Genomic DNA, 144,179 nt, shown 5'->3' with positions numbered 1-144,179 from the left:
AACACGATCTCACCGCTTACCTACGCATATAAGTATACGAAATATAATCTAAACAATATATTGGTGGACCTTACTTTCCCTGTATCTATATCCTATATCGCTCCTAATAATCTGTTTTTAGTGTAAATTTTTTTTAACTTTTCGCATACAAGCACCTGTCAGAAATCAATAGCAACATAGTAGATAAGTAAATGTTAAATTGTGTTACGCAGCGTACTACGTAAGCGAACAACACGCGGACGCGATGCGGCGCGGGGCGAATCAATCCTTTGATATAGAAGTGTCCTACGTGGGCGATCTCGTTGCGTTGCGAACGCGAACGCCGTAGGCCCGCCGCGCCACTCCGCAGCGCGCCGCGCTGCTACGCTTCGCGTTCGCGAGTTCTTCGCTTACGTAAGACGCAGCGTTACGGGTATTCAATGTGAAAGGATGTTTTTTTGTCTATGATATAGGAGGCAAACGAGCAGATAAATCGCCTGATAATAAGCAATAACCGTCGCCCGCGGACACTTGCAACACCAGAGGGATTGCAAGTGAGTTTCTGGCCTTTAAAATGAGAGTACGCTCTTTTCTTGACAATAATAAGGTGAACTACACCTTGAGATTTCACCCGAGCTTGTGCAAGTAATGGGAATCCTTGGCTTCATAATTAGCAATTTCCCTGCGCTCGCGGCTTGCTTTAATTAACGCTGCAATAACACGCGAGTGTCAATACGCGTAAACTGGCGTAGTTAATACACTGTTGTTGCTGCAAACAATAGAGGGAAGTCCCCCAGTGGCTGACACCTAAGCCTTTTTGAAAATAAAAAATAGTTTTGTCGTCTGTGGCCAGGCCATTTCAGTGTGAGCATATAACTCAATAAAAATATTAGGTATCTAGCAGATTATTCAAGTAAATAACTGATTAAAAATTACGAAATTTAAATCGTTATGGCTCTTCTACACGATGGGCCATCATACTGGCCTACTAAGTGGTGTCGGATGGCGCGGCGGAATGGCGTTGGGATGGCCACGGTGTCAGTTTTCCGTCTGCACATCAAAGGTAGTGGGCCAGCAATGGTGCGTACGCATCTACACGTAGCCCATTCCATGGTGCATGCTCTCAAGCATCGCATGGCCGTCTCGCTGGTCCAGCGCTGGGCCATCATGTAGAGGAGCCATAACCATCGCATGGCCGTCTCGCTGGTCCAGCGCTGGGCCATCATGTAGAGGAGCCATAACCATCGCATGGCCATCTCGCTGGTCCAGCGCTGGGCCATCATGTAGAGGAGCCATAACCATCGCATGGCCATCTCGCTGGTCCAGCGCTGGGCCATCATGTAGAGGAGCCATAACCATCGCATGGCCGTCTCGCTGGTCCAGCGCTGGGCCATCATGTAGAGGAGCCATAACCATCGCATGGCCGTCTCGCTGGTCCAGCGCTGGGCCATCATGTAGAGGAGCCATAACCATCGCATGGCCGTCTTGCTGGTCCAGCGCTGGGCCATCATGTAGAGGAGCCATAACCATCGCATGGCCATCTCGCTGGTCCAGCGCTGGGCCATCATGTAGAGGAGCCATAACCATCGCATGGCCGTCTCGCTGGTCCAGCGCTGGGCCATCATGTAGAGGAGCCATAACCATCGCATGGCCATCTCGCTGGTCCAGCGCTGGGCCATCGCGTAGAGGAGCCATTACAGTGACGTTCGGTTGTCAACTGCAGCTACATTACTGTTGCGGCGTTCTTGTTACTGCCGTTGTTTCTGTCAATTTCCTTGTTACAATAAGTGATGGACTATATAACCGCGGTAAGTAGTAATGCTTAGTGCGACAGTCATTTTAGGGAAATTGATATAGACAGCGGCGGCAACAATGACGCCGCAACAATTCATATGCAGTTAACATCCGATCGTCACCTTAATACAAAGGTACCTATATAATACTTATGTCAGGTTATTGGGGTCCACTGTGTATATTTAGTCGCATATAGAACTCGAGCACACTGCACAAATAAAAACATCATACACTCAGCCTGAAAAATTTATTCATCCATTAATTCCGCACGTCTTTTGCCGTCATGCCATCTAATTCGAGTTTAATATGGAGCGGCACAAATAGAAAAAGCACAAGTTAAAAGGAATTTAATATGACGGTAACAGTCGCAGAGCTTATGGATAAATAAACGGAACAGAGTAACGAAACGCTTAACGTACACTTACAAGTTTTTGGTACATGAGCAACAGAATCGATATAAATGTGGTTACTAGTGATGAGCCGTTAAATACCCCTATAATGTTCCAGTTAATGTTCCATACGCAAAAAACACTGGAAATCAAGAAAATGTTTTGAGTAATATACCAAAGGGAAAAATATCTGATATGCATACTCATGTGTTGATAATGCTATGTTTGTGACCGCTTGGCTCCTACGGGCAACTCACGTATCTAGTAGAGTCAGCATGAATAGTAGCGGACGACACAACGCAATAAAAGTATCTGCCACTCTGGTTTTTTTAGATCGTATATCTCTATTATGTCGAGTTATAATGTATCTGAAACAGTCTAATTGTTCAACATACGGGCCTTTTTATTACGAGTAAGCTATTAGAAAATGGTGGATACTTTTGACGCGTAGTCTGATCCGTTACTTTTGATGCTGACTGGATCTATATTCTTTTAGACTCGAAATGAAATCAAACTGATTCTCTGTTCAGTTCCTTTACTCCTGCGACAGAGTTCCACGGAAAGTATGCACGAATCCATTAGATGGAGTCCCTTGGGAACGGCAGTTTTCCGTTTCGGAAATTACATTAAAAAGCGATACTTTCCAATAACTAAGGGAAGAGTGCACGTTAAATTCACATAATATTTTTTGCGCCATTTTGAATTTATATTTACTGCAATATTATTATGTATATACAAGATTACTTATATAAAAAAAGCTCCAGCCCCTTCCGTTAAATGTGGTATTTTCTATAAAAAGGGACCTTATTGTCGATGGCGCTTACGCCATTATAAACGATGCTCCGAAATAAATACAATGCCGCGCGACGTTGTGCGGCGTAAGCGCCATTGACAATGAGGTTCCTTTTCATAGAAAATGCTCCAAATATATTCTGACTACCTACTATGTTACAATCATAATTGCAAATCCATACTAATATTATAAATGCGAAAGTCTGTCTGTCTGTCTGTCTGTCTTTCTGTCTGTCTGTTCCCTCTTCACGCTTAAACCGCTGAACCGATTTAGATGAAATTTGGCATAGAGATAGGTTGAGTCCCTGAGAAGGACATAGGATAGTTTTTATCCCGAAAATCATCCCTTAAGAAAGTAAAAAGCGGAGTGGAATTGAGATAATCAACGAAGAGCCTGCTAATTTGTGTGCATAATATACTCAAATTTAGATTGCTATGAGATATTTTCCAGGCGCTATTCTTACTCCAGCTGCGGTTACTAAGTTCACGCAGACGAAGTCGCGGGCAAAAGCTAGTTATTAGATAATGTAAGCTAGCCATATCCTGCTCAAAAACACAATCTAAATAAGTATACCACTGAGTTATTATTACTATAGAGACGACATACCAAACAATAAAATTGTCGCTACCACAACCTGTACCACGCGACCAAAACGTCGTAAGCGCCGTAAAATTCATGCTTACCAGGGACCGGACAACCCTTTCCGCGATAAAACCCTTTCAATGGGCGACACTTAAACACGGCTAACACATTGAAAGACTTTCCCTTTTGAACTGCAAGCCCATTCATACCCTTACCTTTGACTAACCCATACCGAAAAGCTAACCAAAAATAAGGCTAGCTCTTAATAAGGGTTACCCTTATCTTTAAGCGCTTTTTATAAAGGTTTCCCTTTGCGTGAAAGAGACAGGATTAGTATATATCTACGGTAGTGTATGAAAAGGAAAGAAAATACGTGCCTAGTCAAAGAACGCCGCCGTCGCCGCCGACGATCGCTCGGATTCGAAGTAATGTGTGCTTTATGAACAAGGTAGACGACTTAAATTAGCACGCTTATATGCTAAAAGGGAAGCCCTTTATAAGGCTAACCCTTATAAGCAATATGCAAGGTGTTGGTGAGCGGATGATAAGGGTTTTGTAAGGGTATTTGGGCTACCGATACTGAAATGTGGTAGCTTTATATAAGGGTTTTTAAAACCAAAACAAAGGGTTTCGTGTGGCAAAGGGTATGGTGAGTTAAGCCTTATGCAATACCCTTATAAAACCCCGATAAGAGATAGCGGGCCGGTCCCTTTGCTTACGCGTTTAGGTCGCGAGATTCACGCTCCGCTTCTATGGTTTGATGCCAAAACGGCAGCAACTCATGGCGCTAAATACTGGCTGTGTCGGTTATATACGTTAGTAATAATAGTTCAATGAAGTATACAGGCAAATTAATTTAAAACTAGATATCTCAAGTCTAAAATTACGCCTATGCCTAAAGATAATTGTTTGCAAAAGGGAAGCCCTCACGTATACACTGAGAGACGAGTGCAAAAGAGGCAGACTACAAATTAAATACGTGACCAGTTTTGAGCCCCATAGTGGCGGCGTCTTGAATGTACCAAAACGTAAGGTAAAATACGAAAAGCTGTGTTTAGAAAATACAGTGGGGGGTGATTATACCTACCTCAAAATATACAAAAGCAAATAATTTAAGCAATCAATCATATTTATGAAGTCAAAAGTGTCAAAACTGCCAATGACACGTTTTGGTATTTGACAGACAATCTTGTATATTGTAGATCTGTGCTATTTGCTAGGGCCTGACACTCTTTGATAGAGAAAGATAGTCTTAATGCGATTCCTATAAGAGGAAAGAGAAAATAGTGCCATGCTTTGTCCTTATCACCGACCGGGTGGCATCATAGATAGGAGGCGATGGCGAAATACCGAAATGTATAAGGTGAAAGAGAAAAAATCCTATGCTGCCCAAATTTTATGTGGATATTCTTTCTCTTACCCCCGGTCGCTCGGTGGCGCGTCTATAACTACTTGAATATACTATGTCTATGAATTTGCTAGATATACACAACTCATGAGACAGCTATCAACTTGTATATTTTGACAGCTGTCAACTTGTTAGACAAGTAATGTGACTAATAGCTGCCAGAGCAGCGCCACAGAGACTGAGCGAATACATGACTGTGCATTGTGCGTGTAAAACCTTTTTTAAGTGGCGCTTCTAGTCGCTTGCTCGTCTATGTTATATGGTTCTTTTAGCGAGTCCACTATAGCGTAAAATTAAGAAATAAAAAGAGAATCTTCTTTGTATTACTATAGAGGGAAGGAAGGTTGAAAGTACAGATGTAGTGCATAATTATTTTCCATCGTATTTTCACGGAAACGTACGAACGTGTTTTGCTATTTTATTCAGTCTCGGTACAAAAAGTACCTAGGTTGTGAAGTAGCATGACAAATACGAACGTTTCCGAGAAAATACGAAGGAAAACAATGATGAACTACATCTGTAAGTAAAGCTTGACCAGGAATATACGAGTATGATCATTGTCAAGAGGGCGATGTGATTCTCATGTATAGGGTGACAGTTCAGTATACCTAGTATGAAAACATTAGTTCCAGTGCAATTCCGCAACATGGCGCGTAATCATATATTCCTGGTCAGGCTTTATATTGGATATGTATTGATTGTTATTGTCTTTCGTACATTCGTCGGTGGTTATTTTGACAATCAGCGTTTGGGCAGTTTTATTTTGTGTCTAAGGGCTTGTTCACACATTGATTCGTGTTAAGTGAGAGTTTATACATTTGCTACTAAATGCATGTAAAAAAATGTATTAATTTGCACTAAACACTTATCAATGTGTAATATTGTGTAAACAGACCATTACATAACCTGCAGAACAGCGTAACCAAATTGTTTGAATACATTATTTTTGATTTAGCCTAGCGGTAAGGCCGAAGATCAGGCCAATATGACAATCAAGCAATCGTACATCAACAAACGCCAAAGGAAAAATACATATTAGGATGACAAATGCTACGAAAAGTCACGTGACTATTTCCATACATAATTTAAGTTTCGATTTCCGTTTTTTATCTGGTCACCTTGGTTAGGCAGCCAGGGGTTAGAACCGGGGATCATACCAGTGAGTTTCTTGGAACTATAAAGGTGACTGTCCATTTCCAACCGCAGCTGCACTGCTGCTCCGACACTACTGCGGCGGCCCAAACGCGTCGGTGTTATTGTCAATTTCCATAGTAAAATGAATGACGATATCGACTGCACGTAATATGGTGATTTTAACGTTTTCCCGACCGCAGCTGCACTACTGCTCCGACACGTCGGTGTTATTGTCAATTTCCATAGTAAAATGAATGACAAGACCGACTGCACGTAGCATGGCCATTTTTGCGTATTTGGTGTATTATTGCAACTGCGGCTGCAGACCGCACGTCAAATCTGTCACCTGCACTGAATTGTCTTTGATCACAGATATTAGTAGTTTTAAGCAAAGAGGATATAACCACTACGTTCTAAGGAGTTATTACACCCACGGATAAACAACCCCGATGGTACCGTCGCCATATATCGCAGATATATCGGGGCGGCCAAGGAGCTCACAAATATCTGAACAAGCCTTTATTGTCAAGGCGCTAGAGTGCATGTTCAGATATATTTAGCACCTCGGTCGCTCCGACATATCTGATGGCGACTGTAGTACTACTGTAAACTTTTTTGCTAATCTATATTGAGCCATACGAGTATCACAGAGCCAGTTAGGAAACTAGAATGATAGGTCCGAAAAAGAGAGTGTCAAATTCGGAAGTTAACTATAGTCTGGCAAACCCTTCGAGCAACACCGGCTTCCGACACGTCGGAAGGGAGGAGCCCAAGCAATATCTTACCGTACAAATCGTTCTGCCATTTTTTGCGGGGGAAAACGTGCACACAGTCGCACTTCTCACTCACTACTTGCAAAATCCAATCTCTAATTAGGATTGTTCATTTTTTTTTTAATGTTCTATTTCGAAAACCATTTCGAGATATTATGTTTTTAAACAGTTTCCGACATTTCTTCTTCTTCTTCCTGCCCTTAATCCCAACTTCATTTGGGGTCGGGCCTTCTTGTGCGCTTGCGCCAGGCCAGTCTGTCCTGGGTTGTCAACAATGGGATATTCTGGGTTTTTAGGTCCCTCTCGACGGTGTACCACCAAGTGGAGGGCGGTCTGCCTCTGCCTCTTGGTCGCTGCGTGCTATTAATGTCCAGCACTGTTTTTACGGGGTGGCTATCGTCTCGCCTCATGACGTGCCCGTACCATCTTAGTCGCCCCTCCTTGACCTTCTTCTTGTGCAACAGTTTCCGACATTTGCTGCGATATAATAATCGAGGATTGAAGATATTTCAACAAATATACTGATGACCTTAGTTTGACCTTCTCGCGAGGCTGAATATAATACTGTCATCGTATAGTAAAAGTTATCGAACCATAGTAAATAAATCCGTCACTCACGTAATTGTCAAAGATGTCATTGTCATCAATTGTCATAATAAAAAAATTCAGTTAAACCGCTAGTTTCTTACGATTTGATTTATAATTTTTAATACCTAAACAGTAGATTTTGATTGCTTAATATATCAAAAACCTTGTTTCCACTTGTGGGAATGATTTACAAAAATTATAGTCCGCGAAGACCTACGTGAAAGACGGTGTTGTCGTGAAGTAAATGTGGAATGGAATACTTCAAGTGTTACACACAATATTGCTGTGAGGATCACGTCGATGTAAGTATAAAATTAATATTATTTTACTACGAATATTTAAAAGTCCATTTTGGTGGTCGGGTCACTATTACCTATTTATTTTTTGCGATGATGTGGCCAGAATATCTAAAGACAAACCGTTTAACACAGCTTGTCCGCTACTAGCTCCGTTTTACTGATTTGAAGTGAAATTCAACAAACAGACATACATATATGTAACTTAATAACCATCTTGCAAGCAATAAATCATATACATACAAAAATACATAGTTATATTCAAAATACAACATGAAACTGAAAAGATAATTTCTAATTTCCAGGTACCTACAAGTTGCAGTTCAAGGCTCAAGCTGCTGATATCACGATCATGGCGGACAAAACTAAAGTTAATAAAGAGTTGTGAAAAATAAAACATGTCTTATTTTTTACTTTTTTATTAATTTACGAAAAACCTGTTTCCCAAAAAAGTGTATACATTATATGTTCAACATGTTCTGCACGTAAGGTTGACATTGAGGGCTTTGTTTAGTAGCATTCAGTTGAAGTTGATTTAGGTTCTACTCTTGTTGATCCAGAAAATAATTGTATAGTTTATTATTAAATCTATGCCCACGCCCAGGCACTATTCTTGCTATAACTTTACATTCTCCGCCTTCTCTAGAAATTTGTACATTATATACATCCAATAAAACTAAGGTATATAACTTAAGGCAGATTTGTGGAATCAGCTTTCACAAATTTAACGTATTTTGAGATTATTGATTATTAATGTCGTTTATGGTGACAATTTCTCATTTTGTCATTGCAAAGCCATTCCTGAGCTAAATAAAAGAAGCAATCATTTATTTTTATTACAAGGGGCAAAGATGTTATTTAATACCTCATGGTAACATATTGATATCCAAACATACAAAACGATACAAAATTGAACCACGAGAGAAGCGAATGGTTTAAAATTTAGAATATTGACAGTTGCGGAGGTCTCAAGGCATGAGGGTTAAACAAACTGTGTTACAGTGCAACACGTAATTCTTCACACCAACACGAGGAAACCATTTATTATTCAAATTAATTTATTAAAAGTTCTTTCTATCGGCCAAGGCGAGGGAAATATCTTTCTTCATAAAGGATTTCTTGTCTCGCCCGTCAAGTTTTATATGGATGGTGCGGTCATATCATAGAGTGCCGTCGCCCATTCACACCTGCAACTGGACAATATGAAGTGTAAATTACAAATTATTTTATTCATCATACTTCACTGTTTGGTACCTAAGGAAAGTAAAATTGGCTTAATACGGATACTTAGAAAGATAAATCTGTAATATTTTGCTAACACCGAACGACTGCCTGCCCACCATTGGATAATTTTATTCTTACGTGTCGCATCGTCATCTCCACAACCCACGAATCACTTTGCAGAAATCAATAAAAGGCCTGCTAAAAGAGCCTACCTGGCATGGTTTTGAGGGGACGTTTATTACAGACTTCTAAATCCAGCCGCACGTTTCTGACGGCCGAGTACCTATACGTGATGCAGGTGGATCAAGTGCGCACTCCCCCCGTATATATCACGAACTCCATGAGTCCCGTTTCCGTCGGATTGCTGTGTGCGGTGGTCACGCATTTAGGCAAGAGGATGGGGAAGAAAATTTCACATTGTGAACTTACCTTAATGTTAAGAATAATTTTTCCTCTGCATTAATTTTATTTGAGTAATTTGATTGTATTTCGTCAATTATTAAGTCTCATTCAATGTTGAATTGCTTTTCATTTAATCGGCAATATTATCTGAATAAAGGATCACCATTAAATATCAGATTTTTTATTAATATTGCGTAGCTGCCTTCGTCGGACTCTGACTATTGTAGAAAGGCCAACTGGTCTTCTTTTTCATGTAGCATGTAGCATTATCGTCACTCGCTTCTTCACGTAAAAAATACAAAAGTAAATTAGTATTTTATTTGTACGTCTGACATTATATGACTTGACATTGACAAGCCATCAACGAACGCTGTCGCGACTGCACGCCGCAACAGCCGCAGTCGTGCTGCTACAGTAGTGCGGTACCGCGTAACGTCGCAACTGCAGTGCAGCGGCAGTTACAAATGGACAGTCACCTTACTACTAATATCATTAGCAAATTCATTTAATACTTTCCAGTTGCTTTTCAGTAACGGAAAACGTGAGAAAGCCTAACTTATACCAGCAAGTCCTAGATCCCCTCTGGGTTAATTTGAGAGATCGGGAACTAAGTGTTCCCGATCTCTCAACCGAATCTTTTCTGAACGCATAGCGTAGGTTTATATCCCGACGCGGGTATTGCAAAACAATCCGTTCCGATTGCGGACGGAACTTTGTAGGTTGTGACAGGTACCTTTCCAAACTTTACACGTTTCTGCGAAACGAGTCAAATCAGACTGCTATAAACAACCAGCTGACAAACATGCAAATCTTCGCATTTTGCCGGTCTCGTCGAACGAACCGTAGGTAGTCTGAAACGACACCTACATCGTGTCATAGGTACACTAAAACTAACACAGGATGAATTTAATACTTTGATCTGTCAAATTGAATCGGTTTGTAATTCAAGACCTCTCTGTCAATAATGTTTAATAGGTCGGAGCCACACATTTTAGCAAAAAACATTACCAGCCTGCACCACATCCTAAGATTAGGTGGCTGAAATCGGACCCCGGGCACTTTTAGGACACCTTTCCAATGAGATGGGGAGGACTTCACTAAGTAAAACCAGACAATTCAAAACAATAAATTCGATAAAAGCTTTATGCAAAATGTAAACCGTAACAGAGATTTAATAAAGCAACGAAATAGCAGTCATAACGCATCCGTTATTAAAATTCACATTCGAGGCAAATCTCCGAGAAAAGTTAAGAGCAGCGTTAGTCCAATCACTGAGCGAGGCGAAGATCTTTGTGGACCAGTAAAAGTGAGCTGGTTGAATTGAACATGACCAATAGGGATGATGATGAATTTTACAACAAACTCTAGTTAAATAGCAAATGAGTAATTTATCACAATAATGTGGATATTAAAATAATATATGGAAATAATACAAAAATACAAGACCTGAAAGTTTCAAAAAAATTTTTTTTACTTCCAAAAAGAAAAAGTAAGGCTACGCTAAGTAGGCTACTATAAAACGCAATATTTCACTGACGAAAACGAAATTTTCTTGTTTTGATGTCACGTTCACTTATCGTTTTGTTAAGGGGCCCACTGACTATCAGTCCGCCGGACGATATCGGCCTGTCAGTTGTTCGGAACTGTCAAATTTTTGTTCTAACTGACAGGCTGATATCGTCCGGCGGACTGATAGCCTGTGGGCCCCTTGGGAGCGTTTCGCGAGTGAAGTAGGACTGTCGATCATAGACTATCATTTCTGACTTTTGTCTTGCTTTAATGCAATGGGTCCCATATAGACATTTGATCCTAAAAACAAACCTGATCGGTTGATACCATTAATGAAAATTTGTCATCTAGCCTATTTTAATATCAATTATATTTTATTTTATTTTTTATATCAACACTGGTAAATAGTTATGGCTAGAGGGTAAATGTGGCCTGGCCTTCAAAGGCCTACCTACATAGGGTGCTTGTTTACACATTGATTTGTGATTATTGTTGATTAGTTGCCACTGAACGCAAGTATGTAGCAAATGTATGAACTCGCAAGACTTTAAGTATCGCGCGCGCGTAAGTGCGAGTAAGTTGCCTAATGAGACAATTGATCGCATTTCGCAAGCACCAAACAGCGTGAGCGATCGTTAAGGTCGTATCAAAATAAGATCCAAACCGTATTATGTTGTTAGATCAAAATCGGCCTCCTAGTATCATTAATATGATCTTAAAGTCTCAATACCGTGGTTCGTCTGAAAATTGGCCCATCCCGCGCTTTCCAACCAATCTGAACACATCCCAAGGTTCCCCAATATCGGCTCCTTTGAGTTTATTGAATTTGAAATAACTTCTTTGTTGTTGGCTTTGGATGAGATTTCGGCAGGCGCTATAAGTAAGCGGCGGATCCGTCTTGAATATTGAACGCGGATTTTAAGTTGCCACTTCAATCTTACACGGAAAATATGTGAAAATTATTGTGAGGTTCCGCATTTCTCCGCCTCTACGTGATAAAAGACGTTGATAAATAAATGCGAGTGTCTTGCCGCTGTGCTGTAGGGTTGCTCTCTCGGTGTGTGTATAAGTAATACTATCTGATAGTTTTGTCACATGTACGAGCTCATACTTACATCCTGGACATATTAAAATGGAGGACATGCCAATGCCTCTTAAATGATTCCATGTTATTACCTATGTTTTCATATTATGTGTGTAAGAATCAACAGACCAGAATAACTATAGAAATCTGACTAGCTCATGACCCCGCGGGAATTGTGCCGCGAGCGTATTGACGTATGGAATTTTATTTTAGCCAATCCAAACTTTTAATGACCAATCACAACTTATTTTATTAAAAGCGGGAATTTTTGTATTGGGTAATATGCAACACTGCGGGCGTGGTATGGAGAAGGGATTTAGCTTTCAGTGACTTGTATCAGATAAAAGTGTCAGTCTTATGGACCGTTTTATAAAGCCAAAAATATACCATATACCTTCGTCTATATAATATTACGTCACTGGTAAGAAACTTGTGGCAAAATTTCTCCAATTAATATTACAATTAACTTACATAGAGAAATACAAGCAATGTTAACTAAATATACATCTGAGAACCTTTACCTACCTTCCTCAAACAGCCGCTCGAATTTACAGTCGCATCTCTAACCCCTGAATATTGGAGTGCGCTAAAGACCAGAGATAATCGAGCCCAGACGGTAAGCAATTTAGTGGAGATTAAAGCCGGTTCTTGCCCCTCAAAGTGAATAATGCAGTCGGTGTATTTGTTGAGCGCTAATCGAATAATCGTTATAGAGGGAGGCTAGGGCTTTCCTCCGCAAATTGGATTGTCTTGTTCGGTTTTGGAACTATGTAATTAGTATGAAAGACGGGTACAGATCAGTTGTTTTAATTAATACTTGTGTTAAGCTATCTGTACGAATATGTGTGTGAGGTCATGTGAGGTTAAGAGGCCTTATTCCTACAAACGAGCGTATTTTGCAAAATGCTTCCTTTTCCATTCAACATTACGACGTAACTATTAGTATTTATTCAAAAACTGTTAACGTTCTCAAATGATCATTTCCTAAACTAGCGGCTGAAAGGGAAAGCATTTTCATTTTATCTTTTTAAACCTAAAATAAATGAGTTTTCTTGGGAGTATTTTCCAGAATTAGCTGTGAGAAGTGTCGTTTCGGTTGTCGATTTTGCAGTAAACAAGAATCATTTGGTACATGAATGATTACAATTCAATTCACCATATCTTGTACGAGGGGCTAAAATGTATGAAAATCAAAGATTCATTTAAAAAAATTGATAAAATACCTTCCGAGATTTCTTCATTTTTTCGGTAAAAACAGGGTCGCATTATATTTTTTTTATCGCGAATTGGACTTATATTTTGCCCTCAAAATATTATATTAGCAAACTCTAACTTTATGTAAACCCATAAAAAAAAAAACATAACTATAGGACTTATGTTGCCGTAAATTTAAATATTTTTAAAAGACGTATAAATCACGCTGCACCGACGCTGCGCGATCAGTCGCCGCCGGGCGCGCTTAGAGGACGGACCTGTGCTCGATCGTCAGGCGTTCTTTGCGATCGTAACCAGCGAGCGAATTCCGAGAAGTGCTGTATACAGCGATAAAAAAAACTTGATCCAAGTAAGTACATTGTTTACACCATATTTAATTTTAACAACTGACTCACGCTTATGTGATATATTTTCAGTGTCACTTGAATTCTGGTTAGGGTTTGCATTATTATTATACCCAGACGACCTGGATGATGCCCAGGGTCACATGATGGAGTCAGGAGTCAGTTACCAGAACTCCTAATCTACTCATTATCACCCCATCGTGTTTGGGCTCATTCGATTTACGCTGACGAGCACCATCGATCTAGATGAGGTCCAGGGTCTCATGATGGAGTCAGGAGTTGGTCACCAGAACTGCTAATCTACTCATCATAACTCCATCGTGTTTGGGCTTAATAGATTTGCCTTGACGAGCACCATCGATCTAGATGAGGTCCAGGGTCTCATGATAGAGTCAGGAGTTGGTCACCAGAACTCCTAATCTACTCATCATAACTCCATCGTGTTTGGGCTCAATAGATTTGCCTTGACGATCACCATCGATCTAGATGAGGTCCAGGGTCTCATGATGGAGTCAGAAGTTGGTCACCAGAACTGCTAATCTACTCATCATAGCTCCATCGTGTTTGGGCTCAATAGATTTCCCTTGACGAGCACCATCGATCTAGATGAGGTCCAGGGTCTCATGATGGAGTCAGGAGTTGGTCACCAGAACTGCTAATCTACTCATCATAACTCCATCGTGTTTGTGCTCAATAGATTTGCCTTGACGAGCACCATCGATCTAGATGAGGTCCAGAGTCTCATGATGGAGTCAGGAGTTGGTCACCAGAACTCCTAATCTACTCATCATAACTCCATCGTGTTTTGGCTCAATAGAGTTGCCTTGACGAGCACCATCGATCTAGATAAGGTCCAGGGTCTCATGATGGAGTCAGGAGTTGGTCACCAGAACTCCTAATCTACTCATCATAACTTCATCAATTCCCTATGTCCTATCCCATAAATAAATAAGGCTACTGTCATTTCCCTAGATAAATATGTATATTCCCTAGATAAATGAGTATAATTTTATAATGCTGAACCTTTTGTTTTATTTCCTAAATACTGTCCTAAAAACCGTCTATACTGATACAAAATCTAGTGTAATGTAGTATTTTTTTATACCATGTCGATGGCAAACAAGCATACGGCCCGCCTGATGGTAAGCAGTCACTGTAGCCTATGGACGCCTGCAAAACCAGAGATATTACCTGCGCGTTGCCGAACCCTTAAAAAACCTGTACACTCCTTTTTTGAATGTGTAATGTAATGTAATATGGATGCAGTGTTATGTTCCTAGTGTAAGTAAGGTTCTTAGAGCTTTCATAGATGCACTGTAATGCATGTGAGAACGTTTTATTCCTTTAAATTGTTAGTAAATTCTTATTAGCTTAGACTATCAGCAAAGCGCTTGTGACACTAATAAAGTTACAAGCGTTCATAGGCTGCGGTGATCACTTACCATTAGGTAGGTCGTATGTTTGCCGTATGTCATGGTTTATAAAAAATTACAACACTACTACAAACGGAGATACTTACTTCTGTTTCGAACAAATCGAAATTCAGAGGGTTCAGTGGTTAAGGTGTACGAAAGGGTAACCAATTTGGATTTCGTATACATATTTGTGAGCACCTTGTCTGTATACACGTTTTTGACCACTTTGCCCGTACCGCACTACCGCACCGTACCTACTACGTAAATTTTGTTTTTACTTAGGAATGGTGTCAATGTTGATACCATAAATGAATTCAGCACCCCCGATTTATACGAAAACGATCCCAAACCCGGCCTAGCAGCTTCACTGATGTAGATAATCAAGATAAAAATGAGAGCCCTAAATAAACCTTCAAGAGCGGATATCTCAAAAACTATACAAGATAACGAAAAATTTGACTGAATAAAACTTGTAACAAATTAAATCTCTTTTCATTTTGTGTAAGTGGTCAAGTCGCTCAGACGCACAGTTTCCGTGATATAATCGAAAAACCGAAAAATGGAACCTCCAAATACCCCTCTCCCCCCCAGCACCAGGGTTATGGCCGGGGGCTTTTGATATGTTCACCTCCTAACTAGTCCAAACAAAGCTACGAAGTCAAAAATTGTGTTCCAAGCAAATCCCTCTACACCTTTTTTTGGGCATTTATTTCCTGGCCTATAAATCATCTCGAAGTTATTTCCGAATCCTTTTTGATCCTTTTTGATAGCGAGTCGGGTGTGTTGTGGATGCAAGATACCTAAAACTGTGTCACCTTTGAGGTCGAATATCTCGGCCATTTTTGATTTTAGAGAAAAGTTTTTCCTACAAAACATGCTGATTTTAGCGTATTCTCTACGATAAAACAATAATAAATATGTGTTGACACCAACATCCTTCGAAATTTTTGTCCTAAAATTATGTCAACTGAAGTCGAATATCTCGGCTATTTTTGATTTCAGTGAAAAAAAAATCCAACAAAACATGCTTATTTTAGCGTATTCTCTACGATTAAATAATAATAAATAGGTGTCATAATGACACCAACATCCATCGAAATTTTTCCAAGTCCTGGTTACCCTTTCCAAAGAGGATATAATAGGATAGAGCGGTACTGTCATAGTAAATTTTGTAGCCACAGTAAATTCACTGCCATCTATCGACACACGATTTAAACTTAAAATAAAAACATCAAAAATGTATTTATGTATGGATAAATGATTTTTTTTATTTGCAATATTTGCATTGATTATTTTTATATTATTTTGACCCATTTCCTCTACTGATATGCGTTAAAATTGTTAAATAACAAACGAAACCGTCAACGCCATCTATACGAGAGTAGGCCAAAGGTAGTGGCGCCATCTGATCGAGAATCAAAATTTCTTGATTTTCGAGGCACGTTTTTTCCTTAGACTGTATCCATCTATTACGGAGTTATATCTATCTTTGCCCTTTCGTACACCACAACCGGTTCGGTTGTTGTTAGTACTCTCAAATTAACTTTTATTACACATATAGGTACTATTATTTAAAATAACCTGATCTTTAAAACATTTAATTATTCAACTTCCTTGATGAAGTGACTTGACTTCATGGATGAACTTGTCACAATAATTCCATGAAAGCGGTAAACAATCTTTATTATTTACTCGTCTCTGGTTATGTATTATCCTAACACATTCACTCTATTGACTACTACCATGCTTATAAAATAAAATAAAGAGGGCCAATATAACACTAAAAATAATGTTACTTGCAATTTAATTGAAAAGTATCAAAATTATTCTTGTCTGCGTTGAATCGCGCTTAGCGTTGCCGGCGCTCGCGCACCGAGCGCCAACGCCATCTATCGAGTGTTATTTCGTGAAATCGATGAACGCTCCAGGGAATAAGGGCTCTTAAGGGGTCATTGTGCGATATATTTTTTTTCGAGCCGACATTAATATATTAAGGTTTTGGTTAGAGTTGCCTACCTTGTAGGTTCTTAAACTAAGCTTAGAATAAATTTAAAAGTGGAAAAATTACTGCCTTGGGTGAGACTTGAACTCACGGTTCTTAAACTAAGTATTAAATTGGCGTCACCTTGATGTTGACTGACTCAAAATTAGCGTTATGGCTTGCCGTGGCATAATGCTAAATGGGGATCCTATTTAGCATCTAGTTTGTGTGTGTTATTTCAAAGTATTGTCCAATGTTTATGATGTTAAATAAATGTATTTCTTTCTTTCAGATGTAAGAACTGCCATTTTCTGCATTCTTATTTTTGACCGAGCAAAGAATTTCCCGTTTTAGCGTTGGCAAATAGCTTTATTATATCTACACGGCGGTTCTTCTTTACAGGTTTCTTTACGTCGATTTAAATTTAACATTTATTTATTTATTTTGCACTGGTTTTGATACGAACTAGACTGGCGCACATCTGACGCACGTTTTTTCTTGCACTTCTTTTCCTTGAGTTCATTTCACATGCACCAATCAGCGTGAAGTCATATCAAAATGAGATCAAAACCCCATCAAATTGTTAGATCTGAATCGGGCTCCAGTTCGCATTTCTCAACCGATTCTCGTGAAGTCGTGTGAGCATACTCGACATAATAAGGATTTTTATATCGATTCAAGTATTGGAATTTTTTATTAATGACGAATTTAGACTTGCTAGGTCGCGAACTCACCGAGTAACCAGTTTTCGTTTTTGGAAGAACTTTGTAGTAGAACAAATTACTGGCACATTACGGAGCATGACCTGCGATCGCGTGACGCGTCGCTTCGTCGCGTCCAGAGACAATGGGCGATTCAATAATATGAACCATACCAGTTTTTTATCAACAAAACATAGTTGAAACAAAAACTGTCCGCAACCTAAACCTTCGTCCAGATTTGTTCCAAGATTACTTTAATCGATCCTTCTGCTGGTGACACGGGTCAGCTCGTTAGGCCCGCGACAGGTGAACGACCTCATATGTCACTTCTGTGAAAGGGAAAATCTTGCGATGATATCGCCATTTGCTTGTAAAGAAGAGCGTAAGCGCCATCAGGGTTTGTATGAATTTGTGGCCTATGGATATGAACATTCAAGTAACATATTAAATATATTAATAACGGGTCACTCACGTGTTTTAAGTCGAAAACGAGTCTGCGCCGGTCCGTCACCGTCGACGCAAGCTCCTGATGACGCTCCTCGGTACGGAGTGAAACATGTCGAGCGTTTTCGACTTAAAACACGTGAGTGACCCGTTATTAATATATTTAATATGTCTGTGTCTTACGGAAGTCTTGTTATTAAAATTCAAGTAATATATATCTATGTCTGGTGGTGAGTAATTGTAATACAAAAAAATTTACCGATCAGAAGCTATATTTGCTGTATATCAATTTTTAGCAACGAAAACTAGTACCACACATATCTATGTTACGTATGCATGTCGTTTTTAAATGAGACTTGATTGTATGAGAGCGGCTTTTTAGCGTTCGTGTGAATCTTAACGATTATAGTTTCTCTCTAAACATTGTTGAAATTTGTTAACAAGGAAGCAGCAATGGCGCCAACTAATCAGGTTGAGCAGTTTTTGCCAGAATACAAAATTGCAGCCGACTGTCAACAGCAACGATTTCGAGGAAATTTCAGTGCATGCACTTCTTTCCAAAGATGAAAAATGAGACGGCTGGAAAGGGCATGTATGTTTTAAGGCTACAATCCGCTAGTAGATGGGGGTTTTTAACCAAAATAGTCTAAGTTCCCGTGAAAAAATGAAACTCTTTTCTGTATTGCAACAAAATTTATGAAAATAGAAAACAAGGTCAACTAAAAAAACAAGCCATGATTTTTTATATCAGCAGGTTTTAAAATCACAACCATTTTATACTGATTTAAACTAACACGATTTTCACTCATAATTTAAAACTAATACGGGACTTAATCGCGTACAAACTTACGTTTATTTATGGCCTCACGTTTCGAACGTGACGTTACGTTCGTGGTCACAGGCAGACACACCGGTCTGTCAAACAATTTTATTTTATTTTTTTATTTTATTTTATTTTTTTGGGGCATCAACAGCAATACAAAAATGAAATACATAGTACAGTGAACAGAAAACATAGCCAATAAAAGATGTCCACAAAAGTACTTGTTTGTATAATGCTGTTTATTTTATAAATAGAGAATAGGGACTTGATGACACTGATGATGGTCGGTCAGTTTATACTTCTCTTTAAAGTGACAGCTGCTAATATCCGTGCCACTGCGAAATGAGTTTGAGAGCATAATTTTAGCTTATAATTATTATAAATACAAGATACTACCATAGTAATATAACCGTAAAATGTTAGACACATTTTTTGCTCCAAAATTCGAAGTATAATTTATTTTACAGTACATACGGTGCTACTTTACTGCACTAGTGCGATAATTAACACGTAACTATGTCGAAAATTTAAAGGGACATATGTACTGTTAAACGTTGTACGATACATGTGCAAATACGTAATTCGCAACTCGTGTCGAATTTCCTAATTTTCGCACTTGTATCGTAATGTACTATTTATAAATTATTATGCTGTCTTAAATGAGGTTGTGAGTTTTTTATATATAAAAAAATTAACCAGTGGGGAGCAAAATAGGCAGATTTTATGGTATGATATATATTGTGCTTCCGTTTCCATAGATCCATGGTTAGGGTTAGGATAAACACGCCATGTGCCTGTCAGCTGTCTCAGTTAATCCAGGTCTTAAATTAGCGCGGGGCAGCCCTGGTCATGACATGCACACCGACTGAAAACTTTTCCACTGTAATAGTTAGGGTATTTGGTTTGCAATTTCCATCCCATTAATTTTTAATAGACTATACTCGTCGCGTTGTATGATGGTCCCTATGACTTCCATTAGGTCTCTTTTGGTTGGGCTTGATTTAATTTTAAAAATAAGTTTTTGGTAAAAATTTCATTTTTGGTACAAGCTTTTATCGCTGACTGTACTTTTCTTTCCACAGACAACTAATACTCATCGAGTCAATTACAAAAACCCCAAACACAATTAGGTTGCGTTGTTTTATCACAGAGTTCCTATGACCACCTCCTGTCTCCATCATCAGATCAGCTTGATGTTACCATAATATTGCATTGTCACCCGACTTACATCATGTATGCATACGTCATGTATGAAAATTTTCGGCTTCATCGGAAATCGGGAAGTGGGTCAAATTTAACTTGTAAGATTAAATTTGACCCTTACAAACATAGTTACATATTACATACATACTTACATAGGTACATTGCAAGTTAATAAAAAGCTTGTAATAATCGTTAAGGTGACGGCCGTTTTATAGAATTTTGACTAAGGATAATTTTGATTAAGCGGGATAATTTTCGCTATTCATTTCACTGTTGCAAATTTATATGAGCTATAGATACTTGTGAGGTGTCAATGCGAACAAATTGAGTTTAATTTGTAAATTCACCTATCACGCTCGCAGCGTCGCCGCCGACTCCAGTCACGATTATGATCACCACTCTGGATCAACAGGAACATCCTCGGACTAGAAAAGACCTATCTGAGTGGGTCATTCACTGGAACTATTACCTTAATATGATTCCCGAGAACTTAAATTCGAATAAAAAATTAGTCTATTCACTTGTGACTGGGTTTCAACAAAAATAACTAACGTGACAAGGTCCAGTTTAATCAATTCATAAAAAAAATATTCTCCATCCGCTTGCGGTTTAGTGAAGACGTGTCTCAAACTTGTTATTGAGAGTATTAAGTAAATTAAATATTGAATTAATTTACTATTCAATTCTACAATTTAATTATGGTACCAGCCAAAAAAGTAATCATGGGTGAGTACTTTTAAACATATATAACAGAGCGTAATAAGCGTACTTAGTGTCTTTTGATCTTCAGAATATTAAAATAAATTTATGTTGTCTATTCAAACCCATTTTTTTCCTAACACGTTTTAAATTTAAATTTACCTGCTACTTATGTAGTTAAATTTCTTCAAGTTCATAAAATTTTGCGTAAATATACGAATAAAAATATATATTTACTGACAAAAAACTTATAGCTACAGGTTGACCAAAAAATTTTGAATATACGTCGCTGTATTCTTCAAATGTCGTAAAGCTGAAGCCAAGTTAGGAATTTTCGAAAGAATGAAGGGGAAATTGTGATTGAAATGACACGACTCTACACGGACAAAGTCATGGTCGGAGGCATGGTTACTTATAAAACCATTTCGTGGCACTCAACTTTTTATGTTTTCCTGTTTTGTATAATTTTCTATTTTGTATTTGTGCTTACGAATAATTAATAATTTATTTTCTATTCTAAAACCAAATATTATACACAGCCTTAACTATTGAACTAATGAATGTGTGTATTAAGTACTTTAATTAGGGTTAAAAACACGGATCATATCCAATCCAACTGTTAAAACCTTAACATATTGTTTAATCCGAATTGGCCTTTAGCGCGCGGTCTTTTATATGCGATAAACGCAGCGTTGAACGCATGCGACCAACGGAATGTAGGAAAAATGACATAAGCGCATCGTAATTTTTCATACATTGCGTTAACGCATTCATTCAACGCTGCGTTTATCGCATAAAACAACCGCGCGCTATATACTTTTCAAATGGGGTTGGCAACTGTCAAAGGTTTGCAGAGATGGCGCCATCATAGCTTGCCCCTTTTTCTGCCCATCCAGGGCATTAAAAAAACAATAATTTGACACAATTCTAGGGATTGACAGGGCAAGCTATGCTGGCGCCATCTGCTAATTATTTCGACCGGCCAACCCCATTGTACTTACGTGCCGCAAATGTTTGACTCTTTATGATTAATCTGAAATTCTGAATGTTGGTAAAAGATTAGTTTTATTTTCCGCTATAAGGCCAAGCGCGCACTACGATTTTTTGTCGTGCGATAATTTTGTGATAGAAATGCAACGTAGTGCGCGACATGACGGAACCTGCTTCTCCAATGGAGTCACAAGACGAGACGCTATATGTTGACCATTTAATTATGAAAATAGAAGGATGATCACCTTCGTGGGATTAATACTCAGCCGTATGACTGATCGCATATTGAAGACATTAATTTCTTTTTTCTACTCCTCCGAAGGAGCAAAGGCAAGGTAAGCGACTAGTACGAAATCCATGTTGAGAATGAACAAATCATCGACTTTTTCATCGCGTTCTGTGAATTTTCTGCGATATATTACCTACAGCGCGATTCTAAAAACGTGTCGCAATAATGCGCGCCTGGCCTAATATCGCGTTCTGAGTAGTTCTGACTAACAACTCTCCTGTATTAAAATAATTCTGTTCTGGTCTGCATTGTGACCCCTCCTTTCCAGGACCGTTGACATCACTGCTGCTGGTCGCCGCGCTGATCACCTCACAAGCCGATGCTGCCACTTGGACTCAATGCAGATACTCGTACGGTGAAGAAAATATACCACGAGGGTCATCAAACGACTATATCGATTTTTTACACCTGGACAGATGCGGCATAAACAACCTAACGGAGGAGGATCTGAATGGTCTCCCTAATTTAAGTATGATTAGGATAAGCCACAATGACATACCTTATCTGGATCCAGCCGTGTTTCGTGGTGTAATACGAGTGAAGACCCTACATTTAGAAGGAAACAATCTTCAAACAATGCCGGTCTTTGGTGCACATTCAGTTCTCCCAAACTTAACATCCCTACACGTAACTGGTAACGAAATAACTAAATTAGACCATCCAAGAACCTTCTCTTCAACAAAACAGTTAGAATTTATCATCATCAATGATAATAAAATTGAGTTTATACACGCAGATATGTTTTTTGGTTTGACGAAATTGAAATATTTATACTTGAATCGTAACAAATTAACTTATGTAGACGATAAAGTGTTTGCTTTGACCTCTTTGAACAGTTTAACGACAATATCAATCAGAGATAATTTGCTGGAGTCCGTGGCGCCGGGAGCGTTTCAAAATACTCCACTACAAGAGTTGTATTTACAAGGCAACAGGCTCACACATCTGCCTGAGAATTTCTTCGCCACCGACGGAGCGCGGTTGACATGGTTCTGCTATCACCAGAACCCTTGGCGATGCGCGTACTTGGACAAAATCGTGGCAAGGAAAAACGAAGTGGATCTGAAATGTGTTTACTTTGGAGAAAAGCCGGTGTGCTCGCCGTAATTATTCACAGATATTTAGGTAATCTGAAATGTGTTGAGCAAGAGAGGTTTGTTTAATAAGAAGTGTTCATGTAGAAAATGTTTTCAATGCCACAAATTTTAAATGCATGTTCATTTTACTTTGCTACTTTATTTAAGTTTGTAAATTAGTAATAAAGCAAGATTAATTATTTTATTTATTAAAACTTTTGGATTGTTGTGACAAGTCAAACTCAATTAATGTTGCCACTATGTTCCGCCTTCAGTTCCATTTTACATATTTAATATCTAAAGTTTCATGTAACACGTCGGTATGTCACAATTTTGAAATTAACTATTCATATTCCAATTAAAACACCTAAATATGACCCTTTTCATATTGTTACGTATTAAGTACTTCAAATTTGGCTTTTACAAGGGTTTACATATACACAATTCTATCCTAAGTACAGTCATAGTTGCCACTACAAATACAAATGTACTGCTTAATTACTACGCCAAGAGCCACATATTGGAGGGTTATGGCCAATTATAAATTTTACACCCTCCACCATAAGTAGACCTGCGGGTCCTTTACTATCCAATGATAAAGCTCAAAGAAGGGAGTTCAAGATAATCTGGACGCAGTCAACTTCGCTGGTCCAAAACTAAATCTCAAAGTTTGGCAAACTGTGTCCGTTAGGTGTTTCCATTTTGTTAGGTGTGAAAAGTCTGCATTGTTTAAGTACCTAATTTTAGTTTCCTGTTGTTCAAATTAAGGTTTACAGTGACGAAATAAGATGTCGTTAAACGAAACTAGTTAAACGTATTCTTGGCAATATAAAAAAAAGTTGTCACAGTAAAAAAAACAGTAGTAGGTACAATAAGCTTAAATTACAGCACTATACAAGTACATATTAGGAACTAGCTATATAATTATATGACATTTAGAATTATAAAATCACATTTAGAAACGGGTCTATCGCGAATTTATTTTGTTATTTTTCGTGGGGTAGTCACACAAATCTCTGTTTTGACATTTTGCTGGGACGTCAGTTAGCCGCGACCACGACCAGTGAAACCTGTGTCGAAACGTCGGTAAATAAAGGTAACAAAATAAATTCGCGATAGACCCGTTTCTAAATGTGATTTAATATGTGTTCAAACCGCGAAAGTTTTAAATGTTATATTTAGAATAGTTAACATATAAATGCTGCGTGCGACAAGAGGCTCGGGACTCAGCTTGTGCCGCGAGTCTGGCTATGTTGCTGCACAGCGCTGTTATTCAGCCCGCACCTATCTCTTTGCTACCTATCTTACCTTTAATATACCTTACAAGATATATTATATGGATTACACACTTTTATTCGTAGAGGCGCAAATGAGGCTTGAACTTACAATTTTATTTAAATTTACCATGAAAAGGATTAAAATATAACACGAGAACTTCATAAAGCGAAAAGCTGAAGACGTTACGTAACTATGAACTACGTATTATGTACCATCAGTCGCAAAAGTGCATGGCGACTTTATCAATGAATGAATTCATATTTTCTTCATGTAATTTCGCAGCTCACTGTACTTACTAGTACCCTGTAAAGCTAATTAAGTTTGCGCATGTTAAAACTGCAAACTACAAACAAATTATAGTCATAGCATTCACCAATTATAACCATATTTTGTACAGTCCTTATAAATAAGTACCTTTAGAATCATTATGATGTGTCAAATGAACATCAAATGTTACGCTCTACCATATTATGGTAGAGCGTAACATTTACAATAAATACTCTTCTACAAGTACATACTACATCGAATAATGTTAAATAATTATGGTACTTATGACTACTTAACACATTCGTGGACACGAATGCTATAGCATTCGCGTAGTGTTTTGTTTCCTTTGGCCTATGACACATGACATCACTTTACCGTTCGCGAACGTGTAAAGTTAAGACCCACTAAGCAAATCACATTCACAGACGAAACTACGGAAAGTGTGAAAGATTCGTGCAAATATTGTGTTCTGATATGCGTGAAGAAAATTTTACTCAACTCCTAGCGAGGTGAAAATAGGGTTGAAAGTTATTTGAGGCTAGTAGGTTTGTTTTACGAAATTATTATTAGGGTTCCGTACCCAAAGAGTAAAAACGGGACCCTATTACTAAGACTCCGCTGTGAATGATGAACCGTGATAGCTAGGCAGTTGAAATTTCCACAGATGATGTATTTATGTTGCCGCTATAACAACAAATACTAAAAAGTACGGAACCCTCGGTGGGCGAGTCCGACTCGCACTTGGCCGGTTTTTTTCATAAAAACTCGTATAAAAGATACGGCCTTGACAAGTAAGCCGATTGCGTATCCCTGGCGAGGAAACGAAATTCAGCCGGTTTAAGTTGATCAGACCTTTTAGTGACTTTTGGAAACTCAGTCAGCCGTTTGGGGTTGTGGGTTGAGTCGGACCAAACTAATTCTGCGCATATTTACTTTGCAGATATTTATATAGCAGAAGGCCTACCGCGAACCACGTTCGACGTGTTGCCTCTCTATCGCACTTGTAAATTCGTACGTAAGTGTGACAGGAGGGCAACACGTCGAACGTGGTTCGCGGTAGGCCCTCTGGACGGGCCTTAAGAATGGTGCTAGTTCAGCGGTGTATCTTACGAATTCGAGCCAATCGTGTAGTCTAACGCAACTAGTTGCGACCAATCGCGCGCGTGATGCGAACTCATCAACCAATCGCGATGTAGCGGTGGCACACCGCTGTACAGGCCCAATTCTTATTGCCCATGATTGCCCGTAAGGCCCGTCCTGAGACTCCTGAGATATATATATGTCAATGGGATATTTCCACACTTCCACCATACCCGTCAAATTCCTTTCAAATTCCTATGAGAATAATATACAGCGTGGAAAAAATTAATAAATAAAAAATAAATAAATAAACGTTTATTCAAAGATCTTACTTATTATATTATTAATACATATTTTCTTCTGCCAAACCACACAGTGGTTTGTTGGCAGACGAGGCTCCTTTGCGTTTGTGTTAGCGGTTGATATGTAACTTAACTTTATCTTAAACCTAAACTTACCTACTTAACCCTTTACTGCATGCGCAGCCTTATATGGTTGTTATGTTTTTAGCTATTAATCACCCCACTTGTCTTATTGTTGTTTATTATCTCTGCATAACTTGTATATCTTAGTGACAATATCTAACCCGAGTAGCGGTATTGTTTAATATTACTTAGAGACAGACTAATAAGGGTGATATTAATAAAGTTCCTTCCAAGTTGTTATTGTCCCGATTCCTTTATCGAGTATTACATTACTCTCTTAAGGTGAGTTATTACAGAAATAATATCGAAGGTATTTTGTGACAGGTGTTTTAAGATGAACATAGACATCTTTTCTATTATTTTATGAATTACGCGTTCCTGGCAGGTTTGATATTATTGCGAAATACATAGGGTCTTGGTATTTATATAATCAACATATTTACATGATGTCTTCAAAAATGATTTCCGGATTTTTGGACGGCGGTGGTCAATATCTTTTAAACGACGCTAATTCGTTGACGGGTTTATTCCCATTTGTCCCTGCCCAACGTGACCTCCGCCATACATGAGGCGGGGACAGGTGGGAATGATTGATATGAATGCATTCCCATGTGTGCCCGGCAGGGACATGGGAATGGGAACACCTCGTTGACATATGGTGCTTCGCAAATACATATTGAGTACACAGTACACAGTATACAGTTGAAGTTTCCTTCGCAGTATACTTGTTGAGTTATAGCATTAGAATTTTAGTAGGAAGTTGATTCATCGTTGATTAACTTTTAAAGCATTAAAACGCGTCTAGTACCTACGGTTAGAGCCCTCTTAGAAATAAAACTTTTAACAAACCATCATTTACCTAATAACTATCCCATTTAACCCTATTAAATGTATATCAAGTTAATTACATCAAACTATATTAAATTTTCATTAATTGGCAACTATCCCCTATTCGTTCATTACGCCATACCTTACCCCCATAAAACAATTCAGGCCCATAACTAGTTGGAAACTTAGTGAAATACGATCAGTTAAAACTGGGTGTGTTCCCAATCTGACCCACGCCGGGCACTCGTGTTGCCATTGCTTTCTGAACGCGGGCGAGTTGATTACTCGAAAAACCTGACACCGGTATTGGTTACTCGTGTTAATATAAGTGAGTGAGTTAAATATATATTAAACCGGGTCAGTTTAATATATATTTAACTAGCGAGCGATATTAGTTCAACTAATTTACACAAAACCTTTAGAAATTACACATATAAACCTTCCTCTTGGATCACTCTATCTATTTAAAAAACCGTAGTTTTAAAGATCTAAGCATACATAGGGACAGACATATATACAGACAGCGCTGCGGAAAGCGACTTTGTTTTATACTATGTAGTGATATGTCTGTGTCTCACGGAAGTTCTGTTTTCAAAATTACTCGTAACCAATTTAAAGTGAAATTATCTCGTGAAATTGGGGGAATTTAAAAGCGAGAATGAAATATAAAAATGTATGGAAACTCCCATTGAGTTACGGAAATTTTCATACGTTTTCCGTAACTCAGCGGAAGATTTTGGAGGGCATACAATAAAATTGCGCTTATGTTGTACAGAATAAGGAACTACCCAGATACAGTCAGAAACAAAATAACTTATCAAAAAAGATATTAGCGAACTGTAGAGATATATCGGTTCCCTATTGTATTGCAGAAAGTTTTTTAACATATTTTTATATTGCATAATGTTAGCAGCAGCGTGCCAGAAACACTTTTGGCATACTGCTTTTCGCATAATATTAGTTTGCAGAATTTCTTTTCGCAATATTATTTGGCAGAAAACCCACCCACCCCACCCACCTAACCCACTTAGACAATTCTGCCAAATGAATATTATGCGAAATGACTATTATGGCAAGTATATGCGAAAGTATTATTCGACTAAAAGTTTTCTGCGATACGTGTTATGCAGTGTTATTCTGATAAATAATATTCTGCCAGATGAGGGTAATCCAGATATATCTCTTGAAAAAGTATTCCAGGGTGACTGTACTTCTCTACCTGTAAACTGCGTTATTATTCGGCCATGAGGCCGAATCTCGAGGCCATGTAACATTGGTTTGTCTACGAACACCGCCCACCCGCGCTCGCGCAACCTTTAGAGATACATGGCCGCCGTTATTTACAGTAAAGTCTCCGGGGAAATTTCGCCGTCCACATTTGGAAACTGGATTCGATGAATGCCGGGATTTTGATTCTTTCCATAATTAATGGTGTTTGTTTGACAAATATCGCACTTTATTTGAGAAGTTAAAATAAATGGAAGTGTTTTTAAACCAATGAAATAGCCTTCTAAAGCAAAAAAATATCTGTCTAGCGGTGGTATTACATGGATTACCTATATTATAATATAGTCAGAAGCTGATATAGTTGATGAGAAATGTCTTTTCAAAAGGGCTAAGTAATTTCTCTATGAAAACCCTGAGATTATGTCTGGGGTTGCGTCTAATTGCCACGACTCTTTTCATAATTATATTTTGTGTAGGTCGCTTGAGCCATACAAAATTTTGACCCATTGACAAGCCTGCTCAACGTACAATTTCAGCCTAGGCGTTTTTGTGGGGTTCCGTACCTCAAAAGGAAAAAACGGAACCCTTGTCTGTCCATCTGTCACAGCCTATTCCTCCGACAGTTGAAATTTGGTACTCATTTGTAAGTTTGTGACTCAAAGACGGACAGGTAACGTAAATAAATAAATTTTAAGCATGGGAGCCACTTTTGGGGGTAAATGAGAAAATTTAAAAACCGGCTAAGTGCGAGTCAGACACATTGCGCATAATATATGGCCCCACTTTTTTCAGCCTGTATTAAGCTCGATATCAATTAAAAGAGCTCATTATAGAATCAAATATATTTTTTCATAATTTTAGGATAAATAGTTTAGGAGTTGTTCAAGAAAATAGGCAAAAAATGCCTTTATTTCCAAAAATACCATTTCAAGACTCGAGGAGGAATTTTTCCATTTTTCGTCACATTTTTATCCTTATTAAGTCACCTATAATGGTTACCTGAAATCTGTGGCAATATTAAGCAAAGATATAATTAATTGTATCCTTCCGACTTTAGTGGAGAACTAATAGAATCGGAAGAACTAAGTTCCCGGCGGACTCACCGATTGATCGCTCGTTATGGCGCGAGTGATGAGCGGGAAAACTCATTTGATTCATTTTTTCCTTTTTAGTTACACTATAAATATAAGAAGTAAATTAATTAGGATGTCCATTCGAAGTTTAAAATTGCAACTTATTTTTTACTGGTATGATACGAACATGACATGATTCACTGTGCATCACGTGAAAATAATGTATGTTGAGATTTTAAACTTTAAACTCATATTTATGCTTAAACCTCTGAACCGATTTAGTTGAAATTTGGTACAGTTATTTTGAGTCCCGAGACAGGTCATAAGTCTCCTTGCTAGTAAAATAAATTAGTACCACTAATAGGCCAAATTTAGTAAGTCTTTTCAGGGTATGCTTTTATTTCTGTACCCAAAACACATTTTAAAACAATTAATATTTCCCAACAATTAGGCTCCCGCGTGACCCTTGCGCCCTGGCACCAGATTGTTACAAACTATTCAGTTTACTGAAATCAGGAACTTTGATTTGAGAAGTTCACTTCACTGTTTATTGGCGATTGTTGGAATGGAGTAAAGGATCGAATTGATTTAGTGAACTAGGTAGATAAAGGATCCTTTTATATTTGCGGTTGAAATGAGAAATTGTTGGCGACATTGACGTTGGGAAGTGGTTCTGTTAAGTTCTTCAATGCTTTGAATTTATAAATGTAATAGTTGTTTGAAATAGAAGACTTAGTACACTATCTAGAAATGTCAAAAATAGGGGATCATTTTAATAACAAAACTTCCGTGAGGTAATTACATATTAAATATATTAAACGGGGTCATAGCATTTTCGAGGAGCGGTCTGCGTCGGGCCACCAACGCGAACGCTCTATGAAAATGCTCCTCGTTATAGAGCGAAACATGTCGAGCAATCATCGACTGTATAAACGTGAGTGACCCGGTTTAATATATTTAATAGTGGAACAAGTATGTTCAAAAAGCCATTGTTTTTTTTTTATTCCAAAAAACACTTAAATGACTAGATATACAATATTTTCGCCAAACTGCAGACAGTTTGTTGGCGAATAGTGCGCTCTTACAGAGTACAGAACAAAGTGTAGGTATGTACTTATTAGGTTTACTTATTATTTATTTATTAACATTAAGTTTAAGGCTAAATTTCTTAAGAATAATAGTTTTTTTAATACTTTATAGTTATCGCGTGTTTTGTTTAACAAATTAGGATCTAAGACTTAAAAATCATTTGAGATGATTCATACTATATTCAAAGCTTAAATGCACATTTTTGATGGTCGGTGTCAAAAAGTGCGCGATGGCGATAAACTCGATAAAGTTAAATTAGTTCGCCTAAACTTTATGCAATATCTGCTGAATTTTAACAAAAATATATAATACACATATTAAGTTTTTAAATTCAAAGCATGAAACATCATTAAAGCTGCAGATTTTTATAAAAGCTCCGACTTTATAAGCACCGTGTCTGGACAAACTTTAAGGCGCACAAAACGTACTAGACGAAGCGAAGGTCCTTGCCCAAGCCCGCAGGGTTGTCGCAATCGTCCTTGTATCGTATTTTAAATGAATTAAAAAGTAATAAAAAAGTTCAGAATGTAATCATAGAGTTTTAACAGTTTTCAACATCTGAATCAGATGTTCAAGCAGTAAATAATCTCTGGGGATTTTAAAGCGTCCCAATTGAAATGACTTATCAAAATTTGTTATAGTTAGAATTTTTTTTTTTTTAAACGTTGGTGTTCATGTACGTAGGTATAAACGGAATTTCTTCATATTTGTCAGTAAATATTACGATATTACAGACATAGGTATATGAATTCTACCTTGTTACGTCCTTCTTAATAAAAGCACGTATAGAATAAATTAATACCTATAATATATACTTTTGTTTGTACACTCATTTTTTTTAAATTCTACTATACGAATATCCACGTACGGTGAACTCAATTGTATGTGGTTTACTTATGTGTAAAAAATAAAATGTCTTAAGTGCAAAAGTATCATTGGAATCTAGTCATCTATATAAACTCTTCGCACAAGATATCACACAAGATACAAAGAGTTTCTCTTGTGTGATATCTTGTGCGAAGAGTCATTTTAATTAGCACTGTGACAGAAGATGCTGTCTTGAAGTTGGCACCTTGACGCTTTTTAAAGTTTTTCTATTGGCTTTATTCGACCCATAAAAGGCAAGGACTTAAAATGATTTAGGTTAGGAAAAAATCCAAAAAAGAGGGTGAAAGGTTTAAATCACCTACATTTAAGGCAGATTAAGTTCTAAGTGTAAGGCCTGAGTGGACGCTCGAAGCGGAGCGTTCGGCGGGGCGTGCAGCGTGGCGTCGGGCTCACAAGTAATTTGAGCAGCGTGCACTAAGGCCGCTCCTATACGTTTGCATTTGTTTAACATGCACGCTACACGCCCCGCCCCGCTGCACGCTGGACTCGAGCGTCCACTCAGGCCTTACACTAATTCGGACTGCAGCTGCGTGCTCGCCTCTTTCGTGCCGAGGTCATGATAGCCCATTCACCTTCAACTCGGATACTACTGAGTACCATCAGAATTTTTCGAACGGCCATATTCCCGACCATATATTGCCACGCATCTATAGGCGTTTAAACATTGTCCGATCCGATATCGGAAGTCAGATGCCCCTTGGGAAAAGACAACTGCTAAAGTGCCCGTTGAACAACACACGATTATTAAATGAAGACCGCTAAGCTTAAGTGGGACTGGGCTGGGCATGTCTGCCGCATGCACCCTGAAAGGTGGGCCAAAATGGTTACCGAGTGGGACCCACGGAACACCATAGATGGTGCTGGCCGGGGTGCAGGCAGGCCGAAAAGGAGATGGCGGGACGACTTAGACGCATTTTATTCGGATTGGCGGGACACTACAAACGACAGGGTCGAGTGGAGGAAACGAGGGGAGGCCTTTGCCCAGCAGTGGGACACTAAATTAAGCTAGTAAAAAATATATATATATATAAAACGGGACTTTTACATTTTACTTTTTTGTGGTCACATCCAATATCGGATCGGACAATGTGACAACGCTCTAAGAGCTCGACTCTTGTAGATTATCTAGTGCTCGTCAGATTTCAAAAACCGGCCAAGTGTGAGTCGGACTCGCACACGAAGGGTTCCGTACCATTACGCAAAAAAACGGCAAAAAAATCACGTTTGTTGTATCGTAGCCCCACTTAAATTTTTTTTCTGTTTTTAGCAAAGATAGATATAACTCCGTAATAGATAGATACAGTCTAAGGAAAAAACGTGCCTCGAAAATCACGAAAATTTGATTCTCGATCAGATGGCGCCACTAGTTTTGGCCTACACTCGTATAGAGGGCGTTGACTGTTTCGTTTGTTATTTATAATTTTAACGCATACCAGTGAAAGAACATGGGTCAAAATCATATAAAAATAATTAATGCAAATAAAAAAATCATTTATCCATATTTAAATACATTGTATCGTATTTTTATAAATATTTATTTTTAGTTTTAAAGTGTGTCGACAGATGGCAGTGAATTTACTGGGGTTACAAAATTTACTATGACAGTACCGCTCTAGTATAAGTTACTCTATGGTTTTTAGTATTTGTTGTTATAGCGGCAACAGAAATACATCATCTGTAAAAATTTCAACTGTCTAACTATCACGGTTCATGAGATACAGCCTGGTGACAGATGGACAGACAGGCAGACGGACGGACAGCGGAGTTAGTAATAGGGTCCCGTTTTTACCCTTTGGGTACGGAACCCTGATAAGCCTTAGTTGAATAATGTTTAGATCTCGCCTATTACAAGAATTTGCCGTAAATTTTACTTCTTTAAAATTTTTTGGCAACCCTATAAAAGTACAGTAATGAGCCTTCACGTGTTCTGCCTTTGAAACTAAATATTCCGCTAAGTTGGCGCGTCTAGTACGAATGCAGTCTCGGATTTCTGCCGCTCTCCGTAAAACACACGTTTAAAGTCATTATGAAACTTAACTGCGTTTTCTGAACTTGCTTGAAAGGCATTTTGACACTACAGGCTTGTAGAGGTGATGTTTATTTAAGCTTACGTGGAGAAAAAGTGCTTGATCAAAATATGAGTTATTGTACCTTACAACTCATTAAATCATTTTACGGTTTAGACTCACTTGTTTTAGTCACTCGCGCGACATGTTTCGGAGAGCCTAGGTCTCCTTTCTCAAGAACTAATAGTGCAAGCAGCGTTCACGACGACCGTGTGTTGCGTGTATTGTGTTGCGAGTGACTAAAACAAGTGAGTCTAAACCGTAAAATGATTTAATGTTAGTATGTCTCACAACAGTTTAAATTCGATTATTGCAAACTCTTACAACTCATATTTTGAACCTACTCATGTTGTTATTGTACCTTAGGCAGGCGTGTCTCACTCCGCGATTTCGTCGCGGCGCTACTAGTACCTGCGGCCGCCTCAATTTTGAGGTTTTGCCATATTAATTGCCGCACACCGCTATGGAACGGACGCCTGCATGCGCTTGCGCCGCCTTGCGCGTACTAGTCGCGTTTTGTTAGGGAGTGAGTCTACCTGTACCTAGTACTATTTTATATATTATGTGCCTTAGGAGAAAAATAGCTAAATAACTAAATAAAATAGCTTGCACTAGGATCAAGATGATGATTTCACTTTGCCCATTGATAATTTTTAAAAAAGTCGGACTCGCGCACCGAGGGTTCCGTACTTTCTAGTATTTGTTGTTATAGCAGCAACAGAAATACATCATCTGTAAAAATTTCAACTGTCTAGCTATCACGGTTCATGAGATATAGCCTGGTGACAGACAGACAGACGGACAGTCGGACGGACGGACGGACAGACGGACAGCGGAGTCTTAGTAATAGGGTCCCGTTTTTACCCTTTGGATACGGAACCCTAAAAATGAAGATAAAAAAAGAAAGGACAGGTATGATAAGTATATAATTTAGCCCGTAGTGTCCAGTAGTAAAAAGTAGAGCCTTGTTTGCTTACTACAGGTAGCCCAAAAATACGTTGTTTTTTTTAAGCCGCATACTTATTATTGATAATTATTAAAGTATCAAAGCTAAAGGAGACTATTTTAAACACAGTACGTTTTTTTTATTTTATTTAATTATTAATGTCATTTTGTAAAAGACGTCAGGGTATTTTCAGTCATCCTGTATAGGTAGCCAGAAAATCTCTAAAAGAAGGAGGGCAGTAGAGGAAAAACGCTAGACTCTTATATAATAAATGAGCAAACTTAGCAAACTAAACTTACCTCTCAAATGCTGTTGCATGACATTCTGACAGCAAATCTAATTTCGTAGCATATGTTATCCGTAGCAGTAACGCTACGCCGCTACGGGCTACAACGTGAACGTCAAGATGGTTGGACTTTTACCCTGGCAATTTGCTTCGTGATTTCTTCGCTTCTTTCAATCAGTCTATATGTCAAACGAAATTGAAGCGACGCAACGGAATAAACAAGAGCACATTGGTGTTGAAATCACAAACATTGTAAATAATGAATTGTGCAATCTCATTGTATTTAAAAAAACTTAATCCCTTTGCCATGAGATCGTTCGCCGAAACAACTACCTATAGGGAGAGTAAATAAATATTTCGATACCGAGGTTGGAATTGTTAGGTAATTTGTTCCAAAAGAGTATTTTAACTGGGCATAAAATATAGGCGAGTACCAAACTCTAAATGCCTCACGATTTTCTTAGTGATACACCAAAATATGTTTCTCCGTCATTAGCGAGGTGTACATAATTAGTAATTACTTGATTAAGAAAACTACGTATGGGTGAATTTAAATGTAAATATATTTTACAGTACATATGGCTTTCGCACTAGTGCTTAAAAGAGCACTTTTCGTGCATATGTCGAGTTTAAAGGGCCATATGTACTGTAAAACCTTGTACGATACACGTGCGAATAGGTAATTCGCAACTCGTGTCGATTTAAAACACTCCCTGCGGTCTTGTTTTAATTTATCGCCACTCGTTTCGAATTTCCTCTTTTCGCACTTGTATCGTAAATAACTATTTTCCTATTTTATTGTGGGACGTACCACATTATTCTAATATGTAAATTGTAAATACAGATGTCAATCACAACGAAAAAATCAACGACGATCAACTCTGGCTAACGTGGGACTCGGACCCACATCCTTGGACTGCCTGCATTTATTTACAATTTATAGAGAGTGAATTTAAGCTTATAATAGGTAGTCCAACCACCCTAACATTCACGATGCCTAGCCTAAAGGCGCTGTTACACTTACCGGATTAACGTGGCATCTTGACCCATTTGCACGCCCGACACGTTGCCTCTAATTATACGAGCAGTAACGACCTAAAAACTATTATGGCGCGGAACGTGAGATAAATATCTTAGTAGTGACATGTAAACGCTAGGAGGAGTATTCAGATTTTTAAATGTGATACTTATACGAATAGCCAACTTAAAGACGACGTAGTACTATGGAATGCAAATCGGTTATAACCGTAACCGAAATAATTGTCTTTACTATATGCACAATATACGTGACGCACGTCAAAATCGGCTGGCTAGAAAAAAATATTAAGTTAATTTCTTTTTTACAAAAAGTTAAAGTTTTCGGGGACTGAATATTTTTGTATACTTGTTACTAATAGAAAGCCACATCATCAAAAAAAATACAAGCCAAAATTTGCTGGGGGCTGATTCACTTAGCTTATCCTGGCATGGCCTTTTAAATTTATGTAAATAAAAATCTGAATACGCCTCTAGTACCGTAGTGACGTGCTAAACGCTAGGTACACTAGATGGCGACTCTGATAGTGTATCGGGGAAATTATTACTATGCTGAAACTCGTTTAGTTTTACATTATCCGTTAAGTGCGCAAGCTGATAGTTTTTAGGGTTCCGTACCCAAAGGATAAAAACGGGACCCTATTACTAAGACTCCGCTGTCCGTCTGTCCGTCCGTCCATCTGTCACCAGGCTGTATCTCATGAACCGTGATAGCTAGACAGTTGAAATTTTCACAGATTATGTAATTAACAAATGTTTTTTGCGTAATGGTACGGAACTCTTCGTGCGCGAGTCCGACAAGCACTTGGCCGGTTTTTTTGATTTAGCAAAGCACTATATAATCAAAATACAAAGTACAGTCAGAAAAAGCAATTAGTTTTCAACTGAACTCCACTAGAACTTCAAAAAATCACCAGACGTACTAATAACATATAATTTGAATATGAATAATAAACTGCTCGTGCTCCGGTTCCCATGTATTCGTAATTGTTTTAGCATGAAATATGCATTTCCGCGCCTAGTGGAGTGGGAGGGACGAACTAGGTATTTATAATTACTGGCTTCAACGAGTTTAGAGAAAAATCGAGAGTAATCGCAAAGAGATTTATAAAATCAAGGAAAGGAAGGAGAAAGAGACGGAAAATAGTGATGGGCACATTTCCTTGCCTAAAATGTCTGTTATACGCGTAAATTAAAATTTAAATGATCTCCATGTTACTTGTATACTTGGGTACATAATACAATACTTATTTATATATGTATGTATGTATGCATGTTTGTATATATGTAGGTATATATTGCTATTATTCTTATATGTGTAAGTGTATAAATAAAATATATATTGTTTAGAATAATTTGATTTGTGTTTCATATTTCCTCTCGCTTTTCTACAATCCTGCACTAACTACACGTTTCTGTTTCACCCAATGGTTGACTGGTAGAGAATGCCTTAAAGCATTAAGTCCGCCTTTTGTACAATTTTATATCGTGCAATAAAGTTTAAATAAATAAATAAATTCCAGTGTTTCTATAAGCTTCTTGCTCGCAAATCATGAGAGACCGTATTGACGTTTAACACGCATCGGCCGGGAGGTAGCCACGGCAGAGCCACGTGTCTCCAGGGCAAGAGTATAAACCGACTAAGTATTGTATTGTATTCATTTAATTCAAGCAACATGGCTCATAAAAGCTTTGAAACATATAGATCTATTAAAATTAAAATACAAACTTAAAAATTAAAATATGTATTACTAAAATATTAACTAAGTTACTGGAAACATGTCAAAAATAAAAGAATAAAAATTAACTAATAAATAAAACATGATTCACGTAGAATTTCAGATTTGTATTGTATTGACGGATTTGTATTGATCATTGTGGCGGTCCATTTGAGAATAGATTGAAGCGGGCCTATTTAATCTTTATTTCTGGCTCTGGAGCTGTCGCAGCCGCCCTTGCAAACACTGTTTAAGCGTCCCATTGCGGGGAACTGCTTGCACATTACGTGACTGTCGAAAATTAAAAGGGCCATATGTAGATACTGTCTGTAAAACGTTGTAAATACATGTGCGAATAGGTAATTCGAAATTCGTGTCGGTTTAAAACACTCTATTCGGTCGTGTTTTAATTTATCGCCGCTCGTTGCGAATTTCCTATTTTTCGCACTTGTACTAATTTCTCTCGGTTTTGCTCTCTTATGTCTGTTCTTTAATAAGAACTAATTTTGTGTTGCTAATTTCCAATTGTACCTAATTGTAGCAAGTTTTTAAACAATTTACAACCATAAACAGTATTTCCGCACACATGTTTGACTTTAAGTGATTTCGAACTATTATTGAACTACAACTTGAGTCTTACTATAACGAAATATAAAGTTAGGTTGCATAGTTCCAAAATAGGTACCTCAATTTTTTTTTATATGATACGAATGTCAAATAGTCCCTACATTGTACAACAAGGGCATAAAGCGATCCATTTTTATTCGAGGCAATTTATTGGTCCGAGCGCAGCATAGTCGAGGATAAAAATGGCCATGGAGTTATACACTGCTTTTCACTTCGATTGAGTAAAATATACAAATTTATTCAATATTTTAGGTTATTTTACCGTACCTATTTATTCAAAACTAAATAAAATGGTACTTGGGCCAGTCAGGGGCGCGGGGCAAGCCGGTCGGGAGCGCGCCGGTCGGGGGTGCGCCGGCAGGGCTGGCAGTTTGTATGGTAGATTTTGGACTTTATTGCTAAATTGAAGGGTCGTAATAGATGATTTTACTTTATGCACTAGCGCTCAATAAGCGATTTTATGTCATCTACGCACGACAAAGTCGAACTTTGCGAGCATGAGAAGTGAAAAATGTATGTAATTCTCTCTTTGTAGGTCAATTTCCGAATGTTAATTTGTAGGTCGCATCGAATGATAATTGGAATGAAATTGTGTTGGTTCGCCTGCACTACGCGATGCTACATCATATAGTGACAGCTACGAGAAAATTATAATTCTAGGCGATTTACCGCGAAAATCGAAATTTCCTTATCTGCCTCTATTACAACATATTGTAGCGATAGAGGCGAGATGACGAACTTTCGATTTTAAATTTTTGTTCTAAAACCTCACAGCTGTGAAATCTAGTGATTATGACCCTTAGCAACGAGGAATTGACTAAAACCAGGTCAAGTGAGAGTCGGACTCGCGCCCTGAAGGTTCCGTACCATTACTTTTTTTTTCTTTAACGACACGCTTGGGCATGTTATATTACGTTTCTTGTATGAGGACACTCATTTTGTTTTTTATTGTAGCGACAGATAAACGTCTGTGACAGATAGACAGCTGTATTAGGGCATTTATTTTATTATTATTTGTTGTAGCGGCAATAGGTTCTTGAGATACGTACATCTGTGACAGATAGACAGCGGCAGCTTAATAGGATTCCGTTTATCACGCTTCGGGCACGGAATCCTAAAAATAAGTAAATTTACTAAATCTAGGACAGTAGTTGGTAACCTAAGGAAATAAAGGTAAAGTTTCCCACGCTACACCAAAATTGGCGGGCTTATTCCAAATTCAATCTCAACTTTTCCGTCGACGGTATTGGTTTGTTTGTTTTTAGTAATTACGCCCCGAGTGAGTTGTGCACAGCCTGAATAAATACTAGTGCGCCATATTTCTAGGAACAGATACTTAAGGCAATATTGGGCCGATATTTATTTTGTCAGATTTTGATAAAATTTGTTGGATAGTTCCCTATTTTGTACATAATAAACGCAATTTCACCGTATGTCCTATAAAATCATCCAATGAGTTACGAATACGTGCGGTACGATATTTTCGTAACGGAAAATTACTTTTATTTTCTCAAATTAGGATTTCGTATTTATTCCACCCAGAATGAAGAATCAGCACACCAGCTAAATGTTATCCAAATCTAACGAAAAAAAATACATCAAAATAAAAATCAAACCATTTACCATCGAACAATGTTGTATGGTTAAAAATGTTAAAATGGTTAGGGTTTATGTTATACATACGATAAAAGGAAGGCAAACTTAAAGGTGGAATCTACGAGAACCGGACCACAGAATAAATAATAGTACTAGGTGCAGAAGGTTCACTCTCAAACAAAACGCGTCTATTACGACAGATATGACTGCAAGATGGCGCAAGCGCGAGCAGACGTCCGTTCCGTAGCGGTGCGCGGCAATTACTATGCCTAGACACCAAAATTGGTGTGCGCCGAGTGGGGCCGCATGGACTTGTAGCGTAGCGGCGAAACCGCGGAGTGAGCCACGCCTGACCGGACCAAGCTATAGTTATGATTGTATGACAGTAGTATTTACAATATGTTACTATATTTTGTGAACTGGTGTGGTTTGGGTAGCATGCCTCTCACGCCTCACGATAGGTGCACTGAGTGTGCAGCTAACTAATTCACAAAACTAACTACCCGTATACTGCAGAGCGACCAATGTAATTTGGACCTCAAATTACTAGTGTTATGATACGAGTCTAGGTCTATTATATGCTTAAAGCTTATTTGCGGCAATGTTCCTTCTGTAAACCTGTTATGAATAGGCATGTAGTACCAACGCAAGCTTGGTAGAAGCGATAGCAATTTTTCTACCACATAAAATTTGCTTAGGAAAGGTAAAAGGAAACTTTATAATTTAGTGTTTGACTTTGCAGTGCAGTCTGCATATTATAGACCGCGGGCCAGGAACAGATTTCATGACCAATCGCCTCCCGGGCGAAAACTCGTATAGTGGTTAACGGCTATGTATGATGAACCCTCGTGAACGTCAGCTGCCGCTCCGTTGGTGGGTTGAGGAATGGCAGCAAATAAAGTCTATAAATTTTTTTTTGTCATCGCCTCCCGCTTGATACTTTGTCAGATGATAGTTCAGATGCTATTGTAAATAAACAAAATCGTCAGCCGATTGTATCGCTGTGGAAAGACCGTCAGCTGGTCACATGAACATGTAAAAAAGAAAATTCTTTTCAGTCATCGGCGTCATCGCCTCCCGTTTGATACTTTGTTAGATGATAGTTTAGATGCTATTGTTAATAAAACAAATCGTCAGCCGGTTGTATCGCGGTGGAAAGACCGTGTTACGCGCTTCGGTGGCTGCCAATCCTCAACCCACCAACGGAGCGGCAGCTGACGTTCACGAGGGTTCATCATACATAGCCATTAACCGCTATACGAGTTTTCGCCCGGGAGGCGATGATTGACGAAATTTGCGCCTGGCTCGCGGTCCATTAGATGTGTTAGTGTGTTACTTCCGCCGCCTTTCCCTCGCTACTTACTCATGTTACAGACTGCCTGTACATTAAAGATGTATAGCTGTATTATTTGCATGAAATTTTATAGTTATCACCAAGAAAGGCGTTATAAAAATCCTGAGATATCGATGTAAATAAATATTTACGTTAAGGCGGTTCCCTGAGCCCTGGCCCTTAGCAATTTAGCCTTTTGTAAATATTTAAAGAGCCCAAAATAAGTGTCGCATGTGTCGCCCGTGTTATTTCTCGCTGACATGTTTACGCTTATAATATGTATAGGTACAGTGTGTTTTTTTTTAATTCCGTTATTTCGGGGTATGGTTAAGTACGTTTAAGAAAACTAAATGGCAACTTATAAAAATAAAAATAAATTTTTCTTTATTTTTTACTCGGTTATTAACTCGGTTTTAAACTCGGTTATTAAATGTTGCATATACTCGTAGCGTTGTTGTAACGGGCATGACATTTAACTCAACCAAACAATTGAAAACTGTGACATATCAATGTCATTTCGAACATCGATCGTCCGAGATAGTACTTTTTTATTAAGCAAATGTATGAACTCATACTAAACACTAATCAATATGTAAACTGACCCTAAGGCAAGTGTACACGCTTAATAAGGCCTTGAAGGAAAAAAAAATATTTCCGAAATGGAGTTAATCAGAATACCGGTGTCTTTGAGAAAGTTACTTGATTTAAGCTCAGGAATGCTTCCTTGAAATTAACGGGAAAAAAACACGGTGTATAGAGACATATCTCTGTTTTTTAAGCTATCAGAGCTCGGTACATACTTTTGACTCATAGTCTAATATTCTACTGTACCTACCACATACCTATCTGTGTACAGACAGACATATAGTGTCGTAAAATATATGCCTGTACGTGCGCCCGAGCGCATCGAGCGGTTTGCGGCTGCGGTCGAAGACGTCAGGACAGGCGCCGGCCCGGGACAGCGCGTCATCAGTGACACGAGTGATGCGACTGAAATGCGTGTTTCAAAAGTAAAGGTTACATTCCAATTGCGAATGCACGAGTGTTGCTATTGCAGCAACGGCAAACGATGACTTGATAAAGGTGTGGATTGCGAGTACACCAGCTTCACTGTTGCAGTGTTATTTCAATAGCAACGTAGTTTATGAAGAAAATTAGCGTTATCGCCCATGTTGCTGTCATTGTCCCGTTACTGCTGTAATTGGAACGCTCCATCTGTCACTCATTTTATCAAGGAATTGACAGTGTCATCGCCCGCATCAAAGCTATAACAGCAAGGTTGTAACAATAATAATGTATGTGTCATTTTTAAGGTGACATACCGATGGCAACTGCAGTTGGATTACTATTGCAACATTACTGCTCTGGCGTTTTATTTAGGGTTCCGTACCCAAAGGGTAAAAACGGGACCCTATTACTAAGACTCCGCTGTCCGTCTGTCTGTCACCAGGCTGTATCTCATGAACCGTGATAGCTAGACAGTTGAAAGTTTCACAGATGATGTATTTCTGTTGCCGCTACAACAACAAATACTAAAAAGTACGGAACCCTCGGTGGGCGAGTCCGACTCGCACTTGTCCGGTTTTTTAAAAAAAAAAAGAGGAACTAAGTAAATATTCTTTATTGCACCAATAATTATACATTTTACATACATATAAAACTACAAATAAAATACGAACTACGAGCCACGGCAACGAAGGTTAAATGCCCTACAGACATGCAGCCATCCAAACGTCACAATTACTATCGTCACCGCGTTGCTATCGCAATTAAAACGTTCAATCCGTCACTCACTTTATTAGATTTACTAATCTCTTGCGAGAGATTTAATCGCTCTTTCAATGCTGTACACTAATGCTTTCACGATCGAAATGTAACCTCAACGGTAGTATAGGTAGGTAGTAGGTAAGTAGGTAGGTTTAAATACATACTATAACGGATATTACAGATATGTCTGCATCTTAAACGCATGCCTGAAACGCCCGCCCAGTCCTGGTGAAACGAATGAAGAACGCCGACAAAATTTGAAATTTTCGGAATAAGAAGAAAAGATAGGTACTTACTTACATACTTGACATACTTCTATATCTTCTGACGGGCTGTTTCCCGCGAATTGAGCTTGTTTTCAAATATGATTTACGCTACTACCTAAACCTACAACTCTTAAAATAAACGAACTAACCTTAAGGAAAATTAACAAGAGGCTTTAAATCCTATCTTTCCTCTTTATGTTGTTCTAACTACATGTCCTGCAGGGGCTAGTGCGCCAATAAAATAAAATTCTGTTTAGTGTTTTACTCTACGTGTTCAATTTTCAACCTTAACCAATTGAGATAAAGTCATAAAAGGAATTTAGTGCACAACAGGAGCCCGTAGACCCTAATTCTTCGTACGGAACAATCTCGCCGCGGTCTGAACTCCTGCTCTGGACCGTGTCCGAGACAAAACGCTTTCAATGTAGCGAGGCGTTGAGGTATAAGGTATGAGCGGAAGGCGTTTACTTTTTTATTTCATTATAGATTAGTTATACAAAAGTAAAGTGACCTAGGTCGGAATCGATTCGACGACTCCTTCAGCTTACACGGCTAACGCCCTCGACCTCTTTCTAGACCACCCGACCATGGCGGTACCCGTCCCAAATTGTCGAGTATATGCAATATTTAAAAGGCTAAGCGCCTTCGACCGAATCTAAAGGACGTGCATGAATATTTAAGACTGAATGGCGCCTTCATTGGGGAAATTGTGTTTTATAAACAATTCATTTCTGTATACCTAAATCAGTATATTAGAAAACACAATTTCCCCAATGCGGGCGCCACTGGACGGTCGACGCAGTTTTAAATAGTTTTAATAAAATAGGTAATTTGATTAGTTTTCTAGTTGTAATAAATGACTACGTAATTACAAATACAAAAACAACACAACATTTTTCATTAACATTCATTCATTTCATTTTTTCATTGGGACCACTAACGCTGTTGACTCAAAATGAATGAATGTTTATTTGTATCAAACAAGCGTATATATGTATACAGCTATTATTACTTATTTAACACAAAATAATAGCGCTTGACTCTAATACATTAGACCAGTGCAGTCTACGTTGCCGCTATAAAGAGGACAGCGAGAAACAACTGGTCCCAGTTTAGAAAATTTTAAGTGGAAAAACTGTCAAAACACGAAACACTATAGCGGACTTTTGTTATTTCGAAGTTTCATAGAAGAAAAAATAAACGTGTATTTTGTAAGTATTTAGGTAAACTTATGTTTAGAGTTTCTTTTAACGTAACTACATTGAACACGTCTAGCACAAACGAAATAAATATCATATAGGTACAAAGGAAAAAATGACCAAGGCCTCCAGGTTTTTCCTTTGTATATGATATTTAATTCGTTTATAGTTAAAATAGTAGTCACTACTTGTATAAACACAAATTAAAATATTTTCATAAGAAAGTAGTTTAGTAGTAGTAGTAGTAAAACTCTTTATTGTACAAAAAGAAATACAAAACAAGAGAAAAACGCATCATTTGTACAAAGGCGAACTTACCTTTCAGGGGTTTAATTTGTTCTTAGAGTATGTCTAGCACATCTTGTAAAAAATAGCACGACTTCCTAATAGACATAATTTGTCAAGTCACGCTTGATGTAGGTATGATATGAGGTCGTACGGCTTTTAATAAGATGTGTCAGGCGTACCTTGGTTTAATATGAAAATAAAATATTACAATCCGCCGTTGATCACCAGTGGCGTAACTAGGCGTGGGCGACGCGGCCCCTCGCTCCTCTATTACCTCTAGGGACTACTAATTAAAACGTATATGGAATCGTTCCAACTGAAAATATTTTGTGAGGCTTTAAACCGAAAAATTGAGAACCCGGGATTGGTAGATATTCCGTATTAAAAAAAATTAATGTTATTAAGCTAGCACTGTGTGATTTTTAATCTTATTTTAACGGATTGAAACATTACGTAATCTTTTACCACCTTAAATAAAAAACCGGACAAGTGCGAGTCGACTCGCCTACTGACGGTTCCGTACTTTTTAGTATTTGTTGTTATAGCGGCAACAGAAATACATCATCTGTGAAGATTTCAATTTCAATAGCTATCACGGTTCATGAGATACAGCCTGGTGACAGACAGACAGACGGACAGTGGAGTCTTAGTAATAGGGTCCCGTTTTTAAGGTTTGGGTACGGAACCCTAAAACTTAAAGAGCTAGGTTTCTACATTATTGGATATTATATATAAGTTGGATTGGATTTTATTATTTATTTATTTTTGTTTGTTTTGGTCATTCAATAATAACATATTTAACAATAAGCACTTTATATCTGTCTACGTTTATTTCTTTTCAAAAATATTGAGATTATGTTAGATTTGTTGTTAGGCGTAGGTGTAGGAAAAGCAATACCGGCCCGGTACGACACATCTCAATTTATTGTAATTTGAAGATTGCTTAGTTCTAAGATCAGGCGCTAGATGTCGTTGTTCTATTCGCAAACAAGCTAACGAAATATTCGTGTTAATCTTTTAAGGTTGGTCATAAAATATTTTCCTGATGCTTGATGCGGAGTAGATACCATTTGCAAACTAGCGGATCAGATTTTTTTATCGATGTTAAAAGAAAACCTCTAATTGTCTTGTTTTCTGGGCAGATATATAACCAACAGTACAAAGTCGCTACATTTGGTTTATCTCTGCGACCCATGTAAATAAGAGGTAAGTAGATTAGATAGTAGGTTAGATTTATTAATTTTATTAATATCAAGTATTTCTCAATATGACATGAAAGTTACAAGCCACGGTTTACTTACCACAGAATAATACTCATTTTATCTGACTGTAAGTAGGTACTAGATAAGATAAAACTAATTTTTTGTCGCTTACGATGTAATCTAGTAGAATTCCACGCAATATTAATGAGAACGCTCAAGGTCACATAATAACAGTACTTCAACCCGTAATTTCCCTCAGGGTCCCGTATTTACGACACAAGCTAATTGATCGTATTTCTCAGAACGTAGATGTTTACTCCAACGTCGAAACACTCGATGCAAGATTTAAATAGTCTAAGAAAAATATATTTTTGTGACAAAGTGACAGTCGAAAAGGGTGGACTTGCCATAGTTTATTTGCAAACGCTAGAATGAGAGAGAGATATTATACTCTCTTTCCACTGAGGCAGAGATGAGCAGAGATGAGAGGAGACGTGCGGGAATCAACCAATAGGTACCCTTGGTTGTAATATAGCAGAGAGAATAGCATTGGGTGTCTCCGCCTCAGTGGAAAGGCAGCTATATTCTTATATCGGAGCAAGCGGGTGCGTCCGCAGCTACTGATTCTATGTCCTATTCCACTCTCCAACTTCTTGTTAATTTGCTGTCAATAAGTGGATAAATATCTCATTAATGAGTTTGAGACATTATTAAATCAAATAAATGAAAAAAAATACATTAAGTAGAAAAGATAACGACTCGTAAAATATTTCATCTTCTGTCGCCAACTAACGCACAAATGCACCCCCTTGTTGAAAAACAGTTTATGGCCAATGTCCATTAACATAGTATTGCTGGCGTAGCTTAAGCTATGACTCAGATTATCAAGATACCCCTTAATAACATTACCATTTTGGGTACCGTTACTTGCTCAAAATTGCCTACCATGCCCATCATTGCCAGGCTAAAAAAAAAGTGTGTGCGTGTAATCTTTACGCGCGATTGAAGTAAAAAGTAGATTGTTAACCGAGGGTGGAAAGTAAACCATACCAGGAGAGATATTTTATATATAGTTCGAGGTATAATAGTTCGAGGGTGAGATGGTTACTTTTACCCGAGTTAAACACTCTACTTTTCATTTCGACTATGAGAAAAGTCAAACACAAGAAATGTAGGTTTATTATTGGTAAGTACATAGATATATTTCTTTAGAACAAATATTAAACAAATTGTTTATTATTGGTAAGTATATTTAATTTTCTTAAAACAAATTATAGGTAAACTAAATAACAACAATGAAAATTAGTTGAAGATTATGGTAAAATTTAAACAATTCGAAAAATTAAAAGTTTTGCCAGGCATATTTGTATTAGAATTACTTTCCGAACTTTCCGAATAGGAGAGATGTAAACTTTTTTGACGATGACGTTTATCGCTATGTTGGCACTTTGACGTGTGTCCTATTGTGCGTGTGTCCATACTGAGCGTTACTTCCGTCAAAAAAAAATCTGAGTTACCCTCTAGTCGCTCCTAAAGAAGTTTTGCTTCAAAAAAGTGATTCTTTACAAAACAGTTGTCGCTGTCTTATTCCTAACAATGGTTGCGATTCTCCATTACGAGTATCAGTAATGAGATATAGACAGCTGTTTTGTAAATAATCGCCTTATTTTTCCCAATAACGTACATACATACATACGAGTACATATAATCACGCCTATTTCCCGGAGGGGTAGGCAGAGACCACGGATTTCCACTTGCTACGGAAATTCCCAATAAAGTTTAAATAAATACATAAATAAATATAGTTTTCAACGTTACTTTGTTAATTTACCTTTTGACCGTTGAGAAGATGGAATATGATCAGTCTCTCGGGATATTACCTTATTTTGTAGACATATTTAAGTTATGAATTACCTACTGCAAATTACTTAAGAATAACACTTAACTGCGTATTACGAACATAAGTTTTGTAGTAGTTTTAAGCATTCTTATAAAAAAATCTGCAACCGATACTCAAAAGCTGGTGCTGGTGCAAAAAAACACTTGACAGCTTGTTTTCACCCCCATATTTGTGTGTACCTCTCAAACTCGAAAAAAAAGCTGCCAGTGTTTCAAGCTTTCTTCTATATTGTTCAAATTTTTCTTGTAAAAAAACTAAACGCTAAAGTGGTAAGAATATCGTTAAATATAAAAGATTTTGTCCAGCGTGTCTCTAGAGTGACAGAAGTGTCATAATGGAATAGAATGTCTCCGAGCTCACTTTATAAGTTTTTCGCGTTCGTCTCACCAGCAACAAGTACAAAAATAGACTGTAAATCTCTCACATTCTTTAATCAAAAACTTCTCGGCACGTTCTCTCCAGAGCCCAAAACGGAAGGCCTATTCAGATAGTAATTTCTTGTTATAAAACGGATACGATTTGTCACTTGTTATTATAAAGTTCCAATCGCCCTCCGGCTCTCGATAAATATTGAAGTTATGTTTTTCATACTAAACTGTGTTATCATTTCAGCAAATGACGTTATATCAACTTCGAAACCAAGAAAGTCGTGATACAACAACAGTAATAGGCATAAAGAAAGGACGCAAAGCACGAGAAATATCGTTCCCGCCTGTTTCTATCTCTATCGCATGCGCGTAATTATATTGCCCATGATGCCGGCACAATGACACCGTGCAAGCGTGACAGAAAGATAATTATGAGCGCGCAATAAAGATAGAAACTGGCTGGTCAAAAAATTCCTCATGGTAACAAGCGTCCTTTACAAGAAGGCAAAGAAGAGAAACTCGTCAGAACCAGAGCCGCACCACACCGACTGACCTAATTATTTTATGTACACGTTTAATTAGCATCGCCTAAAGTGCTGGCTGTAGGTACGTGTTTTTTGTACATTATAAGCGTATGCTTATTACCTGTACCTTGTGAATTCTGAGATCAAATATTGCGCACGAGCGAAGATCGGATTATTAGTTCGTAGGGTTGAAAAGCTGAAGTCTTGCGCGGCGTTAATTTCAATTTTTTTGAACTTTAAACATGGACAGTAGTTTTAAATACCTACATCAGGATCACACAATATTTTGCGAGTCTTTGTTATATATTTGTCTTTCGCCCACCTTCATTTCATATTCCTAATGGACTTAAAGAACAAAACTTGCTATCTGAAATATGAGCGCGGACAAAAAATAAGAGTAAGTAGATCAAAACTGTGCTTTTGTCGTGAAAAGTTTTAAATGCAATGTCGTTTGTGTGAGATGGTATTACTACTATTGTTTTATTTCAGAAGTAGCTATCTTCATTATTATTAAGAGCAATGCCACTAATTACATCAATAATGTTAGCCTATTAGCTTGTAATTTGCATTTAGTAGATAAGTTTGTTAACCTATGTATATTAGGTAGTAAGCATCCCGAATAAAATAAAATAAAATAAAAAATTAGACGACCGGTCTGACCTAGTGGGTAGTGACCCTGCCTGTGAAGCCGATGGTCCTGGGTTCGAATCCCGGTAAGGGCATTTATTTGTGTGATGAACACAAACATTTGTTCCTGAGTCATAGGTGTTTTCTTTGTATTTAAGTATGTATTTATCTATATACGTATGTATATCGTCGCCTAGCACCCATAGTACAAGCTTTGCTTAGTTTGGGGCTAGGTTGATCTGTGTAAGATGTCCCGTTATATTATATTATACCTTCATACTACCCTTCCCTCTCTAATGAAGACAGTTAGAAAAAGACGGCTTACCTATCTCGCGTGTCGCAGCCTTACTCTGCTAAATTTACTGGTAAATAGAGGCGCATAGAAAAACACACCCTTTTCCACGCGCTGGACGCTGTGATTTACCCATACCAAATAAATTTTAAAATCAGAACATTACAGATATTAATAACGAATCAAATAACACTAACCCATCTTATCATCGTGCAAAGCGCGCATTACGCGGAAAATCCTTCGCATTGCTCGCAGTAAACGTAAAGACGAACGTATCGTTTACGGGAAAACCACCCCGGGGAGGGATGAGCGAGTTTTCATGAGCACTTCGAAATAACGAGTTCTGTAAATAAGACACTGAGTATGTTGCTTAGTAGCGATGTTAGATTACTTTAAGTGAGTATGAGCATGATTTTTAATATAGCTGCTTACCTGGAAATAGTTTGTCAGGGGACGACATCACGTGACGGCTTCTCCGTACAAACATAGTCCCCAATGTCCTCTGGATATTAACATTAAAGAATTATTTTATGCAATTTCATGTATATTAACCACAGCTATAAATAAAAAATAAATAAAAAAAAATATTTAATTCAGACTTTCAAAAAATCCATATTTTGTTAGTGATACTTAAACTAGGGAACCTATAAACTAAGTGTTAGTCTAATTATGCTATGCTATGCTCCTTGGTTTGATTTTTTCAATTTTTTAATTACTTATTATATTTACGAGTTAGGAGCTTTTACAATTTGCGTAGAATTTGTTTTAGATTAGATTAAATTAAGAAGGAAACCATTTAACATTTGGTCATTTTGGGAATTAGTTGTTTTGAAGTTACAAATAAAGACAATGCTATTTATTTGGGAAACCAAAGCCCTTTTATGTGTGGGGGGGCATTACCTGCCCACAACGGATTTGAACATATATTATTATTTATAAGTACATAAACATTTCCCATCCTTGACTTTTCACACATAATTTCAATAGTCACAAAAATGTAACCTAATATTAAACAATATTAAATCGTCGAAATAAGTGACTCTTTTTAACGGGCTGCCGGTAGCCAAAATCAGCTGAAGGTTCTCCAAATAAAGTTACACTTTGGCCTACATTCAGGTAATCAGGTCCAAATTAGATTTCAACGCGTGTCCCGTATCTCCTGTTGTCTTTCCCGAGTGTTAAGTGTGTTTTCCGAAAGTAAATAGCGAAGTTCTTAATACGTTTCTATTAGAAATTAAATGATTGTGTCTAATCGGGCGACACGATATTTTTTGTAACAATATTAGAAGGCAAAATAGGAACAGAAAGAAGAAAACAGTAGACCAATTTTGTTTTCTTTATACCATGACGCCTGATGTTAAGCAGCCACCGCAGCCTATCGGCACTTGTATCTCTAGTGGAGCTACACGCGCGTTGCCGTCCCAACAAGCTCGCAAAGATTCACCCTTGGGAGCACTGGACACCTTAATCACCATCAGGAACACAACACTGCATACCTACGGAGTAAGTAGTAGTGCTATTATGGCTGTGGTGGTCTTCTGTAAGGTGGAGCTACTTTCTCAGTTGGGCTGTTCCTGATTTTAACGAGATGTTATTTCGCTGAGATGTAATTGTGCCCTATCTCTTTTTTGGTTAGACGTAGTTTAAGGACATATCCGGATCGAGAAACTACAACCGGTCACCGGTGTCGGCCCACGCATAATGAGTAATGCCCAGTTCCATACCTTCATGGGTTAAGAGAAAATATTCAAAAAGGGTATCTTCCTGGCACTCGTGTCTATGTGTACTGAGAAAAAAAGTTTTTGGGACAAAAGTCAAAACGAACAATTAAAAGCAGGCGCCAGTTAGGGCCACTTGCACCATCCCACTAACCCGAGGTTAACCGATTAAACCGTTAACCCATCGTAAAATTTTCTGTTAACTATGGTAACTCTAGGTTTAACCGGTTAACCCCGGATTAGTGAATGGTGCAAGTGGCCCTTAATGTTAAAAATGAATATAGGCACGTGTGTCATAAATCTCGCCCATAATATGCATTATGAATATATCAAAACAACAGATTTCCCAAATCTTACATAATCCAGAAGCCAGCCAGACCTGCTGGTTTATTCATCCCAGAACGGATGTCAATTCCAAAACAACATGAATATTTTGCCTTCAAAAATGTCCATAGGAAATATTCGCGACGAATCCAAGCTATGCACCCCGACAAAAATGCGTCCCGCTGACAAAGAAAGTCATAGGCTTTATTAAAAATTAATGTACATACGTCGTTTTAAAATCACTAGTTGAAGATGCATCCAGAAGCCTCTGTGAATACAAATAGGCCGCATCTGAGTGAAATAGGCGTAGCCGCATATATTATGCGGATGCTTTTAATATCGCAAAATACGTCGCCATATTTTCGTGACAAAACAAAATAAGATTTGCGATGTGGAAATGCTGAGATGTAAACATTTTACGGAGGCGTAAAAAACTGTGCTTTTGGCCAGTTTTGGCCATTTTCAGAACATATGTCTACGGTCAAAGTGCCACGTCCCACGTCTCTAGGGATAAGGAGGTAGTAATAGAACGCAATTACCGATATACTTTGTGGAAATGGCCGATGGGAATTAATTTATTAATCTCATATTACTTATACTATCATTTTCACAGGTACAGCATAAATTACGTAGTGAACAAGTTACCAGCTCCTTAAATGCTTCATAGGCAGTGGCACTGACGACTTTATAGACTGAAGTGGTTGTCAAATATTCAAATATTTTGCTAACGGGGTTTGAAATGACTTAAGCTAGATAGATTCAAATTAGAACATGAGCTCATATTTATCACGAAACAAGTGCATTGGATATAGGCTTCCAGGAACCTCTACAACGATTGATACTGCCCTGATTCATCATTTCCCTGCGATCTTGAACAGATCGCACACACGCAGAGGTCATATTACGAGTATCTTGTCTACACTGATCAATGACTGCTTGTTTTTCTTCTCTTGCTCATTTTAAAAAAGGTTGCTCAATACATTTCTCTGAATTCTCTAAGAGACGTACGCATAAAACCTGTCCCCTTTTACCTCACTCTCAATAGACAGAAGGTCTTATCCGTAAAGGGGCTCCTGGGCACAATAACCCTTTTTGATACAAGTCAGTACCCTAACCGCTAATAAGGCTCGGACTATCGCTCCCGGTTCGCACTGATGACGGACGGATTCTGAGAGATAAGTCCCGTTAAAGTAAAAATAGAATAATCTTGGTGATCATTTTTAAGTCGTCTACCGCGAATTTCGAAAATCGAAATTCGTGTATGCATCTCCATCACTATCATTCAAAAGCAAAAACAATAGAGATTGAGTTATTAGTCGAACCTTACATTTCGATGTTCACGTAGCCCCCCAACCCAGAATGTGCATTTGCCCCTTTAAAGACGAAACGTGCTCTATGATAGGTATTAATTGTCCCCCATCTGCTATCTACTAATAAGGCACGCTCTGTCGCATCCCCTTCAGTGTCAATAGCCCCTCTAATGAGAAGGACTTCGCTATCATATATATATCTGTCGTGGACCAGAACTATTCTCGTATGATGAAACTATGTACCAAAAATGTTTAAATTAGTCCAAAATTATGTTATGGTAACCTGAGAGAGCCATTCTTCGCTGAAGAAAATTTTCTTAGTACCATCCCGACAAACAAAATATGAAAATAATTGAAATTGTGTTATTTCAAGTAGTAGTAGTGTCTATTTAGTTGTTAAAAAAACATACCTATTCGGATTTAAAAATGTGCAAGAACTGTAGTATACCTTGAAATTGTAGTAGTAGTAGTAAATCACTTTATTGTACAAAACAAAAATTGTTAACATGAAATTCATATAAATTTAGGTACAAAGGCGAGCTTATCCCTATAAGGGATCTCTTCCAGCTAACCTTAGAGTAAATGAGTGGAAAATACGAATTAGATAGATAGACAAACTTACAGAACGTACAATAATATTTAAAAAGGAAAACTACAATATTAACGTCTACGAATAACTAAAATACATCAATAGCATTATGCAATAAAATAAATATGTACTAGCGTACATAAATATATTGTACTAAATAGTGAATTGTTACACCAATATTGACTGCTTTTTCTTACGAGTAGTGATAGCAAAATGAAATCCAAATGTGATGAAACGGATAGTTTAAATGTATTTTCTAGAACCGTATTCAGATTAAAAATCTTGACTGTTATTGTAAACTAAAAAGTTATTTATTGATACGACGTTGACGAGAATCGCGGTGCATCTTGCTTACACAAATTGGTAAGCGTGAGGCGTGAGCGATCGTATCTTAAAATGTCAATAACAAATCAAATTGAAATTTAAAAAAATCAGATTATCGATCCTAGTCTCAAAGAAAACGTTACAAATCTGTAAAGGAATATTTTTGTACAAATAATCACGCGCGTAACGGTCATCACACGTTGAGTTGTGGTCGGTGTGCGGGGAGGTTCCCACGGCACCACGCGCTTAATGATATCGTGCGAAGGGCGCTAGTATCTGCTAACGTCCCGTGCGTCTTGGAACCTCCGGGTCTCAGTCGCTCTGACGGGAAGAGACCGGATGGGTTAACTTTGGTTCCCTGGGAGAGGGGGAAATGTTTAGTGTGGGACGCAACGTGCGTCAGCACTTTCGCGGCGTCGCATATTGGCCGTACTGTGAGAACGGCAGGGGCAGCGGCCGAGTTGGCTGCAGTTCGCAAGCGGGAGAAATATGAGGTCCTGGCGAACTATTTATTTGTCCCTCTTGCAGTGGAAATTACGGGGTGCTGGTGTACGGAGGCCAAGGGCTTTTTCGGGGAAGTGGGGAGACGCATGCGGGAGAGGGGTTTGGATCCTCGCTCTGGGTCCTTCCTGATGCAATGATTGTCCATCGCGGTTCAGCGTGGCAACGCGGCGAGCGTCATGGGCACCTTTGCATCGGGGGGGGTCACGGGACGATTTTCGGGACGGCTGAAGTTTGACTTATTATTATTAGTGTTAGTTTCTAGGATAGTATAGTTTAGAGTAAGAGTAATTTTTTATTGTGATGTATAATTGTATAATTGATTTAATGTAATGTAATAATGTCTGTTATGTAAATATCTTTCATTTTGTTCAGAATAAGGCCGTGCAACTAATGAGTTTTAACCCTTTCAATCACCACCCATCAATGTAAAAAAGATCAACCCTCCTCAGTACCACTGGCCTGATTAATCACTGGTTCGCTTCATTCGCCTATAAACCTCACTTCCGCTCTCTCATCTCTTACACTTGTAGCTAAAATGAACTTTGTTGACTTATTAACAAGATAGATTTTCACATCATCAATGATTTAATGGACGTTTAGGGATGCAATGAGATGTAAAGGATAATTTTCATATACAGATTTTAAAATAAAACTTGTTACTCGTGTCCTCGTGTATTAACAGCTTGTGTGCATAAATGTAATGATTTTATCACACAGGTAAATAAAAAACTACTCCCTACAAAGACTATACACATGGACATTATAAAAAAAATTGCCAAGCCCGCAGTCATAACGGTGTCCCGTGCGTAGGTAATCCATCTAATATCGTACTAATTGTTATGACGGATTAAATTTTAGGCATATCTTAAACACTATGAAATGCAGGGCCTTATTAGCTATAAAGCTTTAATCATTGCTAAAAGGTATTTCGAACAGGTTTTAAGACGATAGTGGACGACTGGGTAATTACGACGTATTGGGTTTAATAAAGCTATTAAGGTACAAAAAAATCTTCTAATCAAGCGATACCAACACAGTGACAGCATTATTTTAGGCACCTATGATGACTTGCCGTTTACTCCTATAATCACTACACCTTTTAAAACAAAGTCCCCCCCGCGTCTGTCTGTTTCTGTATTTATACTTATGTTCGCGATAAACTAAAAACGGACTTTAAAGCATAATTATCGTATTCGTACCGTTAAACGGGGTAAAAGACACAATCTTCAACTTCAAGGACGATTTTCACCAAGAATCCAAATGATAAAAGTAATAATTTTAACATCATTATTTGAGTCTTGGTTAGTTCCTCAAATTTGCATTTGGGAAATCAACCCACGTAGTCACAGAAATAAATCAAAGAAAAACTGTGGACCCAGTTGGTCGATAGACACAAGAAAGGGGTTAATAGAAATATTCAGTTTTAGTTGTCATTCATATTCTATTGGCAAATAGTATGTATATCTGTTAATTTGTTCTTAGACAGAAAATGTTACCGTTAGAACAAAGTTCAGACAGGCCATACTATTAGTTATTCTGTGGACAGGCTTAATTTCTTACCTCGGTGAGACATTACTTTACAGACAAAAGAATCAAACTTTTAAGCAATTATATTAACTTCTTTAATCTTTAGGTATCAATGTAGGCAAAGATAGATATAACTCCGTAATAGATGGATACAGTCTAAGGAAAAAACGTGCCTCGAAAATCACGAAAATTTGATTCTCGATCAGAGGGCGCCACTAGTTTTGGCCTACTCTCGTATAGATGGCGTTGACGGTTTCGTCTGTTATCTAACAATTTTAACGCATATCAGTGAAAGAACATGGGTCAAAATCATAAAAATAATTAATGCAAATAAAAAAAAATCATTTATCTATATTTAAATACATTCTATCGTATTTTTATAAATCTTAATTTTTAGTTTTAAAGTGTGTCGACAGATGGCAGTGAATTTACTGGGGTTACAAAATTTACTATGACAGTACCGCTCTAGTATAAGTTACTCTATGATGTAGGATATAAATAAATAGTCTACTAAAACTCTTAATTTTGATGTACGTTTTTAAATACAACAACTTGAAAGAAAAACTTCATAATTTCTCTATCCACCCCGCGATTTCTGGTGACCCCGTTTTAGGGTACGGTATCCTTATCAGCACGTTCAAACTTTCTATTTCTTAAAAACGTAGGTATGAAGAAAGTCACAAGAAAGTATAAGAAAAATGTATCCAAATTGTTTTGTAATGTTTTCCAAAACGTTCTTGACCCATAAAGTTTAATTTTCTAAAAGTTTATACATGACCGCAATTAATACTTAATTAGTCACTTGCTACTCTTGCTAGTAAAACTCAAGGCTGCAAACACCAACCAAAACATAACTATTCTTTATCCCAATCTGTCTTATTAGTACCTTTGTTCTTTCAATAAACAATCAACAAATTAACCTTCAACCTTCCCCTCCCCACTTACTTAAATGAAAAATCAGTCTATCGGGGAATTCTTTTGAAAAAAATCACCAGACTTAACTCTCTTTGATTAGCCGGGTTTCCCCTCAAAATAGATTTCATTCAAATTGACGACTTTATTGGTTAACCCCTATAAGTATTGGGATCCCCAAGTTTGTTTAACAAGGCAGGAGAGAATTGTTTTCGCTGATCCTGATCTTATTTCGTTAGTTAGATTAGTATTATTGACTTTGGTTGAGTGCCGAAGCCGATTAAGCTTCCTCTTCGCTTAATACTTTTCTGGTTATATCTTTTAAGGCAGGCAAGTAAGGCAATCTAGCTCTAAGATTTGCTGATTGGCGCGCATCTCAGGCATGGCTTTCAGTTCATTTCGCATGCACCATTCAGCTTGAGCGATTTTCAAGGTCGTGTCAAAACAAGATCAAAGCCGTAACGATTAATTAAATCATAATCGGCCTCGTTCGTTAACGTGGTAAGTACCTATGAAATTAGCTTTTAGGCTATTAAGTACGCAAGCGCTTATGCGTTATGCGAGTTGGCTGCTGTGATATGCTACAGCTAGTACGTGATATGTGGTACTCTGCTCATAATGTACCTGTATGTAAATATTTACCTATTGATTCTTAAATACAACTAAAAGTATATAAATACTTCCTAGTATAGAAATGATTGCGGACAAGTTTTGTCCTTATATCACATTTTGATGTGGACTTCATACGCCCGGCTGCACTGTGGTAAACACATTGAGAAATAGATGAAGGATGTCAATGTGTTTACCACGGTTACCTACCTTAATGTAATTTTTGTAATTTTTTTGTTTAATGTTATTGTGTTAATGTTTGTGTTTTGTTTAATGTTTGTATTATGTACTTATGAGTCACAGATACTCGAAATAAATGAATTTTAATTTAATTTAATTTAAGTTGTACTTAAGATATACATAAGGTATATCTTTCAAACATATGCACATACATGTGTCTTTCATGTTTAAGAAACATTGGTGTGTCAATGCACAAGAAGAGTGCAGATTTTACTTGTGTCTGCCATTTTTCAACGATACACCTGAGACTGGGAGCTTTCAAATATTTTATGCACGCATTTTCAACGTAACATGCAGTTTTCTCATGTTACAGAGAAAATGTAGCTATTATTTTTCTTGTCTTGCAATCGTATAAACAGTTTTATGAAACATCTTGGTGTTATGAATGAACTGCCCGTTTTCATACACGCCCGTTTTGCTTATATATACATTACTTTTTATAAAACTGAGACTTGTATTACAGTTCAGGCTTTAAATAAAACCATGAAGGGATATGAGTTACTAGAGTTAGACCAAGGAAAGTCTGCAGAGATTTTGATAGCACACGCAGTGCCAATGTTATTTTATACGTCATAATTTCATAGAAGTTTGACGATTAAAATAATATCTGCACTATGGATGGTATAAAAAGGATCGCAATCTCTTATGGCAGAATTGTTGCAAAAGTGACCAGCTTTCAGCTGTAAATAATAGTTCCATATAAATAGTTAAAAAAAATAGTATAGTAATATATAGGAGACTCTATGACATGAACCATAGAGGTATAATAATGTAGAGATGAAATGTTATGTTAAAACGTGTTTTTAATTGTGTCGCATTGCGTATGTTCTGTCCCTCACGGTCGCACGGGAGCACATCTATATAAAATACTAGGTGTATGGTCACCACCAAACACTGAAGTACCTAGGTACCTCCGTGTATGGTGGCGCCGCCTATTTACTGTTTTTTACGGTCACTTTTTGATACATGAAGATTCATTTCCTTACCTCTACCTTCCATAATCTGCACTGCGTGTGCTGTCAAAATCTGCAGACTTCTCTTGGTTTAACTCTAATGGCGTTATTCATAAACGTTTATCAAATCTAACAAATCGTTGATAATCGTTTATCCCTATCCGTCATTATGACATTTCTGCCTGTTAAAAAGATAAAATTTACTTAGGCACTTAAATTATGGATGGTATAGAAAGGATGCCAATCTCTTATGGCAGACTTGTTGCAAAAGTGACCGCTTTCAGCTTTAAATAATAGTTCCTAATTTCTCCGGTGGCGCTAGTTAGGCTCTGGGACATGAGTATAACATGAACCATATAAGGCAACAAATAACCCGACCAAATTACGTAGGTTGTTTTTGGTAGTATTTCGGTGTATGGTGGCGCCGCCTAATTACTGTTTTTGATGGACACTTTTCATACATAGAGATTTGGCTCCTTTATATAGTCTCCATGACTTAAATCTTAATGACTCGTTTGGCTTAATTGATAAAGAATGCTATTAGAATCTTAGAGAATTTAACAATCGGAGTCGCCTTTAAGAGCTTACCCCTCTGTCCAAAACCTTGCCCAATAGTCATACACATTGTATGGACTGATTGTCGTCAAGCTCACTATACTTATTAACCTATCGAATGAGCTGATGCCTTTACTGAATGAGCTGATGCCTTTACTGATACTGGAAAAACGATATGTAAACATACTGCATACCTATACGAGGCCTGGACGTTAGTGAGATGACGATAATTCATTGCTGGTGTCCTACTTTGTTACCTACGTATAACATGAGTTAAACCTGATTATCCATCTGGTTACTTGGGCTTCATAGTCGCCTCCAACCTCCCCTTATAGCGACCCCTTTCCGCACACTAAGTTTACCTTAAGTTCATATGATGAGTGGTTACACTTTCTCGTAACTACAATGTGTTCTATAATTCTAAATTACTAATATCTTGGGACGAAACCCTTCGTATAATTATGATTGAACTTCACTTACATTAGCCATGAACAATTCCCTCGGATCACTGTTGACACTCTGAATACTGATATCACAATGAATGTTAGTCACAATCTACAATAGACACCTCATTATTCTAATAACACCATTAGAAACTCCTTGAATAGATCCTAAAGCAAATATCACTCTTGCCGTAGCTTTGTTCGCATACAACCTCCTTTTCTTACTGTCGTTTGCGCGTATACCCTCTTGTTTTACCCTTAAAAATCACAACAACCTAGAAGCGGTTATTTCACTTAAACGTGACTACGAGCGCCATCTACTCCATGACGTTGGCAGCTATTAGCCGATTCGCGATATTCGCGATACTGATGTTTATCTGGCATTTGTACGTAACGTACAAATAGCCATACATTTGACGTGCCCTTCCCCCGCAAAAATCAGCACACTGTTTTGTAAAGAAAAATACAGACAAGGCGACTCCAGTTGTTAAATTCTCTAAGATTAGAATTTAATGCACAGGCGCATTGTTTTATTTGGTGCGAAGACTGCGAAATCTTTAATATATTAATAGGGAAATGGACTTTTGAATTAAATTGTGAAGTACATTTTATTTTATTTTATTGTGAAGTGAGTTAATAATATGACTTCTTGATTTAAGTCATGTCATAAGATTTTCGGTCGCCTGCAGCCTATTCGACGTCTAGGCAACGTGAAGGATGTGATGTAATTATTTTTTTGTATAATACCTTATAGGTATAGGTTATAGCTAAGTCTCGCCAGTCACAGACTAGTCGAATCAGCCTCCAGCACTCAATCCAATGGTCCCAACTCCCATGACTCGTGGAACAAGAACCGCAGTGTTCATCAATCCAATATCGGGTAGACAAAAGCGGTACCATCGTCGACACAATAGATTGAGTACTTGTGACCCTTATGGCAAAGAAATAAGGTACACAAGTGATCAGTTATTTGTGTTATGTTAGTACTAACGGCCGGTACCTACCATCGTCGATATGAACTGATCAATCGTAATCCTTATTGCTACGAGATTAAGTCTATCTATGGTTAGTATTGTACTAACTGCCGACCGTGAATTTAGTGCGGGGGGAAGACGCATGGCTGCGGTCCTCTAATTTATTACTTGTTTTTTGTTCTCGTGCGGAAATGACCATTAATGGCCCTTTTACGTAACGATTACAAAATACAATGCCCTTTCGGTTGCGTTTTGTTAATGAGCTTACTGTGTTTTGTTTAATTGCTAATGAAGTTATTTTGTTTAAAAAGTAATTTAAAGTACTGTTTTTGATAATAATGGACATCATAAAACAAATAATAAGCTTAAGTATTTTTGCCTGTTTCTTGTTAAAATTGTGCCGTTGTAGTTATTGAGTACAAAGTTATGAGGAGCTGCGTATCTCTTAAGGAAAACCTTTTCGAAAAGTATAAGGAAAGTAAATACGTGGTGTAAATACTTAATATGTTGTCCATGTGTGCAAATAAATGAAAAGAAATGAAATAAAGGTGGTAAAATTGAATATACTATTTTACTTACCTACCTAATAATAGTCAATTTTTTTAAGATTTTGGGAATCTTTCAAAATTCCTTAGAAGCAATGAGTAAACTCTCAAAATATAGGTACTTACCTATCTAAAAAGTAAATTTTATCATAAAGTCAATAAGGTCGTGTTTTTAATATTAAATCCTTGTTTGAAAAGTGAGTTTGTAAAAGTTATCTTTCGTTATGCACCTGTGTTCTGTAATCCATTTCAGGAACCACAAAAAATATATTGGTAAACTTTGCTTATGATATTATCCCAAAATGAACCTTATAACAAAAAAACTACAGTCGGGATTCGCTAAAAAAAATTGGTTAAATTTTTGTGATAAAAAATTTATTGAAAAATATTATATGTCCACGTACGAAACATTTGAGTTTTTTATTGCGCTAGGGAGAGGTCATATCGAGAAATGCAATGCATCTAGTTTTCTAAATTATGTAAACTACGACACGACCACCGACAGCGTCTATTAGATGGATTTTATGTGTTTTTTTTATTTATTAACGTATATACAAAAGGCGACATGATATATTTTGTTAAGTCTTCCAATAGAGATGCTACTTAATATTTTAAAATGAATTAATGTTTGTTTTGCCAATGCAAATCAAATAATTACGTTATTACGCGTTATACGTGTGTAAATTCAATACGGGCAAACCTTTAAACGGTGATTAGCATAGGACCTAAGAAGTATATTGAGATAACTTTTGCTTAAAAATACAATGAAAATATTAACCATACAAAATAATTCGGCCCGCAACGTAAAGCAACACAAAAGTTACGAGATACGAGCTTTTTAAAGTAACTGTCAACGCTTGTTACGCTTGTATTTTAAGTTATGCGAAGAAATGCTTTCCATAAAGTCAATAGCCAGGGAGAAAAATGGGGATTGGGGACGTTTGTATGGAGACTATCGTCTAAAGCATTAAGAAAATATTGACCGGGCGGACCGGGTCAAAAGTACCTAGTTGTAACCTGACCGTGTATAGGACTAGGTATTCCCATTGGCTACGTGAGTACGTGACCGTGGGCGAGTCGAGTTCTAGGGCAGTTTCAAACTAGCGTTTTAGGCGAGCGTACGCGTACCTTCTCTTTGGCCTCCCACGTGTCCAACGTGTAACGTTGAAGCTTATCAATGCTTACCATCTGCAAGTTTACTATTACCGCTATTAAAAGAGCGTACTCCCATCTTAAATCCCCGGCAACGCACAACCCCTCTGGTGTTGCGTGTGTCCATGGGTGACGGTAAGCGATAAGGTGATCCGTCTGCTCGTTTGCCTCCTATATCATGAAAAAAACAGGATCATACGGTAAGCAGCCACCGTGCAAGTGATTTACCAACCCTTTAAAATTCATGAAAGTTTTTTTTCTAATGATAATTAATCGTATAGACTGGTTATGCTAACTTTGCACAAACATGTTTGTATAATTATGTATACAGGTTGGCTAAAAAATAAGTGCATTCCGTTGCCAGGGTGGGTTTGGGATTATACTGAGCAACTTTTACTATGGGACCAACCTCGAAATCTCGAAAAAAAATTTACCCTTCCATAGAAAATGGACCAGCCAAAATGTATGAAACAGCCAATTTTTTTAGCGATTTCGGGGTTAGTCCCATAGTAAAAGTTGCTTAGTGTAATCCCAAAACCTCCCTGGCAACGGGAATGCACTTATTTTTTAGCCACCGTATATAACCCCGTAAGCTCCATACTTGACGTAGCACTTGGCATGAAAACTTAGCGTGGTCCTCTAGTCCTTTATGCTGGTTTAACTGTAGTAAGCTATTGGAACTAAATCTGTTTAATTATTCGTCGCCAAGGTAAGGTCCGCGCGAATTATTCACGGCACACCTCCTGGGAAATCACAAGTGCGGACACTTTAAACATTTAGTGGAATGCGGGGATCAACGCGTCCAGTGTAAGAAAGATTATTTATTCGCAAGAATGCTTAATCCCTCAACAATGTTTCTAAAAGGTCGACAACGCGCATGTGACACATCTGAAGTTGCAGGTGTCCATAGGCTAGGCGGACCGTAAACTTGTTTGTTTGCCTTGGTAGGTATAAAAAAAACATTTCATGTAAAATGTTGCCAAGACTGAGCGATTAAAGCTAAAGTCATGATTCAAGATTTAGATCCTATAGATTTTACTCCGTTCGGCCGCGTATGTAACCGAGTTTTTAAACCAGGTACAAAATAAGAAAATTTTCTCTTTTCTCGTAACTATGTTTTGTAACCGCTGCGAGGTGACAAAAGAAAAAAGTTTTATCTTATCTCGTTACCAGTTACAAACTACCAATTCCGGATATGTTAAAAGCTAATCTTCTTATTGTGTACTATTACCACTACATTCCAATAAGAAATCGTGCCTGTTCTGAACATTTGGAGCAGCGTGGAATTTGATTGCAACTAGTAGATTACGTAGAAAATTCCCAAGATTTTACTCAAGAATAATGCGGCAGATATAGTGCAAATTCTTAAAATACCTTTGATGGTAATATATAAAGCCTTTACTTTAAGTTTATTTGTAGTTTATAATATTATGTCATGTGTAATCTCGTTGATGGTAATGGACCCGGGTATGTCCTTAAACTACGTCCAAAAGAGAGGTATGGGCACTGTGAATGACATCTCGCTTTGTGTGGTAGGGCACAGGACAGCGGATGTCATTCCAGATCTAGAGCAGAGCCCAACTGGGGAGGTACCTCCACCTTTCAGAAAACCGCAGCCAAATAACACTAGACCCTACTAATAGTGTTGTGTTCCTGCCGGTGAGTAAGGTTGCACGCGCATGTAACTCCTCTGGAGTTGCAGGCGTACATAGGTTACGGAGACTGCTTAACATCAGGCGGGCCGTATGCTTGTTTGCCACCGACGTAGTATAAAAAAAAAAATTTTAGTCTTCAGACTTTATTTGTCCCTTTTCTATAATAAATACATATATTCGATTATACCAAGCTATTTATCAGTACGGTTTTTACTCACTATTATTTTTAGTCGCTTTTGGCGACATGTTTCGGATTCTTTGGGAATCCAAAATAATAGTGAGTAAAAACCGTACTGATAAATATTTTGAAATATGTCTCACGATAGTTTAAGTGCGATTATACCAAGCTTTTAATTAAATGAGAAGTTTTATATTTACTCACTTAACAATAGAAAATATTGTCATTACATACATACATAATATCACGCCTTATACCTCACAGGATGGCAGACCATCGAAGATGCCATAGTTGCACCTCAACACAAAGCTTCGCATTCATTTGCTAAGGGTCCCCGGCAAGCTTTCAAGCAAGGTTCTCCATACAAACGTAGTTACTAGTAGACTTAAATATAATATAATATGTGTGTAAAATCCTAGACACCATAATTTCTGCTCTAACTGGCATCGTTTAGGACGGAAGACCCCCAACTCAAGTAAACAAAATTCAAAGTTTGCACGTAAACATAAACAAGACCGGAGACAAACAGTAGGTAAACAAACGTCGTAAAGTCGCACGTGACTCGAACTTTTATCGGGGATTGTTACTCAAATCCAATAAGGGGATTCTGAAGGAAATGCATGAAAACTTTTAGAAAAATTAACATTAATTATATTTATTAAGTTAAGCAAATGAAACTTGGCATGAACATTTACGTAACTTATTTCTACCTATGTCTGGTACCTACTATTTTTCTCTATGATTTTTCTTCTCTAACGATGCGTCTTACAGCGAACAAGCGAACGCGAAGCGAAGCTGCGCGGCGCGGCGGGCCCACGGCGTGCAACGAGATCGCCCACGTAGAACACTTCTATAGGTATTAAAGGATTGATTCGCTTCGGATCGAAAGCATCGCTTCGCTTCGCGTTCGCGTGTTCTTCGCCTACGTAGTAAGCTGCGTAAAAATATTATACAAAGAAATTGAGCGAGTAGAAGTTTTGTAATCTACTAACATAAATAAATTGTAGAGGTAACATAATGGAAAACCGAATACAGCAGGAATGAATTGAGGATAGTGCTCGTGATTTTGAGTAGGAATAAATTAAAACTTCTGGAAATCTTAAGGACACTAGAACTTGCAACAATAATACTATTCTTATATCAACAAAGGACACAAATTTCTAAATAGCTCAATGATTATTACAAATTGAACCGAGATCTGCTGTAGCCGGAGGGTGCCTTGAGGCAATTTGCACTACAATATAATTATTTTGACGCGGGCTGGATCCGGCCCGCCAGACCTTACTCTTGACCTGAGGAAAGGAAGCGAGAGCAGGTCTAGCTGGAGAGCCGTAGGCCGGGCCGTGGCGCTCCGGTAAAAAAACTATTTAATACGACAACATGAAATCTTGCACCTAACCACGGTTCCAGAATCAGGCCGCCGGCGCCGTAATTCCAAAGCTCACCGTACAATCACCGGGCGTGCGCGTTACTCGCGTAACTCGCCTGCTAAAGCCGCCCAGACCATTACTTAATGCCCTTAAATAAACCTAAGGACGTACGTGTCTTAAGATTGTGAGTGCCCAATGGATTTGGTTGTAGGTGATGTTTGTGCAGTTTGTTATTATTTTGTTTTTTTTGAAAAGCGGCGCTAACATTTCAGATTTGCTGTCATTCTTTCACTTCTGCAATTTTACAGGGCAAAGTTGAAAAGTTTGTCTTTCTACATGTTTTAGATAAACTTGGCCTACAATTATCTCGTTTACCACTACATTTTAACACTTTTTCAATTTGAATAAGAAAACTTCCGTGACACTCAGATATAATTAAATATATATTTATAAAAACGGATCAAACAAACTCACCAGTTTCCGTCGGGCCACCTGCGTGTGTGGCTCCTGTTGAAGCTACTCGTTAGGGAGCGTTTCAAATTGTCAAGCAATTTTCGACTTAAAAATGTGTGGAACCTTTTTTAATATACCTTTCTTTATATATTTTTTTTGTACGAGCTATTATCGCTGACTGTAGGTACTTTTTTGCAACAGGCAACTTATATCATCGAAATAATTATAACAAACTCAAACACAATTAGGTTGCGTTATTTAATCACAGTTTCTATGGCCACTCCTGTGTCCATCATCAGATCAGCTCGATGGGTACCAGAACATTGCATTGTCACCCGACTTACATTATGTACTTATGTGAAGTTTCAGCTTAATCGAACAATGAAAAGTGGGTCTAAATTAGCTTTCAAAATTTGACACGAACATACATACGTACATACAAACATTGCAAGTTAAATAAAAGCTTGTAAAAAAGTGACCATAGAAATTCTTTACGAAATTATTTCACAAACCAACCTCATCACCATAAAATACGATTCAATTGTCCTCCATCAGCAGAAACCGGCACAAAGTGAAATATATTTTGTAAAAGTATCAGTTTCTGGGGTAACTGCATTTTGGTCGGGAAATAAAATTATAGAGTACCTTTTCGTAGAAGGAAAGCGTAACACACTTGACTCGTGAGCCGCATACTAAGTTTAGTGGTGAGGATAGGATTATAGATTATTAGATGTAGACTGCGCATTATGAAGCACACTCTCAACTTTGTGATAAGGCGAAAAATGTAAACACATCCGCCGTCGACTATACCTACACCTACTATTTGGTGACTTGACTTGAGTCACAAAACCCACCATACACAAGCGCTCGATAATTTCGCGATTCTGTTGAATTCCATGCTTTTCAGTTCAAAAGAGTAGTCTTTCCGACGTGCAACCTATATTGCGGTATCACTAATTACAGCCCGTGTCCACTGGAACTTAATTTTTGTTTATATTTTCAACATAAAAGCGATCATCTCCAACTAATAGAACCCGCATACCTATGTATATGGTAAGCACACTTATGTGCACTGTCTAATGCATTACCGGGTAAGTCATCTAACGTAACGGTAACGGGCAGGTATCCGTTCCTCCACTTTACTACTATCCGATTTCTTACGTTCGATGAAATATCTGTCTAATTTACATAAGGCTAGGATTCCTTCAATTCTTAAGAGGATAGTGGACGGCCGCTTCTCCATATAAACGTAGCCCCCATTTTCCTCTCTGGATAATGACATTATTGAAAATGTTTTTATTCAATTTGATGTATTAACCTTTTTTTTGTTTAATTTAAAAGTTAGGAGCGAAAAACAAACCCCATTTTTTTAATATTCCTGATGAGCTGACTAAGATAATAATTAAAAAATGTAGTAAGTTTACATTAAATTTCGTAAAAAAACCGGACAAGTGCGATTCGGACTCGCTCACCGAGGGTTCCGTACTTTTTAGTATTTGTTGTTATAGCGGCAACAGAAATACATAATCTGTGAAAATTTCAACTGTCTAGCTATCACGGTTCATGATACAGCCCGGTGACAGACAGACGGACAGTCTTAGTAATAGGGTCCCGTTTTTACCCTTTGGGTACGGAACCCTAAAAACTATAATATCAAAATCCAGGGAGCAAAATGCGCTCTACATTTGTATGGAAAGCCGTTCTTGCGCGGTCGTCCACTTTCGTTAACTTACTTCTTAACATTGCAGAGAAATTTTGAAAGGAGGGGAATGATATATTATGGGAGTGATACATTTTCACTCAATATTTATTTAAGCGATTGAGATATTCAAAATCTGCATAAAAATCGGAATAAAGATATCTTAAGTCTTTATTACTTACTGTATGTTCAGTCATTTGTTGAGTTATTCAATGAGTTCGGCTAATTATTTTTTCAGTGCAAAAAAAACTACCACTGTCCGCACAGAGTATACTTTGACATCCAGTTTAAGCTTTTTTTTACTACATTACTTAAACAAATAAATTGCCCTCCCTTTATCGATATAATAAAAGTATAAGTAAAGTCCCGTATCCGCGGAGCGTGCGTGAATACAAACTGCTCGTAACGAAATTGCGGCGAACTCCACAAACCTTTGAACCCTTTTAAAACGCGAATTGGAATATCATTTTCAGAGACAGCAATAATATTCTTTTTATTTTACGTTTAGCAGACTATATACCCAGCGGTGGCTATCAAAGTGCAGATACAGACTTGTCTGAATCCATTATTGGTCGATTATCACTATCTTAACAGTTTTGAATATCCGGAGCTCAAAAACAATACAAAAGGTAATCACGGTCTATATCCCAGTCAATCCATACTATCCATACTATAATATTATAAATGCGAAAGTCTGTCTGTCTGTCTGTCTGTCTGTGTGTTCCCTCTTCACGCTTAACCCTTAAATGCATGATTTTTTGTATAACTTTTTAATAAATTGAAATAGATGTGTCATGCTGTATAAAAGTAATAAATGTGATTTTGGATAGCTGCATATTGAGCCACGGACCATCAAATATACGATGCATATATACATCATTATGCATTTAAGGGTTAAACCGCTGAATCCATTTAGATGAAATTTGGCATAGAGATAGTTTGAGTCCCGGAGAAGGACATAGGATAGTTTTTATCCCGAAAATCATCCCTTAAGAAAGCAAAAAGCTGGGTGGAATTGAGATGATTAATGAAGTGCCTGCTAATTTGTGTGCATAATATGCTCAAATTGAATGATTGCTATGAGAATTTTTCCGGGCGATAGCGAAGTAAGTATAGACTTACTTTAGCTGCTGTTACTAAGTCCACGCACACGAGGTCACGGGCAAAAGCTAGTTCAATATAAGTCTAGTATCACTATCTTTTCAAACCAGTCAATGTTTTACTTGATAAACAATGCTGAATAAGTTTACGATTCCCGTTTTCACAAATTGGTTTCGTTTGTAATTTAGGTGAGCTAAGTAAAATTGAACCGGCAGGTAATGAGAGTGAAAAAGTTGTCAGATCAAACCTTAACAGCCATCTCACCTCTGAAACGGTCATCAAACAAAAGTGAAAATTGCTGGAGCTTAAGGCCTGTGTTTGATTGAGTACCGAGGGTCGAAAAGAGCAGTCACTAATAATTCCCCAAACCTCCTATCTCACATTCACCCTTACTTTAATTTTAAACTCTAAGTGGAAGAAATAAGGTCTTTCTTTTCAGCGATGTCATGGATTACAATGGCGAGTGGAAAATTTACGTCGCGAATGGCAAATCCCTTCTGACCAAATAGCACTTAAGGATGTCCACTTAGTTTGGGCACGAATGAAAGCCTATGGCGAGCCGGCGAGAATAAATAGATTGAACTCCTTTTCTGTAGAAAATGCAGCCGGCCTGTGAAAACACTGAAGTACTGTGCAAATACTTAGATCGCGTGGGTTTTAGTTGTTCCTGGCAGAGTACTGAGTCTTTAAAAAATTGTATGCGTCTTCGTAGGTACTCAGCTAGAACAAAATTATTTGCAATTTTTTATTTTGATCCAGAAAAAAATATGCAGAAACTCAAATAAAAAAAACTAGCAACTCGCAATGAACGAGGGAAATCTTTATGGGATATGTGGATAAATGTTTTTTATTCTAATAATGTTTTTGAAGTTCTTTTTGTAGAAATGGCTAACCAGGTTTTCTTTGAAAGGAATGCACGTAAACGAATACGTGGCGTACATATTTTTTATTTTATTTATGCATATTGCTTTTGCTGTATACCTACTGACAGATTATAACGATGTACTCCTAAATGAAAGAAACATTTTAAAAACCTCTGATCAAAATATTTGAAGGTAATGAAGGTACCTCAGGGTTGGCGCAAAAATATAAATTTCCTCATCAAGCACGTCACGTGCGGCGCCGGACGGCGCGTTTGTTTAACGAACCTGGTCTCTAGCTGCGGCGGTTGCCAACCCTGGACCCGAGGGTTGCCAGATATACGGGATGGATAGTATTTCATCTATTTAACATAAAATGCATGCACTATTGCTACAACGAGTTGTTTGTATGTGCTGTTTTAATAATGGTTCAACTTCAAAAAGTGAAAAATTAAAAAGTGAAGTTTTAAGGAATTTTTACGAAGTAGTTAATTTTCTTCGTGTTGTACATTATAATTGAACTAAGGATTACGAGTCTCAGCCTTTAGTTAAGTGCAAAAAAGTGTACGCGCGGCCGCATGCAAAAAACAGTGGTGATCGTACCCAAACTATTAGCCTACATTGGCACACTTCTGCTCGGTATGCTTAACTCCATAAACCAAAAAAGCTGAATAGTAAACAAAAAATAAGTGTTTTTTTTTTCTATGTTTGTTTATTGTAATTATTTAGTTATTCCTATCACATAGTATCATGTTAAATCTGTTTTTCAGGAAATTAATACAAGTAGCCAAATAAGCTCCGTAAAATTATCCGTCTTATTTTTTTTCCTTTAAACTCCTGTTTTACAGTCTTATTTTTAGGCTTTATAGTATTAAACAAAAAATTCTAGCTGACAGCCCTATAGACTTCAGCTAAATCCATCGGGAACGAAAACACTGGCTTGTTCCACTTTGCGCTTGTTTTAAAAGTTCCACTGCAATTCATTGATACGATTGTGCACCAATCGGTGCGGTAGAAATTAAAATTTGTTTTGATTGAACAAAACCGGCGAACGGCTGGAATTTAACTGCGATTTTAACATGAGAAATGGGATTCAAAGTTTGTGCCTTTAAACCGAAAAGTGGGGCAAATTGTTAGTTAGTTCTCTTGTTAGTGTTATTTTAGCGGAAAAAAATGTCTGTCAAAGAAATCAAAATCAGGTTTCGATTGAATAAAAATTGGAACAGTCTGCAATGTATATTCAAAATGGAGACGAATATACTTTAGATAGGTATGTTATGTTTTTACACATATTTTACGCAATGATACTTTTAAGAAAGACTCACGGTAGAACGGTCCAGATCCGACACTTCAGTTGTCTATAGTCGGTTCGAATGTTTTAACTAATGAAATGCAATCAAACCTGTCTGTTTTTAAAACTAATAGTGTTGTCTTGCATCCATCACGTAGGTTCTCTGCCTCTTCCTCTGTTTCTCGATCCATCAACACAGAGAACCATATTAAGCTACATTCATCGCATATACATCGATAATTTTAGCAGGATAAAGTACACCTTCATATTATTCTTGGCAATTTAAATAATTTTTATTTTTTAACGAAAAGGCAAAAAATAACACGATTAAATAAATGAACTTAAAATATATGAAAACCAGCAAAGTAAATGAGCTCATACGGCTTGAAGCGATTTCACACTTTCCAAAACTCCTACACTAAAGGATTCTCTAGTAGCAAAAGTAGTCTTAGCATGTGTGGGATAGAGATCAAACTTCGGGAAATTACGAGAAGAAAATGTGTAGTTGAGAAAAAGTCGTTATTCGCTCGTCGATTTTCGCAGCGTTGACCGATAGCGTTAAAAAGTTAAAACTATCCATTTGAGCGAGCAACTAGTGACCGATTAGTGTACGTTCACTCTAAGTTTAGCAAAACATCTACTTTAAACGTGTTTTAACACTTTTAAAGTCGATTTTTTGCAAATCGTTAGTTTTAAACGTATTGGTAACTTGGTAATTCTACTTATTGGTATAATTTTTCTTGAGAAAAAATAATTGCACAATTTAAACATCATATCTGAACCATTTAATAAGAATTCATTTTTAAAAACACATAGATCACTGTAAAACGCTGGTATCACAACAAAAAATACAGTTTTTTCAACAATGATGTTTTGTAATTCAATAACTACTTTACATCATGAAATAAAACGATGAAAACGGATTATATCGCGTATATTGAATTTATAATACATCCCGACGTTTCGAACTCTTTACAGCGTTCGTGGTCAACGGGTGACTGAGGAAAAATTACAAAATGCAAAAATACCCACATACTAAAATAATGAACAATCATAGACTACAAACTTTAAGGCTGGTTGTACATGCAAAATCGGTTCATAAGGCTAGTTATTCACTATAATTATTTTTCAAGTAAAGATATATATATATACGAGATAAAAATAAACTATGCCGGCTCCAACCCTACACCACGGACCCGAGAAGATTTAATTCCCTCCTAAATTGTAGGAGGGTATCCCAATATGGGACCGGCAACAAACTCGGCGGGACACATCTTTTCAAAACATCAGAATGTCCAGCATCATCCAACACTACGGTCTCACAGTCTATGTCTCGCTTGCTCCTTTATCAGGTGGACTACAGGATCCCAAGCTGGTGGTAGAGAAAAGCCATCTTCCCTATTAAAGTTTGGATATTTCTTAATCTCAATGGCCTCGCGCAGCATTCTGGGTATGTAACGCTTCTCCTTGGCAAGAACCAGAGGCTTATCAAACTTGATTGAGTGATTGGCTTTATCCATGACATGCTCACAGACAGCAGACCTAGGTCGACGGTGCTTGACATCAGCTATGTGTTCCTTCACCCGAGTGGAAATGCTCCGTTTCGTCTGCCCGACATATGATAGGCCACACTCACAGTCCAGCCTGTACACTCCTGCAGTCTGTAGAGGGGTATTGCATTTTACAGGCCTCAGGAATTGTGACATCTTCTTCATTGGCTTGAAATATGTTTTTATAGAAGCACGCTTCAAGATGTGGCTGATCCTGTCCGTGACCCCCCTGACAAAAGGCAGAATGGCAGGCCTGCGCTCGACTGTGGGGATCTTATAGACTTGAGCAACAGATTAAGGTAGGCACCGGTCAATTGCAGGAAGTGTTGACAAGCACCGATTTTAATGATGTTGTTGAACAAGGTAATAAACGTTACGCATTTACATTTGAACAATGCAAGAAACGACAAAGTGCCAAGTTTGACAAGTTAAAATCGAAAACGAGACGCAGCGATAACGGAGGGCTTCAGAATAATAGCGCTAACGGAACGTCGCTGTCAGTGTCAAATCGGTCGGTTGTCAATCTATCCAGTAAACAATTGTCGACGTCTGAGTTTTCAGTATTAGAAAAAGGTCTTAATTATGTTGTGGCTCCGCGAAAGATCCCTTTTGAGGACATTATTGTTAGTGTAGAAGACTGTCTGGTGAAAAATCAGGTAAAGAAGGAAGATTTGGAGGCTATACGGCAGGATGTTTCGTCATTATTACGGAAAGCCAAGCCTCCGAAAAGGAATTTGCCTAGAGATGAAGTGGCCGCGTTGAAAACGTTACGCGATGATCCAGACCTTACTATTCTTCGAGCGGATAAGGGAAATGCGACGGTTGTACTTAATACTTCAGATTATAACCAGAAAATTAGGGAATTATTAGCGGATACTACAACCTACAAACATGTAAAGACGGACCCGACTATGAAAGTATTAAAAACCACTAAAGAACTAATTAGTGATTACTCGGAGAGCCTTGATCTGAATGTTGCAAGTTTAGTTCCTGACTGCCCCGTGCCTCCAAAGTTGTATGGGTTGCCAAAAATACACAAACCTAGTGCCCCACTACGTCCCATAGTGAGCCAGATAGATGCTCCCACATATAAATTGGCTCAGTACCTCGCGGGAGCCCTCTCAGCATTACGTGGTAACACTAGCACGCATACAAAGGATTCTTACCATTTCATCGGTGAGATTAAAGACCTAACATTGACTGATGATGAGATCATGGTCAGTTTTGACGTCCAGTCGCTATTTACAAGCCTACCGGTACAAGACTGCATTGAAATTGTCAAGAAGAGGTTATGTGAGCAGAACATGTCAGAGGAATATGCTAAGCTGTTGGAACATTGCCTTACATCTGGCTACTTGCTATGGAATGGTGAATTCTACCTTCAAGTCGACGGCGTGGCCATGGGGTCTCCGGTGTCTCCAGTAGTCGCTGACATCTTTATGGAGGACTTCGAGGAGAGGGCACTCTCATTGGCTCCTGTGCGACCGAAGATATTTAAAAGATACGTAGATGACACTTTTACTATACTTCCAAAAAGTAGTGTTTCAACTTTCTTGGATCACCTAAATTCCATCCATAGCAAAATAAAATTTACTATGGAGTTGGAAAAAGACTGTTCTCTCCCCTTCTTGGATGTATTGGTAAAAAGAAATCCTGATAACACCCTAGGTCGCACTGTGTATAGGAAACCTACTCATACTGATAGGTACTTAAATGGCAAATCGCATCACCATCCCAGTCAACTTGTTACAGTAGGCAAATCTTTGTTTCAGAGAGCCCAGAGGATATGTGATGACCAGCATCTGGCCGCGGAGCTCCAGCATGCCAGGCGCGCGCTCCAGGCAAACGAGCTCAGGATACCGCGGGTCAACCAGAGGTCCCACATTAAGATCCCCACAGTCGAGCGCAGGCCTGCCATTCTGCCTTTTGTCAGGGGGGTCACGGACAGGATCAGCCACATCTTGAAGCGTGCTTCTATAAAAACATATTTCAAGCCAATGAAGAAGATGTCACAATTCCTGAGGCCTGTAAAATGCAATACCCCTCTACAGACTGCAGGAGTGTACAGGCTGGACTGTGAGTGTGGCCTATCATATGTCGGGCAGACGAAACGGAGCATTTCCACTCGGGTGAAGGAACACATAGCTGATGTCAAGCACCGTCGACCTAGGTCTGCTGTCTGTGAGCATGTCATGGATAAAGCCAATCACTCAATCAAGTTTGATAAGCCTCTGGTTCTTGCCAAGGAGAAGCGTTACATACCCAGAATGCTGCGCGAGGCCATTGAGATTAAGAAATATCCAAACTTTAATAGGGAAGATGGCTTTTCTCTACCACCAGCTTGGGATCCTGTAGTCCACCTGATAAAGGAGCAAGCGAGACATAGACTGTGAGACCGTAGTGTTGGATGATGCTGGACATTCTGATGTTTTGAAAAGATGTGTCCCGCCGAGTTTGTTGCCGGTCCCATATTGGGATACCCTCCTACAATTTAGGAGGGAATTAAATCTTCTCGGGTCGGTGGTGTAGGGTTGGAGCCGGCATAGTTTATTTTTATCTCGTATATATATATATCTTTACTTGAAAAATAATTATAGTGAATAACTAGCCTTATGAACCGATTTTGCATGTACAACCAGCCTTAAAGTTTGTAGTCTATGATTGTTCATTATTTTAGTATGTGGGTATTTTTGCATTTTGTAATTTTTCCTCAGTCACCCGTTGACCACGAACGCTGTAAAGAGTTCGAAACGTCGGGATGTATTATAAATTCAATATACGCGATATAATCCGTTTTCATCGTTTTATTTCATGAGTAACTATCGCGGTAACCGAAGACAATATTATGTACACCAGTACGGACTGGAAGTTGCAACCAAAATCCGGCGACATGAAGACCTTGGGAATAAGCTCGCGCGCGCTCGTTGCGCTCTGCATTTCTTGAAGAGGTGTCGAGATGAAAATCTTATTCCTACATGCGTGAAGATAGCTCCGAAGAAGGACATTATCGGCAGTGAACGCATACCTCGCCGGGCGAGTGAGAGATTACTGTGCAAAACCATCCATAACAACCGTTACACGGCTTATAGACTTGAGCAACAGATTAAGGTAGGCACCGGTCAATTGCAGGAAGTGTTGACAAGCACCGATTTTAATGATGTTGTTGAACAAGGTAATAAACGTTACGCATTTACATTTGAACAATGCAAGAAACGACAAAGTGCCAAGTTTGACAAGTTAAAATCGAAAACGAGACGCAGCGATAACGGAGGGCTTCAGAATAATAGCGCTAACGGAACGTCGCTGTCAGTGTCAAATCGGTCGGTTGTCAATCTATCCAGTAAACAATTGTCGACGTCTGAGTTTTCAGTATTAGAAAAAGGTCTTAATTATGTTGTGGCTCCGCGAAAGATCCCTTTTGAGGACATTATTGTTAGTGTAGAAGACTGTCTGGTGAAAAATCAGGTAAAGAAGGAAGATTTGGAGGCTATACGGCAGGATGTTTCGTCATTATTACGGAAAGCCAAGCCTCCGAAAAGGAATTTGCCTAGAGATGAAGTGGCCGCGTTGAAAACGTTACGCGATGATCCAGACCTTACTATTCTTCGAGCGGATAAGGGAAATGCGACGGTTGTACTTAATACTTCAGATTATAACCAGAAAATTAGGGAATTATTAGCGGATACTACAACCTACAAACATGTAAAGACGGACCCGACTATGAAAGTATTAAAAACCACTAAAGAACTAATTAGTGATTACTCGGAGAGCCTTGATCTGAATGTTGCAAGTTTAGTTCCTGACTGCCCCGTGCCTCCAAAGTTGTATGGGTTGCCAAAAATACACAAACCTAGTGCCCCACTACGTCCCATAGTGAGCCAGATAGATGCTCCCACATATAAATTGGCTCAGTACCTCGCGGGAGCCCTCTCAGCATTACGTGGTAACACTAGCACGCATACAAAGGATTCTTACCATTTCATCGGTGAGATTAAAGACCTAACATTGACTGATGATGAGATCATGGTCAGTTTTGACGTCCAGTCGCTATTTACAAGCCTACCGGTACAAGACTGCATTGAAATTGTCAAGAAGAGGTTATGTGAGCAGAACATGTCAGAGGAATATGCTAAGCTGTTGGAACATTGCCTTACATCTGGCTACTTGCTATGGAATGGTGAATTCTACCTTCAAGTCGACGGCGTGGCCATGGGGTCTCCGGTGTCTCCAGTAGTCGCTGACATCTTTATGGAGGACTTCGAGGAGAGGGCACTCTCATTGGCTCCTGTGCGACCGAAGATATTTAAAAGATACGTAGATGACACTTTTACTATACTTCCAAAAAGTAGTGTTTCAACTTTCTTGGATCACCTAAATTCCATCCATAGCAAAATAAAATTTACTATGGAGTTGGAAAAAGACTGTTCTCTCCCCTTCTTGGATGTATTGGTAAAAAGAAATCCTGATAACACCCTAGGTCGCACTGTGTATAGGAAACCTACTCATACTGATAGGTACTTAAATGGCAAATCGCATCACCATCCCAGTCAACTTGTTACAGTAGGCAAATCTTTGTTTCAGAGAGCCCAGAGGATATGTGATGACCAGCATCTGGCCGCGGAGCTCCAGCATGCCAGGCGCGCGCTCCAGGCAAACGAGCTCAGGATACCGCGGGTCAACCAGAGGTCCCACATTAAGATCCCCACAGTCGAGCGCAGGCCTGCCATTCTGCCTTTTGTCAGGGGGGTCACGGACAGGATCAGCCACATCTTGAAGCGTGCTTCTATAAAAACATATTTCAAGCCAATGAAGAAGATGTCACAATTCCTGAGGCCTGTAAAATGCAATACCCCTCTACAGACTGCAGGAGTGTACAGGCTGGACTGTGAGTGTGGCCTATCATATGTCGGGCAGACGAAACGGAGCATTTCCACTCGGGTGAAGGAACACATAGCTGATGTCAAGCACCGTCGACCTAGGTCTGCTGTCTGTGAGCATGTCATGGATAAAGCCAATCACTCAATCAAGTTTGATAAGCCTCTGGTTCTTGCCAAGGAGAAGCGTTACATACCCAGAATGCTGCGCGAGGCCATTGAGATTAAGAAATATCCAAACTTTAATAGGGAAGATGGCTTTTCTCTACCACCAGCTTGGGATCCTGTAGTCCACCTGATAAAGGAGCAAGCGAGACATAGACTGTGAGACCGTAGTGTTGGATGATGCTGGACATTCTGATGTTTTGAAAAGATGTGTCCCGCCGAGTTTGTTGCCGGTCCCATATTGGGATACCCTCCTACAATTTAGGAGGGAATTAAATCTTCTCGGGTCCGTGGTGTAGGGTTGGAGCCGGCATAGTTTATTTTTATCTCGTATATATATATATATCTTTACTTGAAAAATAATTATAGTGAATAACTAGCCTTATGAACCGATTTTGCATGTACAACCAGCCTTAAAGTTTGTAGTCTATGATTGTTCATTATTTTAGTATGTGGGTATTTTTGCATTTTGTAATTTTTCCTCAGTCACCCGTTGACCACGAACGCTGTAAAGAGTTCGAAACGTGGGGATGTATTATAAATTCAATATACGCGATATAATCCGTTTTCATCGTTTTATTTCATGAGTAACTATCGCGGTAACCGAAGACAATATTACTTTACATCATTTAAATAGTAATTTACCAAAACAATTTTAAGTAATGCAGGACATTAAAGCAAGGGTCAAGTATTTCCAAATAGTAATTCTGTATAGATTTTCCGCACTTTTGATTAAAATGATTAGGTACACACACACACACCCACACACACACCCACACACACACACACACACACACACACACACACACACACACACACACACACACACACACACACACACACACACACACACACACACACACACACACACACACACACACACACACACACACACACACACACACACACACAGGTACCTATACTAAACCTTGGAATGGAAAAGTGATCCCCAGAAACCCTTTGGCTTAACGAGTACGGTTCAATCGCATCTCTAAAAACGCCAATCCAATAAAAATATAGGTCATAAAAACAAATCGGTAGTCATTTCGTTCCACATATGTAGGTACGTGCCTATAATACTCGTATAAGACCTACGTGTACTTATGTAATTATTTCCTAAATATTTAGACGGCGCGAGGCGGGCCATAAAACCTTTGAAGTTATGGCCACCGCCGCCCGTAACGAGGAACTGTGTGCAAACCGCGCAATGTACGGAAGACCATTATTTTTGTAGCTTTTCAAAATGGTTGAAGATTTTTTTCATTTGGCGCTGTGTTTTGTTCGTAAACTGTGATGTTTGTTGCTACTGCAGTTCCGAGGTCTGAAGTTTGCTTGTGCGTATTTGGTTAAAAAAAACGTTAAGTAAATGTCAACTTTTCCTTATGAAGAAATTACACGGTAGACTTAAAAGTCGTAAAAGTACCTCGTTTCATACATTGGACCCGCAGGTTAACACAACGCGTTATCCATGATGTGACCCACTATTCAAGTGTGTTTATGTAAAATACGCCAAGCTAGTTCATTGGAGTTGTCTCTTGGTCAACCACTTCTGCCGTGTCAGACGTATCTCTGCTATCTTTAGATAGCAGAGATACGCCTAACCAGTGCAAAATGAAACTAGACACTATGCTTTATATAATACTTAAACAAAATTTCAAAAAATGTCTTTAGTTACTGAGATATTTCATGTTTTAAGATAGACGTTTTCGAATTTTTGGACATTGAGTTATGCGTATCTCTTCTAACTCAAGTTAGAATAATTATGCGTAACTCTTCGCAGTTGTTTTACGGCAAACTGGATATCTACTATCTCGAGTTATCATAGTTTCGCGTAACCACACGTGGGTAGTACGGTGATAGGCGGCTCGCGGTGAGGCGGGGCGCGGGGCGTGGAGGGAGCGGCTCGTCGCTCCTTGCCACGTGTATTTGTTTATTTGTGTCATTTTCAAGCAAAAGGTACCACATTGTCGCTTATCATAAGGACATTCTGACAGGTTTTTCGTATAAAGATACAAGCAATTTTCGTCCTTATTTTACCCTAATATTTTTACTAGGTATCTTCTAATACCCACAATAAATTTACACCAAACCTGAACCAAAACCTGAGTTCCACTAGGTACAGCCGGGGTTCAGCATCAGCTCTATCTTGGGTACTGCTCTCCCAAGTGCTCATCAAGGCGTGTCGGATGACCAAAACAGCGTTTGCCTACGTTGCACCAAACCTGAGTTCCACTAGGTACAGCCAGGGTTCAGCATCAGCTTTATCTTGGGTACTGCTCCCCCAAGTGCTCATTAAGACGTGTTGGATGACCAAAACAGCGTGTGCCTATGTTACACCAAACCTGAGTTCCACTAGGTACAGCCAGGGTTCAGCATCAGCTCAGCTCTATGTATACTAAAACCTTCTCCAGAATGTAACAAACACTTTTCTGAAAACCGCATCAAAATCGGTTCAGCCAAACGCGAGATAATCGCGGACAAACATACGGGTCAAACTGAGAACCTTTTTTTAAGGCGGTATTTTTTTTTTCGTAACTGACCTGCCGTTAATTCCGCCTTTTACACTTACTGGGATTAAATATTAAATAAAGTACATACAAACAAACACACACATACATACATACATACATACATACATACACGCTGACATACATACATACATGCAATACATGCATACGCTATTAAGCATAAGGCTCTTTCCACCAATCGATTGATCTATTTTATAACCAATGATGTAAGGACTGATAGAAATCGGGCTCCTTGTATGTAATGTGAGTTAGCACATTATAAAATGGATTATCTTGTGTAGTCTGGTTACGCGTTTTACTAGGAGCACTAATACAACGAACTCTTACAACTTAAGATAAAAGAACTACGCGTGACCACCTCAATATTTCCCATGCCCTGGTTACACGTTTTACTAGAAGTTGATACAATGTAGTCTTCTAACTTTAGATAAACGAAAACCTCAATAAGCCCGCGAGCCGTGGCCACGCGAAATATTATGAGCGCTCATACAACGAACTCATCTAACTTTAAGTTAACATAGTTACGCGCAACCACCAAATGTATGAAACAGTGGTTACGCCAAACTATGTTTATGCGTTTATTTCAAAAACTATGTACTTTTACAAGAAAAAAGTAAAGAAATATTATTCTTCACGTCTATTGAAACACAAAACACATATTAGAAATGACTTAACTCAATAAACTCACGAAATATATGAGTTTATTAGTTTTCACGCTCACCAAAAACTTTAAAGTCGATTTACTCAAAACTGTGTTTTTTGAGATAGCAGAGATACGTCTGACACGGCAGACTTGTTTACCTCACAACCTCAAAGTTTCATCAGTATAATATTTAAGTAAGGATGGAGCCAGAGGTATGTTTAAACTTCCACGGAAGGCACTGTAATTTATTTACGACATTTATGTATGTATACTCTATTTTATTACTAGTTTGCTAAAACATAAGGCAATACAATTTTTTGTATTAATGATATTGAAAATATTTTGACACAATTAGTTATATGTCAACCACAGCTATACCCCTACGTTTGTTATCCGAATTTTTAATTATTATAAAAGTTAGGGGCATTTAAAAATTTGTATGAAATCTGTTTTTCGATCCAAATTTTTATACTAATCAAAAAATCTAAAAACAAACGTAGGGGCATAGCTATTGTTAATATACATCAAACTATGTAAAAAAAAAAGTATAATGTCTACGTTTTTATGGAGAAGCGGCTGTCCCGTTTCCTCTTAAGTAAGGACGAGTACTTATATGCGGCCCTTGAGAACCTAAGTCTGGTCAGCCGCAGCGCCGGCCAAAATGCGGGTCGCCTGGATGTGTGACTTCAACTTAATTACATTAAAGTATATATATATTATATATATAACTACTGCCATTATTAATCTAGCTTACCGGTGCGCTTTTATAATTTTTATGAGGTGTCGTTACTTTGATGTAGATGATATGATAGCCAGTGATATCAAAGATAGGTGGACGGAATACTACAAAGAGCTTCTTAATATAACGCATCTCAGAAACCACAATTATCATCACGTGTCACCAGGATAGACAAAATCCGGAATGAGTTTGTCAGGGGAAGCTTTAAGGTTCTGCCTATCACAGAAAAAGTTAAAGAAAACCGCCTCCGCTGGTACGGGCATATCCAAAGACGGCCAGAGGACCATATAGTAAAGCTAGCCCTAGATTTGCCACCGACGAAACGGGGACCTGGAAGGTCACCCGCCACTTGGCTTACGACGGTCAAGAAAGACCTAAAACAATTGGGATTGGACGCCTGCACAGCTCAAGACCGAGCACAATGGAAGAGAAGGATAAGGAGGGCCGACCCCAAGTAGATGGGAAAAGGTCGCGACAAAAGAAGAAGAAGAAGTCGGTTCTTTGATGTGACAATCACCAATATACTTTGTCAATTCTTCACTTTCACATCACTTCATTAATTTTATCCGATTACATCTGTTGACGTAATCTCAAAATACGTGTACCAATTGTCCCAGCTCTAGTCCAGTTGGCGTATTGTCAAACAGAGGTTGCTGAGTCGACGTCGTAAACCCCATGCTTATGCAGGAGCACGCATGATGCCACCTCAGCTCTAAAACAACATTTAACCTCCACAATATCAACAACATAGGCCCTTCTTAAAGTCAAGGCGATTTTACGAGCCCCCTAGTTTTAGGTCAGCAGTGCTTCGTAGTTTTGGGTTGATGTATGACGATATACTACCCTACTATATCGAATGATCATAATGATATATGGAATTCAGAGGCAGTTAAGGCGTTCTCGATTGAAAAGTGGCAAGTAAATTGCCTTAAACAAAAAGGCGTCAGGACTTATGAAACTTATACGCTGTATTAGCATTTTTCATTTGAGCCTTGTCAGTGACCGCGTGTAATATAATTTATTGCTATATCAAGACATTTTGATGGATCTTTTTCAGTTGGGTGAGGTTATATAGTTGTGCTCAAAATTTGTAACTATCAGTGGGGGTGCTCAAAAGATTTTTTAAGCATACCGGAGTTTATTTGGCTTTCCTTTTGCTTCATGAGCTGTCTAAACAGTGTTGAAAATAACGCAAATCGGGAGGAATTAAGTTTTATGGGCGCGTCGGAATTGCTACACAATTACTGATATCGAAAGAACAGTTATGTAACTAAAAAAAACTCTTAGTATATCATACAGATTTACTTGCTATTTCTCAGCCCAGGGGGGCGAATTTTGAATTTTGAGCGCGCGATTTCGTATGCCTTCCTGTCCCTACAATATATCTCCACTAGGTACTAGACATTTAAATTATATTAATATAATTGAAAACCGTTGATCAGTACCACTAGATTCCCAATTTCTATTGCTCATATTTCAAAAATATCAATTCTACGTTTTCCACAGATTTCCGAGTGACTAAATCGAGCGCTCGACATTCAAAAATCAGCCCCAAGTTCTATTGAATAGAACTTGGGGCTTTCTACTGAATAGAATCTATTCAATAACATGAATCCCCAAATACGGAGTCGTAGGCTTCCACCAGTAGGAGCATATGCGTAATACACGTCACGCGGCAAAACAGTCTTCCGAATTTTCCCGCAGCGCCCGCAAACTCGTAAAGTTGCCCGAGTTACTGCAACGCAAACTCGCTTATACCGCAAACTTTATAAACAACGTGTAGTAAAAGCGGTTTTCAGTACCGGGGCTTTTAGGGTTCGGAGCTGGAATTGTGTAAATTAAGAAGGGGGAAATATGTATTAGTGTCGATCGATATATTAAATATATTAATAACGGATCACTCACGTATTTTAAGTCGAAAAACGCTCGACATGTTTGTATCCTGATGACACTCCTCGGTACGGAGTGAAACATGTCGAGCGTTTTTAATATATTTAACATGTCTGTGTCTCACGGAAGTTTTGTTATTAAAAGTGTCGATCGATGATATATTTACAATACAATTCAAATATTCTTTATTGCACAGACACCAATAACAAAAGAAACATTACACATTTATTTATTCATGGTGGCTTTATCGCTAAAAAGCGATTTCTTCCAGACAATTTATTGTATGTAAATAAATTAATATATATAATTGTAGATTGTTGTATAGTGGCGCCCCCTACGCAGTTTCGCGTTATATTCCCTATTAGTAATACCATCGAAAAACGTGTACATTACTAACCCAAATACCCAAATAGAACCACAATGTAGACCACAAATTCAAAAGTGAACAAACCTTAATCTCTTATACAAATAGGACCTCTTCGTCCCAGTCCCAGGGGCAAACATCTAGGTACCTATTTGAATCGTCACGGAAAGGTGCGTGTCAATCGCACTTAACAAAAACACGGTCTTCAATTAGGTACTTAAATGCTTGATTACCTACGGTGCATTTATAGTGACCTGCCGTTGGCAAATGAGCAGGGTACCTACTGATTGAATGACGGCTCAAATCCGCTGTAGGTGAATCGTCTCGACTTTATATTTGTGAATGTAGTGGTTTCATATTCGTAATAAAGTCGACATAATATTAGGCCAGGAAATGAATACCCAAAAAAAGTTGTAGAGGGAAATGCTTGGAACACAATTTTTGACTTCGTAGCTTTGTTTGGACTAGTTAGGAGGTGAGCATATCAAAAGTCCCCGGCCGTAACCCTGGTGCTGGGGGGAGAGGAGGGTTTGAAGTTTCCATTTTTCGGTTATATTTCGGCAACTATGCGTCTGAGCGACTTGGCCACTTATACAAAATGAAAAGAGATTTAATTTGTTACAAGTTTTATTAAGTCAAGTTTTTCTATATCTTGTATAGTTTTTGAGATATCCGCTCTTGAAGGTTTATTTAGGGCTCTCATTTTTATCTTGATTATCTACATCAGTGAAGCTGCTAGGCCGGGTTTGGTATCGTTTTCGTATAAATCGGGGGTGCTGAATTCATTTATGCCTATAAGATTTGAGGAGTTCTTTCCTCATGGATCTCATCATCAGAACTGAATTTCGATAAAAAATTAACTATACTTTAAAAAATCCAAATCGGTACAGAAATGACGGAGCTCTGAGGTAACAAACCTACAAAAAAAAACAACTGTCGAATTGATAACCTCCTTTTTTTGAGGTCAGTTTAAAACCTAGTGACTTTGTGAGCTGTAGACTTTGCAACCCATAGCCCCATAGCCATGTCCCATAGCAAAGCTACTCGTACATACTATGATACGTTAGGTACCTATCTGCATAATCAGGCTTACCTGGAATCCTCGAGGGACGCTAACCCTATTACCGATCTGATTAATCAACATCAATTATGCTGATTAATAGCATAAGCCAGTTTTTGGACCAGTATTAGTAAATGTACTTTGTTGCCACTCTGGGTCAGGTTTTCGAGATAATACCTATATTTTTACAGTTAAAAGTTTGTACCTACCGTAATAAACGGAAAATGTACATGCAGATACAGATAACTAACTTGTGTTCAAGGATGCAACATTATTTTTAACGTTGTTTTTCTTGAGTTCGACTCATGCTTGACCAATTTTTATTATTGATATACATACACGTACTAAAGGTTCGGGCGGAGTACGTCACTTTTTTTAGTATCATCGCCCACACTGTTAACTACGCAACGAAAACTTGACTACTCATGGGGCCCTGGTACAGAGTTTTCGTAGTCAATGGATGTTGCTTTATTAGGGGGTCACATGCGCGTTTCTGACTTATGAAGCAATGTGTCTCAAGTATACAACCTAAAATAAATAATCAATTAGAGCTATCGTTTTGTTTCGTTCTCTGGACCGCGGCGAGCTGTAATTGGTCAATTTCATTATAGTTGACTAAACCGTTTCGAAATGAATATTATAGTTAAGTTGGGAGCCCATACATGAAAAGTACCCAATTATAGTTTGGTATACGAAATCTTAATTCAACTATTACAGTCGGAGAGTAGAAAAAAGATTTTAGGCTCACTGTAGTGACTTTAAATCCGCAGCCCTAGAAACATTCCTCGTGCATTCTCCAGCTTTGAGTTTGCAAAGAAAACATCTCGTCGCCTTGCTAAAACAAAATTATACAAAGTCAACCAGGAAACATGGCCGAGGTTTTCTCCATTTTCAATTAAATATATACTTTGTGTTTGTGAAAACGAACGCTATATTAAAAGAATAAAGTGCACAATCGAGGCGTAGAGTGAAGCAGACATATTTTGTGGAAAATTAGCAGGAAACTACCTAATTGAAATATCATCTCAAAGGCCGACGATCTACAAATATCTTGCATATCTTAAAGAAGCGATATCTGTTATTAAAGGACCTGTTTTAAATTGGGACAAAATAACCATTTAGGGTAAATTGAGCTAGAATTTTAATAAAATTAAATATATGTACCTACTAAGCAGTACTTAATGCTAAATATCACTAATGATATACACTTACTGAAGACACAACCTCTTTCTATCTTTACCCGTTCGCGTTCCTCAGATAAACTGTCTGATGTGTAGGTATGTATTTGCATACCTACCTACCTTTTTTCCTACAAATTACTCTAATGACGGCTCTGCCGACAATTCAAGTTTTCTCTCTTACACGCGCAGTAGGTACCTACATATATGAATCTACATCAAAAGGATATTTTCAATCATTTCACATCATAAGATGTACAAAACTCGAAAGAGTCTACCAAGTGTTCTGTACAAATACCGTAGGTATGTTGTAGGTAGACTAAAAGGTTTATCTTTCTGTGGCAAAAGAAGACACAGACTAAGATTTTTTTTTACACCTAAAGCACGAAAAACATGCGTTTGTACGAAACAGATTCGGGGAATGCTCCATGAAGGGTTAATGTAGGTACCTACTTAAGATCTAGAGAGCTGTCGTAATTATCTTCTTCTTTTGTTTGCCAATAGCCTCTGCCTCATCCAGGGTGTCCGGCATCTTACAGCCCATGGTCTCCGGCTGAGTGAGCACCAGCGCGCCGGCCAACAGACCCATAGCGCCGAACATCACCGACGGGATTCCGGCCCAGTATACAGCCTATGAAGAAGAGAATATTGATAAGATGAACTGATCTGACGGAAGATCAGCTCTGCGATCTCCGCAGTATTTATGCTGAGTCAGCGCCTACTCTCTACCACAACACATGACCCTCTACTAATATAAAATACGTACATTGTTATTTCGTTATTACTGCTATTAGTGTCAAATTGTATGTTGCCTTTTCTTTTTTTTTGTCTCTTGACAACTTTCTTTTTGTCTCTTGTTATTGTTTGTGTCACAAAGCATGTAAGTTGTGGTTGAATAAAGTTTTATCTGTCTATCTATCTATGAGCCCATGGTTACTCTTCAGCTGGTCTTAAATGTGCTCAGATCTGACAAACGCATCTCTCACATGTTGCTCACGCGCTGGGCGTCTTACCACGTGGGCCAAAAAGGTTTTAGTACCTATGAGTTAAGGTTATGCGACCTTCCTATGAACTTCATAAAATAAATGGACTTTCTTTTTTTTTTGCCGAATTTTCTGGCCGAACTCTTACAGGCACGTTCCAACCTTCTATTTCTTAAAAGCTGTATGATTAAAGCCTCAGTAAAACGTACCCAAATCGTTAATTTTCGCATTGTCCACAGAAAAGACGCCAATATTTCCGAACGTTTTTACCCACGTATAATGCAAGCATTTTGCTAATTTTGCATATTTATCAGATCTGGAAGCACCATTGAAAGTTGAAGCATAATATTGCACCATCTTATCTATCTATGTATGTAGTTATGACAAATTTGCTCCAGAACGTAAAAATTTAAGTTAAAAATGTACCTTTGCTCAGGAAAGTTACAAAAAAGCAAGCCTAAATTTTAATCTAAATAAATTGACTGTCATTATAAAACATAACGTAATTTGGCCATAAAACATTTCTCCTAAATTGCTGAGCTAATCTAACTCAGTTGGGATGTTGACATGAATCGCAAATATATAACAATAAAATGAAAACCGTTCTAAAGATTGTCAACAGCCCTATTAATTTACGTTAAAATCCATTTACCTACATCAATAAATGTTGGGTGCTATTTTTTTACTTGCAGTTTACATTGCTGTTCCTACTTGAAAAATAGCAACTGCATTAGGCAGTCAAATAATTTTAAATCGAAAGGCCACTGTAATCAGTGTACGCTGGCACATAACCAATCAGTAAAAGGAGAACAGACTGTGGATGGATTGGTTAGGTAACTAGCAGAAATCAACGCAAACAAAAAATCGAATCGAGATACGATATCAAGAATATGGAGCGCGACTCGTCGTAACAAATGGCATGAATTAAAAGAGCTTTATGTACTGTAGTGGACGAGATAGGCTGATAAGAAGAGATAACTGTGTGGTGTGCTTACCAAAGCAGGAGTTAGCGGAGCGGTGATAGAGCCGATACGTCCAACCATAGAAGAGAATCCCAAAAGTGTGTGACGGAACTGCGTTGGGTACAGCTCTGAGGTATAAATATAAAGACACGCGAACACTGCCGAGATTCCAAACTTGCCTATCAAGAACAGTATAAGACCCAGTGTCACTAGTTCTGTAAAAAAATGGTTATTTTTATTTGTAAGGTCTTTGTTGGCTAATATATGATTTGAGATTATATGTGATTGATGCAATGAGAAATACCCAAGAAAACTATTTGATAATTTAAATGCAAAGGACTGTTAGTAAATTAAAATGTGTGGTTCTAAGTAATATCGAAGTGTACAATACCACACCTCGGAAAAATAATTGCAAGTTTTGCATTTTTTTCAAATAATAAAATACATAATTTGGATAATGATAACCTTTCTGTTATTAAGCATATAGATCACGAAAGTTTATTTACAGGAGAGATAATCAACAAACATTTTAGTAACCAACCAAAATTACATAAAATACACAAACAAAGAATGAAGATAAAATTAAACATTAAAACCTAAACTGCCGTCTCAAGGAAAAAAACCATAACTGACAAAAAGTAAGTTTCGAGAAAAAGCCAAAAAACTTTGCGCTCCTGTTCAAATAGGTTAAATTCTAAGTACAAAGTTGAAACTTTTGTTAATGAACAAAGTAATAGTGTAGAATTTTTATGGATTATAAATTATTCGATTATCTATTTATTTAAATAAGTTATTTAGGAAAAATAGTTACTACCTCGTAAAACAAATAGAATAAAAATATCTTTACTAAGATTAAATGACATAAGTGCGTACTTATGTTTTTTGTGTTAGTTTTGCACTACGATGTCTAAGAAATAAAAGCACAAGTACACAGTTGTGCTTATGTTACTAATCGATCTAGAAGCTGAAAAAGCACAATTGGGTACTTTGTGGTTTTTTTGCTTAGTTAAAGTAATCAAATTATGATTTATCTCGTTAAAGGAATTCATAAAAATACGATGAGGAATCAAAATTATTTATGAAAAAGAAAACAAATAAGATACTTTTAGAGATTTTTGAGTAATAATGTAACACAAAACTAAAATTAACCACAATTTGATTGCACTAAGTAATTACTAATTCTTTGAGATACCCTTAATAATCGCAACTCATAAAACAATTACGATCATCGCCAGGCTCAAATCCGAGTATCGTCGACTTACGAAAATTGCTTCCAGAATAAGAAAAAACCAAAAACATTAAGATGTCACACCGGTCATGCTCCCTAATACGAGTTTAGAAAAATTTTGTGGTGGAAATTGGAGGAGTTACGAGGAACAACTGAATTGTTATAATTACAAGTTATTACATGACATTTCGGAAGACAAAAAGGTCTCTCTCTTGATAACAAAATCAAATAGTAACGTTTATGATACATTTCCATTAGGTGCTCCAAATATACCCAACCTAAATTTTTAATTCTAGACAAGCTAAGGGGCTTGAATAAATGTGCCAATTTTCATATGTGCAGGTTATATAAAGGTTTCAAGTTATGAAGGGGTCAAAAGTAGCTCGAAATGGTTCGTGTAATACACACGGTTGCTGCTTTTTCTTTTAACTTGGCTGGACACGCTGCCGCGTGTCTAGATGTTCCAACTAAACAGCTAGGCGTATCTAGAGAAAATAACAAAAAGAGCTCTTTTGTATTTGAACCAGGCTGGGGTAGTTTTAAAAAGGCAAAAAAAGGCCCTGAAACTGAAACCAAATGCCAAGCCAAAATTTTTCCTGCACAAATGTCCTTTTGTATTAAAATCTAAGGTTGAAGCAAAATGCGGTACACCAATACACGTTAACACTTCTCATGTTTTTCAAAATAGGCCGGAGTTAATACGTGCGTACTGCGTCGTACTCGCAACCTCTTCCAAAGGAAAAAAACCGATCAAGCCGCACGCGCCAAGTGAACCGCCCGAAATCTGTCTTTGAGGAGACCGGAGGGGGACTACCTACTAGCCTGATAAAGCATAACTGACAACAATGTTTAAGAAATAAACCACAAGTTCACTGTTTTTGAAACCGACACTAAGCAGAAAAAGCATAAGGAAGAGTCATACGAGACAGAAAAAACATAACGTGCAACTTATGTTTTTTTAGGTTCCAAGAGTTATGACTAATAATATTTTTTTACTAACAAAAATTTACATTTTTGTCAACTTAAGGGTTTTTTACATAGAAATTTTATGTAATACTAAACTATGGTTTTTCTTCTTATGAAATAGATGTTGGGCTTAAATTCAACACAAAAGGGAAAAAAAACACAAGTCGTCACTTTAGTACTTTTCTGTCTATGAATATATACTTATGCTTTTTCTTTCTCAAAAAGGAACTAACTTTACCAAAAACGCGTGTAGTTATGCTTGTCTAAATCTTGATCTGTTAGAGATAAAGAAATAACTGCTAGATAGAAAAATCACATTTTTCTTCCTGATTTCGAGGGTGTCAATAACTCAATTTCGCAAAAATTGTCACTTATGGTTTTTCTCCTTAAGGCGGCAGTAAGTAACTAAACTATAACTATAACTAAATACAAAATACCTCCCCCAAATCCCCTGCTTCCGGTATAGCCTCAACGCTGGCGGCGTTACCTCAGATAATATTTATTAAGTGATAATGTCAGAATCAGAATATAAATTGTAATTTTTATCTTGTATCGTCTGGATCAAATAAAAAACGTGATAGCCGCGCAGTGGAGCAATTTAGATATGTAGTTCTATTTAGCATAGCTTTTGTTATACTGCTTAATTTAGTTTTTAGTTTTTATGTTAAGGCATCGGCAAAACTTGTTACGTAATTTAGTTAGTTTAGTTTAGATTTATGTGATTAAGCTCTTTGGTTCATTTTACACCATAACATTATACTGCATATGTCACTTAAGAGACCCCGGCAAGCTCGGTTCTCCATACAAATGTAGTTATGCAACACGTAGTTTTAAAATGAGAACGAAACTCCATTTGTATGGGAAGGGGAAATTCGGCCGAGCTTGCCAGACTCTTAAATTTATATTACTTAGTATGCTTTCACTGCACTTACCGTTATTGTCAATGAAAGCGAACGCAAGGTTGCAAGCGGCGCTAAGCCAAAATCCAGTCGTAAGGACAGCCTTTCTGCCAACACGATCCAGCAACAGCATAGCAGTATAAACAGCAGGGATCTCTACAGCACACACCAGCATGAAGTTGGCGTACATATTGCCCGGGAGCCCAGTGGAGTTGATGGATAACCCGTAGTAAATTAAAGTAGTTGCGATCCACCAAACTGGTGTAGTGCAGACGCGGCAAAGCAGTATTGGGGATTTGAAAATGGTATGAATCAAGCCTTTGGAGTTGTCCGTCTGAAAACCATAATGCAGTACAATCAGCCGGCCTCTCAAGATAAACTGGAACGTGAACGACATGCCACTTAAGAGGAGTCAAGTTGAGGTCAGGTAAAGTTGTAGGATTGTACGGTGTACGGTGATCGGACGATCTGATTATGTTTTCAAGTTGTATAAGTATTAGTTTAATGTATATATTTTAAAAGAGCTAATGATTCAACTTTGAACTTCATTTTAGGTTCCCGTTTGAGATACGATGTCCATAAATTGACAAGATTAATAGTAAATTTCAATATGACGCATGCATAGAACAAATTTTAAATGAGATTTTTATTACCTGACTCTCTTTTGCTGGCGCTGGCGTCATCAGCGCCTGCATAGATTTCTCACTGATCTTTTTTTTATTTATTTTTGCAATTTTCTCTAGAACACTTTTGGCTTCGTCGAACCTTTCTTTGGTAAGTAACCACCTAACACTTTCCGAGATGCACCAATAATAAGCGACCATTAGAAAGCAGGGGATATATAGTGTCATAATGAAGTAACGCCATGGCTGCACGAGCCAGGCTATTCCGGCCATGATGATTTGACCCACTGAGAAAGAGACTATGCTCACTGAGCTCACCAGCACTCGGTGTTTTGAGCCAATCAATTGTTCTGCCGCTGAAAATGAATTAATTGTAAACCCCCATTAATTCTAAGTAGAAATAAAAGGAATCATCCATGAGAAAATTCCAAAATACAAATATCCTTTTTGCATATGCTTAAATTTTGAAACTAAGTATACTTACAACTTCATCTTTTTGCAGGTTGATATTATCATACCTACTTGATGTCGAAGTAAATTTCGGAATAAATGTAAGTATGTTTAGTTATTGGTAAAATGATTAAAGGGGGACAAGAGCCCAAATTTAATAGAACCCAACAAGTCATAGCATACTTAAAATAAAAGCAGCGCTGGATGTGCCTGCTCCAAGAGTTGTCTGCAAAATCTGTAGCACCAGATACATGGGATAGTTAACGGAAAACGCTCTGATGAGGCCAAAAAACGCCAAATTGAAGATGTTGATGCAGAGAGCCACACGTCTCCCATATTTGTCGGATATGTAGCCTGTGATCGGGAGAACGAGTAGAGTGCCAATGCTGTTCAATGTACCGGCCAATGCACGCATCCACTCTTGGCAGCCAAGATCAAACTGTAACAAGAAACTTGACATTGGAAACTCCGATACTTAGGGGAGCGTGGGGGAATTGGAGCCTACTAAGGATATTTATTAATAACTTTAATATTTGTTGTAATTAAAAAATGGTTTAATTATAGACGAAAGCATTGCTTATCTGGCTATCCATAATCAGAGAAAAAAACTCAAAAATAAAATCATCATCATCGGCTAGACACGAAAATCAAAAAAATTGAATCTCAAATAGTTTTGAATTACATTTTCTATAGTTTCTACTGTCCAAAAGGCTTTTGTCGTTGTAAGGTCTATTTTTCGTGGCATTTAAAAAGGTAAATAATTTCAAATATATAAGAAAACAATTATAAACTGCGTTGGGGCAATAGGAGCTCAATTCAACTAGTTTTGCTATGGTACTCTCATTAGCATATATATATGACTATATGTATATATATATGATTCGCAGTTGCAATTTCAAAAGTAGCGCTGAAGATTAAATAGACTTAGACATATATTTCATGTAAATACAAAGCAGTATGTATATATTTTAATGCTTATCAACAATGATGAAATTTATATATTTTTTATAACTGCGGAGCCAAAAACAAACATTCGTCTCTTGCAACTAATCGCGGGGAACTACGAGGTTGCTCTCATTACCCGCTCGCTCCCATTCCCCCACGCTAAATTGTTGTATATCGTTTCCGATAACTGCTAAATTCAAAACACTATGTACATACACAGATAAAGTGGCTTGGCTTAGTGGGAAACTGTCCTGCTTTATTAGGTGTATAAATCCGAGAAAAACACTCACCTCATAAACAACTGAATTGTTCCTCTCGTACACGAATCCATCGCACTTCTGCGTGACAGCCTGGTTGAAGATGGTAGCTGGGCAGTACTCCAGCGAGCCATTGCCAGCCGGCGCGTAGCGTGAGCAACTGTCTAGTTGTCCGTTGCTGCTGGGCACAGCGTTCAAGATCCATTCTGGGAACAATTCGTTAGCTGTCCCACCATTCTCTCCGCATTCAGGGATCCGACATCTACGGAAGAAAATTTCACCTTAACACTGAAGAAATAGATATACTTAATTCAGGATCTCAACCCCATCTTCATTCTAATTAATAATTTCTTGTGTTTCTTTAAGTTTATCATACGTATCAAACAAACAAACTATTTTAAAATACGACAAACACCTTTTTCCACTTTTATAATATTACCTATGCGGAACAGCGGAAGCTGAAAACACGAATTCACTCAAAAACGCATGAGCAATAACGGGGAACAATAATAGTAGGACATGAATCATTTGGAATCGTCCAAATTGTCCCAACTCATTGTTAATTACCCAATCTAGGTCTATTTCTGAGACCTCATGTCTATCAGTCTTTACTGTAGGTCCTGAACCTTTGCTATGCCAGTTTGGATCATCAATTTTTCCTGATTGTCTTTCCGTGTCACCTTCTGAAGCTAGTCTTCTTTCAACCATGATATTCCTTGTATAATAATCACTGCGATATCCACTTAAACAAAAAATGTACACTGCTCTGATAAAAAGTATTGTAGATATAGATATAAATTGAATTTATCGGAATTCAATATGTCCACTGAGAACTGTTTTTAGGTTAAATACTAGCAATTTCACACGGATTTTCGAATGTCTATGTGCAATGTTTTTTTTTTAAATACTAGAGTAACTTTATATATGCATACTAGAATAACTTGTGTAAATAATTTCCAAAAAATGGATTATAGAGTCATGGTTTCATCATCATCATCTCCTAGCCGGTTTCGACCACAGCGACTGCGTTTTACCACTGAGAGCATCGCTGGTGCGCTCTCAGGTGACTGACATAGGCAATTTTTGCAGCGAATGTGCGACCACACTCGCTGCAGGTCAGCACCCCTCCGATATAATTGTAACGTATGGCCACAGGTGGTCTGGCCTTTAGCTCGTCGCGCTTAGCGTCGAGTTCTGTGCGCCGCCTAGCTTCAAACTGACGCACCTGCGTCTGCACAATATGCCTCCAACGTGGACGGTCACAGGCTAGGCTCTCTCATGTCGTTGGCTCTATATGAGCACTCTTCATATGCCGCTTCAACACATCTTTGAACCGCAAGAACTGGCCGCCTTACTTGCGCTTTCCATCTTGCAGTTCGCAGTAGAAGATGCGTTTCGCGACTCGATCCTGGGATATGCGGGAGACGTGACCGCACCATCGTAGCTGTCGTCTCATTAGGTAGGCCTCCATTCCAGCGACATCGGCACGCCTAAGGATCTCCGTGTTCCTAACACGGTCGGACCAATGGACGCCCATAATTTCGCGGAGGCATCTCAGATGGAAGCTGTCCAATGAGCGAATATGCTTACGATACAGGCACCACGTTTCTGAGGCATACAAGAGATTCGGCAGGACAATAGCCATGTATACAGCTACTTTAGTCGGAAGCTTTATATCGTGTGACCGAAACACCTTGGAACGAAGTTTGCCAAACGCTGCTGCAGCGGCTCCTATTCTGCAGTTTATTTCGTTGTCAAGGTGACACTTAGCTGTAATCGTGCTACCCAGGTATTTAAACTGCTCTACCTGCTTAAGTGAGTCCCGGCCGAGTTTAATGTCAACCTGCGGATTGGCAATTGTGTCAAGGACCAGAACTTCAGTCTTCTTGACACTTATTTTAAGGCCAAATCTTTGACATGACTCATCAAGACTCGACATAAGCTGCTGTAGAGCTCCTGGGTAATCGGTCACAAAACATAAATCGTCTGCATACATCATCTCCGTTATGATTGCGTGAGACACTTTGGTGCGCGCCTTAAGCCGGGCTAAGTTGAATATGCCACCATCGGAGCGAATACGGATGCCGTCAGAAGAAGTTTGCAGTGCCTCCCGAACTACTACTGCGAAGTACAAGGCGAACAGAGTGGGCGCAAGCACACAACCCTGCTTCACGCCACAACTGACAGAGAAAAACTCTGATTGTTCGCCCTTGACACTTACGCAGCATTGCATGTTGTCATGCAATAGTCGGATCATCCTAATAAACTTTTCCGTGCATCCCAGTTTCGCCAAAACCACCCATAAAGCTTCGCGAGGCACGCTATCGAAAGCTTTTTCGAGGTCCATAAAGCATAGATACAATGGTTGACCTTGCTCTCTACATTTCTCTTGAAGTTGCCGTATAGAGAAAATAGCCTCGCAGGTGCCTCTATCTGGCCGGAAGCCAAATTGGGTCTCAGGTAGGATGCTTTCCGATAATGGCAACAGGCGGTTTAGAAGTATACGGGCAAAAACTTTCCCTGGAGAAGTTAGTAGGGATATGCCTCTATAGGAGTTGCAATCCGAACAGTCTCCTTTGTTCTTATATAGGGAGCAGATGCGAGATACTCGAAAGTCAGCAGGTACTCGCTCTTCTTCCCACATTTTAGAGAACAGCGTCCAGATCGCCTCCTGAAGCTCTGTCCCTCCGTACTTTAAAAGCTCTCCAGGTACATTGTCAATGCCGACCGCCTTCTTATTTTGTTGTTGTTGTATGGCAGTGACAACCTCACACAGCGACAGAGGCTCATCCAGTTTATGTTCTGTAGGCAGTGCTGGAATCAAGTCAATATGCTGCATATCTGCAGCACGGTCAACATTTAACAAATTGTTAAAATGTTCTGCCCACCTCCTGAGTACGTCAAGCTTGTTGGTAAAAAGTTTAGTGCCATCGAAAGACTTTAAGGGTACAGAGCTTCGATTTATTGGACCAACAAGCTGGCGAATCTCATTATGAAATGCACCCAACTGGTTCGTGTCGGAAAGCCACTGTATGCGCTCGGCTTTGTCGTGCCACCACTTGTCCTTTACTTCCCTAATTCTTTTTCTAAGGAGAGTACCATTCTGCTTAACTGCATCTGCTTGGTCACTACGATTCAAACGCAACAGATCCCGGTGTTTCCTGAGTTCCTCAGTCAGTGTTTCGTCGTTGTCATCAAACCAGTCCCCTCACGTCTACATGATTTTACACCAAGTATGTGTGAGGCGGTGTCAACTAGTCTGGACCACACTGCATTCCAGTTATTAAATAATAGGGTCACCACTGTCATAATTTAAAGTTTTAATCGCATTCGTGACCGCCTGAGCATAGCTCTTCCTACCTTCTAGAAATTGTAATTTCTCTACATCTTGTCGCTGGGATTTCACTCCTTGAGATCTACGAGGTAAGTGGAGACGCAGTCTTAACTTTGTAATGACTAGCCTATGGTCACTCCAACAATGGGCTCCTCGCATCACGTGAGTGATACGGACTTGGGAAGTATTATTCTGCCTCACGATAACGTAATCTAGCAAGTGCCAGTGCTTGGACCTAGGGTGCATCCATGTTGTTTTATATTTAGCGGGTAATCTAAACATAGTGTTAGTAATAGCAAGATCAAATTTGGCGCACAGTGACAGTAAAAGCAGCCGTTACTGTTCATTTTACCAACACCATGCCTTCCCAGCACCCCAGGCCAAGCCTGGCTGTCACGACCGACTCGAGCACTGTGACATGCTGCCCACGACAAACCATGACTGTCTATCACCTGAGTCAAGTAAGCAACAATTTTTGACCTACTACTTGAGTCGGTCAAAAATTATCATCAAATTCCGGATGATGGACAATTAATTAGTAGGTACACTCTACGAGGAAAAAGTTTTGTAGAAAAATTAACTTTTCTCTGCATGAGATGGTTTGAGATGTAGAGCTTCGATTGATAAATATGAGAAAAAAAACTTTTTCCGGATGAGATGAGTTGAGATGTAGAGCTTCAATGCAGAATAATGGGTGAGATATTAAATTAAAATAAGTGTACATTTTTGATTGCGTTTTCCAATTTTATAAGAATTGCCGCTAGAAAGTAAAAAAGTAGGTTCACATGATTATTATTTTTTATTTCTAATATTATTCAAGTACAGTTTACAGTGAATTTTAAATTAATGTTAAGTAATGGAGAAGAGTAATTAATAAAGTTTCAATGTAATTGATATATGGACGTAATGGTTTTCCCCTAATTGACATATTCTTATTGACTGTTATTATATTGCACACAAGCTGTATTTTAATATAATTACTTACCTTTAGCAAATTTGTTTTCTAAAATAAAATGAAAAATTGAATGCACCAATAACGTTCTGGTTTCCAATTGAATCTTGGACGTAGTAATACATTATGCATTTGATGTAAATAAATTAATCAGGTGACATCTTTCCTTCACGCCATTACAGATGTATTCCAAATTTCAACTGAATCAGACACCGGAGTGGTGTTCAAATTTAAGTAACAAGATTTGAAACCCACATAGGTACTTATTTAATATACATATATGTATACAAAGAGAATACGCAGTGAAGCTGAATAAAAGCGTGAAATAAACAATTGTCTAAAATTAAATTCGCAAACAAATGAACATAGTGATAAAATTGTATATTATTGTAACATGCTTGATCGATCCGATTTACGTTGATTAGTTGCTATTTATATAATTCTGCGCTTTAGATAAGACCACTTTTCAGATAGAAACACCGTTTAAGTCTGGGATACACTAGGGGACAAAATGTACTACGACAAGCGACTCGGGAAGCCGTGCAACTTAGCGAAATTTCGTTTAGATATCTGGCGACAACATCGCACGACATGTGCCTTTGCTCACACTGGCGACACGTGTTGCGCTGTCGGGGTTCGGGGCTCGGCCACCGGTGGACTTGGTTTTCTTTAGTGTATAATATCTATTTGAGTTTATAACTCATTACTTAAGTCCATTTGTATTACACCTGTTGGCAAACCTTTAAAATAAAAAATTAAAAAAAATCTATGGCAACTTTGCTGGGATCTTGCCAAGGGGCTATGGTTTAGAAGGTAGGTTTTAGGTGTTTTTAGGGTTCCGTATCTCAAAAGGAAAAAACGGAACCCTTATAGGATCACTCGTGCGTCTGTCTGTCTGTCTGTCTGTCTGTCTGTCTGTCCGTCTGTCACAGCCTATTTTCTCCGAAACTACTGGACCGATTAAGTTGAAATTTGGTACACATATGTAAGTTTGTGACCCAAAGATGAACATGTAACGTAAACATATTAATTTTAAACACGGGGGCCATTTTCGGGGGGTAAATGAGAAAATTAAAAAAAAAAGTGTGTCAAATTATATCGTGTTACATATCAAATGAAAGACCTCATTGTGAGAATCTCAAATATATATTTTTTATAATTTTAAGATAAATAGTTTAGAAGTTATTCAAGAAAATAGGCAAAAAATTACCATGCCCCCCCCCCCCCCTTTATCTCCGAAACTACTGGGTCAAACATTTTGAAAAAAATACACAAAATAGATCTTTACCTACAGATCACCGGAAAACCTATTAGAAATGTGCAGTCAAGCGTGAGTCGGACTTAATTACTTAGTTTTTGATCCGGCCCCTACGGGTTTTTTAAAGACGTTTCACATAAAAAATACATTGTTTAAATTGTGTAATGTACGGAACCCTTGGAACGCGAGTCCGACTCGCGCTTGGCCGGTTTTTATTTTTAGACATAGACATAGACATAATTTATTGGTAATAAGGTATTACAGGTCACAATATTTAACTTAGGTACAAGTACCTAATAATCAGTAATCCTATTAATGTATTTTTTATATAATTTAACTTTGTTATAATTAATACTTATCATGTTTAAGTATCTACTTTGCTATTGAACTAATTGAATATAGTGTGAACTTAATGATTATTAATTAAAGTGCCTTGCGACGAACGTTATCTATTACTGTTCTGGTGGTTCAAAGATTTGTGAGCCGAAATTTTAATCTAAATAATCATGTCATGTTTATCGCCGATAAGACCTAACAAAATTGATGACAATCTAAGTCAATAAAATTACGTATTTCCGCTTTGATCAACAAAATTTGGGTAATAATCACTTTTGCTGTTCCAACTTAGAAAATAAATATGTCATTAACCAGTCTCATCATCCTAAGTCAGCGGTTCCTAACCTGGGGGTAATTACCCCCGTGGGGTTAAAACCGGCATTTTACGGGGTTCAAAATCAAAGATAACAAAGACCTATCTATAAAAGAAAGAATATTTACGATTATGGATGAGTGGTAAAATCTAGTTACCTAGTTAGTCAAAGGGGTGACTGTACTGAAAAGGATAGGAACCACTGCCCTAAGTCAAGAATAAACAATTTTTTGGTCAGTGAATATACCTATTTAAGTATTCTGTTCATATTTTGATGTGCTGTAGAAAAGTTACCAAGATTACCATAATTATAGGAATTATCAAATTTTTTGTGGAAGCAAATTTTCCCGGAAAATTTCCAAGTACTTTTTCATCATTTTGGAAATTTTCCGCGACGTGCAAATTTATATCTGGACATGCCACGCGAATAAGTTAAATAATAATTAGAGATGGAACAGGAATTGTCTGGAGACCACAGTGATGGCGCACAAATTCGTACAAACCAAAAACTCAGCCTTTTGAAGTAATGTGCCTGTATTGTTATCTGTGTGAGATGTGATAGAACAAGTATATTATATTGTAGTGTATTGGTCATATCTGTGAATTCCTGAAATTTCACTTTCCATGACAAGTGTAAAATTTACAATCCAAATAATCCAAACATCGTTACTACTTACTTTAAAGAGGTATGTACGACCGACCATTGAATAGAATCCCAACAGTGTGTGACGGAACTGTGTTGGATACAGCATGGTTGCGCAATAGGTGATGACTTCAAGACTAAAACAGGCCTGGGTGCCTAGCCAACGTGACAATCGTTTACGCTCCCTCTTCTACTTATATATTAGTGCGACAGAGACATTTGTGTTACGTTCGCTACGTAAAGGATTGGCACATTGGCTAGGCACCTAGAAGTTTTCAAACTAGGTAAGTATAACTTTTGAAAGTTTTTTACTATTACTGAAACCGGAAAAAACAACAAACAAAATAAAATCGTTTAATAATAATGCAATCGCTACTAGACCAAGCCCAAAGAGATTGTCTTTCGCGTCGTAGGAAAAAAGTGCTTGTGCAAATTGGGACAAGAATAAGGATAAGGTACCTAATAATGGATGCATTAAAAAAATCGTCAGCTGAAGAAGATGGCGCAGTTTGTGGTAATTGAAATGTCAAACATCAACTTTTTGACAACCAGTGCTACCCGATAGTATACTATGGAGCCGTACAGAGCTATTTACACTACATGTCCAATTCAAAGCACGAAATTGGCTTAGACTACTACAAACCCAACCTACGTCACAAACTACCTCAAATTACTGTGCCAAAGTTTGGTTTCAAAACATATTGCCATAACACATAAAACAGGCGCAGTTAAAACGTAATAAGATTACCTATAACTGCTTATAAAATCACCTCAAATCGACTTGTTTTAAATTATGCTCCTTATATGATTTACTAGGTACTTTCCTTTCACCTCCGAACTGACAACAATATACCAAAGAAAGATATAACTCCGTAATAGATGGATATAGTCTAAGGAAAAAACGTGCCTCGAAAATCACGAAAATTTGATTCTCGATCAGATGGCGCCACTAGTTTTGGCCTACTCTCGTATAGAGGGCGTTGACGGTTTCGTTTGTTATTTATAATTTTAACGCATATCAATGAAAGAACATGGGTCAAAATTATATAAAAATAATTAGTGGACTAATTAAATTTTACATTTGTTTTACTACAAGAAAAGTGCCAAAGGCCTTTTTTGCCAAAAGAAAGTTCTGTCACCAGGTTTTGATAATAATTTTGCATGTATTTATTGTGATATTAAGTAAGTTTCGACGGTGGTTTCTTTATTATCTTATTTATTACCTACTTTTACAGACAAAGTCACAACACAGCTAATAAATAAACTCGAAATTAGTAAGTAAAAGTTGAAACGGGCAAGTAACCACTTAGGGTAATGGCAGGAAACACTCCGGTTTCAATGAGGCAAGTTTTATATTAGATCCCAAGTGAAGGTATAGCGCGGGCCGTAAAATGGAAAATTACGGTAGGGAGCTGAGGCTGCTGGTTCTCATACTTCCTGCCTACATCAGAACACACTAAACTTAACATAAACTTGAATATATTAAAGGTATCGGCCATCCTGGAATACTTTTCTAAATACCACCACCACTGCCACTGAGATGTATTGAAGTACGACCGTATATTGCTGTTACTGATTTAATACTGAATAAGAGTGGTTTGACAAGGTTTCGGCGCAAGCGCATTAGTCTATGCATATATAGGTACATACGATGTACACTTCATCCCTCACACACTAGTCTTGAACCCTGTCAACAATTAAAAACAATTATTAAAACTACATAAGTATCTAAAGTTCGCTGTCAAAAGTATTTATAACCTCCGGCCCGGATACGGCCCGGTCTAACGTGAGTCATCCTTAAGTAGGTATATGGCACCTCAATTCGAAGTTTTATAATAAACTTTTGTGACTACCTTCTGTTCCCCTTCCTTCATCCTTTTCCAAGTTCCATTCATCGCATCATAATTCAAAACCTGAACGGCCTCACAATTTTAAAAGTAGGTGTCTATTAAATAGATACATAATAGACCCCTTTACTTAATTAGTAAATCTTCCCCCTCTACCAACCCCTTGCATTGACCCCAGTCATCCCTGAGGACTTTGCAGCAATTTTTTATGCCCCTGCATATTTGAGCATACCTCTTCTATACAAATTGGATTCTTCTATTTGCATATTTTATTACAAACAAATAGATGCGAGAACGAATGTTGTAGAACGCAATGAATTTTGAATCGCATGGGTAAGATAATTTTGACCAAAGTGAGACCTTTCGGTTGGATGATGTTGGACATTCTGAGTATAATATGTTTTGAAAGGATGTGTCCCGTCGAGTTTTTAGCCGGTCCCATATTGGGATACCCTCCTACATTTTAGGAGGGAATGAAATCTTCACGGGTCAGAGGTGTAGGGTTGGAGCCGGCGTAGCTTTATCGCGTATATATAAATATATTTACTTGAAAAATAGTTGTATTGTATAACTAGCCTTATGAAGCGATTTTGCATGTACCAGCCTTAAAGTTTATGATGGTTCATTAATTTTGCATGTGGGTATTTTGAACTTTGTAGTTTTTCCTCAGTCACCCGTTGACCACGAACGCTGTAAAGGGTTCAAAACGTCGGGATGTATTTTCAATAAACACGATATAATCCGTTTTCATAGTTTTATTTCCTGTTTTGTATTTTTATATTTAAATTGAATTCGAATTGCATCTGATTAATGGTGAGTAGCGACCCCACGTACCTGAGTGCTCCTGGGGAGTTCTGTTTACCCGCAAGGAGGGTGGGTGGGGCAGGATTCTCTGCCTCTGGCTTGCCTTAACCGGCCGGCTCCAGGTGTGGAAGTGAAATATGCATAAGACGCGAGTTAGAGCCACTGGGTAGTAAGCGGCGCACACCTTTCGACACCCCTGAGCCGATCGCACCGGTGTTGCCCTTGGGGCATCCTAGATGTCGCTTTTTGTGCGAGCCCATCTTGTGAGGGCGAGTCACCGTCTGCCGGAAATAAAATTGCATACAGTTTTATTAGGCAGGTCGTTTTTTATCCCATAGCTCAGTACTTAGTTCATCGCTTTCACCCAATAACCTAGTTCATTTTAGATTCCATAACTCTCAATAGTCCTTACACCCTGGCGGTTACAGCTGCCTCTGCGTGCGTCCCATGACACGGGCAAGGGCAGCATCCGCTCGGTGTACCCGTAACATTTCATTAAAGTGTCAAAAGGGGGCCTCTACGTCTACGTGTTGGCTTCGGCTCCGCGCACGCCTCCCAAAGGCCCGGAACACCATTGTTCCGTGATGGGAAAGACATACATAATATTAATAATGCCTAGTTTTTTAATAATGACTCTTAACGATTGGCATCTTGTCTACGCACCCTATAGTTTAGACCATAACCTTTCAAAGTTTTAGTTTACTTCTCAAGTGCAACAATTTATAAGAAAGTCCCGGGAATACGTGGTACACAATAAAGCACTCAGAATTATTTTAAGATCTAACGCAAAAACTAACGTCTAACTACGCTAACTTAATGGATATCACATGTATCCATTAAAATGTATGTATGATACGGTACGTAGGGATCACCTCTCAAGGTTTAATGTAGGACGTTGGTACCTTGTAAATATAGCAAAGAGTAATTAACAGTAGGAGAGGAATAAAATCTGAGAAAAAATCGTGCTTCATAATATTTCATAACATAAGTACATACGTAGATGTCACAACGGCTTCGTAAATTATATCAAAAAGTAAATTAAGTATGTCGGACCAAGTTAACTCTGCATGGCATTTGCAATGACAAAGTTTGTCAATTTCAATGCCAAAGATTATACTTAATAACACTTACTCAATTTCTTCTATTCAAGTCGGTACAATGTTAGCTTAAACACACTCTAATAGCGTCTTTGATAGTAAGTAGTATCGATGTAAATGTAGCTTGAAATCGGAAAACCCTGACAACTAGGTAGCCACACAATATCTCATTTTAATTTCAGAACAAGATACAGCTAACGCCTTGACAACAGAGAATGTTTAAAATATTTTTGAGCCACTCGGCCACTCCGATATAAAAGTAGTTATCAAAAGCAGCATTTCCCAAACTATGGGTCGCTACCCACTCTTAAGTGTAAGGCCTGAGTGGACGCTCAAAGCGGAGCGTTCGGCGGGGCGTGCACGTGCAGCGTGGCGTCGGGCTCACAAGTGATTTGAGCAGCGTGCACTAAGAGCTCGTTCCCTCTATGTCGGATGTCGGGACGATTTTTAATCGGGTGTCGGCGCCTCTGTTCACACTAGTCGGCTGTCGGGAAGATTTTTAATCGGGTGTCGGTGCCTCTGTTCACACTAGTCGGCTGTCGGCCACGACCGCAGCTGGTGCCATTGTAACGACAGTTCAAACGAGGCGCCACACGCAATGCGACGCGCGGGAGGCACAGGGGGTGCGGCGCGGGCGGAGTCGGTCCGACATCCGACATCATGTGAACAGCGCCGCCGACACGATTTTTTTCCGGACGGAGGGCTGACAAAACACACGATATTTTATGTCGGATCCGACACAAAATCGTTGTCGTTCGTGTGTAAACAGCTTCATATAAAATGTTCTGCCGCTACGACACCCGATTAAAAATCGTCCCGGCATCCGACATAGTGGGAACGAGCTCTAAGGCCGCTCCTATACGTTTGCATTTGTTTAACATGCACGCTATACGCCCCGCCTCGCTGCACGCCCAACTCGAGCGTCCACTCAGGCCTTAGGTACACTAAGCGTTACCTATAACAATAGAAAACCCAAACGCCGGTCTAGCCGTGAATTGTTAAGCCTAACATAGACAGTTGTCGATGCATAGCCCGAAGCAAATAAAAACAAAAGGAAATGAAAATAGGTTAAGTGTCCTCGAGGGACCCGGAAGGTCTCACAGATCGCTTTTTGTATCAATGGACCGTCTTCGTCTAGTTGGTAACTCGGTTCCCTAATAAAAATTTAGCAACGCCGAATTGAAAGCAGTATTGTACGCGGGGGAAAACCCTTCTGTCGGCGTTCTGTATAGTTTTAATGTTGCCTTTCTTTTTACAGATTTACTGGCGTAGTTTTTTAAATGACTGTTGTTTTAAAAATAAAAGAAAAGAAAAGACCCATGATGCTGGTTGTCAATGTCACTATTGATCGTGATAGCAATATGTGTAAAGTTTAATAAATATAATAATAAATATAAAATATCACTAAAAAAATGCGCATGCAATAGAGATAGCAACAGGCGGGTTTTTTTTTTTTTTTTTTTTTTTCTAGCCTAATTTAGTGTCCCACTGCTGGGCAAAGGCCTCCCCTCGTTTCCTCCACTCGACCCTGTCGTTTGTAGTGTCCCGCCAATTTGGATAAAATGCGTCTAAGTCGTCCCGCCATCTCCTTTTCGGCCTGCCTGCACCCCGGCCAGCACCATCTATGGTGTTCCGTGGGTCCCACTCGGTAACCATTTTGGCCCACCTTTCAGGGTGCATGCGGCAGACATGCCCAGCCCAGTCCCACTTAAGCTTAGCGGTCTGGACACCTACATCTACAACTCGAGTTCTGGAGCGCAGTTCCGTGTTTCTGATTCTATCAGTTCTGCGAACACCTAGTATACTGCGCTCCATCGCTCGCTGGCAAACCTTGAGTTTGGACTTTAACGCCTCAGTTAATGACCATGTTTGAGCACCGTAGGTTAGGATAGGCAGGATACACATGTCGATGAGTTGAGTGACATGAGATGAGTGGAACAATTTATAATAACAGCACAGCCAACATTAAACAGGCGGGTTAATGTAGGAAAATCCTTGTTTTATCATTTTACATGTTTTAGTATTTGTGTGTTGTTTGTATTTTTTTATTACAGTTTTTTGTGCAATTTCACATATAGAGACTGTATACATCTCTAATAAATTGTAACATTTCATCGATTCGATATTTGTAATTGTATTTTTATTTTTGTATTTTTTTATTGTTGTTTGTAAAAAAATTACATATGAAAGTGCCCCTGTGGCGTAACCTACTTATTTACCTGTCGATTATGGTATAATGTGTGTAAATACACATTGATTTATCAGAGGCCCGCCACGCCCTCTCACGTGGCAAGTGCTGTCAGCAGTCGGCTTTGCGGACATAAATCTAATATATTGGCCGTCGTATTTGGTGAATAAATGTTTGAGTTTGAGTTTTTGAGGGTTTTAAACGTTGCCTACACTTATTTACCTGTCGATTATGTTATTAATATGTGTAAATGTGTATAATTGATTAATGGCCCGCCATGCCCTTTCATGTGGCAAGTGGTGTCAGCAGTCGGCTTTGCGGACATAAATCTAATATATTCGCCGTCGGACGTTTGGCGACGTTGCACGTACACCGCGTTTTCAGGTTTCATTTACTTTAAGGTGCAGTAGGTTCAGAGAGCGGAGTTTTTGAAAAGTCGTAGCGCTTTTTTAGATCACAATACGGCTGTCAAAAATTTAATTAGCAATCTTGAGGCCTTTCTCCAGGGACCATCCATTCGATCTCTTCGCTCGATAGAAAAAAATCACGAACATCATCGGTCTAAAACGTAAAAATTATGTAAAAATCGGCAATATCCTGTTTGACGGAACATCGATTTTTTTATATAGACGTACAAAACATTAGAATTCAAAAACATGATATCTGCGCTCCCGGGCACACATCCATCTAGCAAGAACACGAACTTACTGGACCTTAAGACATCGTTGTATTACGAGTGTGTGAATGTGCATTTGTAGGTAATCCGACTTATAAATAAAAAAATACGGGGGATTTGTGTAAGACTGTCTCATAATATTTATAATTTTAATTTTCCATTCAGACAATTGGACAGACACCTAACACAGGTAGTAACAAATCGTTTTAATTGCAAATTAACTTTCCCTATGCAGGTAAAGCTGAATAAAAGCTAGTTCAAAAGGCTGAATGAATAAGCAAAGTGGAATTTAGGCTGTGACGCGCTTACGAGGAATCGTGTTACAGTCTTGTTGCTCATCCGTTGCGTTTGCGGTCGAGCCGAGTCCTCGGATGAACCACTAAAACGTAGTCTCACTCGAGATCCATAAAGTTACCGTTCGTACTAAATGAGAATTCCTGCCGCAATTTTAATTTTTATTTGTATGGCATCATTCAGTCGTTTATAAATATATTTTAAGGTTCTGTATCCAAGTCTGCAGGGTTTCCGTCGTATTTGCTAAGTAGACAGTACAGAATGATGTGCTAGATGTCCTGCACAGGAGCCCCGCAATCGCACCCGCATTGCTCACTAGATAGGAGATTGTAACATACGCTCTACACGTGTCCCCTGGGTGCCGCTAAACGAGCAACGACCTTATTGGCTGCTGTACTTGTTGCTGCATGCGACCTCACAGCACGTCAGTTCGTTTTCTTAACTTTCAGAGTAATGCAGCGCGACATTGCTGTCAACTGCATTACTACAGGAATCCTAAATTTTAATATAAATGTCTCGATAAAATTACCTTTTTTGACTACCGACTACATTGCTTTCGCATGTCAAAATCGATATTGCTGCCCGGAATTTCGTCATAGTCTGAATCCGAACATTCCGAACGGTACCTTACCTGGTATGTAACTGACAATTATTTCAGACATAAAGTCCACTGACGGTCAGTTAACTGTTACTACATTATGGAACCTAAATAGTCCCGTACTGTGCGGCTTCAGAAGCATTTCCTGCTACAAACGCTCCTACTGAGGAATGGACTTCCTGCATCTTCTGCTTTTTGAGAGTTTTTAAATAGTCCACCTGGGTGCCAGGTGGTGATGGTGGTGAATTGTCATTTAAATAAAATTCAACCAGTAACTCTGCAGTCTGGTTGCAACTGGAATGACACCAACTGGTTGATGCTGATACGTGGGCACGTGACCTAAAGCTTCCTAGTACTGTTTGGACACAATCAGGCCATCGCGTATTTAATGTATTCAGGGAAATAGGTAACACACTAATATGTACGCTCTAGTCTGAAATATTCCCTTTGCATCTCTTTGCTTATCGTAAAGGACAGTGACGGAGCCATATTTATATGAAAAACGCAGCCAAGTGTTCACGACTTTAGCTATAATAACTTCTTATGTAAGTATTACAAATACAAACCACCATATACTTTATACGGTTAACCTTATGCATGTACCGAGAAAAATACGACTCTTCAAGACTTTTGCCTCAGTTACACGTAATTTTACAAGCTTTTATTTAACTTGCAATGTATGTAGGGGAGACCGAGGTAGGTTAACACAAATATAAGTTGACAGCGTCCATATCTCGCAAACTATAGACGCTACAAGTAAGTATGACTCCCAAAAAAATTCTTCATTTTCAATTCTTACCAAACTCCATCATACATGGTTTAGGTCTTAGATCGCCCAAGCTCTTTAACCTGTATATAAATGCACTTGTGGAGGAGCTCAGCAGCACTACTGTCGGATGCCACATTGGCGATACTTGTCTGAATAATATAAGCTATGCAGACGACATGGTGCTGCTGAGTGCCTCTCCTTGTGGCCTGGCGAAGCTAATAAGCATATGTGAGAGATATGCACTCAGTCACGGTTTGACGTATAATGTCAAAAAGAGTGAATGCATGGTCTTTCAAGTTAGAGGTAAAGAACTACCACCAGTGCCACCTATTAAGTTAAGCGGAACTCCACTGAATAGGGTGAACCGATTCAAATACCTTGGGCATGTAGTAACCTCTGACTTGAAAGATGATGCTGACATAGAAAGAGAACGGAGAGCGTTGTGTGTTAGAGCGAATATGGTGGCCCGCAGATTTGTTAGTTGCTCCATTGAGGTGAAAAAGATTATTTTTAGAGCATTCTGTACTACCTTTTACACTGCAAGTCTGTGGGCGTGCTATACGCAAAAACAGTACAACGCTCTTCGTATACAATATAACAACGCCTTCAGGATGCTGATGGGACTACCTCGTTTTTGTAGTGCGTCGGGGATGTTCGCGGAGGCCAGGGTAGACTGTTTTTACGCTACAATGAGGAAACGCTGCACATCCCTGGTGCGCAGAGTGCGGGCTAGTTCCAGCGGCATCTTGAGGGCGTTTGCGGAGAGGTTTGATTGCCAGTACTTGAATCACTGTCAGATGATTCACGTGCTGGTGTCCAAGCCTTCCTAAGGCTCGACCGGGCATTATTGTTTAGGTTAGATTTTAAGTAATATTTATGATTTTATTAATTAATTTAATTTTAATGTTAATTTTAACTGCTATAATTTTATAATTTTATTATTTAATGTAATGTCCCAATGTAATGTGATATGATCCTAAGTTGGTCGAAATAAATGATTTTATTATTATTATTATTAGATGAGTAGTTCAAGTTTTACAGCGGTTTGTGCTAAAACATTGCTAAAAGTAAGTTTCTAAGAAAAATTTCAAGGCCATTTCTTTATCATTTTTGGCATTTTTTCGATATATGTTTGAAGCATTCTGGCAGTCCTTTTTATCATATATTTGGACTTTGGACTTATCAACGTTTTTAAGTAAAGTCCATGTTTTGTACTAAAACTGCAAAGAAGTGTAAACATCTGAAAAATTCTAGGGTGAGATATGTCATAAACTAATAAAGTGATCAATACGAGTCTCTGGTTGTGTGGAACACCTTGTTGCAACTTACCTCGTCAATTTGTTGTTTGAGTTTGGCAGAAGCTGCTCATAACGAAATTAACATACCGTCATGACCGAAAAATTTAAATTTGTGTCAACTCTCCTCGGTCTCCCCTATTTATATATGTTTGTACGTGTCAAATCTTGCAAGTTAAGTTTGACCCACATCCCGGCTTCCAATGAAGCTGAAAATTTACATACAAACATACGTAAGTCGGGTGAGAGTGCAATATTATGGTACCATCGAGCTGATCTGATGATGGATACTCCTGTCTCCATCATCACCACCTCCTGGTGGCCATTGGAACTCTGTGATAAAACAACGCAACCTAATAAACAATGAGCACTAGTTGCCTGTGGAATGAAAAGTACAGTCAGCGATGATAAAAGCTTGTACCAAAAATGAAATTTTAACCAAAAACTTATTTGATAACTTATACGGTTATCAATTTTATGAACGCAATACTAAAAACCTTGTCACCGAAACACCCGTAATAACATTAATTACAACTCAACCCAACAATAAAGATTCTTGTAAGTTGTTTCTATCGATTCCTATTAAAATTACGAAGCAAGTGATTTGTACGAGTAATATTCCAACGCTCCAGTATTCAATAATGAAAAACGTTTTGCTACCTACTCGCTACATAGATTTCTGACTTCTGATTTTTTATTAGTTACTTCGACGAGCTCTCAAACGTACCCCTAATGAAGTGGCGAATAGAACCTTCCCGCTTTGAAATAAAGTTTAAATTGGAGACAAAAGTATATGCTGTTAAGTTGTTGGTAAAGATGATTATGGATTTGATCCAATGTTGAATTTCGTCGTTGCGATTTGAACGTAAGTCGTTTCGTTCCCGAAACTCGACACAATAGCAAAATTTCTCATTAATTGTAAGCAGTTAAGTAATAATCTGTATCTTTTGGCATTGATGCTTAGAACTAAGTTTCAATTTCTAAATTGGGATTACTTTATTCACGATTAATTGGAGTTAGTTTATCGACATGTATCTCTATCTCAGTCTCTATTTTATATTATCGATTTTAAGCCATATACATCTAACTATCTATATTTCTGTCGGTGTAATATCGAGTGAACAGCTACCCGAAGTTTAAATGGCTACCCGGAATACAGGTGCATGAGTGGACTCGCTTTCTGGATTTATTCTTCTTTTCCCTAAAATTTAGGATGATGGAGGCTTAATTTCTGATTATGACTTTTATTTAAGTTTATCTGCTTTCTTTGTTTTCCTCTAAAATAATCTAACATAGTTTTTAAGTTAAGTGTAACTAGCCATAATATGGGATCCGTTTTCGGAAATAAAAGATTTTTATTATTTATTTTATGTATCGCTTAAAGTAGTTCCTAATCCCAACTTAGTCTGTACCAAAATTGGGATAATGCGTTTCTCAAATGTTGGGAGTGCCTACATGATATTAAATTGGGGATTTTTTTTAAATATTTGTTTCTAGTTTACGTTGTGATGAAAACACGATAAATTTAGCCATCCAGCTTCTCCGGGCTCCGGGCCTTTACTGTTAAGCGTGCAGTTTGTCAAAGGCTCTCAGTTTCTAAACAAGAGGGTAGTTTCAGCACGCATGAATTGCTGTTTATGCCTCATAATCTTCTAGATCCGGGACTTACAGGCTTACAAAATTATAAGCGAGTTAGTTTAAACGATAATAGCCCTAATTTATAAACAGGTAAAGTGTTTAGCGCCGTCTTAGGTAAGTTTGCGAGTCGGGCCGTTAGGTTCATGTCATCAATCTTGCTCAGACCCGCATAATCGCAGAAAACTCGGGATTACAAGTCCGACCCACATTTTTAAATGATATTTATATATAACTATTAAAAGCAACATGATTAAGGTTTTCGATAGGATTAAAGGGGATTCTGAAGTTTTTGCAGAGGATTTCTTAAGCTCTTCACCATTAGGAGGCAATTAAAAGCTGCGCTTTAAGGGGAGACTGGGGGTTGATCCGGTGAGACACGATCGCTTAAAAATAGGCAAAATTCATGTATTTCTGAATACATAATTATGTGATTGCGTAAATCATTTGCTTTTGTAACAGTTGGTATATTCCAAGATATAATCACCCGCCGTATCTACTGAATACAGTTTTTCGTATTTGTCAGTCCGCCAATCTTACGTTACTACATTACGTTTTGTTACAAAAATGCGTTCGAGATTCATAGCGGCCGTTAGCAGCCGCTCTCATTTTTTTCTTTTGTGATTTGCCTCTATCGCACTCTTGAAATGTTATACGTGATAAGGTAAACGTCCGAGTGCTCGACGCGGTACACTAGTATTTGACATGGCTTAAATTCGAATGAAGAAAAATCCTCTTATTCAATATACGCGATATAATCCGTTTTCATAGTTTTATTTCATGAGTAACTATCGCGGTAACCGAAGACAATATTAAAAATCCTCTTAGTTCAATTTAAGCCATGTCACTTTGACATAGAGTGCCCGTGCCATATACTAGTACCGCGTCGTGCACTCGGATATTTACCTTAGCTTCCCTTTTGCACACTTCAGTTATCTTTAAGCTATCGAAGCTTATAGCTACCGAAGATAAGAACACAATTAGGGAAAAAAATGTTAACATATGAAGGTGCACAGCTTTATAATAAATTACCGTCTGATCTGAGAGGGACAGGCTCATTCAATGCGTTTAAAACTAAATTATCGCAATACATTTTAAACCACTACCCACCTTAAAAAAAAAAAAAAATGTGTGAGCGTGTACCTCTCGAGCTCGACTTTAATGCTACCGTAAATAGGATAACTTTTACTTATAACTCTGTTCTCGTGTAAGTGACTTGTATGTCTTTTATGAGAATAAATATCTTTAAACCATAAAACCATTAAGCGTAAGCGTCATTATAGATCTGTGATTTTTATAGCCAAGCGAAAGTGAAAATTCACGTCACACGCACATCTATCGGCGTCACAACAAGCACATGTTGGAAATGTGAACGATCAAGATCAAGACCACTACTACAGCCAAAATTGACCGACTAAGAATAATCAAGGTCGAATTCCTCAAAGCGATATATGAGACACGAGCCGATATATAATTACATTTGATCATCATTATTGACGCGAATCGTGTTGTATTGGAAGCGTCTAGAAACCTGCACTCGTACCGGTTATATTTAGTTCAATAACAAATGACATTATGTGTCGGAAATCGTGTTGTTAATCAATGATCATAATTATGGTAGAATCACTCGAGCAATTTATTATGAGCATTTAATTCTTAGTCTATTACTTTATATTGGACTTATGTAAGTGTGAATCAGAAGGCTTAGAGGCCAATCAAATTAGATACAATAATAACGTTTTGAGGAGTTAATTCCCAGCAAGCTGGAAATCATTTTAATACTTTCATATACTTGCCATAATAGTCATTTCGCATAATATTCGTTTGGCAGAATTTTCTAAGTGGCATAGTGGGTTTTCTGCCAAATAATATAATGCGAAAAGAAATTGTGCAAAGTAATATTATGCGAAAAGCAGTATGCCAAAAGTATTTCTGCCAAACGATATTTCTACCAAGTAACATTATGCAATACAAAAATATGTCAAAAAAACATTTTGCAACACAATAGGGAACCAACATACCTTCATTTGGTCCTAAATGCGTGTAATCCGAGTTGCGTGTAGCCCACGAGGTGTCAAGCATGATCATATCATACCAAATCATATCTTGGTGTGATCATATTATATCACATTATGTACGAGTGTAGGTACATACGTATCGTATCATTCAAAACATTGTGTTTCGACAGAAAGCCTGGTACTCGTGTATTTAAAATACTCGTAACATACATGGCTCTACGTTTTTGCGTCAAAGGAAACATTTTGTAAACATAACTTATTTTTATTATGTTAAACCTAAAACACCACTATGCAAATATTGTTTACATATTGACATGATCCAAAACATGAAAACAATTGCCCATGTGCCCATGATGCTGCTTGCTCGGCGTACGAATCGAATACAGATGTAATGCATAATTATTTTCCATTCCATAGTATTTTCACGGAAACGTACGAATGTGTCTTGTTATTTCAGTACCAAAATGTACCGAGGTTGACTGAAGTAGAATGACAAATACGAACGTTTCCGAGATAATACGATGGAAAACAATTATGCACTACATTTGTACGACTGCGGACGATGATAAGGCCAGCCGACTATTTAGAATTTTATGAAACGAAACTTTTCTCCAGCTCCAGAGTAATAAAAAAAGGACAAGTGCAAGTCGGACTCTCCCATCGAGGGTTTAACTTATTTTTTATTTTATTTTTATGTTTTACAAATTTATAGTTTTCAGATGTTTCAGACATCTGTACTTGTAGTGTAAAACAACACAACATGCCAAATTTTATAGTTGTAGGTCAACGGGAAGTACGGGAAGTTTATTCCCTTGAGAGTTTCGAAATATACGTTTTTTGCGGCATAAACGGCCGGCGGACGGCTAATTTCTAATCGATACCTCCACGCATTACCGAGATAAAGGGTCATGACAGACAGACAGACGGACGGATGGACAACAAATCGATCCTATAAGGGTTTCTTTTTTTTCTTTTGAGGTACGGAACAGAAGCGGATCATTTTCTGTGGAAATTCAAAGTGACCCGCTTTTTGCTCTTGAGTGTATAAAAATATTAATTGATAAGTAGGAGTAAATTGGGTTTGAATCCCCTAACACTTTCAAATATTTTAGAATTTGAACAGAGTTTATTTCATTATGTATTTGCTCATTTGTTCAATTGTCATATTCAGTGTCAAGTATTTAAAAAAATATTAAACAGACCAATCTAGTATTAAACAAAAAATGATATAACTACTTACTTATATGCCAAGTTTTAAAAGTGTGTAACGTAGCAAAAACTTGTATGACCAGATCAAAGGTCGAACTATAAAATGCAGTTACATTACATTTTTAACCGATTTAATCTAATTTTTATTGTACTCATGTGCATGCGATAAAATTACATAAACCTATGTTACTCATATTGTAGCGGTCTCTTTATACCGTTTTCATTTACCATGACGCCTTAGGATGTAAACTTATTGATGCCAATTGATATGGCGGCGATGTTTCGAGATTCGCGTTGAAAATTAGTATCGTACAAGCATTTGTGTCGTTTGGTAATCTCAATAAGGAAATATATTAAACAGTGTTTTAAATATTTAAAAAATACACTATATTAACTGACAAAAAACAGAGTGAGGAAAATAAATCTTACTTTAATATAAATTTAAAATGAATATTAAAGTAACTTCCAAAGATGAGAAATCAAATGATGTGTTCAGAAGATTGTGTGATTTCGGAACATTTCAGACTGTACAGTATTTTTTGATTTGTTTACCGTTGATAATGGTGTCTATGATGAATGTGAATTATATATTTGTTGCGGAAAATATCAACTTCAGGTAAGAAAAATGTTTGCAAAAATTATTTAAAAAACCGGATAAGTGCGAGTGGGACTCGCTCACCGAGGGTTCCGTACTTTTTAGTATTTGTTGTTATAGCGACAATAGAAACACATCATCTGTGCAAATTTCAACTGGCTAGCTATCACGGTTCATGAGATACGGCCTGGTGACAGACAGACAGACGGACAGTGGAGTCTTAGTAATAGGGTCTTGATTTTACCCTTCGGGTACGGAACCCTAAAAATGCACTTGCTTCATGTATTAAACAAGGTTATCAAAAAAACAATTACAAATGTATGCGATTAGGTATAAGGTATAATTGGATCGTGTTAAATCGGCAAGTGTGATGGGCTTTCTTTCATTATAGAAGTTTGAGATTTTTTAACATTGCAAGATGTAAATTAAACATTTATTTACATACAAGATATATATAGGTACAGTAAACGAAATTAATAACTAGCTTAAATCTAAAATAGGCCCTTGAGGCATTGTACCAAGGATGCTGGCGGCATTTCCCCGCTGTATCGCAATGCGATACGTTGTGCGAGAAAGCCGCCAGCTCTTCGGTCACCAGTTACGTCAACCAGACGCTTCGCGATTTCTTCAAACAACTTATGCGCGCTGGGACCCCATGGACCTAGAGTTTCAACTCCAAATGGAACGAAATGATACTCTCTACCGAGGCTCTTATATTTATTACGTTTTAAAATTTCGGCGCTTTCCGCCGCTCCGCCCGCTTTTACATTAGTCCGTTGGAGGTGGGACGGTGCCAGTGTGTCTACGCAGGTAAGATCCCACACCAACATCCGTCCCAAGCTCCAAGGAACCAAGGACATCCCATCGGGCCTCTTGCCATCATCTCTGATAATGCCAGTCGGCTCTAGAAGAGCGGGTACATTGATGGTGGCAAGAGACCGACGGATTATGTCATTAAGCGACGCATGTCTTGAAAAACGGCCGGCACTTTTTTGACAAGATAAAATGTAAATTAATAAGATGTAAATTAATCTTATCCTATTAAAAAAATACAAGGTAATGAATAAAATAAGGGCAGGATCTGCGCGAGTTGCAATTAGGAATGAGGTCCGGAAAACTATTAGATTCTTAACCGGTAATGTTTAAAACTAAACAACTTTTTACTCATTTTTTCGTTAAAAATATTTCCAATTTTCCACACAATCGGAATCATGTTGTTCTTGACAAACAATTTTATTTTTGTCAGAAAGTAACTTTTGCCACAATATTGAAATTACAAATCAAAAAATTTTCTTCGCGGAAGAATACAATAACAGGAAAACATGCCATCAACAAACTCACGCAATCAAGATCACAATCTCCCTGCATTTTTCACACCGTGATCAATCCTAATGATATTAATTATGCAAGTTGCATAATTGAAACTTTAAACCTCCTTAACAAAAACTTAACGTCATACCATTAACATTACGAAGTGCTGGAATAATCTTCCGCCACCAATCCGACAGAGCAGTACTATTGGTTCCTTTAAATCAAGACTCAAAGCGTACCTAATGGACCAACAAAGTTTTGCTGCCTGAAGCTAAATATTAAAAAAATCCGGGTCCCGTCATCGTCATTATTACCTATTCTGTTCTGTTCTTTAGTTATTCACAAGTTAAGTTATGTATATTTGTATATATATATATAAATTCGATGTATATATTTATGTTAGTAGTACTATATGTTATTATATCACGTCGTCCACAACGTGTCCCGTCCCGAACTATGCTGTCCCGCACACTCCGCTGGCTCCACAAAACCAGCGCCGTTGACCACGCTAGTCGTGCCAGCTGCATTGCTGAGTGGAGACCATTTCAGCTTCACATCTCTATTTCTACTGTTTCGTTTATCTTTGTCTTGTATTTGCTATATATGTGTTGTATTGATGTGTTGTCTGAATAAATGATTTCTATTCTATTCTATTCTATTACCCAAAACCTGGCTAAAATGATATTGGCCAACGAAAATATTTCAAGAGCTTTCTCAGCGGAAGCACACTGCGATCGAACAGCTATTAGAAACAAACGATTTGTTTGGGATACCTTCAATCACCTGACGTTAAACAGTGGGTAAAGAACTTAAACGTCGAATTGCAATTAGGAATGAGGTCCGGAAAACTATTAGATTCTTAACCGGTAATGTTTAAAACTAAACAACTTTTTACTCATTTTTTCGTTAAAAATATTTCCAATTTTCCACACAATCGGAATCATGTTGTTCTTGACAAACAATTTTATTTTTGTCAGAAAGTAACTTTTGCCACAATATTGAAATTACAAATCAAAAAATTTTCTTCGCGGAAGAATACAATAACAGGAAAACATGCCATCAACAAACTCACGCAATCAAGATCACAATCTCCCTGCATTTTTCACACCGTGATCAATCCTAATGATATTAATTATGCAAGTTGCATAATTGAAACTTTAAACCTCCTTAACAAAAACTTAACGTCATACCATTAACATTACGAAGTGCTGGAATAATCTTCCGCCACCAATCCGACAGAGCAGTACTATTGGTTCCTTTAAATCAAGACTCAAAGCGTACCTAATGGACCAACAAAGTTTTGCTGCCTGAAGCTAAATATTAAAAAAATCCGGGTCCCGTCATCGTCATTATTACCTATTCTGTTCTGTTCTTTAGTTATTCACAAGTTAAGTTATGTATATTTGTATATATATATATAAATTCGATGTATATATTTATGTTAGTAGTACTATATGTTATTATATCACGTCGTCCACAACGTGTCCCGTCCCGAACTATGCTGTCCCGCACACTCCGCTGGCTCCACAAAACCAGCGCCGTTGACCACGCTAGTCGTGCCAGCTGCATTGCTGAGTGGAGACCATTTCAGCTTCACATCTCTATTTCTACTGTTTCGTTTATCTTTGTCTTGTATTTGCTATATATGTGTTGTATTGATGTGTTGTCTGAATAAATGATTTCTATTCTATTCTATTCTATTACCCAAAACCTGGCTAAAATGATATTGGCCAACGAAAATATTTCAAGAGCTTTCTCAGCGGAAGCACACTGCGATCGAACAGCTATTAGAAACAAACGATTTGTTTGGGATACCTTCAATCACCTGACGTTAAACAGTGGGTAAAGAACTTAAACGTCGAATAAATCAAATTAAAACAAGTCAAATCTGCATTCTTCGGGCCATTTTTTAACGTTGGGAAAACGCGTTGACGTATGCTACCTGGCCCGGGGGAACCAGGAACAATGACGAACTAACCAGTAGTGGTAGGACTAACGTCTAAAACCACCAACGACTCCGCCTTGTAGAGGAGCGCTGCGCCGCAGGATCACTATCAGCATTCGACTGCGTACACCCCCGGCGGCCGGGTCACGGGCCGCAGACATTGTGGGCGCCAGTTGGTCAGGCACCCCTAGTCCTGTGACTCCTGTGAGCCTTTGACCGCAGGGACTCCCCCCCGGAGCCCTGCGCAACACACTACGGTGGAGGCAGCAAGTACGCATAGCGCCTGGCACCGCCTCCAGCCCGTCGTCGGCGGAGAGGATGCGCGTCAGGCTCATGGCTCATTCTCGCACGCACGTTCTGCTGCCTCTGTATTTTTTATTACATTACTTACATTATTAATCTGAAGGAAAAATCATTACACATCGGGTTTGTTTTTATTTCAATTTTCAAAGAACCCCCCCCCCCACCCCCAATGTGTATGAATATTCGGCAAAGTGCACTGACTCACTATAGCCGGTCAAACAACTTTGTCAGTAGAAAAAGGCGTCAAAATTCAAATTTTCTATGGGACGATAACCCTTTGCGCCTACATTTTTTAAATTTGCCGCTTTTTTCTACTGACGGAAATGGCTTGACAGACTATATGTATCTTTTTCCAGATGCCGTGTCCCTGAATGTGATGGTCCGAACGCCACAGCGTCGACACCCTCGTGGTGGCCCAGCGCATACGACTCCAAGTGTATCAGACCAATATTCAACCTAACAGACGAGGCCACGTGCGAAACCCAAATGGCCGTTGAATTCCGACAGTGTGATGAGTGGATTTATGAGCATGGGAATTCGGCTGTTGTTGAGGTAATTAATTAAGATTGATGTAGACCCAATTATAAATAATGACTGGTAAATAGTCGCCAGACAAAGCTGCATTACGAAAGAGAGTAGTGAATGAATCAAGAAAACTAACCTACATATAATGCCACGTACCGCGTACCTCATTGTTATACCGCGGTTTGTACTACTTTGGAAATTGCTTTGTGTTCTTGAAATCTGTAATCTTATTACTTTTGACTTTGAATCGTGCTTTGAAAAAGCATATTTTATACGTAGAAATTATTTAATAGTGCCATTTACTTTTAGCGTTTTTCAACCAACTCAGATAACTCAGTGGCGTGGCGCTAATCAATAGATTTCATACACACACAGGCACATGCAAAAATAGTTAATATCGCCTCCTACAACAATGATGACGTTCGCATCGTTATATAGAGGTTGTCGGTCACATTTACTAAGCTCATTACCTACATCACTTTACTTATTTCCTTGATAAATTGCGTTGTCCTCATAGTCGTATTGCTGTCGCGAGTTAGAGCGTTCAATTCGCCACTCATTGTATCAAGGAGATTGACAGGACAACGCCCATTTCCCACGTAGCGTAGGTACACTTACGAGAAGTTACACATTAAAGTAGGTAACATAGATATAGGTTTAATGTTCATAATAAGTCATGTTATTTCAGCATATCGTTTTAAAATTAGAGCATTTTCAATTTTTTTGGTTCGGGTTTTAGGCGGCGGGGTTTTTGTGACTTATAAATATACATACATTTATACTTAGATCAACTTTTTCCAGTAGTTAATACCGGCCACGTGCGTATCGGACCACGCGGAATGGAGAGTTCCGTACCTTCATACAAAAACGCCATACAAGAAAAAAAGGCATAGGTAACCTGTCCTGTTCAAAAGTTAGAGGGGGGGCGCAAATATTTTTAACTTTCGGATCTATTAACAAGTTTGGGAACAAATCAAATTATTTTATTAAATATTTTGATTTGTGTTTTTTAAGTAGTCACACTACTATATATCAATTAAAAACTGTAATAGATATCATATATTAAACAAAAAGTGACGAAGCCCTCCAGTGGTGAAGGCCGGATTCGAACCGGCGTCTTTAGTTTTCGGATCTATTGTTTCCTAAATTGCTCACTGCATTAAAAAACGCTCTTGTCAACCTTAATGTTATTTTTTAAATACCTATCGCATGATGCCACCGATGTCACTTTATTTGAGCGGATATCCCTGGGCGAAACCTACGATATGGCCGAAAACTCGTGGGCTTCATGACGAAACTATAAAGGTTCCATTTTTGCTTGGCTTCTTCTTCAGTCGGTCCCTCAATACTGAGGATCGTGACATCATGTCCTTCTGCTGAAGACCAGGTTCCTCCATAGGGTTCTGTTTCTCGCCAAGCGCATGGCCTCGTGCAGTTTTAGTTACATAGGTGCCGTAATTTGAGTACACCATCTAGTGGGAGAAGGGCCCTGAGGTCTCGTGCCTTCAACTTTGCCCGTCATTATTACTCTTTCCAGGCTATCCGGAGAACGACGTGAGAGGTGTCCGAAGTAAGTAAGCATTTTGCATTTTGCTTGGCTACGGAACCCTAAAAGCTATCAAGACTAGATACTTACATGTCTGAACACAATAATTGTGTACGCAATGTTTATTTATTTTAAACTTTATTGCACATAAAAAGGAATACAACAGGCGGACTTAATGCCAAGCACTATAGGCATTCTCTACCAGTGAACTATAGGGCAAAACAGAAAAGCTTTAAGGTGCATGCAGTGACAAATAAACAATAAATCGTAAATTTTGAGGGAAGTAAAATGTCTACATAAGTAGGTACTATAATATGTTCAATTATACCAATTATTCTTGTAATTTTTATACACATTAAGAAAAAATATTATTGTAACTAGTAATAAAATCGAGATGATAAAATATGTATAAGATGTGATGATCATTACATCTAAGTCACGTCCTATCATCGTGGCGACTGGATAATTGGTGTAGGTAATAATTATTATTATAATAGGTAGATGCACTTTAATCATATGCACGTAATTCATTCATGCGTTTGAATACATCGTTATCTAAGGGCCGAACAAATTTCTATAAACTTATTATCTTTATAATGATACTCCCTCACTTTGTTCTGTTCAAATTAGCAGAAAGTTAGCTGAGATGGACTCTTAACACTATTTTACTTTCTAGCTGGACATTGGATGCCAATCGTGGAAAGCTTCGTTTGTAGGCAGCATTCACAACATAGGAATGTTGTTCTCAATGATATTGATGGGCTGGATATCAGACAGGTAAATCACTTCCTTATCTTATTTTATTTATCAAATATATGAGGGTGTTATATAGAGGTCTGGAAAAGATTGCTGTTTAGCGATAAGACCGCCTATTGTGTGCCATAGTTTAATTCATATGCTTTATTTTTTATGCCTTATTTCTTTTTATATTGGTCAGCAATAAAACATATTGATATGGTATTTATTATTATATTTGATAACGTGATATAAAGCAGCATTTCCGACTCAGCTGATGCCGAAAAGTACACACATTCAAATCACATGTATCACCGTTCAAAAAATTGGCTATTTTTTTATTTTGTTCTTTGATGACACAATAACATGTTTAATAGGTATTTCTCATCTTTCTAGCACTCAACTTTCTAGACCAAAATATATATCCTATATTATATTATTGCTACACATTGGTAATCGCGTAGCATTTTGGAGGCACGGGTAACATTTAGATACATTTATATTTTGACCATATTGCTTAAATTATCTGTACAGATTGTTTTAACTCTAAACCGCCACCAAAACGATATTACCGGAAAATTATTAAAAAAAATATATAAGCATACATAATTAATGTCATTAACTGGTTTAACGCGATTAAATTTCATAATTTTATCTTTTTTCCGACGTTTCAGCTAGGTTGCACTAGCTGTGGTCACGGAAGACTGACGTCCCCGCAAAATGTCAATGGAGATATTGGTAAACAACACTAAACGACCCGACATTAGTTTATATAAATGTTGGGGGTAGACAAATAAATTGATCTACTACCGTGCCGTGCCGTGCCGTGGTGCCATGGACACTAAATATTAAACAAAAACGGGTAGATCAAATTATTTGTCTACCCCGAACATTTATATGAACTAATGTCGAGTATTTTAGTGTTGTTTACCAATATCTCCACTGATATGTTGCGGGGACGTCAGTCTTCCGTGACCACAGCTAGTGCAACCTGGCTAAAACGTCGGAAAAAAGGTAATATTATGAAATTTAATCGCGTTAGACCCGTTTATGACATTAATTATATGTGCAAAATGCGAGAGCTTCAAGTGTTATATTATTTATATAATCGTATATTAAAATACCTCGGATCAATTTCAGATTCGGAAGAAAACCAACTATAATAATATGCGCAGTAGGAGGAGCAGTCGGAGTGTTTAAAATCTTCGTGTCAAACTTCTACGCTTATCTGGCTATAGAATTCTTGGAGTCATTCATTGCATCCGGACTTTACACTGTAGCTATTGTTTGGAGTAAGTTTACTCAACCCATCGCTAATTCTTAATGAGCTTACTATAGACAGTCATGCAATTGTTATCGTATACTCGTATTACTCGTATATCAGTTCTTAGAAATAAACCATTCTTAATCCACCCCATTCTTCTCACGCCTCTCAAAATTACCTACGCTCATGTTTAGAGTAATCTTATAGATGTGCACATAAAAAAATCGGTACTTTTGCTGCTGGCTGGTGTGCTGTAAGGCGAGTGGCTTAAAGAAAAGCCTCGTAAAGAAACCATATACCTGCGAAGAAATAGGTGTGTGTGACCAATCCGCACGGGTTAGCATGAGGCCAATATAACCATATAACTATCCAAAATCCGACTTACTTATGTAGGATTGCTTCGGTGGCCATGTATATTAAATTTATATCAACGTTTTATTTCCAGTGATTGAAGTCGGCGGCGAAACTAAAAGAGTCTCAGCTGGTGTTATATTTTCCTACGCTATATACGTAGGCGAGGTAGCATTCGCCTTTATAGCGATGGGTCTTCAACATTGGAAATCACTGATTCTTGCCATATACGCCCCTGTGATAATATTCGTCGTATACACAATTGTTCTGCAAGAGAGCACAAGATGGCAACTGTTACGAGGAAAAACTAATGATGCAAGAAAAACGTTTAAAATAATTGCTAAGATAAATAAACTAGCACTAACAAATGATGAAATAGATAATATACAGGAAGATGATATAAGATTAAAATTTAACGTAGCTTCTCAGAAGGAGAAGGAGACTGTAAAGGATATTATCAAGTCTAAAGAAATAATGATACGTCTGGCTGTTATTTCTTTTTGTTTTTTTACTTCAAGCTTTGTATACTACGGGTTGGCTGTACAAGCAATATCATTGCCTGGGAACAAATATTTGAATTTTGCACTGACTTCGTTGACATCTTTTCCTGGAGATCTGTTGACATATTTTACCTTTTCCAAATATGGGAGAAGAATTTCATTACAAGCCGGGTATTTTGCCTGTGCTGTATTTATACTTGCGCAGGCATTTGCTCCAGAGTGTAAGTATAATTATTGTATTTTAGACGTTAGGTAAAATATAAATAACGTGAACATATCTTACACGAATTGGGGCTCGTGTTTTCAAGAGAGATCGCAGAGGACCTGTAAAGCCCCAGACGCACTACTTGTTACGCATTTTTTTTATGGATAAACCAACTGAATATAATAAAGATACCGAATATTTTTATGTGCATAATAGTAGAATTGTATGTCCACCATATGACATGTAATTTACCAAGAAAGAGCCCTAGAAGTCTACTTTATCAGTAACCTCACAATTTCCTACACTAAACGCAGCTACCGATTGGTGCTTTCAGATGGTGTATTCTGATTGTAATAACAGATTATAAATTTGATCTGGATTTGTCATGGATATGATCGGTCAGTGTCAAAAGTGACATTTCTTCAACAAAAAACGTCACCAAATTCAGATCAAATATATAAACCGTATCAGACAGGTATGCCTCCAGATCTAGCCAATGCGCCATTTTCGCGCTTTTCGCAATATATTTTGCGTTCGCGTGTTCAGATATTTGTGAACACTGGCCGCTCCTTTATATCTGATGGCGACTGTACAAGTGTACAGTGCATAAGCGGTTCACAAAATGGCAACGACATTTTCCAAAATTATAATATACCTTCGTTTGTTTCAGCAACTCCATGGCTAAAACTCCTACTGTTTCTACTGGGGAAATTAGCAACCGCTCTCTGTTTTACTGGAGTGTACACTTACAGTTTAGAATTGTTTCCTACTAGCGTTAGAGGATCCCTCTTTGGTTTTTGCAATACGCTTGCGAGAATCGGCAGTATGTTGTCACCGCTTGCTCCTTTATTAGTAAGTAAAACTTAATAAGTATTTATATGTAGATAATCACATATTATCATTAATTATCTCTTCTAATGTTATTTTAATTCGGTTCAAATTCTCTACCGAGCATTTATCGTGCATTTCGCTTGTACTTATGTTTTAGATGGCATTTTGATGTCAGTTTACGTTCGAATTAGCCTTTACCTAGTAAGTTATGAAAGGTTTTTAACTATTTTATGAAATATTAAATCGTAGCATTAAATATAAATAAGCATAAAATTATGTTCAGTGCACATGCACCGAATAGAACACGTGAACATGTGACCGACGCCTGCGACCCAGTTTAGTTTGGCGATGCGGCCGCCTGTGCATGTCAGTGTACTTTTCGGAATCGGCGAGACATTCAAACCGATTAACATTAACTATTTTTTGAGAACATTCTTTAACATTCTAAACTTTTATATATAACTTATTTAACATTATAATACGTACACTAAACATTTTTACAACTAGGTACACTCCGGACGTTTCAACAACCGCACCGCAGGCTCCACCCTCAACAAATTAAAATAAATACGTAATTACTTTTTTCAGGTATCGGAGCTACCGGCTCTACCATCGATACTTTTTGCTTCGACGGCCATGATGGCTGCTCTATTATTAACATTTACCCCGGAGACGAAAACTTTGCCCTTGTTCGACACTGTGGCAGAAGTAGAGGCTTACAAATCAAAACTTACTACCAAACTTTAGAAAAAAATACTATAAAATAAATGGTCAAGATCAATATATTTTGTTTCCAGAGATTTCCAATATATTTTGTTTCCATGGTTTACTAAATGGGTCATAGATAGGTACACAGATTTAGGTTTTATTTGTCTTTTCTGTGTGTAACAGTGGAATAAATAAATGTCCACGATTTCGATAAAGCATGAATTTACGTCCGGACCAGTTTTAGGATATAAGTCCCAACCAGACATTATTAGGCTCCAGTATCCTGAACATTCGAGAACTGAGAGCCTAAAGCACGAACCACTTCGTCGTCGCGCAATTTCGATTTTCACGGTAGACCCTCTGAAATAACTTGTGCTTAGAAAAGCAAGACGTAGACGTAGAAACGTGTGCATGATTTAAATCTACCTATCTAAATACAAAACTAGGTATTCAGAAAAAAATAAAAAAACATCTGTCATATCTAATATGATCTATTAATTCTCTCACATTTGCTGAGGTATATAATTACCAGCCCACATGAATTCTTGAATTATAATGTGGAATAACCCCGATTAATATTGCATTCAAGGAAAAACGTAAATAATTTTTAAGCAAAAAAACCGACTTCAATAGGGGATGCCGGTGAAAGATTGTTGTTGATGGTGTACTGTGATATCCATACAATGAAATGAAAAAGACAGCATCTTTAATTAATAATGCCTAATTATGTAGAAAAGGAGGTAAAAACCACCCACTTTTCTAGTAGCATTTCGTTTCTGTGATTATCATCAGCAGTTCCACTTCATCAAATGTCACTTTTTTAAATGTAAATGCTTGATTTGTTTATGAAAATACAAAAATCACTATATGTATGCCTTTCACATTTGAGGAGTGCCCTCGATTCCTCATGGATGCCATTATCAGAACTGTGTTTTGATAAAATTGGGACCAATCTGTATGTATATACTTACAATCAAAAAAGGAATTTTTCATAATCGGTCCAGAAATGACGAAGTAACAAACATTAAAAAAAAATATGCAACCGAATTGAGAACCTCCTCCTTTTGAAATCTTGAAGTCGGTAAAAATATGTTACAATCTGGTCGAATTATTTTATCCAGACATCGTTCAAACCGGTAAATAACCAGAATTCATAGCATTGACAATGAAAACATCTTGTTATTGATTATAAATCACTAATCAATATCATAAAGGTGAGGTGGGCATGATTATATCCGTACACGGCGGGAAGAGGTTGATAAGTGGCGGGAAAAAATTTAAGAAATTTGAACCTTATGTAATTTAAGTTTAAGTTCAAATTTCTTCAAAAAAATATCTCGAGTTATTAACTTCTTCCCGCCGTGTACCGATATGTTGCTAATATGGAAATTACGCGAAACTGCGTAGGGGGCGCCATTACCACAATCTGAGGGTCTATCGCGAAACAAGAAAATCGAAATTTCGTTATCTAACATCTCTGTCACTCTTGCATATTCGACCGATAAATAGACAGGTAGCGAAATTTCGGATTCGCGTTTCCCGGCAGGTCCTCTGTAAACAAACCGCCTTGATGCATCAATGTCATATTTTATTATCTCTGAAAACTTTTCAAAAACCTGTTAAAGGCACAGTATGTATAAGTTACTCTATGGTTTACTAAAGGGGCTAGTGCTGCACTCTGGTGGCACAACATTGCAGTAATACCCCCTATACAGAACATGGAGACTGTATAAAGGAGCCAAATCTCTATGTATGAAAAGTGTCCATCAAAAAACAGTAATTAGGCGGCGCCACCATACACCGAAATACTACCAAAAACAACCTACGTAATTTGGTCGGGTTATTTGTTGCCTTATATGGTTCATGTTATACTCATGTCCCAGAGCCTAACTAGCGCCACCGGAAAGATTAGGAACTATTATTTAAAGCTTAACGCGGTCACTTTTACAACAATTCTGCCATAAGAGATTGCGATCCTTTCTATACCATCCATAATACAGAACTTAAACTAGGTCACATTGCTATTATATGACTACACGATTACATAAAGTGCGCTCGATAGAGAATCTAATTGGATGTTTGGATTGCAATATCTGGGGACACGGTAGTGCCCCCGCCAAGACGAGCAAAGCGAAGCGCAAGGGCACTACCTACTTTTTCTCGAAGCGCTTCGTCGTTTTTTTTTTTGAACCCTCATAATTTGGGTTTGGATTATACCAGATAACAAAATTCTCGGGATATGATGTCAATAATGGATTTATTAAGCATAAAAATGTTCAATTTCATAGCTCTTATACTTTAGATTTTATTCATATCTAAAAAAAAAACAATTTCGCCACTGACTCACTCACTCACTGAAAATCATCAAAATCCTTAGGGTACTTCCTGAAGTCCTTCTTCTTCCTCGGTCCCTCATTGCTGAGGATCGCGACCATGTATGCTCCGTCTCCATAGTGTGCGGTCATAAGCCATATGGGTCACGCACTGCATGTTGCCGCCAACCACCCCCTTCACACCATCAGACCATCTCGTGGGTGCTTTTTCTCGCCCGCGCTTGCCATCCATTTGACCCAAGATAATCTGCCTTTCTAGGTTATGCTTCTTAGACCGCATGATATGTCAAAAAAGTCCTAAAGTCCTAGGAAGTTGAAATTTGATATGTAAAATAGTATTCCCAAAAAAATCAAAAACTAGAATTTTTTTGCCCCCTTAGGGCTGGAATGAAAGGGGGTGGAATTTTGTATGGGGAATTAATAACCGCTAAACCGATTTAGTTTAAATTTGGTATGTACATACATAGTTTTGTTATGGGGAATGATATATAATAGTTTCAACCCCCAAATCACCCCGTAAGGTGGAAAAGGGGGTGGAAAAGGGCGTTAAGGGGGGAAAAGGGGGTTGAATTTTGTATGGGGAATCAGTAAAAAGACGGCAGATTGTATAAAAGATGCCCCCAGATACGTATTTCAGGATTTTTAATAGTAAATTACCCCGAAACCTTTAAATTAGGAGAATGAAGATTGTCATAAGTAACTTACAAAAAGAAGTGAAATCCCAACAGAAACATTTTCGTGTAAAATGATGCCAAGACGAAACCATAAGGCTCGCAGTGTCAAAGCCACATATTTTGACTAAGGTGTATAGTTTGTTAAATTAGGGCTTGTAGAGTTAGATTAGAAGCTTCGCTCTACAAGAGTTCTGACAACTTTTTGACAGTGCGAGCCTTAATGAGGCACAAACGGCACAGTATGTATATAAGTTACTCTATGGTTTACTAAAGGGGCTGCACTCTGGTGGCAGAACATTGCAGTAATACCCCCTATACAGAACTTACACTCATATTAGTACCTACGTGCTACATCAGATAACATTAAATCAATGATATATTTTCTATTTTAATATACTTACCTATACTATAACATATTAATATACTTCTGTCAATATTTACCCACACGTGACGATTTCAAGAACCTGTTCATGAAATCGTGTTCTTGGAGCGTCAATTAGGGTAGGTAACCTAGTGGTTACCTACCCTAATTCGCGCTCCGAATTCGAAGTAAAAACAATTTCAAATTTCAATATAAACAAATCATATTTCGAGACAAAAGTGCATTTTGCTGGAATGTGCTAATAACGAGTAAGACTGGGGTGAATTTTAATTAAATGCGTAGGACATTAATGAGATGAAAGTGAACTCAGCTCCTTAATCGTGATTTGTTTGTCCAATATAATTGCGAGGGGTCAGGTTTCTATTGGAATTTATATGCGTTTTACGACGAGATCGCTTATTTGAAATAAAAGAGCAAATCGATGTTAATGTTTGTATACCTAAGTATATGTCTTTTTCTCTATTAGGTACGCAAAAAGGAATAGCATCCATACACGGTGGCTAAAAACTAAGTGCATTCCCGTTGCCAGGGAGGTTTTGGGATTATACTGAGCAACTTTTACTTTGGGACCAACCCCGAAAGCGCGAAAAAAAAATTTGGCTGTTTCATACATTTCGGCTGGTCCATGTTCAATGGGAGGGTAAATCATTTTTTCGCGATTTCGTGGTTGGTCCCATAGTAAAAGTTGCTCAGTATAATCCCAAAACCTCCCTGGTAACGGGAATGCACTTATTTTTTAGCCACCCTGTATAATTTATAACCTGAAAAAGGACACAAGATATATGTTTAACCCGAAATGCATCCCCTAATGTAAAATGGGGGTTGCAATTGAGTACGAGTACTTACAGAATACAGGACTTAAAGGAAAGGAGATGGAATGGGGGACAGTTTGACGGCCTAGGTATAGACGACTCGAGATCATAGTGTCAACATTGGGTATAATGGTTATTTACGATACAAGTGCGAAATTCGCAACGAGTGGCGAATTTTAAAACCCGACCGAAGGGAGTTATTTCCACATGTATTGTACAACGTTTTACAGTACATAATATATGGCCCTTTAAGTTTTCGACGTAGTTACGTGTGCTTATTACAGCACAGGGTGTCGTAACGGAGCACCAGATGTACTGTAAAACTGATTATAGGTTTCTGCTTTACCTGGAAATCTATGTAAATACCAGTGATGTGGCGTCAGTAGAACTACTCAAAGGTAGAATTTACATATACATTGAATAAACATAAACATTGAAATATACAAATAGTCAATATTAAATTTTAAAGATGTTACCTTTATAAACATAAACACAGACATGTTTATTTAATTCAGTAAATAGAAAAGCAAGTCACTGAACTTCAGTTCGATTTTCACAGTTCAAATTGTTTCTATCATATTTTACTTGAAACATTGCTGCGTATTGTCTAGCCAAAACAAAAGACTGATAGAAATGGAAAACGATCGAAAACATACAAAAGTTTTAGAGCTATCATTTACAAGTTGAAAAATGTATAAAAACGTTGAAAAATGTTCACCGTGAATTTATTTCCAAAAATATTTCACGATTAACCCATCAATTGCGCAATAGCCAAAAGCGGATATTTATGTAAATAAATGAAAAACTACGCCCGAATATACTGATGTCGCAAAGGAAAAAGCAAACCTATTATATCTTCCAAAGAGGATATATCTTTGTATCTTCTTACTTCTTAAAGGAACAGATTAGAATAGTCGCTGATGATGCAAGAATGCTTTTTCTTTCTTTCTTTCTTTCAAGACAAAGGAAGCAAAAACATTACACTCCTTTTTTTGGGCAGTCGTGTAAAAAAGGGTTTTGCCAAAACGGTCGTTTCGCGTGTTAGCTTTAGAAACATTTTACGTAAAGCTATACCTACAATTGTTTTGACAAAATGTAACAATATAACAAAATAATATAATTGAGTCGCATATTTACTCTACAAAATATAAGTATTATGCAAACGATATTTACCACAGTAAATCGGGCTCTTTCGTCCCAATCGCACAGTCAACTAGTAAACAAAATATAAGTATTAAGCAAACGATATTTACCATACTAAATCGGGCTCTTTCGTCCCAATTGCTCAGTCAACTAGTAAACAAAATATAAGTATTAAGCAAACGATATTTACCATACTAAATCGGGCTCTTTCGTCCCAATCGCACAGTCAACTAGTAAACAAAATATAAGTATTAAGCAAACGATATTTACCACAGTAAATCGGGCTCTTTCGTCCCAATCGCACAGTCAACTAGTAAACAAAATATAAGTATTAAGCAAACGATATTTACCATACTAAATCGGGCTCTTTCGTCCCAATCGCACAGTCAACTAGTAAACAAAATATAAGTATTAAGCAAACGATATTTACCATACTAAATCGGGCTCTTTCGTCCCAATCGCACAGTCAACTAGTAAACAAAATATAAGTATTAAGCAAACGATATTTACCATACTAAATCGGGCTCTTTCGTCTCAATCGCACAGTCAACTAGTAAACAAAATATAAGTATTAAGCAAACGATATTTACCATACTAAATCGGGCTCTTTCGTCCCAATCGCATAGGCAACTAGGAAACATAATACCTAGTCGGCTCATAAGTTCTGTCATATACATAGTATCAAATAAAATCAAAAGTTTAAGTTTATTCCGTATAATTTGTACAGCGTTTGAAAGCTTATAAACTAGAGAATCTAAATGTATAACATTTATTCAAAATGACCGCCATAATTATCTACACAGGCTTGAAGTCTTCGTGGCCAGTCGTCAATGGATTCACGCACCACTTTCATGTCGATATTGGCCACTGCCGTAGCAAGAGATTTTTTCAGCGAGTCTAGATTTGCATGAGGTTTTGAGCACACCTTTTCCTCTAAATACTGCCATATTTTATAGTCTAAAGGATTAAGATCTGGGCTAGAGGAGGGCCAATCTTCATGCCGTATAAAGTCGATTTTATTGGAGGCGAGCCAGGCTTGTGTAGACTTTGCCTTATGGGCTGGAGCAGAGTCCTGCTGGAAAACCCAATGCTGGTTTAGAAACATCGTATGGGATAGTGGTTTCACAATATTAGTCAACACCGTGTCTTGGTACACTTTGGCACTAGTTTTTACTCCTTTCTCACAAAAATGCATACTAGTGACGCCCGCATAAGAAACTCCCAGCCAAACCATCACAGATGAAGGGTGATGACCTCTTTGAATACGGGGAATGCTATTAGACGCTTCTTTACTATTGCGAGCGTACACTCTATCATTTTGTTTATTACAGTTTTCTTCTATGTCAAAAATTTTCTCGTCCGAAAACAGTATACAACGGTGCTTATTTTTAGCGTACTTCTTCAATAAAGCTTTAGATCTTTTAAGCCTTAAAGCTTTAAGCCGACCATTGAGAAGATGGCCAGTTTTTCGTTTATAAGCACGAAGTCTCAGGTCTTGATTAAGCACTCTTTTCACCGTGTTTTTGCTCAAACCCATCTGGAGGGCCATAACTTTTTGTTTCCTAGCGGGATTTCTGGCAATGCGTGCCCTAATTGCTTGTACAACCGCTGGAGTCCTAGCTGTACGCGGACGACCGCTTCTTTTCTTGTCATTTAAACAAGAGACCTCACTGTATCTTTCTATGGTACGATACACAAATCTTAGAGAGAATTTTCAATTTTCAAGTAGCTTAAAAATTTTAGTCGGCGAGTGACCACAACGATATAGTGCAATTATTGCGGTACGGCTATCTTTAAGCGTCCACTCCATGTTGAAGAAAACAGAAAATTGCAAAATTATACTACTTAAATATTTAATAAAGATTCGAAATTCAAATGCAGAACGGTTTTTGTTTTAGGAGTTCCAAATTTAAATTTTAAAGGCCAGTGACAGAACTTATGAGCCGACTAGGTATAATTTTTAAGAAAAAAAAACCGACTTCAATGGGGGATGCCGCTGAAAGCATTCTTAGATTCCAGACAATGAAATGAAAAAGACAGCACCTTGTGCCTAATTATGTAGAAAAGGAGGTAAACCGACCCACTTTTCTAGTAGCATTTCGTTTTTGTAAGGGTCGCAGTTCTAACCTAACCTAACCTACTTTTCTGGTAGCATTTCGTTTCTGTAAGGGTCACAGCTCTAACATAACCTAACCTACTTTTCTGATAGCAGTTCTGTTCTGTGAGAATCGCAGTTCAAAACACACCCACCCACCAAACCCACTTTTCTAGTAGCATTTCCGGGTCCGGGTCTGGGTCCGGATCCGAGTCCGGGTCCGTGTCCGGCTGTCCGGGTCCAGGTTTGGGTCAGAGTTCGGTCCGGGTCCGGGTCCGAGTTGGGGTCCATGTTCAGACCCGGGTCCGGGTCCGAGTCCGGGTCCAAGTTTGGGTTTGGGTCCATAAGGAAGAGAACAAATCGCCAAACGTGAACTATGTGTCATTGAATAGTTCCATTCTGATCATCATCAGCAGTTCCACTTCATCAAATGTCACTTTTTTAAATGTAAATGCAGGATTTGTTGATGAAAATACAAAAATCACTATATGTATGCCTTTCACATTTGAGGAGTTCCCTCGGTTCCTCGTGGGTCTCATCATCAGAACTCGAGCTTGACAAAAATATGTCTTAAAAACTTAAGTTGCTTAACAAACATAAAGAAGTGGACAAATCGCCAAACGTAAACTATGCGTCATTAAAGAGTTCCATTCTGATCATCATCAGCAGTTCCACTTCATCAAATGTCACTTTTTAAAATGGAAATGCTGGATTTGTTGATATAAATACAAAAATCGCTATATGTATGCCTTTCACATTTGAGGAGTTCCCTCGATTCCTCATGGAGCCCATTATCAGAACTCGAGCTTGACAAAAATGTTTCTTGAAAACCTAACTTGCTTAACAAACATAACGAAGAGGACAAATCGCCAAACGTGAACTATGCGTCATTGAAGAGTTCCGTTCTGATCATCATCAGCAGTTCCACTTCATCAAATGTCACTTTTTGAAATGGAAGTGCTGGATTTGTTTATAAAAATACAAAAATCACTATATGTATGCCCTTCATATTTAAGGAGTTCCCTCGATTCCTCATGGATCCCATCATCAGAACTCGAGCTTGACAAAAATGTTTCTTGAAAACCTAACTTGCTTAACAAACATAACGAAGAGGACAAATCGCCAAACGTGAACTATGCGTCATTGAAGAGTTCCGTTCTGATCATCATCAGCAGTTCCACTTCATCAAATGTCACTTTTTTAAATGTAAGTGCTTGATTTGTTGATGAAAATACTAAAATCACTATATGTATGCCTTTAACATTTGAGGAGTTCCCTCGATTCCTCATGGATCCCATCATCAGAACTGCTTTTTGACAAAATCGGGACCAATCTGTATGTATATACTTACAATCAAAAAAAGAATTTTCAAAATCGGTCCAGAAATGACGGAGTTATGGAGTAACAAACATTAAAAAAAAAAAAAAAAAAAACAACCGAATTGAGAACCTCCTCCTTTCAAATCTTGAAGTCGGTTAAAAATATAAGTATTATGCAAACGATATTTACCACAGTAAATCGGGCTCTTTCGTCCCAATCGCAGTCAACTAGTAATTATGAAGTAATCTAAAGGTTAAATCTCAAACTTCGCTAAGGCTTTCAGACCGGCGGGAGCTATAGATTCTACAAGTTCTACATCTAAACTTTAAAAACAAATGACATGTTGAAGGTCGTATCAAAACCAATTCAAAACCGTAACAAGTTGTGAAATCTGAATCGGACTCATGCGGTGTAACGAGTGTGACGACTGAGTGGGTAAGTGTGAGATCGAGGTGAAAATCGTCCGTCAAAAAGGAAGCAATGTATAGAAAATCACGTGGATTTTCGCATTCGTCATTGTAACACATGTTACACATGCCTCCTTGGCTACGATCGTTCATACCTGCCATCCTAGTGTAAATAAGTGGCTTAGAACGTAGGTAAAAAATGTCATTTGATTAACCACTAGCTTGTTTTTCGTACCTCTTTGGTGGCAAACAAGCATTTAGTGAAAGTTTATAATATCGTCAAAAGGGCCTCATCAAATAAGGCCTAGTTCCCCGTCTGGATTCCTAAGGTCAAAATCAACACAAGTTACTTAAAAAGAGGCACCAACACTTACACCGTATAACTATAGTTGGTCAAACCAAATTGTCAGTAAATAAGAACAAAAAAAACTATACTCATCCTTTTCTTTTGGGTGCTAGTACTAGTGTAAGACAAAGATTATAGTATGATTCTCTGTTTCTGTCTGTCTATGTTTGAAATGAGACAGTCCTTTGACGAACTATAATACTTAAACCGAATAAAGTTTTTTTTTTTTATCGGCGCTAACGTTAACTTAGGTAGCTAAACCGATTCCAGGCGTTTGTAACATATTAAGTAACTAGGAAAGAGCTAAGATAAGAAAGAATGCGTTCTAAGGCTCAATTTACACTAGAGAGCCTTCAATGAAGCATTAAATGTCTCGAGAATACATAGACTACAGTAGACCGAGCACATGATTGGCGCGACAGTATCTCGCCGCGAGATAGACTACCCGTCTTTTACTAACTGTATGAATTAAAGAGGGACGGGTAGTCTATGTCGCGGCAGGATACTCTCGCGCCAATCATGTGCTAGCCCGGCAGGGGGTCAGAAGGCGCGCCTCATATAAGGCGTCTTCTAGTTATGATAGTAATATAGCGGTTTATGAGATACACCCCGCCGAGGGGTCAGCGCATGGGTCAAACGGCGTTAGAGCGTTTTCACATTGTCCGATCCGATATCGGTAAAGTAAAATGTAAGATATATGTGTTTCTCTGTATTTATTTATGCGTTTAATAAATCATTAGTGCTTAAAAACGATAAATAACGCAAAAGCGCACTTAATGCCATTGGCACTCTTCTGCAACTGTTTTTGTCATAGACGCCTTCCGACGTCCGATACCGGAAAGGCGCTTCCGATAAATTTAGCCATGTCGGAACCCCTCGTCAGCTGTCGGACCGATAATATTTATTTGTGTGCGTATTGTTTGTTGTAGTGTACGTGACCGCTAAAGACGGTGCCCGGCCGCGCCCCCGCGGCCTGACTACGCCGATGTAGGATCCTACATCCGATATCGAATCGGACAATGTGAAAATGCTCTTACGGTTTATATTGCGATGCTGCTCTAAATTCTGTACATATTGCTATAAAGAAGGCTATGAAATGCAGTTTTTTTATGAGTCGCAGAGTTTATCACATAAAGTTGTTGATAAATATATAAGTAGCCTTGTAGCAAGGTGCTTCAAAAATACACGAGTCTATTTCTGAGCCATTAACGAGCGTGTTCTCATATTTTTAAAGAACCTATCCAGATTTTAGCTTATAATACACAATTTAAATATTATTTCTAGTCTTAGTACCCGCTTGTACAATACTGCATTTTTAGGGTTCCGTAGCCAAATGGCAAAAAACGGAACCCTTATAGATTCGTCATGTCTGTCTGTCCGTCCGTCCGTATGTATACTTTTCTCTGAAACTTAAGAAATATACTGTTGAAACTTGGTAAGTAGATGTATATTCTGTGAACCGCATCAAGATTTTCACACAAAAATAAAAAATAAACAATAAATTTTTGGGGGCTCCCCATACTTGGAACTGAAACTGAATTTTTTTTTTCATCAAACCCTATATGAATAGTTTGCGCGAGAGACACTTCCAAAGTGGTAAAATGTGTGTGTGTGTGTGTCCCCTGTAACTTATAAAATATGAGAATGATAAAACTAAAAAAAAAATGACGTACATTACCATGCAAACTTCCACCGAAAATTAGTTTGAACGAGATCTAAGTAAAACTATGAAAACGGATTATATCGCGTATATTGAATTTATAATACATCCCGACGTTTCGAACTCTTTACAGCGTTCGTGGTCAACGGGTGACTGAGGAAAAATTACAAAATGCAAAAATACCCACATACTAAAATAATGAACAATCATAGACTACAAACTTTAAGGCTGGTTGTACATGCAAAATCGGTTCATAAGGCTAGTTATACACTATAATTATTTTTCAAGTAAAGATATATATATATACGCGATAAAAAAAAACATTAATTAAATTATTAGCGGATACTACAACCTACAAACATGTAAAGACGGACCCGACTATGAAAGTATTGAAAACCACTAAAGAACTAATTAGTGATTACTCGGACAGCCTTGATCTGAATGTTGCAAGTTTAGTTCCTGACTGCCCCGTGCCTCCAAAGTTGTATGGGTTGCCAAAAATACACAAACCTAGTGCCCCACTACGTCCCATAGTGAGCCAGATAGATGCTCCCACATATAAATTGGCTCAGTACCTCGCGGGAGCCCTCTCAGCATTACGTGGTAACACTAGCACGCATACAAAGGATTCTTACCATTTCATCGGTGAGATTAAAGACCTAACATTGACTGATGATGAGATCATGGTCAGTTTTGACGTCCAGTCGCTATTTACAAGCCTACCGGTACAAGACTGCATTGAAATTGTCAAGAAGAGGTTATGTGAGCAGAACATGTCAGAGGAATATGCTAAGCTGTTGGAACATTGCCTTACATCTGGCTACTTGCTATGGAATGGTGAATTCTACCTTCAAGTCGACGGCGTGGCCATGGGGTCTCCGGTGTCTCCAGTAGTCGCTGACATCTTTATGGAGGACTTCGAGGAGAGGGCACTCTCATTGGCTCCTGTGCGACCGAAGATATTTAAAAGATACGTAGATGACACTTTTACTATACTTCCAAAAAGTAGTGTTTCAACTTTCTTGGATCACCTAAATTCCATCCATAGCAAAATTAAATTTACTATGGAGTTGGAAAAAGACTGTTCTCTCCCCTTCTTAGATGTATTGGTAAAAAGAAATCCTGATAACTGAGAGGTTTTTTAAATAATAAATCAGAGGTTTTTAATACTTGAATACTTATTTATTTTATATGAAACACATTATTTCGTGTACATTGAAAAAAGCGGAGACAGAATGACAGGCAGATTCTACAGGATTCTTTCAGAGGATTCTTTCAATAGGTTGCGTTCAGAAACTAACTACAAATACTACAATTATCAAAGTAAAATGTTTTTAACGTTTTACAGACTATTATTTAACATTCCCCCTTAATTGTAGATTAGTTCACAAACATTTTTAAACTTAACAGGCTCTAATGGCTTGGTTAGAATGTCAGCACAGTTATATGAAGTAGGTACATACTCTACACATAAATTACCTCTTACAACATTTTCATGAATGAATTTATAACGAACATCTATATGTTTAGAGCGTCTGTTCAACACTCCATTCTCTATCAGTTTTATAGCACTTTGATTGTCCACTTTTAAATTCACATGCACTTTTATTTGTAACATTTCTTCTATTAAGCTTTTTAGATACAGCACTTCTTTACTGCATTCTGCAGCAGCTATATATTCAGCTTCGCAGCTTGAGAGTGCGACTATAGGTTGTTTCCTTGCACACCATTGCAAGGGACCTCCGCAGTACATAATAATGTATCCGGTAGTGCTTCTTCTTGATTCCAGGTCTCCAGCAAAGTCGGAGTCGCTGTAGGCTTCTAATTTGGTAAGGTCTGAGTTTGTGTCATAGCCGATATCTATATTCTTACTTCCTTGTATGTATCTTAGGGTTCTCTTTACGTTTTTCACATCAGTGTTGGTAGGTTTTTCCATGTTACGACTTTCAATATTAACCGAGAATGCCAGATCCGGTCGAGTCTTGCTACTTAGATACATTAAAGAACCTATAGCTTCACGGTAGGGAAATCTCACATCTTCTGTATCTTCTTTGTCTTTTTCCTTCAGATCTTTTACTAATGGTGTCGGACATGGTTTAGAGTTTTCCATCTTAAATTTTTCCACTATGCTTTTGGCATATTTTTCTTGTCCAATTCTTATTTGTTTTTCTGTTCTAACTATCTCCATTCCTAGAAAGGAAGTAGGACCTTCTACATAAGTCATTTCAAAGTCTTCTTCAAGTTTCTTCAACAATGAGAGCATCTCTTCTTTATTTTCTCCTATCAGCAATCCGTCGTCTACATATATTCCAAGGATAACATCTCCATTTTCTGTTTTGAAAATACAGTGATCTGTGTTAAGTGGGCATAATCCCTTCTTCTTTAGGGTCATTGAGAACTTTTGGTTCCACTTCAGTGGAGATTGTTTTAGTCCATATAGGCTTCTTTTCAGTTTACATATTTTTCCTTCTTCTTTTTCATAGCCTTCCGGTATCTGCATGTACAGATCTTCAGTTATCTCTCCGTAGAGGAAAGCAGTTTTTATATCCAGTTTCATGATATGGTATTGCTTATTTGCAGCAATAGCTAGCATAGTTCTGATAGAACTGTTATTAATCACAGGACTGAAAGTTTCTCCATAGTCAATGCCAGGTTTTTGTTCACATCCTCTCACCACCAATCGAGCTTTGTACTTTCCATCACTTTTTTGTTTCAGGACCCATCTGTTGCTCAAGATTTTTCTTGTTCCAGCTTCAGCTCTATCAACAAGTTCCCATACTCTGTTGTCTTTCAATGATTGTTTTTCAGAGTTGATGTCTTTTATCCATTCTTCTTTTTCAGAACCGGTTGTGGCTTCGCTGTAGGTAAGGTAAGTGAAATAGTCGTTTAGTTTTGCTGGCTGTTTTCTTATTCTTCCTGACCTTCGAATTGTTTCAGGTGTTTCTTCTTCGTCAATGGTTTCTTCTCTTTTCTGGAGGTTTTGAGTTTTGCTTCTTTCTTCTTTGTTTGGCATTTCTTCTCTTCTTTCTTGGTTTAGAGTTTCTTTTCTTTCTTCTTGTATTAGGTTTTCTTCGTTTCTTTCTTCTTCTCTTCTATCTTGGTTTAGAGTTTCTTTTCTTTCTTCTTGTCTTAGGTTTTCTTCGTTTCTTTCTTCTTCACTTCTATCTTGGTTTAGAGTTTCTTTTCTTTCTTCTTGTCTTGGGTTTTCTTCGTTTCTTTCTTCTTCTCTTCTGTTCTGGTTTATTACTTCCAGTTCTACCACAGGTTGTTGTTTTATATTTTTAGGTTGGAAAGATCTTTGTATTAGATTTGAGAAAATTACATCTCTTCGCTCTACGATACGTCGCTTTTCTTCATCCCAGTAGGGGAGTATCCGACCATAAGGAATTTCTCAGATCTTTTGTCTAATTTACTCAGGTTTCCAAGTATTTTACTGTGAGCTTGACTTCCGAAGTAGCTCAGATTCTTCAGATCCGGTCTTTTACCAGTCCATAGCTCTGAGGGTGTAACCTCTTTTCCATCTGTAGGTAGTCTGTTGATTATATATGTCGCGGTTCTTGTCGCTTCACCCCATAGATATTTAGGTACGTTATTCTCATACAGCAATGCTCTTACTTTTTCCAGAATTGTACGGTTTAATCTTTCACTCTTCCCATTAAGTTGAGGTGTATATGGGATTGTGTAATCCAGTAATATTCCCTTTTGTTTGCACCATTCTTTTATGTTATTAGAAGTGTATTCTCCACCATTATCACATCTTATCATTTTTACTTTCTCGCTGTGGGTTCTTTCCGCTTCTTGTATATATTCTTTCAGGTATTCAAACGCTTCATTTTTACTTTTCAGCAGGTATATTTTTGCAAAATGGCTATAGTCATCCATCACAGTGAGTATATATTTCTTTCCATCCCAGGTGTTGGGTGTTATGGGACCACATATGTCTGTATGTATAATTTCCAATTTTCTTTCAGCTCTTTTTCTCTGGGTATTAAATGGTAAACGGGTTTGTTTGGCTTCTAGGCAAACTTCACAGTTGATGAGTTGATCTATGTCGTTTTTAGTTATATTTATGCCATCTACTTTGTCTAGCATTTTTTTCATTGTTTCTTTGCCCGCATGACCAAGTTTTATATGCCAGTTTAATGCTGTATCATTTTTATGTGTTAATAAAGATGTCTCTTCTTTTTTAATTTGCAGTTTTATGAAGTACAGGCCATTTTTATTTTTCTCACCGGTTAACACTTCTTCATTGTTTTTAGAAATTATTACTTTGTTTTTAGTGAACAATACTTGTCCATCTTTTTCGGTGATTTCATTTACAGAGATCAGGTTTTCTGGTAGTTCAGGAACATATAGTACTTCTGTCAGGTTTACATTCTCCGAATTAATTACACCTTTTCCAGTGGATATTATCTTCTCATTTTCTTTAGCAATTTGGATGCTGGTTTCTTCTTTTTTAATCTCGGATAACATATTTTTGTTTTTAGTCATGTGTGAAGTACAACCTGAATCAACGACGAACTCTTCGACGTCAAGGTTCCTTGTTTTATTAAATGTTGTTAGAAATGCTACCTTTTCCTTAGTCTTATTTTTCTTAAAGAAACAGTCTTTTTCTTCGTGATTTGTTTTTTTACAGATGCTGCATTTCTTTTTGTAAAAACAGTCTTTTTCTAGATGATTTGTTTTTTTACAGATTTTACACGCCTTAGTTTTGTTTTTAAATGCTTTGAAAGCCACTTTTTCGGATGAAGACGAATCAAGCTCGCTTTTGTTCAGTCTCTTTTCTTCACTCAGTATTCTGGCTTGTAGATTTTCTAGAGTTTTATCGGCAAAAGAAGTGCTTTCCCACGCAGTTATTAAGTTGTTATATTCGATAGGTAAACTTGATATGATTTTTGAGATAATCATTTTTTCTTCGATTTTTTCACCGAGCCCTCGTAGTTTAAATGACAGATTTTCTAAATTACCCAAGTGTTCTGTCATTGAAGTGCCCTTTTTATAATGGCATTGAAAGAAATTCTGCATTAATTTGCACCTTTGTTGTTCATCAGATTTTTCGAATAGGAAACATAGTTTCTTATACATGTGGTAGGCACTTTCACATGTCATAATTAAGGTTAAGTGTTTTTTATCAATAGTTTGCATAATAATGCGTTGAGCTTGCGCATCTTTCAGGCTTTGTTGGGACGAACCGGCACTTTCGACGGCGTTTGTCGATGCGCACACAATTTCGTACAAACCGTAGCTTTTAAATAGGATTTCGACTTGAAATTTCCATATCGGGAACGATTCGGCGTCCTCCAGGCGTTGAATGTTGGCTAATTCCGCTGCCGTAATTGGTATCTCCATCGTTTTTCTTTATTTTAGCTTCTCTCAACACTGCCACATTTGTCACAGAGAAATCGTATTACTGTTGTACTTGTTTTTACTTGTTTTACTCGTGAAGAACCACGGACCTCTGCTACCATGAGAGGTTTTTTAAATAATAAATCAGAGGTTTTTAATACTTGAATACTTATTTATTTTATATGAAACACATTATTTCGTGTACATTGAAAAAAGCGGAGACAGAATGACAGGCAGATTCTACAGGATTCTTTCAGAGGATTCTTTCAATAGGTTGCGTTCAGAAACTAACTACAAATACTACAATTATCAAAGTAAAATGTTTTTAACGTTTTACAGACTATTATTTAACAATAACACCCTAGGTCGCACTGTGTATAGGAAACCTACTCATACTGATAGGTACTTAAATGGCAAATCGCATCACCATCCCAGTCAACTTGTTACAGTAGGCAAATCTTTGTTTCAGAGAGCCCAGAGGATATGTGATGACCAGCATCTGGCCGCGGAGCTCCAGCATGCCAGGCGCGCGCTCCAGGCAAACGAGCTCAGGATACCGCGGGTCAACCAGAGGTCCCACATTAAGATCCCCACAGTTGAGCGCAGGCCTGCCATTCTGCCTTTTGTCAGGGGGGTCACGGACAGGATCAGCCACATCTTGAAGCGTGCTTCTATAAAAACATATTTCAAGCCAATGAAGAAGATGTCACAATTCCTGAGGCCTGTAAAATGCAATACCCCTCTGCAGACTGCAGGAGTGTACAGGCTGGACTGTGAGTGTGGCCTATCATATGTCGGGCAGACGAAACGGAGCATTTCCACTCGGGTGAAGGAACACATAGCTGATGTCAAGCACCGTCGACCTAGGTCTGCTGTCTGTGAGCATGTCATGGATAAAGCCAATCACTCAATCAAGTTTGATAAGCCTCTGGTTCTTGCCAAGGAGAAGCGTTACATACCCAGAATGCTGCGCGAGGCCATTGAGATTAAGAAATATCCAAACTTTAATAGGGAAGATGGCTTTTCTCTACCACCAGCTTGGGATCCTGTAGTCCACCTGATAAAGGAGCAAGCGAGACATAGACTGTGAGACCGTAGTGTTGGATGATGCTGGACATTCTGATGTTTTGAAAAGATGTGTCCCGCCGAGTTTGTTGCCGGTCCCATATTGGGATACCCTCCTACAATTTAGGAGGGAATTAAATCTTCTCGGGTCCGTGGTGTAGGGTTGGAGCCGGCATAGTTTTTTTTTATCGCGTATATATATATATATCTTTACTTGAAAAATAATTATAGTGTATAACTAGCCTTATGAACCGATTTTGCATGTACAACCAGCCTTAAAGTTTGTAGTCTATGATTGTTCATTATTTTAGTATGTGGGTATTTTTGCATTTTGTAATTTTTCCTCAGTCACCCGTTGACCACGAACGCTGTAAAGAGTTCGAAACGTCGGGATGTATTATAAATTCAATATACGCGATTTAATCCGTTTTCATAGTTTTATTTCATGAGTAACTATCGCGGTAACCGAAGACAATATTTTGAGATCTAAGTAGTTTTTTTTAATACGTCATAAATCGTAAACCGCCATTTACTATTTACTCAAGTTTCGCATAAAAAATACATTGTTAAAATTATGTAATGTACGGAACCCTCGTTGCGCGAGTCCGACTCGCACTTGGCCGGTTTTTTGTTAGGTACTTTTATGACAGATATTCAGCCAATTTCTACTTCACACAGTCAAGTCGGAAAGCAAATAAAATTAAATCCAGCTTTTTTGTCAATATTGTGAAGATCGAATGATAAGAAAATAAATGCCTTAACCATAAATATTAATTATTAATTCCTATCCACTTATTCATGAAGGCACTTTATTTAATTTAAATCCAACCTATTTTTCATTACCCTGGGCAATTCTGCGTCGAATATTTACAGTCGGGCGGTCCTCGCGACAAACGCAGTCGGGCATAAAATTCGCCAATTATCGTACAACCCGCTTAAATCGGCGCAATTGACAATATTCTAGTACTAAGAGCCAGTGGCGGAATTTCGGCGAATAGTATTCTAATTTGGCAGACGTCGGAATACCCAACGATGACCGAATCGATGGGGTTTGGGGTGACAATCTAACACTTCCTTGATGCTGATTGGCTGAAATTATTGTAGGTAACATATTGTATTTTATGCCTAACTAGCGACCCGCCCCGGCTTCGCACGGGTTACACAAAACATTAACAAATTACATACATAAACCTTCCTCAATAATCACTCTATTGATAGGTGAAAACCGCATGAAAATCCGTTCAGTAGTTTTTAAGTTTATCGCGAACATACATACACACAAACAGACAGACGCGGCGGGGGACTTTGTTTTATAGAGTGTAGTGATTTTAATAATAATTTTAATAACAAAACTTCCGTAGTGTAGTGATTAATCAAGTTAGCTCAACTAGCCTGCAGCAATAGTAAATAGTAAATAAATCAAGTAAGCAACATGCTGATACACAAATCTGAAACAAAATATTATAATGATTCATATCGGAAATAAACTTGAACAAAAGGTAACAATAACCGATAATAGCTAGTAGGAACTTACTAAAATAGGTAATCTGTGTAAGAATGTCCAAAAAGAAAAAAAATAGGTAGGTATACA

At 38.1% G+C, this 144,179-nt stretch overlaps 4 protein-coding genes across 4 annotated transcripts; 3 read left to right on the top strand and 1 right to left on the bottom strand.

Annotated features, from left to right (window-relative positions):
- Positions 1–20,785: 20,785 nt before the first annotated feature.
- Positions 20,786–23,197, top strand: LOC134745032 (immunoglobulin superfamily member 10-like). Its single transcript, XM_063679004.1, has 2 exons — positions 20,786–20,807; positions 22,328–23,197. Exons 1-2 carry the CDS (start codon positions 20,804–20,806, stop codon positions 23,164–23,166), a joined length of 843 nt encoding a protein of 280 aa, XP_063535074.1. The 5' UTR covers positions 20,786–20,803; the 3' UTR covers positions 23,167–23,197.
- Positions 23,198–80,576: 57,379 nt separating this feature from the next.
- Positions 80,577–142,975, top strand: LOC134744954 (uncharacterized). Its single transcript, XM_063678901.1, has 4 exons — positions 80,577–80,588; positions 81,253–81,569; positions 137,226–137,302; positions 141,877–142,975. The coding sequence occupies exons 1-4, from the start codon at positions 80,577–80,579 to the stop codon at positions 142,611–142,613; spliced, it is 1,143 nt and encodes a 380-aa protein (XP_063534971.1). The 3' UTR covers positions 142,614–142,975.
- Positions 86,067–93,628, bottom strand: LOC134744895 (organic cation transporter protein-like). The gene is made up of 7 exons (XM_063678842.1): positions 93,360–93,628; positions 92,954–93,182; positions 91,898–92,157; positions 91,299–91,641; positions 90,679–90,979; positions 87,586–87,767; positions 86,067–86,238 (listed from the first exon to the last, which is right to left on the bottom strand). The coding sequence occupies exons 1-7, from the start codon at positions 93,626–93,628 to the stop codon at positions 86,068–86,070; spliced, it is 1,755 nt and encodes a 584-aa protein (XP_063534912.1). The 3' UTR covers position 86,067.
- Positions 114,599–125,080, top strand: LOC134744600 (organic cation transporter protein-like). Its single transcript, XM_063678462.1, has 7 exons — positions 114,599–114,802; positions 118,697–118,892; positions 121,088–121,188; positions 122,287–122,438; positions 122,856–123,482; positions 124,137–124,318; positions 124,886–125,080. The coding sequence occupies exons 1-7, from the start codon at positions 114,633–114,635 to the stop codon at positions 125,042–125,044; spliced, it is 1,587 nt and encodes a 528-aa protein (XP_063534532.1). The 5' UTR covers positions 114,599–114,632; the 3' UTR covers positions 125,045–125,080.
- Positions 142,976–144,179: the final 1,204 nt, after the last annotated feature.

Source organism: Cydia strobilella, chromosome 10, assembly GCF_947568885.1.
Source record: "Cydia strobilella chromosome 10, ilCydStro3.1, whole genome shotgun sequence".
NCBI lineage: Eukaryota > Metazoa > Arthropoda > Insecta > Lepidoptera > Tortricidae > Cydia > Cydia strobilella.
This window is presented reverse-complemented; position numbering and strand designations above follow the sequence as displayed.

Excerpts from the sequence above, each read along its gene's own strand:
- LOC134744954 (XM_063678901.1), top strand. Across the intron at positions 81,570-137,225 it reads ATAAGGAGGGCCGACCCCAA|CAAAATTAAATTTACTATGG; the intron begins GTAGATGGGAAA and ends TTCCATCCATAG. Across the intron at positions 137,303-141,876 it reads ATTGGTAAAAAGAAATCCTG|ATAACACCCTAGGTCGCACT; the intron begins ATAACTGAGAGG and ends TATTATTTAACA.
- LOC134744895 (XM_063678842.1), bottom strand. The coding sequence starts at position 93,628 with ATGGTTGAAAGAAGACTAGCTTCAGAAGGTGACACGGAAAGACAATCA. Across the intron at positions 93,183-93,359 it reads GCTTCCGCTGTTCCGCATAG|ATGTCGGATCCCTGAATGCG; the intron begins GTAATATTATAA and ends TTTCTTCCGTAG. Across the intron at positions 91,642-91,897 it reads GCTGCTTTTATTTTAAGTAT|AATTAATTCATTTTCAGCGG; the intron begins GCTATGACTTGT and ends ATGGGGGTTTAC.
- LOC134744600 (XM_063678462.1), top strand. The coding sequence starts at position 114,633 with ATGAATATTAAAGTAACTTCCAAAGATGAGAAATCAAATGATGTGTTC. Across the intron at positions 122,439-122,855 it reads CACTGTAGCTATTGTTTGGA|TGATTGAAGTCGGCGGCGAA; the intron begins GTAAGTTTACTC and ends TTTTATTTCCAG. Across the intron at positions 123,483-124,136 it reads GCAGGCATTTGCTCCAGAGT|CAACTCCATGGCTAAAACTC; the intron begins GTAAGTATAATT and ends CGTTTGTTTCAG.